At 42.6% G+C, this 144,179-nt stretch overlaps 1 long non-coding RNA gene across 1 annotated transcript; it reads left to right on the forward strand.

Moving 5' to 3' along the window:
- Positions 1 to 1,387: 1,387 nt before the first annotated feature.
- Positions 1,388 to 64,983, forward strand: LOC124802737. Its single transcript, XR_007017150.1, has 3 exons — positions 1,388 to 1,539; positions 30,888 to 31,114; positions 64,479 to 64,983. It is a non-coding gene; the product is annotated as an uncharacterized LOC124802737 (long non-coding RNA).
- Positions 64,984 to 144,179: the final 79,196 nt, after the last annotated feature.

Here is a 144,179-nt window from a genome sequence, read left to right on the forward strand (position 1 = left end):
GTTTACACTGCTGCAAATGAGTATTCATAGATCATTCGCCAATGTTCACTGCCATTCGTTTATGCGTGTGAACAAGTGTTTATACTGGAATGAAGGGAAGAGAACAGAAGAGAACGAGCATAGCATGCAAACAATAGACGCTGCATATTTTAATTTTTTTTATCTCTGCGCTAATATTCCTCACACAGCTTTCACTCGAAAACAACACTATTTACAGTAACAGATCTGCGCGAGTGCGGATATCCGTAGTAGTAACTGTGCTGCAGATAAAAGCGTACGTCTGTTGCGAATATTTGCGGGTTATCTTTAAACTGTACAAAGTAAATTTTTAACATAATTATGGTTTGCCGCCTGTGGCTCTTCATAGTTGACATCGCCAAACTATGCTCGAAAAACACGCTTTCATTTGTATATTACAGCGTTTCCAGCCCCCTTTCAACAACAATCCGAAATTCATCGTTTTGTGCCACTCTTATATCATTTACGATAAGTTACATGCAAAGTAAAAGAATTTAAATTTGAAATGACTGTCACTGAAATATGTCAAGCCTTAATTCGCATCACAACCGAGTGCGGACATCAGCAGAAAAATTCAGGCCAGGCACAAGTCTCTTTTCAGAGCAGTGGTGGGTTAAACTGCTTTACAAAACGTTAATATCTCAGAATGCGGATAAGCAACTTGGCAGATGTGGATAATGATCTTGTGGATGCGGTGCACATACGGACGGCGGCATTTTTCCTGTCCGCGCAGACTTCTAGTTACAGCTACGATGTAAATCTTTGATATTGAGATAAGATTATTTTGCCCGCTGGTTTTGACAAAGCAAACAAAGTGGCGTAAGAAAATAATTATGTCGGTAATGTTAGGACGCGAAACCCACAGCTCAGTGCAATATTTGTCAGTAAATTAACGGATTATATTTCAAAGACGTTGAGAAGATTTTGAAAATTTTCTAGTGTTAACCTGCACGTGGAGATCTTTTTTACCACCGTAATCCGTATCAGAAGAGCTGTATAACAAAGAGGAAATAGACGGCATGGAAGGCGAGTGTAAAACCTATGCGACTGCAATACAGTCTGCATTTAAACAGTAACTCACGAGAAATATTTGTGTGTTAATTTCCATTTATTTCATTTCGCATATGATTGTGAGAAGTATCCCTACAGTAGAAATAAACTTGGTTTGTAGATTTACAGGAGCTAATCTACATTCTTCTACTGAAAACTCGGGAAAAACCATAGCGAATCATGGTCTACAGTCAGCTGAGTGACGAATGCAATTCGCGCGCAGCGCTCTAGCCGAACACAAATCAGCGTCATTTACGTCACCAAAGATACAGTGTTGCCAATTCCGCGACGTGGACAGGCCAGTTAGCATTGTAGCGTCGCCTGCGACATCTGTTGACAGACGGGGAAAACTAGTTTTACGGTTGCCTGTTCCGCCGAAGGACGGTCAATAGAAGTCCCATTCCAAGCGTCACTTTAGTGCTTTCAACTGCCATTGAACAGCTTTAAGCATCGTCGTAACACTTATCACAGGTATGGACTATCTTCTTCATCTCAGAATGGTCAAAAAGTCTGTGTTAGCCGTACCATTATGTATCTGGCTGTCAATTTCCGAGTTTGATTATTCCTGTTACAATTTTTTAAAGTTATATCTACGTGCCTGCCACCGGCAGTGTTCTTAATACTCTACTTTAAGAAACTTACTCTTTATTTGCTGCCGACCGCGGTGGCCACGCGGTTCTAGGCGCTGCAGTCCGGAACCGCGCGACTGCTACGGTCATAGGTTCGAATTCTGCCTCGGGCATGGATGTGTGTGATGTCCTTAGGTTAGTTAGGTTTAAGTAGTTCTAAGTTCTAGGGGACTGATGACCTCAGATGTTAAGTCCCATAGTGCTCAGAGCCATTTGAACCATTTATTTGCTCTTCTGCTCTGGCCCGTCTTTCGCTACTTCGAGTATCAGATTCGCTCAAGGATGCCATTACTGAAGTCCCGGTACATTATCCATTCTATTTTTGATAGGTTTTCCTAGACTTTTTTGTGTTATTTCTTTGCTTCGTACTTCGTATGTCAACTTTTTATTTCGTGATAATTTTTACCATTCTTAATTTCCACTACAACTAACATCCCTGTAATTTCGACGTAGTCTGATGTTCCTCCGTTCCAGAAACTTTCCCCCCACTATTGCTCCTTTTAGTGACAAGATAACTATTTCTGGGCACCTTAGCGTATGTTCAACTAACTTTGCTATCATTTTAATAACTTTTATCGTATACTTAGTTCCTGTTCTAGAATAAATTTATTATCGTTAACTGTATGCCTTAACTTTAGGATCTTGCGTTAATCCTTTTCAATCAGTACTCTTGAAATCTATATCTACACCTTAACAAACTTCCTCCTCAGTTGCATGTAAATATCTGTTCCCAGTGTTGATCATCTATTCAAGAAAAATTTCATATTGTGGAAATCTAGCATCGCAGAAGGCAGAATTCCTTAAATTCTTGTACCCCACTTTCTGTGAAGCAGTGTGCTACTCTATCTACTACTCTTTTTTTTATTATTTTTTTGTATATTTCTCCTTATCCTCAAATTTTAAACCAATTCCAATACTTCTTTTAAATCTTGCTTATTTTCATCTGAAGCTGCTCTACAGACTATACATACTTAAATGGCATTTCCCCGTCTACACTTATATTATTTGAAATTTTCCATCATTTGTTTCTTCCTTTTTCGACAAACAAATTAGAGAACAGTAATTATGCACTTCAACTCTGTCTTAAATTACGTTTAATAACAGACAAATCTTTCTTGCTACTCTATTTCATCAAGTAAGAGAGGACGCCATTTGTCAGTACAAATACTATTTTCAGCACTACAGTACTTTATTATACGTGAAATGATAATTATATCAAGACCCTAAGCTGTCGATACGCGATGATATACACCAACAGGGACAGTTGAAAATGTGTGTCCCGATCGGGACTCGAACCCGGGATCTCCTGCTTATATGGCAGACGTTCTATCCATCTGAGCCACGGAGGGCACAGAGGATAGTGCGACTACAGAGATTTATCCCTTGCACGCTCGCAGTGAGACCCTCATTCCCAACTTAATGTCGACACACCACATTCGTAGTGCTCCTGCCCATTAGTGTGTGGACATTAAGTTGGGAATGTGGGTCTCAAAGGGAGCGTGCAAGGAATAAACCCCTGCAGTCGCACTATTCTCTGTGCCCTCGGTGGCTCAGATGGGTAGAGCGTCTACCATGTAAGCAGGAGATCCCGGGTTCGAGTCCCAGTCGGAGAACACATTTTCAACTGTTCCCGTTGATGTGTATCAACGCCTGTCGACAGCTTAGGGTTTTGATTTAATTATCATTTCATTCTAAGAGAGTTGAATGGTCACAGATGGTATCTGTTCTTTCGGAACATGTCGGAAAGAACAGACACCATCTTTATATATTTATTATGCGTAGTTTTGCTACATATGGTTTCGCTTAATCTTGTGAACCATCTATAAATCGTCAGCAGGGCCGCTGCGAGCTACGCCTGAGATCGGAGCATGATGTGTAATTGGGCCTATCTTTAATACAGCAATCAAATTTTATGTGTAACAATGTAGGGAAGATTGGAAATACACAAAAAATACTAATTCGGATGAAATATACAATAAATATAGCTTCTTATTAAATAGTAAACATACGTTCACAAACGCAATCTATACAGTGGCACTATACATTGCACAACATAATGCCGACGGAATTCGAGAGAACTAACGGTTGTTCATTGCGCAATAAATTGAACCAGAACGCGTGGTAGTATGTACACGTGTATCATCGAGCCATTATTAACGGTACAAGTTCGGTTGCATGTTGGATGGAGTGTTGACCTGTTTTACAGAGCCTTTAAACATTCGAGGAAATTATACAAATCGCCAGATGTCATTCCATAGTATCTAGAAAACAGATGGCCCCGAAGAAATAGCACGAATTTTTCCATCGCAAAGCAGAAGACTTATATATAGGTGCATTAGAGTAAATGTTTCTAATTTTTTGATGTCACCGAGAACATGCACATAAACTTTACTTATCAACAATACACTGTCTGTAAATGCTTCATTTTCTGTACAAAAACCAGTGCCTATCACTCATATTTTAGGTGCTTTTGTTTCAGCTGTTATTTCTGCCATGGAAGTAACAAACTACTGATGTTAGTTTGTAGTTACAGAATATCTTATATGAAATTTGTTCGCTTAGTTTCGGGTGTTAAAATTCATAACATGGTTTTTCTGCGAAAGTGTGGAAACAGGCTTCTTAATTCCAAGACTAATACTAAAATTTAAATTTTGAGCCCCCAGTACGTAACTTTTTCCGAGCACATTACCTGCGTTTATGTTTCTGATTCCCATACACATTGTCAATCAGAAGCAGAATCGATTGCGATAGTTCCATATTTATGAATGTATTTGCAGTTTTTATCATATTTCATTATAACAATTTCGTAGAAAGAAAACTTGTGCGATGTGTCATTGCTAAGATCATGCTTTAAATTTCATACTCATTTTACAATAAAGTCCATCCAGCCCTTTTATTAGAACTCTGCTATATGAAGAAAAATGTATAATTCCATGTCCTCAATTATTTCAGAAAAGTAAAAATAGTTGTTATGATACATCTCGGGTATTTTCTACTACAATCAGAATCATTTGGAATCTAAAACAAAAATGAGTTGTAAACCACGTGTCCACTGCAGCTTTGAAAGAATACACTAATCAGATTAATCATGGATGAATGTGCAAAGGTTAAATAGTAGTATATCGAGAAAGAACACCAGCGCCACAAATCTTTCACGCAAAAAGAGACTAAAAGTGTAGTATAAATAATAGTTTGAAAAGAAGCGACTAAGACAGTTATCAGAAATCAAAGACCACCACAGCTAGTGAACTGGATGATAGCCTCACAGAGACCTGCATGGCAAGAGAGAAAACTGATGTGACTGATGAACTTAAAAGTTTGACTTCAGATGCTACTCAGTAATGAATTATTGTGAAATGTATGAACGCTCAATGTAATTTTGTTTTTTAGATTTATTTAATTTTCTTTCACTTTACTTTGAAAAGAAAGGCTAAGTATTATAACGTTTTGTACTTTGACGGATGTGTGGTGCCAGTAACTCTGTGTACAGGATGGCGGGTATGGGCAGGCGATGGGCGTTGTGGAATAATAGGGTAATTTTTAGAGAAAGGACATTTATTGGCTAAAACATGTTGAAAGGGGATACATAGGCCTAGGGAGGTGAGGGTGAGCCAGAGCTTATAATTTAGCGAACATTGTTCTCGAAGCTACCGAAAGTTGTTCAAAAATGGTTCAAATGGCTCTGAGCACTATGGGACGTAACATCTATGGTCATCAGTCCCCTAGAACTCAGAACTACTTAAACCTAACTAACCTAAGGACAGCACACAACACCCAGCCATCACGAGGCAGAGAAAATCCCTGACCCCGCCGGGAATCGAACCGGGGAACCCGGGCGTGGGAAGCGAGAACGCTACCGCACGACCACGAGATGCGGGCCCGAAAGTTGTTGTCTGCCAAAACTAAGTCCACAGTGCCGCAGCACCGGGAGAAGCGGGAGATGTTCAATGCTACAGGGCGCGCATCCGACTCGCGGGTGAGCAAGAATGCAAGAGAGAGGGCCCGGCGACGGGCGGCCGGGTATATTCGAAGCACCACGCAGCTTCCTCCACCCTGATTGGTCAGGACCGAGCAAACCGTGCGGGCGGCATGGAACTTTCCAGAGCGTTGCCTGCTAAGCGACGCCTGGGGCGGCGTTACCTCGTAAGCACATGAGAGAGGCGCGTGATCAATGTGACCTTCGTCGGTGCTGACTTCCTGTTGCTAGACCGTCGGACGAAAGAATTTACAGGCAGCTAACACTGTCGGCCGTGGCTTGGCCGCAATGGAAAAATGAAGTTACCGTTTGGAGGCTCATATAATAAAGTAAAATCTCCTACTGTCTGGCTCATCCTTTACATTCCTCCCCCTTCCGTGGGAGCGGAGAACGTATGTGAATTCGCTCAATGTAATTATCATTTAAATGTAAACAATTTTAGCTTGCAAAACAAAGTAAACATCACTTGATTAAGAATGGCCCTCACCGAAGACGGCAGGGGTCTTAATCTATGGGAGGGTATAGAGACTCTAAAGACCTCCTAAGGGTCGCAAGGGGACTTACACATGTCGACGATATTGTGTGTATACAAGAATCATCATAAAGCATCAAAACATCATAAAACATCAAAACATCATAAAACATCAAAGCATCATAAAACATCAAAACATCACAAAACATCACAACAAAATTAGAACGGATCATAACATAGGTAAACATGTCAAGTGTTCTTGTTGCTAAGATAAAGTAAAAATGTCTTATTTTTGCTTTTATTTAAATAAGTTGAAAATGTAAACATATCACCACTGATGAGTCACTGCGGGGACGAGTGGCGCGAGGTTGCGTGTTATGTTATCCCCAGCGGGCAGCGGGCAGGCTGCCGGCGGGAATGGGCGTGGCCGTGGCCACGTCCGTGCACTGCAACTCAGCGCAGGGGGGGGGGGGGGTATGAGGGGAGATTCAACGCTCCAAACATATTTAGAAAGGGAGTTATCACTAAGGGAACACTTCACTACACTACACTAGTTTTTCCACATTAGTTGATATCAAAGTTGCACTCTTAAAACTAAAGGAGGGCACATGCCTGACAGGGTTTTCTGCGTAGTTGCTTAGTTTAGTTTGTGGCTGTTTGCCATTCATTTAAGTGTGCCAACAGGCGATCGTAAGAAATTTATCCTTTTTAATGTTGTAGCAAGTCATCAATTGACGATAGGAGGTGATTATTTGATTTATTAGATAAAGCAGGGAATCATGAATAAGCTCCCAGGTATAATAAACGTAATTAAAGGGGCGCGAATACTAAGTGAGTAAGCCGTAGTGGCATGAAAGGTTATTAATGGTGTTCCAACAGGATCCGTTTGCTACAGATCTGCGCGGACGCTACGCCATAGCGGCAGCTGACTGCGAGGCCGAATCTCGGGCTACGTCAGAAAGGCGCGCGGCAGATGGCTTCCAAGGGCAGCGCCGCGTCAGAGCTGCACGCGGCAGCTGAGAAGCGAAGCTGAGGCGGCTAAGTGCGCACGTGCGCGGCGCAGGAAGCATGCGTCAGGCAAAAACAAAAAAAATGCCGTTTGGCTAGGGCCTCCCGTTGGGTACACCGTTCGCCTGGTTCAAGTCTTTCGAGTTGACGCCACTTCGGCGACTTGCGTGTCGATGGGGATGAAATGATGATGAAAGACACACAACACCCAGTCTTCACGAGGCAGAGAAAATTCCTGGCCCCGCCAGGAATCGAACCCGGGACCCCGTGCGCGGGAAGCGAGAACGCTACCGCAAGACCACGAGATGCGGACATGCGTCAGTTGTAAGAGCGAGAGAGAGCGATGAAGCTTACCGACGCTGCTCATTGCGCTGTCTGTATTTTACACTCTCTCCAAAGGGAAATAGATATGCGTAATCGATATGGTTTATTCACCGATGACAAACAAAATAGAAGTGGGATTACGCGTGTCATCACGCTAGACGCGTTGTTACAGTAGGTTCTGTTTAAAATTACATAAACATACATAAATGTAGAAATGAGGCACACAAGTATCATATCAAATTGTTGCAAATGCCATATCAATAACAAACAAAAAAGTTAATTGCCTCCTTGGGCTAACCATCCAAGTGTAATAACATTCACATTTTGAGAAGAATTTTCTCGTAACTCAATATATTTGCTGAACACGATAAATGGAGACTGACCAAGAAAAATGACACCAGTTTGGTGCAAGTTGGGCGTAGATTTTGTCGTTGGATGTCAATGCTGTTGCTAATGAAAGTAGGGAAATAAAACTCGACGAGAATCTAGAGATTTCTGTAGTGGAAACAGAAAGCGTAAGGAATTGAATTAGAAAAGACTAAGTTGAGCGTAATTTCTGAAGGACTTTTCCTTTATGAAGGTATAGTGCACGGCGCATCGTCGACACGACATTATCGCCTACTTAACTGTAAATGACAATTCTGCGACTCCAAGATAGCTGCTACTTACTTCTTCCTAAAACACGAATTCTCTCACTTGAATCAAAACTTTACTGTGCGACAAAATTCACCGTCTTTATCCTCTCAACATCTTGCGACTAACTTTACTGTGCGACCAAATTCGCCGTCTTCATCCTCTCAACATTTTGCAACTAAACTCGCCGTCTCTGTAACTCCATGGTGCTGGCCTCATTGGGCCCAGCTGGTTGCTTAAAACTCCGTCTATCATTGGTTATCTCGCAGTGTCCTGGGACACGTCATACAGTTAAATGCTACTACTTCAGTAGTCGGTATTCCTTCGGAAAATACAACGGCAAAGCAGTGTCAAAGAAGGCTCAAGGTTTTGAACAGAGATTTCCGCTAACTGGCGGTTTAGCTGCGGGCTAGACGCGGTTCGCGTCTGATGTTGCCTGATCAGCTGTCGTCAGAGAGCACGGAACACTGTTCTCGTGAATTCTTCTTCGACATGAAAGATTAAAGAATGGACTATGCCGCGAAATTGAAAAGTGAAGAAACGGCACAGACAGCTAAGGGTCCGCGCGGGAGCCAACCGCGTCACGTAAGGTACGTGCCCTTGCGGGTGTGGTTCTCTTGTTCATCCAACAGACCAGGTATATAGCCAAAACTTGCTCGTTCTGGGGGTGTGATTCACTCTGTTTACGTTATCTATCACGGGGGTAGGCATGTGATATGTCCCTCCAAATAAACATTCAAATACAAATGAAAATAAAGCATGGTTACATCCTAAATTACCCTTCCAAAACAAATTACCTAAGACATCATTATTATTAAACAAATAATTGGCAGTACTCGGGAACTTACTATAGCATACTTTAAATCCTACAAAATTATTATCCTCGTCAATCTAGTAGCACAGTGACACGTGGAAACACTAGGTTGATACAAATACTAAATTACTGGTGCTGGCAGACTCTAGCTAAAACTGTCTAAACATTGGATAATAGCATAAATGAGACATGGACAAAATGAACAATAGTAAAATAATACATCGACTTAAGTAATTGGACACAAGTAATTAGACATAAGTAATTGGCATCTCGTCAGTGATACAAGACATGGCAAAACCGCAACAAAAGCAAAAGTTCAAAATAATATTTCCTTCAAACAAAACTTCCTTATCCTCCAGTTACATTTCGTAGCAAAATGAATGTAAGCATCCCCTGGTATTCCTTTAAGCTCTCGTTTGCATTTCCATACCAAATAATAGTCTTTGGTACTTCTACCCACAACAAAACTGTCATTAAGTAATGGCAATGTTGTGTGTAATGCTGTGGAATAGTGTGATGTCACGTTAATACTTCCTTTAAGAAGATTCTGATGAAAACTGATTTTATGTCTCCTTCAATGGACAGACCAATAATTATTAAACGTGCGATGAACCGTTTCCTGTGTTGATTTGTTTTTGCAAATATTTGTGATTATCAGTCACCCAGTCAATCGTTCAAGGATATGATTGTTGTTCCTTTTGTTAATTCTCTCACCTTTCTGCTTCCATATAATCAATATTGGCGGCTCGACGAAGCTAGTTGCATCTCGGAAGACGTCGATATGAGTTACCCGCCGGTGCTTTGGTTTTTAATAAAATTAGAGTTCATTTGTCATATAAAAAGTGTGTAGGGAGCAAAGTAAGTTCCTGACTATTGAAAATGTGCATAAAGTTATTCATAGGGTTCGTTATACAATGGTTAAAAATTACTGTGTTGAGATTCAGTGCAGCTTGAGGTGCTAAGATGCGACACGCGTCGCGCTCGTGAGATTGTGAGTTGCTGACAGCACAGCTGACAGTACGGCTGCGTCCGGTTTCACTGGCTCGGCGGCATAACTGGCGTCCACGCTGGGTCCGTCCTCCTGCTACGCGTGGAGTTAACCTCTCGGTACAGTCACAAAATTTCCTTCCAGAGTTATCTTATGTTGTTCACGACAGTTATGCATGGAGGATGTTCTTTTCTAAGGGACTCTAATAAATCGCTAGAGGTCACAAAACTATCGGGTTCCAATTATTTTATTTAAACACACTGTTCTTCTAAAATTTAGGTAACTGGCAGCTGTTAGGCTTCCAGATAAACTGTATTTTGCGATGGCATTCCAAACCCAACTCCTTGGCTTACGCGTTTCCCACACAGCGGTCGTTTACAGGACAGATATAGCGGCAAGTGCCGGCTTTCTTGACGCCATATAGATCCGTTTATTAACCGTGGTGGTGATACAACATAGCCGGAGATCGATCTGAAATTCCAACGTTTACTAATCCTGATGGTTTAGACAATGCGTACCAGGAAAATTTCTCTCACGATTCTTGTTCCATACTGAAATTCAAATAGACAATACACATAGATTCCCGTCTTTAGATTAGACTAATAAAATCTGTAGGGCAGTATTAAGCTGGTGATTTTATTTCTATAACTATCACTTTACGTTTGCTGTTTAAGCTGCAACGTACGAATGTACGAAGGTGTAGCGTGGTTGGCGCACGTGGCGTGCAGGGCGAAGGGTGGGTGGAGAGGGGGGCTAGGAGAAAGGTACAGATACTGTACGCGCCGAAGACAGAGGCGGCGGGTGGGGACGTGGGAACTGCAATGGCCGCTCTCTCGGCAGGCCGCTGAGAGGGAACGGAAGGGGGCCGCGTCGCCAGCTGACAGGGAGGGGCGGGACTCGCCGCATGTGAACAGCTGTAGACAGCAGCGGCGGTATTTACGCGACTCCTTCCGTGGTATTTGATATACAGAAATACGTGGTACCAAAAAACTTACCTTGTTGTCTGTTCAACATCGGATCATGAAAACAATAAAATAGCACTTGAGGAAGACTCCTTTTACTTTAGAGTAACCCATTTATTGTTTAACTTGGACATACTTATTCTTGTTATTATCGTTGTGTGATCATTTAGCAAAACATACATGTAATATGGCGTGTTTCAAAGGACAGGTAGACGGCAGCATGTAGTCACTGATCTACTGGCAGTTATGAAGGCGTATTACGATCATGTTAGCTTTAATAGCTGTGTTCGTGCACTATTCCTAAAGCAACAGGTGAAATGTGAATCCATTTATCATGTACAAGAGCAACTGATTCATAATTCAGCGTTTTCTATCGGCAAGTACAACTTTCTCCTTAATTCCATGAATAAGAATATTTGTGTTTCTACTACTCGACTGCTACGATAACATTACTGGAGACGCTAAATGACAGGACATAATGATTACATTACTTCAATCTCTTCCATTAACATGTGACATAAATTCTATTACCAGTTACCAATGGTTGCCAATTCTTATGTCTACTCATAACTAACATGCAAAACTTAATTAAAGGTATAGTAACTACGGTGTTTTCCGTCAATTAATTCTCTTTCTGCATACAGGACTTTTCCAACTGTTTACATACCATCTCAGATCTACCTTCTGGAACGCAAATCGTAGGGGTTTGACCTTAGAGCATATCTACGTTGCTGTCTAGGCGGTTGTATTACCTTCTTTCTTGCTTTTTTGGGTGGAACTACTGGCGTAATAAGACGAGCTTCTCCGGTCGGAATTCCGTGCTGAACCAAATCCGTAGCCGGTAGAAAATGCCTCTCTTCAAACAACCACGAAAATTGCTCTAATACTGGCTGCAACATCCTTTTCTCCTCACTGTTTAAATGACCTAACTTCTCTGCTAACTGACTCCTTAACGTCGACGCGACATATCGCACTTCCCTAACTGAACATTTCTTTCCTCTCCTTCCTTTCTCATCTTTATCTCGCTGCTTCTTAACTCCTCTTATTTCCTCAAAAATTTCCTGTCCACTGGCAACAATAGTACCCTTCGGTATCACAACATCTTCTACACCAAAATTATCTATACTTACTGGTATCGCAAAACCCTTCTGTACCCTTTCCGGACCGAGTGAGGTGGCGCAGTGGTTAGCACACTGGATTCGCATTCGGGAGGACGACGGTTCAATCCCGTCTCCGGCCATCCTGATTTAGGTTTTCCGTGATTTCCCTAAATCGTTTCAGGCAAATGCCGGGATGGTTCCTTTGAAAGGGCGCGGCCGATTTCCTTCCCAATCCTTCCCTAACCCGAGCTTGCGCTCCGTTTCTAATGACCTCGTTGTCGACGGGACGTTAAACACTAACCACCACCACCACCACCACCATCTCCTTTCCGGTCGGCAGATACTTCTCTTTGTATGAACTGACTGACGATCTAAAACATCATTGTGGGTGAGCGGGTCAACCAGAATGTCTGTCCTAGGCTGTTCTTGACTTTTGACATCTACCCAGAGAATCTTTCCACTTCCGCCTTTTATCCTCACAGGGTCAGTGGTTTTTATCGCCCACATCTGCGGTTTTATGGGAGACTGTGAACGGCGCCTTTCACAGCTCCCTCGCGTCTGACGGGGGTGCGCACTGCCAAATCGGTGAATTGCTTCACCGAACTGCACAGTTCGCGTTCGATAATCCACTATCTCCTGATAACGGTGCAGGAAGTTATTCCCTAGTATGATATCAAATTCACCCTTCTTTAGCCTTACTACTTCCATCCTCTGACCGTATTTACCCTCGTCTATTTGCAGATTCACTACACACGAACCTGCAGGGACAATTACTTCCTCTCCAAGGCCACTGATATGGTACCGGGGTGGCTGTAACGCCCTTCGATCATTTTTCTCCACAAACAGTACACTAACTTGAGCACCAGTATCAACTAAAATTCTAACTAATTTGTTCCCGAGTACGCCAACTAGACTAACGTGTTCCACCTCTTTACATTTTTCGGTCCTAACCGGGTGTATCATTTTTGTCGGGGGCGCGGGTGGGTGGCGGAACCTGCCCCCCAAGCGTTTCCCTGATTTGACCCCGCGTTGCGGCGGTGTCCGCGCATCTGATTAGAAAATGGAGACTTTGTGGGGCAAACATTATTAGCATGACCTACTGTCTGGCAAATAGTGCAATACGGCGCGCGACAGCGCATTGCCGTATGGTTGGGCTTCCCACAACGCTGACAAAATACTTCTTTTGCTGGGACCGGTACTGGGTCCGATGGGCGCGGGGCGGCAGCGCAAAAACGCAATACCTCTTCGCGTAGCATTGCCAAACGAACAGCTTTAAACAGAGAAGTGGGGGAGGCTGCTTTGACTTCTCCTCCGATGCGGGGGTCAATACCGCGAACAAATGCATCAATTGCACGCGCTTCGGCTTCTGAGCGCAAAATTCTGTTTTCACTGGTATTTTCGCCTAGCTTATAGGTACGACAAGATACTGCTCGTATGCGGTCTTCGAAGACATCAGAATCCTCATTAGGCTTCTGCCTAAGGGTTGATAATTGATCTCTGTAATATGCGGTACCTCTGGCATCGGAATAACGCGTAGTCAATCCGCGGGCCAATACTTCAAATTCGTGCGTGTCACGCAATTCGTCCACCGTTTCTATAAACATTCGGGCTTCCCCTGTCAGCTTCAGTCTGGCTACATTGACTAATAGATCGTCCGGCCAGGCACACGTGCGACCCACGTCACCAATATTTTGTAAGAACATAGCCACATTTTCGCGGGACTTCCCAGAAAAGGTGGGAAAGAAATCAGCCGCAGGAAAATTGCTTACAGTCGCCATGTTAGCAGATATTGTGGCGTTTGTATTAGAGACAGAATTAGTGTTAGTTGCTTCTGTATGAACATTTGTTACAGGGCCGGAGCTAGCCACAGGTATGAAAGTTCGCGCACTAGCTTCCAGCGTCTGTTTCAAGACGCGGTTTTGATCAAGTAGCTCCTGATTTTGTGCGAATAACTGGCGCATTTGCGCATTTATGGCCTCGAGTGGGTCTTGCGAGGCGGGTGCCTCTGCGGGAGTATCCCGTTCCGTCGCTCGTGTTCCCATCGGCATGTTTACAAATGTATGGGACGCTAGTGACCAGAAAAAAGTAATGATTGTTACAAAAAAAAGGATGGCCACAAAGATTCTCAATCTAGCGGCGGAAGATCGTCGAAGCTATAGTTGTAGGCATCGCGGCGACTTACATGGCGATGGAGGCGGTGCGACGCAGTGGTGGCGGCGACGGCGTGGTGCAGTGGCTGCAGCGGGCGGCGGCGGCGTCCGGGCGGCGGCAAATGTGTTGGCGGCGGACGACGCTGGCTCGGCCGGTCGGCGATGGCGGCAGGCGGCGGCGGATGGCGGATGACGGCGGCCCGGCCGGTCGCGCAGCGCAGCGCAGGCCCCTCGAACTCAGTCAGCGGGCAGCGCGGCGGCGTCCGGCTCACGTGGCGTGAAATGGACGTAACAATTGTTCTCGAAGGACTGTTGTTACATTCGTCTGATTCGTCCCCATGTTACATGCAATTGCACGAGAGCTGATTGAAGGATCCCTCGCCACATGCTGCAAGACAGATTCCTCAAATTGCAGCGTTCTTACCGTGCGACGGCATTCCTGCCCAGGTAATCTGTTAAAAGACCCGGTCTCACACAGATGTTGGTACACAGAAGCAAAGGTCGTATGATGCGGGACACGGCGATTAGGATATTGTTGTTGATAAACCCGCTGTGCAGCTCGTCCATTGTGGTGCGCTACGTAATACACACCAACCATATCACTGTACTCACTCCAGGTGTATCGCTCCATTAGTAAACAGGGACAATACACTGGTGGACAGCAGTTGCCTACAACTGAAGAGCGTAATACGCCCTCTAACAAATAAAGATCGTAATACGGCCTCCACCGGTTTTTAATAATACTCATAGGAAAAAATGACATTAGGGAAAAATATTTGTTTTGATGTCCCCTACAACCTCCCGGAGTTTGTCGGTTTAAATACTTTTCACCCTGTATTGTGAACATGGTGGACAGTGGCAATTTAGCCAAGCCAGCATATATCCAGTAGATCTCTACAAGCATGCATTGGCGTTGACAGGTAGCTGAAAAGATTAATATTTCCTTATCTGTCTTGTGCAGCCACGCCAATGCACTCACAGTGGTGTAGATCAAAGAAATAATTATTGGTGTGTAGGATTAAAACCACAATGCCAGTCTAACATTATTATGCACTGCTCTCCACTGCAGTACACGGTGATGGCAGTAGCCAGACTATAGCTGAAATCAAAAGACAGGCGCTGTGTGTCCAGCAAATAGGCAGACACTCTGTTCGCTAGTAAAAAATTACATCACATCACACCACTTGAGCTCCATTATGTTATTCGTGGGTTCAGCTAAACTGGTGGCTGTCCGACCTTTGCTTAACGTGATTCAGAAGAATGAAGACCTTCAGTTCAGCAACAATAACTTTATTGCGAGCGGGTATCTGACGACGCCCGGCATGCTTGGACTGATCGGAGTTATAAAATTTGCTTCCGGCCTCTACAGAAAGATCCTTAATCCTGGGAAAACTTCCGTAGTTACTGGAGAGGAAACAGTACTCGACCAAACAAGCCAGGAGGCACGGAACTACCATTTCTCAAGAAACAAGGAATAATGATAATAATAAACAGAACGTATATAAAAGCTAGAAAACACAGCGCCTCTAGAGGCTGGGCGCGGAACTACACAGATTTCGTGTACAGTAATTACGACCGCACAGCACTGCACTGACGCACTCGCACACACCACACACACACACACACACACACACACACACACACACACACACACACACACCGGCGAGCTTGAATTAGCGCACGGCAGCGTCACTGCATCAGCCTCCCGGGCGGAAGCGGAGCGTCGGCGTCGAGATACCGCGTCGGAAAGTGCACCCGACGTCCAGAACGGGTCGTCCTCGTCGGAGGGAAAGGAACAGCGTCAGGAGGCGGGTGTTGTGCTGCGTTGGGCGGCGGATGTTGAAGAGCCGGCGCCGGAGATGTGGCGTCAGTGTCTGGAACAGCGGTAGGTGGATGCTTACGACGAGGTGCCGCTAGTGGGGTGTCAGAAAAAACATACGCAGGTTTAACCCGATTCAACGCAACAGTCGTGGTTTTGCCGTTCACTAGGATATCCATCGTGTGGGCACTGCGCCGTAGCACTTCATATGGACCAGAATAAGGAGCTTGTAGAGGCGGTTTAACGCCCTCAGTGCGGAGCATGACGTGACGACACTGTTCCAGGTCCTGGTGCACGAAAGTGGGCGGCTTGCCATGACGTGTGGCTTTCGGAGGGCGAATCTTTGATACATGGTCCCTCAAGCGTCGCAAGAAATCCGGCTGGCCAGTAGCAACTGTCTCTGTGGCATCAGCGTCTACAAAGTCACCAGGAAGGCGCAGTGTTTCTCCATAAACCAGTTCTGCCGCTGACGACCCCAGGTCTGGTTTGAAAGTCGTCCGTAAGCCTAACAAGATCACTGGTAGTGCGGTTGTCCAGGTTTCTTCGTGGCACATCAGCGCGGCCTTCAAACAACGGTGCCAGCGTTCGATCATTCCGTTGCTTGCTGGGTGATGATTTGTGCTCTTATGGTGGGTGTAACCACAGAACTTGGCCAGCTGTGAGAACAGGTCTGATTCAAATTGCCGTCCGCGGTCAGTGGTAATATGTAGTGGGCACCCAAATCTTGCCAACCAAGTCATTGCAAAAGCGGAAGGTAATGTGTCTGCTGTGATATTATCCACCGGCACTGCCTCCGGCCAACGTGTAAAACGGCCGATCATTGTAAACAGATATCTTTGTCCGTTCGAAGGTGGAAGTGGTCCAACTACATCCAAATGAACGTGGGCAAAGAGGACGGTGGTATCAGGAAAATCGCCGATCGGTGCGTGTACATGGCGGTTAATCTTGCAGCGTTGGCACTGAAGACAAGATCGGACCCACTCGCGGCAGTCTTTTTGTATGGCCGGCCACACGAAACGTTGCGATACTAGGCGGAATTTCGGGCTTACCCGTGGATGGCACAATCCATGTACTGTATCAAAGGCTTGTCTTCTAAAAGCCGGCGTCAGAAAGGGACGAGGTCCGGCGCGAGAAACGTCGCAGTATAGCCGTGTATCTTCCCCCGGAACATCAACGAGTTTCAGTTGCAATGCGGAAGCCGTACCTTTAACACATGTAACTACTTCGAACACTTTGGTGCATATCTATCCGTATTCTCCATCGGCAGTTAGCCCAGCAAATATTGCCTCACCAAACTCACATCACTTCTGATCTAACGCATTATTCGACGCAGCACCTACGAATTACTAGCTTTACATTGAGCAAAAAGGATACCCTGGAGCAGGATTACATAGGCACTGGATCAGACTGCAGCTATTTGTTAATAATAAATTACGCTAAGACAATTCATTTCAGACACCAGTAAGGCACTTCACTTAAGTTCAGTTACGTCATTCGAGACAAAGGCTGAAATGTAAGTACCCCCAAAATTGTTTACGTATTTTTTCCAGCATCGCCTTGTCGTCATTATGCTTGCACCAATCACAACGTGCAATTTACACTGGGCAGGCAGAACATTCTCACCACCTACCTACCTTAAAGCTAGTATGTTCACTTTTAGCACAGATAACAGCGGCGACGCGTGTCATGGAAGCAATGAGGCCTTGGTAGGTCGCTGGAGGGAGTTGGCACCACATCTGCACACACACAAGTCACCTAATTTCCAGATATTCCAGAGAGGACGGCAATGAGTTCTGACGGCACTTTCAATTACAGCCCAAGTGTGTGTGATCAGGTTTAGATCTTGGGGGGTTGGTGGGCCAGCACATCTACTGGCACTCGCCACGGTGTTCCTCGAACGACTCCATCACACTCCTGGCCTCGTCACATGGCGCATTATCTTGTGGAAAATGCCACTGTCGTCGGGAAACATGATCACCATGAAGGGCTGTACTTGGTCTGGAACCAGTGTACGATAGTGTTTGGCCTCCATGGTGCCTTGCACGAGTTCCACTGGACCCGAGGATTTCCACGTGAATGTTCCCTGGAGCATAATGAAGTTGCCGCCAGCAGATCGCCATCCCACAGTATACACTACTGACCATCAAAATTGCTACAATAAGAAGAAATGCAGATGGTAAACGGGTATTCATTGGACAAATATATTATGCTAGAACATACATGTCATTATATTTTCACGCAATTTGGGTGCATAGATCCTGAAGAATCAGTACCCAGAACAACCACCTCTGGCCGTAATAATGGCCTTGATACACCTGGGCATTGAGTCAAACAGAGATTGGATGGCGTGTACAGGTACAGCTGACCATGCAGCTTCAACATGATACCACAGTTCATCAAGAGTAGTGACCGGCGTATTGTGACGAGCCAGTTGCTCAGCCACCATTCACCAGACGTTATCAATTGGTGAGAGATCTGGAGCATGTGGTGGCCAGGGCAGCAGTCGAACACACCCCATAGCATCACGCCGGGTGATACGCCAGTATGGTGATGACGAATACACGCTTCCAATGTGCGTTCACCGCGATGTCGCCAGACACGGATTCGACCATCATGATGCTGTAAACAGAACCTGGATTCATCCGAAAAAATGACGTTTTGCCATGCACCAAGGTTCGTCCTTGATTACACCATTTCGCAGGCGCTCCTGTCTGTGATGCAGTGTCAAGGGTAACCGCAGCCATCGTCTCCGAGCTGATAGTCCATGCTGCTGCAAACGTTGTTGAACTGTTCGTGCAGTTGGTTGTTGTCTTGAAAACGACCCCATCTGTTGACTCAGGGATCGAGACGTGGCTGCACGATCCGTTACAGCCATGCCGATAAGATGCCTGTCATCTCGACTGCTAGTGATACGACGTCGTTGGGATCGAGAATGGCGTTCCGTATTACCCTCCTGAGCCCACCGATTCCATATTCTGCTAGCAGTCATTGGATCTCGACCAACGCGAGCAGCAATGTCGCGATACGATAAACCGCAATCGCGATAGGCTGCAATCCGACCTTTATCAAAGTCGGAAACGTGATGGTACGCATTTCTCCTCCTTACACGAGGCATCACAACAACGTTTCACGAAGGAACGCCGGTCAATTGCCGTTTGTGTATGAGAAATCGATTGGAAACGTTCCTCATGTCAGCATGTTGTAGGTGTCGCCACCGGCGCCAACCTTGTGTGAATGCTCTAAAAAGCTAATCATTTGCATATCACAGCGTCTTCTTCCTGTCGGTGAAATTTCGCGTCTGTAGCACGTCATCTTCGTGGTGTAGCAATTTTAATGGCCAGTAGTGTATGCGCCAAGCAGCTGTTCTGATGAATTCGCGCCCTTTCATCGGCATGTTGAAGAAAGTATCGCAATTCATCTTACCATTGAATACTCTGCCGCTGTGCCGACGTCGAATGCCGATGGTTATGTGCCAATTTCGTTCATAGTTGCCGATGTCGTGGTGCTAACATTCGCACATGCATGGGTTGTCAGCTGCGGAGGCAATCGTTTATTGTAAATGGTGCACTGTATATTCGGACACACTCGTACTCCGCCCAGCATGAAAGTCTGGTGTTAGGTCTGCCACAGTCCGCCGCTTGTCCTGTTTTACCATTTCACCAGTCTTCCCAGCCTACGACAGGGGGTGGCCACGCAAGCCCACGATGTCTGGATGTGGTTTCAGCCCTGTTTCACGCCTTGAACACACAACAAGTCACTCAGTTTCCGAAATGTTCTCGCCGAATCTCTGGCCCATCACAATGTTAACTTGATTAAAACTCAGATAGATTGCGCGCCTTCACCACTGTTCGCACGGACAGCAAGCTCCCTGGAATTAGATGCGCCGTGCGTGTGTGAATAGCAGTGATTCCTCGCCGGTTGACGTTGCTTTTGCCTGGATGGGTTTATATCGATAGTAGGTCGGAGGTAATTTGTTCTGGCTGGTCAATTTATCATTATTCTAACAAGAAATGCACCGACGAACAAGAAGCACAGCGTCAAAAACAACACACACTTCCCTCGCTTTCCTTGGATGATACGTCACAGGAGGGGTTGCGAAGCAACTCAAATCGCTTGATACGGGCAAGTCTTCAGGTCCAGATTGTATACCGATTAGGTTCCTTTCAGATTACGCTGATACAATAGCTCCCTAATTAGCAATCATATACAACCGCTCGCTCACCGGTAGATCTGTACCTACAGATTGGAAAATTGCGCAGGTCGCACCAGCGTTTAAGAAGGGTAGTAGTAGTAATCCATCGAACTACAGACCTATATCATTGACGTCGGTTTGCAGTAGGGTTTTGGAGCATATACTGTATTCAAACATTATGAATCACCTTGAAGGAATAATCTATTGATACGCAATCAGCATGGTTTCAGAAAACATCGTTCTTGTGCAACGCACGAAGTAATGGCCACTATCGACAGGGGATCTCAAGTTGATTCCGTGTTTCTAGATATCCGGAAAGCTTTTGACACCGTTCCTCACAAGCGACTTCTAATCAAACTGCAGGCCTATGGGGTATCGTCTCAGTTCTGCGACTGGATTCGTGATTTCCTGTCAGGAAGGTCGCAATTCGTAGTAATAGACGGCAAATCATCGAGTAAAACTGAAGTGATATCAGGTGTTCCCCAGGGAACCGTCCTGGGACCTCTGCTGTTCCTGATCTATATAAATGACCTGGGTGACAATCTGAGCAGTTCCGTTAGGTTGTTCGCAGATGATGCTGTAATTTACCGTCTAGTAAGGTCATCCGAAGACCAGACCAGTTGCAAAGCGATTTAGAAAAGATTCCTGTATGGTGTGGCAGGTGGCAGTTGACGCTAAATAACGATAAGTGTGAGGTGATTCACACGAGTTCCAAAAGAAATCCGTTGGAATTCGATTACTCGATAAATAGTACAATTCTCAAGGCTGTCAATTCAATTAAGTACCTGGGTGTTAAAATTACGAACAACTTCAGTTGGAATGACCACATAGATAATATTGTGAGGAAGGCGAGCCAAAGGTTGCGTTGCATTGGCAGGACACGTAGAAGATGCAACAAGTCCACTAAAGAGACAGCTTACACTACAACCGTTCGTCCTCTGTTAGAATATTGCTGCGCGGTGTGGGATCCTTACCAGGTGGGATTGACGGAGGACATCGAAAGGGTGCAAAAAAGGGCAGCTCGTTTTGTATTATCACGTAATAGGGGAGAGAGTGTGGCACATATGATACGTGAGTTGGGATGGAAGTCATAAAGCAAAGAGGTTTTTCGTCGCGGCGAGATCTATTTACGAAATTTCAGGCACCAACTTTCTCTTCCGAATCCGAAAATATTTTGTTGAGCCCAACCTACATAGGTAGGAATGATCATCAAAATAAAATAAGAGAAATCAGAGCTCGAACAGAAAGGTTTAGGTGTTCGTTTTTCCCGCGCGCTGTTCGGGAGTGGAATGGTAGAGAGATAGTACGATTGTGGTTCGATGAACCCTCTGCCAAGCACTTAAATGTGAATTAGAGAGTGATCATGTAGATGTAGATGTAGAGGACATCACGCTTGAGGCCACAGCCTCCCTCTGCCCGCACAGCTCTGGCTGTCGCATCGTAGCTGGCCTGTGTTCACCACTATGTACCCCCCACCCCAGCCATAGTACAGATACTTAGAAAATTTTGTGAGGCGAGGTTGTCAGCGAGTTATCTGAGCAAAGACTGGTGCTGCTACAGCCTCCAACCAGAAGCACAGCATCACAAAACAATACACAGAAAAACGTTACCAGTCATGTCGAGCTCTTTGCTCCAGCCAGCGTCACATCGCAGCACGCTCGCGTGCTCGACTGTAGCTGTACGCACTCCGCTACGTCTCCCACACCATAGTGTAGGACAGGAAACTCATTTTATTTGAACAAAATGTGCGTGTTTTGCAGTCCCCAGTGACCAGTCGACGATCTGCCTGCAGAAAGAGAGAGAACTGACGCTAATGGCTGGCTCGAGCCAAAGTTCTCTCACACAGACATGAGTCACCCGCATGTCAGGAGCCAGGTGATAAGCACGTCGGAAATCTGCCACCCCGTCTAAGAACAGCAGCGAGCAGTGGACTCACTATTACAATCAATTACCTCGAGCAAAATGAAGCGTTAATAACGTATTAGCGCCGTTAGTGCATTACTGAATGCGAATCTGAATCCAGAATATGCTTTACGTATCCAACATTAGGTCGCCTCATAGTCTTACATCTAGTTCGTTTCGCTCACCCTGATCCCTCGTATGATCGCTGTGCCAGATACACGAAGGCGGTGACATAATGTAATCACAGTCCACGTTGAACATATTCTCTCTCTCTCTCTCTCTCTCTCTCTCTCTGTATTGCGTCTCGTTTGCTTTCCCACAACAAATACCTCTGAGCACTATGGGACTTAATATCTGAGCTCATCAGTCCCCTAGACCTTAGAACTACTTAAACCTAACTAACCTAAGGACATCACACACATGCATGTCCGAGGCAGGATTCGAACCTACGACCGTAGCGGTCACGCGATTCCAGACTAAAGCGACTGGAACCGCTCGGCCACAACGGCCGGCTTTTCCGTTACATCCGATTATGACCATCGTTATTAACGTAACTTCGAGTGATCTACAGAATTTCAAAGACACAAGCTGCTCACTACAGTGTTTGTTATGAAAATTTATCTGTGGATTAATAATAATACGTACCATCACATACACTCTGTGATCAAAAGTATCCGGACACCCCCCAAAAACATACGTTTTCCATATTAGGTGCATTTTGCCGCTCCCTACTGCCAGGTACTCCATATCAGCGGCCTCAGTAGTCATTATACATCGTGAGAGAGCAGAACGGGGCGCTCCGCGGAACTCTGGACTCACGGACTTCGAACGTGGCCAGGTGATTGGGTGTCACTTGTGTCATTCGTCTGTACGTGATGTTCCCACACTCCTAAACATCCCTAGGTCCACTGTTTCCGATGTGATAGTGTAGTGGAAACTTGAAGGAACACGTACAGCACAGAAGCGTAGAGGCCGACCTCGTCCCATGACTGACGGAGACCGCCGACAGTTGAAGAGGGCCGTAATGTGTAATAGGCAAACATCTATCCAGACCATCACACAGGAATTCCAAATTGCATCAGGATCCACTACAGTTACGCGGGAGGTGAGAAAACTTGGATTTTATGGTCGAGCGGCTGCTCATAACCCCACATCATGCCGGTAAATGCCAAACGACGCCTCGCTTGTTGTAAGGATCGTAAACATTGTACGATTAAACAGTGTATTAACGTTGTCTGGAGTGACGAATCACGGTACACAGTGTGGCGATCCGACGACAGAGTGTGGGTATGACGAATGCACGATGAATATCATCTTCCAGCGTGTGTTGTACCAACAGTAAAATTCGGAGGTGGTGCTGTTATGGTGTGGTCGTGTTTTTCATGGAGGGGGCCTGCACCCCTTGTTGTTTTGCGTGGCATTATCAAGCATAGGCCTACATTGATGTTTTAAGCACCTTCTTGCTTCCCACTGCTGAAGAGCACTTCGGGGATGGCGATTGCATCTTTCAACACGATCGAGCACCTGTTCATAATGCATGCCCTGTGACCGAGTGGTTACACAACAGTAACATCGCTGCAATTGACTGGCTTGCACAGAGTCCTGACCTGAATCCTATAGAAAACCTTTGGTATGTTTTGGAACGCCGACTTCGTGCCAGACCTCACCGACTGACATCGATATCTCTCCTCAGTACTCCGTGAAGATTGGGCTGCCATTCTTCAAGAAACCCAAGTCATTTTCAGTAAGGTGTCCGGATACTTTCGATCACATAGTGTATGTATGTATCGGTTTACTATTAACGTACAACAACACGATATTTACGCAAATGATCCAAGCAATATTATTTATGAGTTTGCGCCTATGATATATGTGACTCGTAAATGCAATCCTGCAAGAACACTAATTGTGGTCGAGTTCCGCCAGGCGGAAAAGAAACACATATAGCTACCGGAGTATTAAGCAAATGGTTGCCTAACAGCTTACAGCCCCTTATAATTTGGTATCTGGGAACAAATTGGACTATGTAAATGTATTAGACTCCGCCAAGCAGTATTTACAACGTATGGAACAGATGCTGCTCTTTGGTAACTCGCTAGAGTGCCACCATATTAGTTCTTTAGAGTATTAAAGGACAGAGCTACAATGAAATCTGTTCTCTGTGATGAAGTATCGACACGGATTCCTCCTCCTCCAAAGCGCTAAACATCCGTCAGCTATTAGGGAGCGGAAGGAAGAAGGTAAACAAGACCAACAGACGACCGCTTCGGTTTGCGATTTTTAGTGGACAGGGTTGTTCCTAATATTGGCAAGATAAATTACATCGAGAATGTGCGAGGTGCCGGGGCTATCAGTGTATTTAAACTAAATTCTTCTCGAATCTTCATATGGAAATGATGCTCTAAGCCCCCCCTTATTCTAACTCCGACTTTTGCTGTTGCACATGGATTAAGAAGAAACGCGAACTAACTGTAATCGACCCTGCAAGTGGAGTAGAAAAGAGTTTGGCACCTGCAATAATTTAATTGGATAGAAATTAATTAGATGAAAGAAAGTTTTATTAACGTAGTGAGAAATGAAAGGGTTGCTCTACCGATTAACAGAATGAAAGTTCTGTCCAAAATAACAATTTGATTTAGTATGACTAAACTCAAAATAATAAACAAAACACATGAAACATTTACAATACATCAAATTGGCTACTCAATTAAATGCTGTGAGAGTGAAGTTGTCCATAAACTAGATTGTGACATTTATGACCAAGTGGTATGTGGAGCCAATTCCTTGCAACTTAAATCTTAAGAGAAAACCCAGCTAACCCAACATTAATTGGTGCTACAGTAGTGATAACTCAGACAACAGAACAGGCGCACTCTCCTGAGCTCTGATTATCACCTAGCAACATTCCCTGATTTTCCGGTGCTGCGGGCGTACATTACCAAGCTGTCTTCTTAACTGCAAGGACATGATCTGGCATACCGGAGGCGATGGCTGGTTGCTTCGACGTCCCATCGTGGTGATGATAATGTCGTGAGTATAGCCCGAAACAAATTCTCCTGGTCTGGTTGTTCCTAGCAGCACAAATACGCCTCTGAGGGAGATGAAGAAGGCTCCCTACACAATCACTGACGGTACAGTGAGTGATTTTAACAAGAGAAGTCACACAGTAACTCCAGTACAGTCAACTTTAGCCAAAACTGCTCAAGACGGACAACATAGGCCGCTTGTACACAGAACGCTCAATTGCCAACTGTACTCGGACAGTTACGTTGAAGTCGAAACTTCAGCAACTTCGTCAAACAGTTACAATTAAATGAAAGTATATTAGACAGCCAACAGAAGGCAGGCTGTCCAGAGCAGCGAGAGCTCAGTCTTGTAACCTACTCCGACCTAAAGCCGAGAGCCGACTCTCTCAAGAGCACCCGTACAAGCCGAACACAGAACATTCCCACCCCCACGACAGTGGCCGTGGTTAAACGTTCCAATCAGCAACTCGAAAACCGGCGGAAAATTCCCCTCTATTGCCGGAGCACTACTATTCCACCAATGGAGATACTTGGCGCCAATTTCTTCGCCGATTTTGCTACGTCACGGAGCTATCTCCTGAGCAAACCAATCACAGTTATGATTTTGCAGAAAACGCGGGAATTTGCCCACCAAGACTGCCTGGGAACACAAGTCATTCCCACGTCATTCCCACATCTCGCTGGTAGCCCGTCAGAAAGCGTTTTCACTGAGTTTCTACGAAGTAACGGAATCTCTAGCCCAACCGCTCCGTCAGGCCCCTGTGGGGCGTGTCGCCCCCGCTTTTATGACAATGTCGGCGTCTGGAAAGCATCCACTTGACCCCTCACAGCCGTCGGCTTAACCGTTTCAAGATCAGCAGACCCCGCCTGTCACCAGACCACCCGGATGACGGGAGACGCTGCGTGGGAACTCCACATGTGAAGGAATAGCAACTTTTCACCGCATGCAATTAGAGACGAAAATCAAATTACTCAGATTAAGACAGAAATATGAGAGGCGGCTCATGCCAACTCTCAAGTGGTGCACTCCCTAACATAAAGAAGAATTTAAAAGTGCCGACACACATTACAGATACGTTTTGTGATAACACTGCGCTTCTTCAAAAATCTATGCTCGAGTGGACTGTGAGTAGCGATTGGATATGGACGGTCACTAACGTTAAAGAAGGAGATACGTGGGTCGTTTAACTGATATTTATGTTGTAATTTCTCCAAGTGGGTCCCTGCGAGACGTGGAGTCAAGGCAAAGCTACCGTTTCTCCTCTATTAGAAAGGCAATGTGTTAGCACGAGGAATATACGGTAATACTGACAAGGAAGCATTGGAAATGGTTTCCGAGAAATGCGTATCGCTTGGTCCCCGGTTCGTGGGTGACCCATGTCTCTGGGAAAGAACTTTGGCTCGAGGCAGCCTCTAGCGTCAGTCCTCTCTCTTTCTGCAGGCAGATCGCAGACTGGTCACTGAGGACGGCAAAAAACACGTATTTTGTTTTATTTCCCATACTACGGTGCGGGAGACATAGCGGTGTGTCTCGAGCTGCAGCTGAGCACGCGGGCGGGCTGCTATACGGCGCTGGGTGGAGCAGAGGATCCGACGTGACGGGTAATGTTTTTCTGTGGCCGATGATCCCGGGAGGACGAAGCCAGAGCGTATTACCAGTTCGATTTTACACAGAGTACGCGAAGGAATTTGCCCCCCTTCTTGCAGCGATGTACCGTAGGTCTCTAGAAGAGCGTAGCGTTCCAAAGGATTGGAAAAGGGCACAGGTCATCCCCGTTTTCAAGAAGGGACGTCGAACAGATGTGCAGAACTATAGACATATAGCGTCTATCAGTTGTAGAATTTTGGAACAAGTATTATGTTCGAGTATAATGACTTTTCTGGAGACTGGAAATCTACTTTGTAGGAATCAGCAAGGGTTTCGAAAAAGACGATCGTGTGAAACCCAGCTCGCGCTATTCGTCCACGAGACTCAGAGGGCCATAGACACGGGTTCCCAGGTAGACGCCGTGTTTCTTGACTTCCGCAAGGCGTTCGATAGAGTTCCCCACAGTCGTTTAATGAACAAAGTTAGAGCATATGGACTATCAGACCAATTGTGTGATTGGATTGAAGAGTTCCTAGATAACAGAACGCAGCATGTCATTCTCAATGGAGAGAAGTCTTCTGAAGTAAGAGTGATTTCATGTGTGCCGCACGGGAGTGTCGTGGGACCGTTGCTGTTCACAATATACATAAATGGCCTTGTGGATGACATCGGAAGTTCACTGAGGCTTTTTGCGGATGATGCTGCGGTATATCGAGAGGTTGTAACAATGGAAAATTGTACTGAAATGCAGGAGGATCTGCAGCGAATTGACGCATGGTGCAGGGAATGGCAATTGAATCTCAATGTAGACAAGTGTAATGCGCTGCGAATACATAGAAAGAAAGATCCTTATTATTTAGCTACAATATAGCAGGTCAGCAACTGGAAGCAGTTAATTCCATAAATTATCTGGGAGTACTCATTAGGAGTGATTTAAAATGGAATGATAATATAAAGTTGATCGTCGGTAAAGCTGATGCCAGACTGAGATTCATTGGAGGAATCCTAAGGAAATGCAATCCGAAAACAAAGGAAGTAGGTTACAGTACGCTTGTTCGCCCACTGCTTGAATACTGCTCACCAGTGGGGGATTCGTACCACTTAGGGTTGATAGAAGAGATAGAGAAGATACAACGGAGAGCACCGCGCTTCGTTACAGGATCATTTAGTAATCGCGAAAGCGTTACGGAGATAGATAAACTCCAGTGGAAGACTCTGCAGGAGAGACGCTCAGTAGCTCGGTACTGGCTTTTGTTAAAGTTTCGAGAACATACCTTCACCGAGGAGTCAAGCAGTATATTGCTCCCTCCTACGTATATCTCGCGAAGAGACCATGAGGATAAAATCAGAGAGATTAGAGCCCACACAGAGGCATATCGACAATCCTTCTTTCCACGAACAATACGAGACTGGAATAGAAGGGAGAACCGATAGAGGTACTCAAGGAACCCTCCGTCACACACCGTCAGGTGGGTTGCGGAGTATGGATGTAGATGTAGACGTTGTTCTTTTTGCTTCTGGTCGGAGGCTGGAGCAGCAGCAACAGCCTTTGCTCATCTAACTTGTTGACAACCACGCCTCAACGTATTTTGTTTTTAAGCAAAGTGTTTGCAAAGTGAACACAACCCGGCTGTGATACGACAGCCAGAGCTATGCAGGCAGAAAGAGGCTGTGGACTGAGGGGTGATGTGTTTCTGTGAAGTATAATCCAGGGAAGACGAAGTAAGTGTGTATTGTTTGTGACGCTGTGTTTATCGTTTATCTGTTTATTTTTTGTTGTTAGAATAATGATAAATAAATCCCGTATTGTGATTGGTTGTGAGCATTATGACTATGACGCGACGTTGATAAAAAATACGTAAAAAAAATTGTGGGAGTACTTACATACTTGCCGGTGTCTCAAATGATGTAAAAGAACTCGAGTGACGTGACTTAGCGTAATTCATTGTTAACAAATAGCTGCAGTCTGCTCCCCTCCCTCTGTTGCCCTGCTCCAGAGTGTCCATTTAGCTACAATGTAACAGCTAGTAAGTAGTTTATGGATGTTGCCACAGTGCTGCCGGTGTTGAATGATGTTCAAATGGTTCGAATGGCTCCGAGCAGTATGGGACTTAACATCTGAGGTCATCAGTCCCCTAGAACTTAGCATTACTTAAACATAACTAACCTAAGGACATCACACACATCCATGCCCGAGTCAGGATTCGAACCAGCGACCGTAGCAGTCTCGCGGTTCCCGACTGAAGCGCCTAGATCCGCTCGACCACTGTGGTCGGCTCGAGTGATGTAATAGGACACAAGTGATATGGCTCTGGCGTGGCAGTCTTTGCTCAGCTAACTTACTAATGGAAAATGCTGCTGGGGACGACTGGCGCTGGAGCTGCTCCGGCATCTGATAATATGAAATGCTGCTCCTTGGGGAGTCCCCGACTCAGGAGACCATTGGCCAAAAGATGTCGATACTCAAACGCTATTTGACCCTCCCCCAGCCCCACCCTCTCCCAAAAAAATACACTATGTGATCAAAAGTAACCGGACACCTGACTGAAAATGAATTACAAGTCCGTGGCGCCTTCTATTGATAATGCTGGAATTCAATGTGGTGTTGGCCCACCCTCAGCCTTGATGACAGCTTCCACTCTCGCAGGCATACATTCAATCACGTGCTGGAAGGTTTCTTGGGGAATGGCAGCCCATTCTTCACGGAGTGCTGCTGTGAGGAGAGGTATCGATGTCGGTCGCTGAGGCCTGGAATGAAGTCGCCGTTCCAAAACATACCAAAGGTTTTCTATAGGATTCAGGTCAGGACTCTGTGCAGGCCATTCCATTACAGGGGTGTTATTGTCGTGTAACCACTCCACCACAGGCTCGTGCATTATAAACAGGTGCTCGATCGTTTTGAAAGATGCAATCGCCATCCCCGAATTGCTCTTCAACAGTGGGAAGCAAGAAGGTGCTTAAAACATCAATGCAGGTCTGTGCTGTGATAGTGCCACGCAAAACAACTAGGGGTGCAAGCCCCTAAGTGAAAAACACGACCACGCCATAACACAGCCTCCTCCGAATTTTACTGATGGCGCTACACAAGCTGGCAGATGAGTTCACCGAGCATTCGCTATACCCACCCCCTGCCATCTGATCATCACATTGTGTACCGTCATGCGTCACTCCACACAACGTTTTTACACTGTTCAGTCGTCCAGTGTTTACGCTCCTAGCACCAAGCGAGGCGTCGTTTGCCATTACCGGCGTGATGTGTGGTCATGGACAGCCGCTCGACCATGAAATCCAAGTTTTCCCTCTCCCGCCTAACTGTCATAGTACTTGCAGTGGGTCCTGATGCAGTCTGGAATTCCTGTGTGATAGTCCGGATAGATGTCTGCCTATTACACATTACGACCCTCTTCAACTGTCGGCGGTCTCTGTCAGTCAAATGGCTCAAATGGCTCTAAGCACTATGGGACTTAACATCTGAGATCATCAGTCGTCTGGATTTAGAACTACTTAAACCTAAGGACATCACACACATCCATGCCCGAGGCAGGATTCGAACCTGCGAACGTAGCAGCAGCGCGGTGCCGGACTGAAGCGCCTAGTACCGCTCGGCCACAGCGACCGTCTCTGTCAGTCAACAGACGAGGTTGGCCTGTACGCTTTTGTGCTGTACGTGTCCCTTCATGTTTACACTTCACTATCACATTGGCAACAGTGTACCTAGGGATGTTTAGGAGTGAGGAAATCTCGCGTATAGACGAATGACACAAGTGACACCCAATCATCTGACCATGTTCGAAGTCCGTGAGTTCCGCTGAGCGCCCCATTCTGCTCTCTCACGACGTCTAATTACTACTGAGGTCGCCTATATGGAGTACCTGGCAGTAGGTGGCAGCATAATGCATCTAATATGAAAAAGTTATGTTTTTGGGAGTGTCCGGATACTTTTGATCACATACTGTATAAAATGCCTGACAGCACATTTCATTACCCACATCAACGTATAGAAAATGTTTCCAGAGTCTGGAAACATATGATATTACACAGATTTTAAAGGCGAATATTTTGAAAAACAGTAAAACAATGTGTACCAGAACATTTCTTTCACAGAGCTACTCAAAAGCAACTGGGTAATGGCGGGGATTGGTTAGGGATTCACTTCTCGTTTGATTGTAATATGAAGCCCGACATGGCGTTTCAGAACTAAAAACTCGTTAGTAACCAGTTTGTAACCAATTCCAGGTGATTCCCTGTGCTGGTCGCCAGTGACTGCTGCCCGTAGTTCCAAGAAATCATGAGTGGCACTACGAAGGAGATCCAAGATTTAATTATAAAAAAATTAATAGCAGAAGTAGAAAAACGGGAGGTACTGTGGAGAAAAGGACTTGGTGACGATTCTGAACAAACAAAAGCTTGGAAAGAAGTTGCAGCGGAAATCAGGAAAGATTTTGTAACCTGTAAGTGGTACGGTAAGTTGCTTTCATTTCATTAATCAATAGGTAATAAGTAAGGGAAATAACTGCGTCTGGGCGCAGGCAGTTTCTGGTTGCCTATGTTGGGGACAGCTGTGGCGCAGACGCAAGCATGCTGTTACAATGTTGCAATTTTTATAAAACCACCTCCATCCTCCCATTCCCCCTCCCCCTGCCCCCTTCCAATCGGTCAGTTGGGTAATGTATAAACAGTAGGCTGTTTTCTTATTGGCTGAGACATCCTGCATGGTTAGGGTTGCTTATCGTTATCACTATAATTTATAACCCAGCTTGGACTACACTATTCCTTATTGTAATGATTTATCTACAGTTACATCTATATGGATACTCTACTACATCTACATGGATACTCTGCAAATCACATTTAAGTGCCTGGCTGAGGGTTCATCCAACCACCTTCACAATTCTCCATATTCCAATCTCGTATATAGCGCAGAAAACAAGAACACCCATATCTTTCCGTGCGAGCTCTTAGTTTCCCTACCTTATTACGGCGATCGTTTCTCCCTATGTCGGTCGTATTACTGTTCGTTTGTGGATCATCACCTGCGACCAGCTTTGCGAAAGAAGCGGTGACACTTTCTGCGCAACCCACCCATCATTTTGTACGACAATGTGCGGGGGCACATAGCGCAAGCTGTGGCTGCTCTGTTCGGTCGATGGGACTGGGACGTACTGTGCCATCCACCATACTGCCCGGACTTAAGTCCTTGTGACTTTGATTTGATTCCGAAGATGAAGGATTTACTTCGTGGCATTCGTTTCAGAACTGTTCCAGAGATTCGACAGGCAGTAGACCGCTCCATTCGCACCGTCAACAGAACAGGCTCTGCTAACGATATACTACGCCTTCTCTATCGCTGGCAACTGATTCTACACAACCCTGGTGACTACTTTGAAGGACAGCAACAGGCGCAAACATGTAACTCTTTTGTATCGGTTGTGAATAAATAGTTTCCACTGTTTAAGTTCCAACTCTCGTATATATATTTTACTTTAACTTGACACTTACGTTAAATCAGTATCAGCACAACGACACGTATGGGAAAGTCCAATCTATTTGCAACGTTTGTGATGATTTTGATCCCACAAAGATATCATTGACTGATCAGCCAGTTACCTCCCCGTAGCCACCGTCGACAAGAAGCAAAGTGAAGTATTCCCCTCGTCATTATTTACTGTCAGTGCCGCCTTACCTCCGTTTCCTCTAGCTACAAAAGACAAAAATGGCACGATTTTTAAAGAAGTGGACTGAGAATTTTTTTTTTTTTTACTTTAAATCATGCATTTACCGTTGCTGTTTTCTTTCCATGCAACATACACAGATGCAGTTGTAATTTATAATGGATGTAGCACTGCAGCACATAACCTTAACGCGTTCGAAAAAAGATTATAATGCCAGCAGAGTAGTTTGTTACAACTGTTTAGCTATAATATAGCGAAGTATGTAGTAAACTGTCCGAATTATGTCTGTTTATTTTTAAAGACATAACTATCTGGAATCGTAAATTAATTTGTTACACGAATCGGTTTTGACACACAATTCGTATATAGCATTCCCACGAAAAAATAATCTAAAGTTTTGACTACTACCACCATCATTAACCCTACTTCTTACGTCTTCTATAGGAGATAACGGTGCTGGTACAGGATGAACAATTTACCCCCCTCTAGCAGGAGCTATTGCACACGGGGGTGCATCTGTAGATCTAGTCATTTTTTCACTACACTTAGCAGGTGTATCATCAATTCTTGGTGCAGTAAACTTTTTTACAACAGCAATTAATATACGATCAGAAAGCATAGCTTTAGACCAAACACCTTTATTTGTTTGGTCTGTAGCTATTACAGCTCTTGCCGGCCGGGCGGCCGTACGGTTCTAGGCGCTTCAGTCTGGAACCGCGTGACCGCTACGGTCGCAGGTTCGAATCCTGCCTCGGGCATGGATGTGTGTGATGTCCTTAGGTTAGTTAGGTTTAAGTAGTTCTAAATTCTAGGGGACTGATGACCACAAATGTTAAGTCCCATAGTGCTCAGAGCCATTTGAACCATTACAGCCCTTCTTCTTCTTCTTTCACTTCCTGTTTTAGCAGGAGCTATTACTATATTATTAACAGACCGAAACCTAAATATATCGTTCTTTGACCCTGCGGGAGGATGAGATCCAATTCTATATCAACACCTGTTCTGATTCTTTGGGCACCCAGAAGTTCTAATTTTACCCAGATTTGGTATTATTTCACGCATCGTATGTCAAGAAAGAGGAAAAATTGAATCATTTGGAACGTTGGGTATAATTTACGCCATATTATCATATTGTATGAGCACACCATATATTTACAGTAGGAATGAATGTTGACACGCGAGCATACTTCACATCAGCAATAATAATTATTGCTGTACCTACAGGAATTAAGGTATTCAGATGACTAGCTACATTATATGGAACTAAATTGAAGTTTAACCCACCATTATTATGAGCTCTAGGATTTATGTTCCTATTTACAATTGCTAGATTAACAGGATTAGTACTAGCAATCTCACCATTTGATATTGTATTACGTGACACATATTATGTAGTAGCCCACTTCCATTATGTCCTATCTATAGGAGCAGTATTTGCAATTATATGAGGTGTTATTCAATGATACCCACTATTTACAGGATTAACTATAAACAATACATGATTAAAAATGCAGTTCACAATTATATTTATTGGAGTAAACTTAACATTCTCCCCTCAACGCTTCTTAGGGTTAGTAGGAATACCACAACGATATTCAGACTACCCAGACGCATATACATCATGAAATGTAGTAGCAAGAATTGGATCTACAATCTCTATTGTAGGAATTATTATATTCATTGTAATCATATGAGAAAGAATGACTGCAAACTGAGCAATTATATTTAGAGCTAATGTAAGAAGATCAATAGAATGACTACAAAATAACACACCTGCAGAACACAGTTACTCAGAATTACCATTAATCTCTAGATTCTAATATGGCAATTAGTGCAGTAGATTTAAGCTCTAAAAATAAAGGTTTGACCTTTTATTAGAAAAACATTTGATGGCAACATGATCAAATTTATCCCTTCAAGATGTAGCTTCACCATTAATGGAGCAACTATCATTCTTCCATGTTCATACTATGGTTGTATTATTATTAATTGCAGTAATTGCAGGTTATGCCCTAAGTTATATATTATTTATTGCTTATACAAACCGAAACATACTTCATGGACATTTAATTGAAACCATCTGAACAGCACTACCAGCAATTACCCTAATTTTTATTGCTCTTCCATCACTAAGACTAGTCTATTTACTTGATGATTCAGTAGATGCAATAATCACAATCAAAACAATTGGACGACAATAGTACTGAAGATATGAATATTCAGACTTCATAGACGTAGAATTTGACACCTACATAACACCAGAACAAGATTTAGAAAACGACGGCTTTCAACTTCTAGACGTAGATAACCGAACAATTCTACCAATAAATACAGAGGTATGAGTATTAACAAGAGCATCAGATGTTCTTCATTCATGAGCAGTACCTGCTCTAGGGGTTAAAATTGATGCACACCAGGTCGACTAAATCAAGGAACATTTACAATAAACCGACCTGGACTATTTTTCGGCCAATGTTCAGAAATTTGTGGAGCAAACCACAGATTTATATCCATTGTAATTGAAAGAACTTCAGTAAATTTATTTATCAAGTGATTATCTAAGGTAATCTAAGGAATTATTTGAAATATATTGCATTAGAGTGTCAATCTAAAATAACTAAACAATTAGTACACCTTGAAACATCAGAGCCACTGATTTCGAGTTCGAACCGACGAGAGATATCTTTTTAACGCATAATTTTGACATCTTAATAATTCGCTACTGTCATGTACCACCTTGTACTTTTAGAGAATGTGGACGAAATTTTTTCTGTTATATATTCATTGAAGTATAGTTAAGTGGACTCGTCTCCCTCTTATATATAGTACTTATTCTAAATATTACAACATGGTGAACGGTTGTGTAAAAGATGAAAAAGAGTGTAATAATAAGTTTTGTATACGAGAAGAATAAAATTTATACTCCTTTTACCGATTACAACATGTGTATATTATCCAATATTGTAATATTTCCCTTATTACTTCTCTATATATTAAATAGGGTGTAAGACAAGGCTGTAATCTTTCGCCTCTATTGCTCAATCTATACATCGACGAAGTAATAACGGAAATAAAGGAAAGATTCAAGAGTGGAATTAAAATTCAGGATGAAAAATTATCAATGATAAGATTCACTGATGACATTGCTATCCTCAGTGAAAGTGAAGAAGAATTACAGAATGTGTTGAATAGAATAAACAGTCTAATGAGTACATAATACGAATTGAGAGTAAATTGAAGAAAGGCAAAAATAATGAGAAGTAGCAGAAATGAGAACAGTGAGAAACTTAACATCAGGATTAGTGATCATGAAGGCAGCAAAATAACCAATGACAGACGGAGCAAGGAGGACATCAGAAGCAGACTATCACTAGCAAAAAGGGCATTCTGGAAAATGGGAAGTCGGCTGGTATCAAACATAGACCTTAATTTGATGAACAAATTTGTGAGAAAGTACGTCTGGAGCACAGCATTGTGTGAAAGTGAATCATGGTCTGTGGCAAAATCGGAACAGAAGAGAACCGAAGCGTTTGAGATGTGGTGCTACAGAATAATGTTGAAAATTAAGTGGACTGATAAGATAAGGAATGAGGAGGTTCTGTACGCAATCGACGAGGAAAGGAATATATGGAAAACATTGACAAGAAGAAGGGACAGGACGGTAGGACATCTGTTAAGATATCAGGGAACAGCTTCCATGGCACTAGAGGGAGCTGTAGAGGAAGATAGAGATTGGAATACATCCAGTAAATAATTCAGGACGTAGGTTGCAAGTAATACTCTGAGATGAAGAGGTTGGCACAGAAGAGGGATTAATGGTGGGCCGTACCAAACCAGTCAGAAGACTTACAGCTACTCCGCAATTCACCTAACGGCGCAAATATAAACGACTATCTATACGCATCCGTATGAGCCCTGACTTTGGTATCTTATATTCGTGATCCTTACGCACATTGTATGTTGGAGGCAAAAGAATCGTTCTGCAGTCAGCTTCAAATGCCGGTTCTCTCAATTTTTTCAGTAGTGTCCCTCGGAAAGAATATCGCCTTCCCTCCACATTTCCCCATTTCAGCTCCCGAAGAATCTCGGTAACACTCACGTGTAACAAATCTAGCAGCCCGCCTCAGAACTGCTTCGATGTCTTCCTTTAATCTGGTTGGTACGGATCCCAAACACTCCAGCAGTACTCTAGAACAGATCACGCTGGCGCCCTATATGTGGTCTGCTTTACAAACAAACCACACTTTCCTGGAATTCTCCCAATAAGTCGAAGTCGAACATTCGCCTTTCCTACCGCAACCCTCACATGCCTGTTCTACTTCATATCGCTTTGCAACGTTACGCCCAAATATTTCAATGACGTGACTGTGTCAAGCAGGCCACTAATCTGTATCCTAATATTACAGGTTTGTTTCCCCTACTCAACAGGAGTCACCTGTGGTTTTTCCAGTCGCTTGGGACTTCGCGCTGGGCAAGAGATTCGCGATAAATGCAAGCTAAGTGAGGGGCCAATGCCGTAGAGTACTCTTTGAAAAACCGAATTGGGACTCCATCCGCACTTGGTGCCATATTTGTGAACAACTCCTTCAGCTATGAGATTTTCACTCTGCAGCGGAGTGTGCGCTGATATGAAACTTCCTGGCAGATTAAAACTGTGTGCCCGACCGAGACTCGAACTCGGGACCTTTGCCTTTCGCGGGCAAGTGCTCTACCAACTGAGCTACCGAAGCACGACTCACGCCCGGTACTCACAGCTTTACTTCTGCCAGTACCTCGTCTCCTACCTTCCAAACTTTACAGAAGCTCTCCTGCGAACCTTGCAGAACTAGCACTCCTGAAAGAAAGGATATTGCGGAGACATGGCTTAGCCACAGCCTGGGGGATGTTTCCAGAATGAGATTTTCACTCTGCAGCGGAGTGTGCGCTGATATGAAACTTCCTGGCAGATTAAAACTGTGTGCCCGACCGAGACTCGAACTCGGGACCTTTGCCTTTCGCGGGCAAGTGCTCTACCAACTGAGCTACCGAAGCACGACTCACGCCCGGTACTCACAGCTTTACTTCTGCCAGTACCTCGTCTCCTACCTTCCAAACTTTACAGAAGCTCTCCTGCGAACCTTGCAGAACTAGCACTCCTGAAAGAAAGGATATTGCGGAGACATGGCTTAGCCACAGCCTGGGGGATGTTTCCAGAATGAGATTTTCACTCTGCAGCGGAGTGTGCGCTGATATGAAACTTCCTGGCAGATTAAAACTGTGTGCCCGACCGAGACTCGAACTCGGGACCTTTGCCTTTCGCGGGCAAGTGCTCTACCAACTGAGCTACCGAAGCACGACTCACGCCCGGTACTCACAGCTTTACTTCTGCCATTACCTCGTCTCCTACCTTCCAAACTTTACAGAAGCTCTCCTGCGAACCTTGCAGAACTAGCACTCCTTCAGCTGTTCCTCTACGCCAGGGATGCTTATCGCTATGTCTTCCATACGGGAGTCTGTTCGATGATCAGACGACTGTATGTTTCTCACATTCTCAAGGATGAACGATTTCTTGAACTTGAAGTTTAAAACTTGGACTTTCGTTTTGCTATCTTCAGCTGCCACACCAGACTAGTCAACAGGAGACTGAATGGAAGCCTTAGACCCACTTACCTATTTGCTCTGAAGCGCCAAAGAAACTGGTACAGGTGTGCGTATTCAAATTCAGAGATATGTAAGCAAGCAGAACACGGCGCTGCGACCGGCAATGCGCGTATAAAACAACAAGCGTCTGGCGCAGTTGTTAGATCCGTTACTGCTGCTACAATGGCAGGTTATCGAGATTTAAGTGACTTTCAGTGTGCTATTATAGTCGGCGCACGAGAGACGGGACACAGCATTTCCGCGGTAGCGATTAAGTGAGGATTTTCCCGTACGACCATTTCTCGAGTGTACCGTGAATATAGGAATCCGCTAAAACAGCAAATTTCCGACATCGGAGAAATATCGTAGAAGAAAGGGACAAGCGACGATTCAAGAGAATCGTTCAGCGTGACAGAAGAGCAACCCTTCCGCAGATTGCTGCAGATTTCAGTGATGGGCTATCAACAAGTGTCATCGTGCGAACTATTCAACCAAACATCATCGATATGGGCTTTCGGAGCCGCAGGTCCACTCGTGTACCATCGATGACAGCAGCTTTACACTTCGCCTGGGCCCGTCAGCAGCGACATTGCACTGTGATGACTCGAAACATTTTGCCTGGTCGGATGAGTCTTGTTTCAAATTTCATCGTGCAGATGGACGCATACGCGATGAAGACAACCTCATGAATGCATGAACCCAGGATGTCAGAAGGGGGCTGTTCTAGTTGGTGGAGGCTCTGTAATGGCATGGGGCGTGTGCAGTTGGAGTGATATGGGATCCCTGATACGTTTAGCTACGACTCTGACCTATGACATGTACCTAAGCATCCTGTCTGATCACCTGCATCCGATCGTGTCCATTGTGCATTCCGACGGACACGGACAATTCCAGCAGGACAATGCGACGCTCCACACGTCAAGAATTGGTGCAGAGTGGCAGCAGTAAAACTCTTCTGAGTGTAAATACCTCGGCTGGCCACCAAACTCCCCAGACATGAACATTATTGAGCACATCTGGGATGCCTTGCAACGCAATTGCGGCGGCGCGCTTCCTTTCGTCCATTCCTGCACCCACCTTTGAATTAGTTGCAGTAGATCGCAGGTAGGAAAGCCGAGCAGAAACCTACCGTACTGCAAATCGTACCAGGCTGCATACAACGTAACTATTCCAAGAATCGCGAAAAGGTCTTAATTTTGAAAGAAAGGTAGAAATACTGGCAAAACTTCGGTATATTCTGAACCTTGATAATATTCACTGCCAAGTCCGTGCTAATCTTACGTAAGACAGTCATGCACAAACCCTTTCATTCACGTTAGCAAGTTTATCGTAATGTATTTCCCGAAATCTGAACAGCTACTAAGCACGAATTGCTCTTAAATGAAAATGCTCGCCATACTATTAAGTTTCTCAGTGTCTAATGCATTCAAGTTTTTACTCACCGATCTGCTCAATATATCACGCGGAATTACTGTCTTTCTCATACACAAAAATACTTAAAAAATCTGTACTTTCTAAAAAAATCACCAGAATAAATATGCCTTCATTTTAAAAAAACACACAAGAATGAATATGTAGTGGACTGACAAGGCAGCCAGTCCATAGTGACGGGTAGCCGATAGGCACACGTACACACACGCCGACTGGCGCGAAGTCTGGAACAGGATTCGTAATGAATGCGATAAAGAAAAGAACGTAGCTACTAGAACTTTTATGCATCCTTTGGTATACAGCAATCTTGATGATACAAGTGAGACTCATTAAGATACATGCAATGTTACAAAAGGCTCCTTGCTAGGTCGTAGCCATTAACTTAGCTGAAGGCTATTCTAACTGTCTCTCGGCAAATGAGAGAAAAGGCTTCGTCAGTGTAGTCGCTAGCAACGTCGTCGTACAACTGGGGCGAGTGCTAGTCAGTCTCTCGAGACCTGCCGTGTGGTGGCGCTCGGTCTACGATCACACAGTGGCGACACGCGGGTCCGACATGTACTAATGGACCGCGGCCGATTTAAGCTGCCACCTAGCAAGTGTGGTGTCTGGCGGTGACACCACAGAATATGCCTTCACTTTAAAACACTTCTGAAACTAAAACCGGCAAATTATAACTTCCTTCGGAGCTAATACTACACACGACCGCACCATTGAAAGGCTGGGCTCCGACTTCTTTAGATTGCTGTAAGTTTTCTCTATCTCCAAGAGAAAAGACGCGCGGAAATACTCCGTTCTGACTTCTCAGTTTTCTTTAATGCCATCAGAAAAATATTATTCTCCCGCGTTAGTCCGCGCTTTTCATTCTAACCAATCAACAAATAACACACTTTCGAACTGAACTTTTTCCCGAAATAAATACTTAACATCCTGATATCTTGTTTATACTTTACGTTATTAACTATTTTCATTTACACTGGAATTAGCTTTCCTTTTACCATAAACTTACTTAACATATGATAGAAAAATTCCCCATCGTCTGCATTCACACTGTTCTAAAATATCTCACACTAGTTCGTACAGCGTGGTGGTGGTGGTTAGTGTTTAACGTCCCGTCGACAACGAGGTCATTAGAGACGGAGCGCAAGCTCGGGTTAGGGAAGGATTGGGAAGGAAATCGGCCGTGCCCTTTCAAAGGAACCATCGCGGCATTTGCCTGAAACGATTTAGGGAAATCACGGAAAACCTAAATCAGGATGGCCGGAGACGGGATTGAACCGTCGTCCTCCCGAATGTGAGTCCAGTGTGCTAACCACTGCGCCACCTCGCTCGGTTCGTACAGCGTCCATCAATAAAGTAGTGATCTACAGATTCACTTTAGACCACATTCACGCATCATTGAAACTAGTAAAAGCATATATAAAACAGTAAAAACACAAATAAATAAAAAACCCTTCAATAAATAAACAGTACAATTCACAAATACATGCTCTTGACCTGTTTCTTGAATGTCTCTGTGCACTAATGGATTCTGGTGGATGAAAACTAGAACTACGTTCTCGACCGAACCCATTTCAGACCATCTGTCACTCTGCACACATGAGTCATTCTCTCGATACACAGGCTCTAGACAGGAGCGATATAAGGCGCTACGCCTCATGCTGTTCAGTAGAGAACTCCACCCTCTCGTACTCTTAGGGATTTTTGGACAGCAATGCAGGATTCGTGATGTCAGTTTTCTCCAGCACTACTTCAGACTAGTCGAGTCCACGCCACGTCGTGCTACAGTACTTCTGAGTGCTCGCGGAGACCCTACACGATATTAGGCAGGTGTACCGGTTTATTTGGCTAATCAGTATACGTAGGACCAGAATTTTCTCGTGTTCTCTGTCATATCTTTGCTAAGGTATGACGATGGTAGTTGTTGTATTCTTCGCGCATAGATTTTTCCACAGACGCACGAATCTCTATTAACCTTTGCTTGTCGTCATTTGCGCGTTCCCTTTTTGAACCGAGAGTGCAACAGTCTCTGCTTCCTCAGCAGTTTCCGAATCTCGTTATTAAACTATGGTGGGTCTTTTACGTCCTTAATCCACTTACTAGACCATAATTTACAATCTCCTAAAACTTTGCCCATAATTCCTCTCCGTCCATCTTACGGGAACTAAGTGATGTCAGTTCACTGTCGAAGTGAGGTGGTAACGATTGATTATCCGCTTTCCCCAGCAAAAATGCTCTCCTAGCCTTTTTGACTGATTTATTATCTTTCGTAAACGTAGCTGCGGTAATGACATGATGGTAGCTAATCCCCGTTTCTGTACTGACGTTGTTGATTAGGTCCGTCCTATTTGTAGCTACAAGGACCAGAATTTTCTCGTGTTCTCTGCCATATCTTTGCTAAGGTATGACGATGGTAGTAGTTGCATGTGGGTTGCCGAACTGGCTGTTCATGACAGTTTTCAGAAAACATGTTCAAAAGTCTGTCTGCACCACCCCGCTGCAATGCGTCTATAGGCATCTCAGTTTATACTTGGTAGGTTAGTCACCTCCAACTAGTAATACATGATTTGGTTATTTAGGCGCTACTGGTCAGACATTCTTTGAATGAATCTAGAACTGTCACAGCAGAAACTGGTGGCCGGTGAAAACATCCAACAATTAATTTGGTTTCACCTAGAGCTGTTATAGGCGACCACATAACTTCACTGTCACACTCAACTTCGACCTAAATAGAGAAAATATTTTTTGTCAACTGCAATGAACACTCTCCCTCCTGTGGCTTCTAATTTGTATTTCCGATAGATGTTCTACGACTCGCTAAGTATCTCAGAGTTTTCCACTTCGGGTTACAGCCAGCTCTCGGTCCCGAGAATAATTTGAGCGTGAGAACTTTCATGGAGAGCAGTAAATTCGGGAACTTTGTTACGAGTACTTCTACAATTCGCTGATAAAATTTTGACAGTCAAAGTGTCTTTACTTTGAATGCGGTCTGACTTCCCTTGCTGCGTATCGGCTGGCGAGTGTTCATCTGAGTACCTCAATCACCTAGCCTAAAAAACCATCATGTGCACTCCACAAGTACTCTGCTACACGAGTAGTAGCTTACTTTGTGTAGTGCACCCCTGATCTACAAAGGGGAGCCCTACAAATCCCCAGACGATATGCGTGTATGAGACATGACTCCACATTATTAATACAGTGTGATACATGTGTAAAACTATACTGAATTAATGTATGTAACCCTAAAAATGACTGTATTCAGTTTTACCGCTACTCAGAGCACAGAGATGAAACTCATCCTGTCGACAAGTGCTATTTAACCTGTAACACATACCAAGTTATACAAGTATTGCCGATATGTGAGTCACGTGTACTTTTTACTGCCATGGAAGAGTTAAGTTACAATAACAGTGCTACATGTATATTTATACTCGATATCCTGCATAATTTGGTTGGTCTCTCTGGCACACGAAAATCCCTCAATATTTATCGAGATCATAACAAGTGGTCTTAAAAAAGAACTAAGGTTATACAGTTCCAAGCTCTGGAGCAAAGCTCGTGTGGTTGTACTACTTAAGCCTGGTAAGAAACCAAACGACCCTAAAAATTTTTGCCCAGTATCACTGTTATGCCACTGTTTCAAGATCTTCAGGCGTCTTATCCTTAACCCAATTAGAGGCATCTTGGAAGAAAAGTTCATCCCTCAACAAGCTGGCTTTCGACCTGGAAAGTCGTGCTGCAGTCAGCTACTGGACCTCACTCAACAAATTGAAGATGGTTTCGAAAGGGTAAGATAACAGGAGTTACCTTTGTCGATCTAACAGCTGCATACGACACTATCGACCACAGTAAGTTGCGGAGGAGAATTTACCAACTCACCAAGGATTACCATAACATCCCTTATTGTTACTCTCCGCAGAACAGAAGATTCCAAGTCTCTCTCCGTGGTTAGAAGAGCAGATGGCGCATACAAAAGAATGGCTTACCTCAAGGCAGTGTGCTCGCCCCTGTGCTTTTCAATGTTTACACTAATGACCAGCCCATAACGGAAAATTCCAGGCTTTTCATCTATGCTGTCCGCCCCTGGCAGCTGAGTGGTCAGCGCGATGGAATGTCATACCTAACAGCCCGGGTTCGATTCCCGGCTGGGTCGGTGATTTTCTCCGCTCAGGGACTGGGTGTTGTGTTGTCCTTATCATCATCCTTTCATCCCCATCTACATGCAAGTCGCCGAAGTGGTGTCAACTCGAAAGACTTGCACCAGGCGAACGATCTACCCGACGGGAGGCCCTAGCCACATGGCATTTCCATTTCCATCTATGCTGACGATACTGCTGTGGCTGCTCAAGGAAAGACGTTTGAAGAAGTAGAGGAAACGTTGACTTCTGCGCTAGATACGCTTGGCTCCTACTACAAAGCCAATCATCTAAAGCCAAATCCCAACAAAACTCAGGCGTGCGCATTTCACTTGAAGAATAGAGAAGCTTGGCGGGAACTGTACTTTACACGGCAAGGCAAACAACTGGAGCATTGTTGAACACCAGTATATCTGGCTGTTACCCTTGATCGAACTCTGTCCTTCAAGAAACATTGCCATAACACCAGGGTGAAAGTTAGTTCACGGAATAACATCTTGAGGAACTCACGTCCACCGTCTGGGGAGCAAGTCCCCACATCCTGAGAATTTCGGCTCTTGCTTTGTGTGCGTCCGCTGCAGATTATGGTTCACCTGTGTGGAGTGCATCCATTCACACCAAACAGGTTGATATTGCATTCAATGAGACCGTCTGAATCTTGTCGGGATGTATGAAGCCAACTCCAGTAGATAAAATCCACCCGATTGTTGGAATAGCTCCCACCACTATTAGAAGGGCTGTTGCTGCTGATGTAGAGAGGGCTGAGCCAACTCATGATCCCCGACATCCACTGTATGACCATAAGGCTGTAGTCAGTCGAGAAAGAGGTTCATCGCCAAGACTCAACCACTAGGGGGAACACCAGAATCAAATCGCATCACCAGGTGGAAGAGCAAGCTACCACCTGATATCCCTGTAAAAGAAGAGCTAGCTCCTATTTTTCCCTACCCAATTTAGAGCTCGCTCAATCGTCTTAGGGTGGGCGTTCCTCTTTGCAAGACTAACATGAGAAAATGGGGGCATTCTTCGCGTTGATGGAGATACATCCTGCGAGTGCGGGACAACACGAGACCCGACCCACCTGCTAATTTGTCCTCAACTTGAACAACCCCGCACAACACAGGACCTTATCGAGGGAGACAACAAGGCCATCGGAGTTGCTACCTTCTGGAAATGCTGACCGGACACGGAAATGAATGAATGATTACTTGGTGATACAGATAATTTTTTTTTTATTGGATGGTTGAACTTTTTCATTTGTTATCTGATTTCTACAATACAACCATTCTTGCATATTAAAACAAGGAACAAGATTATTTCTTTTTGTATTCTCAATGTTACTCTACACCCCAAAAGACTTAATTGCAGGAGAAACTTCAATTCATGGTCATTTTCCATTCGTATTTACAGTCAATGTAGATATCTTGTATTTCCTTTTGTGTCTAGATTTTTCCATACACTACGGTCCCAGTTAATTTGTAAGCCATGCTAGCACATCTGCAAAGGACTGCTCTTGTTTCCAGCAGTATCTTATATCTCTCGTCTGTTGGAAGTTTTTTCGTTATGTATTTCAATTCTCGTTTTCTGACTTGGACCCATTAGATTTCCAATGTCTCTTTTAATGCACATAACATATGAAATGTACTTAAAGGACTAATTGCTTTAAGAGGGGATAGTTTAAGCTATGCAATGCATTTCCTCTTTTTCTTAAGACCTGTGGAATAACATTGTTTGTGGGACCCAATCATAATTCGGTAATATCTACAATCAAGAGCCAAAACATTATTACAACCTGCTTAACAGCTTGCTTGTCCGTCTTTTGAACAAAATACATCACTTATTATGCGAATCAGGGATCCGACAGTTCGTTGGTACGTTTGTGAAGGTATGTGACATTAGATGTCTACGCACAGACCATGTTATAATAAATAACTGGTCTATGATTTGGGTACGAGGTGACGGCAACCGATAGCGAACTTGGCCACCGAGACATCAACGTGAGTTAGCTATAATTCTCCTCAAACCACTGCAGCACGGTTCTCGCTCCGAGACAAAGGCGAAAGATGACCTTTCTGTTGGGGAAGACGTCTAGCTTGAAAGGATGCATGTGATTCGCATTTTTCAGCGTGTCTTCGATTACAACTACTGGTCCCATGCAAGCGCAAGTGAATGTCTTCCACAGCATAATACAGCTATCACCAGCTTGCGTCCGTAGCGCGCTGCACGCTACGAGCCGCCGTTCGCCTCGATCACGGCGTTTGTGGGGATCACCATCAACCCAGTGTAGCAAAAATATGATTCGCTCGAAGAGCCGACACGTTTTCGTTGATGGACTGATCGAATCCCAGTTGTCCCCTACCCATTGCAGTCGTAATTGACGATGTCGTTGTCAACGTGTCAACACGTACAGGTGGTCTGCAGTGGAGCTCAATGTTCGGCAGTGTACGATGAACGGTGTGCCCCGAAACACTTGTGCGTGCACCAGCATTGCGCTCAATGAATTTTTCCATTTGAAGCCCATAATTACCCCTCCCCCCTGTCTGTGTCTGCTCCTCTTACAAACTTTTTTCACCGCATGAAATGCCCCCAATGCCAACAGGCGGCATACAACATCGCGGTGCGCAGTGGTCATAATGTTTTGAGTTATCAGTGTGTATTTGACCGTATTGTGGAAAACAATGATGTTGATCGAGAAAATTATGGTTCTGCAGCTTCAATTTAACACTTCAGTGTACACTACTGGCCATTAAAATTGCTACACCACTAAGATGACGTGCTACAGACGCGAAATTTAAGCGACAGGAAGAAGACGCTGTGATATGCAAATGATTAGCTTTTCAGAGCATTCACAGGAGGTTGGCGCCGGAGGCGACACCTACAACGTGCTGACATGAGGAACGTTTCCAACCGATTTCTCATACACAAACAGCAGCTGACCGGCGTTGCCTGGTGAAACGTTGTTGTGATGCCTCGTGTAAGGAGGAGAGATGCATACCATCACGTTTCCGACTTTGATAAAGGTCCGATTGTATCCTACCGCGATTGCGGTTTATCGTATCGCGACATTGCTGCTCGCGTTGGACGAGATCCAATGACTGTTAGCAGAATATGGAATCGATGGGTTCAGGAGGGTAATACGGAACGCCGTGCTGGATCCCAACGGCCTCGTATCACTAGCAGTCGAGATGACAGGCATCTTATCCGCATGGCTGTAACGGATCGTGCAGCCACGTCTCGGTTCTTGAGTCAACAGATGGGGACGTTTGCAAGACAACAACTATCTGCACGAACAGTTCGATGACGTTTGCAGCAGCATGGACCATCAGCTCGGAGGCCATGGCTGCGGTTACCCTTGACGCTGCATCGCAGACAGGACCGCCTGCGATGGTGTACGGCGAACCTGGATGCACGAATGGCAAAACGTCATTTTTTCGGATGAATCCAGGTTCTGTGTACAGCATCGTGATGGTGTTTGGCGACATCGCGATGAACGCACATTGGAAGCGTGTATTCGTCATCGCCATACTGGCGTATCACCCGGAGTGATGGTATGGGGTGCCATTGGTTACATGTCTCGGTCACCTCTTGTTCGCATTGTCGGCACTTCGAATAGTGGACGTTACATGTCAGATATGTTACGACCCGTGGCTCTACCCTTCATTCGATCCCTGCGAAACCCTACATTTCACCAGGATAATGCACGACCGCATGTTGCAGGTCCTGTACCAGTATTTCTGGATACAGAAAATATTCGACTGCTGCCCTGGCCAGCACATTCTCCAGATCTCTCACCAACTGAAAACGTCTGGTCAATGGTGGCCGAGCAACCGCCTCGTCACAATACGCCAGTCACTACTCTTGATGAATTGTGGTGTTGTGTTGAAGCTGCATGGGCAGCTGTACCTGTACATGCCATCCAAGCTCTGTTTGACAATGCCCAGGCGCATCAAGGCCGTTATTACGGCCAGAGGTTGTTGTTCTTGGTACTGATTTCTCAGGATCTATGCACCCAAATTGCCTGAAAATGGAATCACATGCCAGTTCTAGTATAATACACTCCTGGAAATGGAAAAAAGAACACATTGACACCGGTGTGTCAGACCCACCATACTTGCTCCGGACACTGCGAGAGGACTGTACAAGCAATGATCACACGCACGGCACAGCGGACACACCAGGAACCGCGGTGTTGGCCGTCGAATGGCGCTAGCTGCGCAGCATTTGTGCACCGCCGCCGTCAGTGTCAGCCAGTTTTCCGTGGCATACGGAGCTCCATCGCAGTCTTTAACACTGGTAGCATGCCGCGACAGCGTGGACGTGAACCGTATGTGCAGTTGACGGACTTTGAGCAGCGAGGGCGTACAGTGGGCATGCGGGAGACCGGGTGGACTTACCGCCGAATTGCTCAACACGTGGGGCATGAGGTCTCCACAGTACATCGACGTTGTCGCCAGTGGTCGGCGGAAGGTGCACGTGCCCGTCGACCTGGGACCGGACCGCAGCGACGCACGGATGCACGCCAAGACCCTAGGATCCTACGCAGTGCCGTAGGGGACCGCACCGCCACTTCCCAGCAAATTAGGGACACTGTTGCTCCTGGGGTATCGGCGAGGACCATTCGCAACCGTCTCCATGAAGCTGGGCTACGGTCCCGCACACCGTTAGGCCATCTTCCGCTCACGCCCCAACATCGTGCAGCCCGCCTCCAGTGGTGTCGCGACAGGCGTGAATGGAGGGACGAATGGAGACGTGTCGTCTTCAGCGATGAGAGTCGCTTCTGCCTTGGTGCCAATGATGGTCGTATGCGTGTTTGGCGCCGTGCAGGTGAGCGCCACAATCAGGAATGCATACGACCGAGGCACACAAGGCCAACACCCGGCATCATGGTGTGGGGAGCGATCTCCTACACTGGCCGTACACCACTGGTGATCGTCGAGGGGACACTGAATAGTGCACGGTACATCCAAACCGTCATCGAACCCATCGTTCTACCATTCCTAGACCGGCAAGGGAACTTGCTGTTCCAACAGGACAATGCACGTCCGCATGTATCCCGTGCCACCCAACGTGCTCTAGAAGGTGTAAGTCAACTACCCTGGCCAGCAAGATCTCCGGATCTGTCCCCCATTGAGCATGTTTGGGACTGGATGAAGCGTCGTCTCACGCGGTCTGCACGTCCAGCACGAACGCTGGTCCAACTGAGGCGCCAGGTGGAAATGGCATGGCAAGCCGTTCCACAGGACTACATCCAGCATCTCTACGATCGTCTCCATGGGAGAATAGCAGCCTGCATTGCTGCGAAAGGTGGATATACACTGTACTAGTGCCGACATTGTGCATGCTCTGTTGCCTGTGTCTACGTGCCTGTGGTTCTGTCATTGTGATCATGTGATGTATCTGACCCCAGGAATGTGTCAATAAAGTTTCCCCTTCCTGGGACAATGAATTCACGGTGTTCTTATTTCAATTTCCAGGAGTGTATATTTGTCCAATGAATACCCGTTTATCATCTGCATTTCTTCTTGGTGTAGCAATTTTAATGGCCAGTAGTGTAATAGTTATATTGTCTTTGTTGGAGTGTGTGAACGGTCACTTTGTAATTTACAGGTAAATGATTAAAACTGTAGGTAGAGACAATGTAGTTGTGATGTTTTCCCATTTTTGATAAATCGGGAGTTTCACTTGTATACCAGTCAATTTTCGTGTGTCCTTACAGCCCCCTTAGACAAATTGCAGAACACTGTTAAATACAACACAGCAGCTGTTTGTAAGTATCTGATAATTTAGACAATACGGTAGTGTTTGGCACAGAGTATAACAGAGCAGATTGTAAATACTGTTTGTTAGCATTTAATACAGTAAGACCAGGAATTTTTCACTCTGCAACCGAATTTGCACTAACACGAGACTCTGTGGCACATTAAAGCTCCGTGCCAGGCCATGACTCGAACCCGAGGCTGTTGCCTTTCGTGGGCAAATGCTCCAGCGATTGAGCTAGCCAAGTACGACTCAAGGCCTGACCTCACAGCTTTTCTATCTTACCTTCCAAACCACAGAGAATTTCTTCTGCCACACTTGCAGGGCTAGAACTCGTGGAAGAGAGGATGCTGCAAAGACGGAACTTAGCCACAGCCTTGTGGAAGTTCTCTGGATGAATTTTTTTTACTCTGCAGCGAAGAGTGCACGTACATGAAATTTGCTGGGAGAACAGCTCTGAAGTTTTGAAGGTAGGAGGTGAGGCACTGGCGGAAGTGGAGCTATGAGATCAGGTCGTAAGTCGTGCCTTTGTAGCTGAATTGCACTTGTCGGCATAAGTAAAGGTCCGGTCGGCGCATAGTTTTAATCTGCCTGGGAGTTTCACACAAAGTCTTGTACAGATTCAACAATACTGTCAGTTCCACAGTTATAAATCGTAACTTCCAGTCTGATAATACCTTGTTCTTTAGCCAAGAATTCAGGACATTACTATCAACAATACGGACAAATGTAGATATTAGTGCATTGGGATTGGTTCCTAGATACAAATACACCACTGGCCATTAAAACTGATACACCACGAAGATTACGTGCTACAGACGTGTAATTTAACCGACAGGAAGAAGATGCTGTGATACGCAAATGATTGGCTTTTCAGAGCATTCACACAACGTTGGCGCCGGTGGCGACACCTACAACGTGCTCACATGAGGAAAGTTTTCAACCGATTTCTCATACACAAACGGCAGTTGACTGACGTTGCCTGGTGAAACGTTGTTGTGATGCCCCGTGTAAGGTGGAGAAATGCGTACCGTCACATTTCCGACTTTGATAAAGGTCGGATTGTAGCCTATCGCGATTGCTGTTTATCTTATAGCGACATTGCTACTCGCGCTGGTCGAGATCCAATGACTGTTAGCAGAATATGGAATCGGTGGGTCCAGGAGGGTAATACGGAACCCCGTGCGGGACCCCAACGGCCTCGTATCACTAGCAGTTGAGATGACAAGCATCTTATCCGCATGGCTGTAACGGATCGTGCAGCCACGTCTCGATCCCTGAGTCAACAGACGGGGACGTTTGCAATACAACAACCATTCTGCACGAAAAGTTCGACGACGTTTGCAGCAGCATGGACTATCAGTTCGGAGACCACGTCTGCGGTTACCCTTGACGCTGCATCACAGACAGGAGCGCCTGCGATGGTGTACTCGACAACAAACCTGGGTGCACGAATGGCAAAACGTAATTTTTCGGATAAATCCAGGTTCTGTTTACAGCATCATGATGATCGCATCCGTGTTTGGCGACATCGCGGTGAACGCACATTGGAGGCGTGTATTCGTCATCGCCATACTGGCGTATCACCGGGCGTCATGTTATGGGCTGCCATTGGTTACACGTCTCGGTCACCTCTTGTTCGCATTGACGGCACTTTCAACAGTGGACGTTACATTTCAGATGTGTAACGACCCGTGGCTCTCCCCTTCATTCGATCCCTGCGAAACCCTACATTTCAGCAGAATAATGCACGACCGCATGTTGCAGGTCCTGTAAGAGCCTTTCTGGATGCAGAAAATGTTCGACTGCTGCCCTGGCCAGCATGTTCTCCAGATCTCTCACCAACTGAGAACGTCTGGTATATGGTGGCCGAGGAACTGACTCGTCACTATACGCCAGTCACTACTCTTGATGAACTGTGGTATCGTGTTGAAGCTGCATGGGCAGCTGTACCTGTACACGCCATCCAAGCTCTGTTTGACTCAACGCCCAGGCGTATCAAGGTCGTTATTACGGCCAGAGGTGGTTGTTCTGGGTACTGATTTCTCAGAATCTGTGCACCCAAATTGCGTGAAAATGTAATCACTTGTCAGTCTAGTATAATATATTTGTCCAATGAATACCCGTTTATCATCTGCATTTCTTCCTGGTGTAGCAATTTTAATGACCAGTAGTGTATATTCCATAGGTCTTCAGAAAAACAGGAAATGTATTGCACAGTTTTAACTGTGCCGTATTAAAGAAATTACTCCTTTAAGTGCATTCTGCATTTACTGTAAACAGCAATGCAAATTGAAGTTGCTCCCTAAGTAGGTGTTTTGGTGTGTAGAGTAACTTTGTCAGTACAAAAAAAATATATTCCTCGTTATAATACGCAAGTATATCTATAGATATGTGATCGCGAATGAAAAAGTTCAACCACCCTTCCAGAAATAAAAACTGCCTGTATTATTGCTGTTAGAGACAGCAAAGGACTTGGAAGAGTAGTTGAAGGTAATGGACAATGTCTTTAAAGCATCAACAAAAGCAAAACGAGGATAATGGAATGTAGTCGAATTTAATCGGGTGATGCTGAGGGAATTAGATTAGGAAGTGAGACACTTAAAGTAGTAAAGGAGTTTTGCTATTTTGGAAGCAAAATAACTGATGAAGGTCGAAGTAGAGAGGATATAAAATGTAGACTGGCAATGGCAAGGCAAGTGTTTCTGAAGAAGAGAAAATTGTTAACATCGAGTATAGATTTAAGTGTCAGTAAGTCGTTTCTGAAAGTATTTGTATGGAGTGTAGCCATGTGTGAAAGTGAAACATGGACGGTAAATAGTTTGGACAAGAAGAGAATAGAAGCTTTCGAAATGTGGTGCTGCAGAAGAATGCTGAAGATTAGATGGGAAGATCACCAATTTAGTATTGGAGAGCAGCGTGGAGGGTAAAAATCGTAGAGGGAGACCTAGAGATGAGTACACTAAGCAGATTCAGAAGGATGTAGGCTGGAGTACTTACTGGGAGACGAAGCAGCTTGCACAGGATGGAGTAGCATGGAGAGCTGCATCAAACCACTCTCAGGACGAAGACCACAACAACAACGTTATTTAAGGAGGACAAAATCACATGTAGCACTATTTTTGTAACTCAATTGCTCTGTAGTAGTAAAAAGTGCACATATCGACACCCCCTTGTATAGCTCACAGGGTAAGGAGCACTTGGCGACATCTTTGTACCACGCATCGCTGTTAAATACTGAATGCAGCTGTTCTCACTGTTACATGTATTAATTCGGTACACTTTATGCATGTCCCACACTGCAACAGTAATGCGGAGTCACGTCTCACATACAGGGCCTCTCCTCTAAGAGTTGTCAGTCGCATTTCCTCTGGTTTTCCGGCAGGTATTTGCAGTTTTATTTTTTCGTTGTATAGCTGCAGTCAGCCCATATAATTACTGCTTCTCACGTCTTTCATGCGACCTCCATTGTCAACAGAAAGCGCCAGTTTGTTTCTCATGAAAACTAAAACTATACGCCGTCCGAACAGGCCATGAAGGCCCAACGATACTGACCAGCCGCCGCGTCATCCTCAGCTCACAGGCGTCACTGGATGCGGATATGGAGGGGCATGTGGTCAGCAAACCGCTCTCCCGGCCGTTTATCAGCTTACGAGACCGGAGCGGCTACTTCTCAATCAAGTAGCTCCTCAGTTTACCTCACAAGGCAAACAGTACACTGTCACCCATCCAAGTCCTAGCCCAGTCCGACAGCTTTTAACTGCGGTGATGTGACAGGAAACAGTGTTACCACTGCGCCAAGCCCGTTGGCTTGTTTTTCGTGCCAATCAAAATTATTTTTGAATCGGAGTTTTAACGGTCCATTGGTTAATGCCCTCCCCAATTAGTGTAGTGCGATATTCGTTTTATCGATGTGTAATAACAGCGACAATAAAGGCCCAATCTAGCAGCGACTAAGTAGCGCTGCGTTCTTGGCGGTAGCAGTCAGCTCGAGTGCTTTTGCTGATAGATTGCAAGATGTTCTTTGACATTTTCTGTCCTTGTTAATACATATCTATGAAACAAAGCCCGCACTGGACTAATTTCGGATCGCTCTATCTAATGGACACTCAGCTTTAAAAATCATTTTGTTTGTAACAGAAAAAGAAACTGACGCTTACCATCGACAGTAGGCTTCGTATGAAAGACGTGACGAAATCGCAAGTATTTGCTGAAACACCAGAGAAGATGCGCCTGACAACTTTCGGGAGAGACAGGATGTTTCAGCTGCCCCTATCCATGGATTTTATGCAACCCGTAATGCTTTCAAATACCATTCGTAAGATATCTATAATCTGTCACTCGCTACGTGTGAACTATAAGTGCTACATGAAAAATTAACGGGAGCTTTTTGTAAGAAATTTGATGTAGTTAAATTTTATACTGGGATACGACCTCGCTAGAGGCCGTAGTTTTCGAATTATTGGAGAGAAACATACCAAGGTGACATTCAAATACGTTTTTAATTAATTGCTGGAAAATCGTCGTCTCCAGCAAAGACGAATCCCAGTACGGAATACTCCTGTTCATCATTTTTGCAGGACTAATGGTTTCAGCATAGAGATCGTGTGTGTTTCACAACTTCATACATGGTTTTTGAAGGCATTGTGCGCTGCATAAAACAGTTCGCCATGGTGTAGTATTTAGCGTAAGCATTAGATGTAAAAGGGATATGATATCACATCTCTATGCTGTAATAAATATACAACACTAAAAATATCGTCCATATTCTGTAAAAGTACAGTGTGGTTCCTGACAGCAGTGAACTAATAATATGTCTGAATTATGTGCTAAAAATGGCTTTCTCATGAGGAGAGACGCGAAATCAGCAACTTTGTACCGAATGCAACGAATTTGTGTCATAACAGATTCGTATAACTAACTATATTAAGATTCCTGATAGTTATCTATTTACAAACAAACAAACAGATTTCCAATAGTTTACCCCATAAATCAGTATGTTGTAGATAAATAATAGTAACAAACTACTGCGCTAGCAGTAATAATCTTGTTTCGAACATGTTGTGTACATAGTTCCGCGTAGTCAGCGCGTACACAACTTTCCCACTAGAACGCGCCCCGCTGAGCACAACAGCACAGGCGCAACGCTCGTCCGTCTCCGCACTGCGAGATGGCGCTGTCTTAGAGACGGACCAAATTCTGCTTCTGCCGATCCGTGTATTAATATGTAACGCAGCCAATGAGATTGCTGCTAATGTAGAACCTTTTCTCCTCGCAGATCACACTCGCGCAGTGATACCTGAACGCGCGAGGTATTTGTAGTGGCGCGGCAAGACAGCCAAGCCACTCGGAGGTAGACGAAAGGCACGCGTTAAGCTCACGCAGATTGGCGTGAGGTCTGGAACAAGGTAAAGTAATTATCCTATAAAGAAAAGAACGTAGTTCTTGGAATACTTAACTTTAATCCACAACTGGAGAACATCGCTCTTGTTTAGACATTATTACACTGAATATAAACTGGTAATGGCGCCTTGCTAGGTCGTAGCAAATGACGTAGCTGAAGGCTAAGCTAACTATCGTCTCGGCAAATGAGAGCGTATTGGTCTGTGTAGCTTCACTAGCAAAGTCGGCTGTACAACTGGGGCGAGTGCTAGAACGTCTCTCTAGACCTGCCGTGTGGTGGCGCTCGGTCTGCAATCACTGACAGTGGTGACACGCGGGTCCGACGTATACTAACGGACCGCGGCCGATTTAAAGGCTACCACCTAGCAAGTGTGGTGTCTGGCGGTGACACCACAGTATTATGACGAGTGTACAGACCTCCGATTAGTCTGCATTAGTCTGTATCAGTCTGCTTTAGTCTGCACCAGTGTAACAGTCTATAGTCAAGTTTCAGTCTGCGCCTAATAATATTACCATATTCCTGTACATAGCCATGAAGATAAATGAATGGACACTTTGTCAAGTACCAGAGATGTGTGAGAATAAGATTAACGTACCAAGACCAAAGGAACTTCAGATTGTCATTTGTAAACAGCATCCAGAATCAAGTTACGTAATGTCTATGATTTTTATTATTTTAATAAATGTGAGTGAAAATTAATCAAGTTCTGTTTAAAGTTGGTCACCGTCAATCTGCTACTCTAAGCGTGCAAGTGGCATTTCTATCGTCTGACCTAACGGCAGAAGATAAACGCGCCACGATAAGACCACGAGACATATTGCTGACACTCGCCTACTTCGTTAGAGCGACAAGTCAAATAATCTGATGGTGTGTGTACCGAAGGTCTTACAGTACGCACACCACAGAACACCTTAGGGTTATGTTGTACAATACTACACACTTCGTAAATTACAACTGCGGCGGTGTATGATGCATGGAAACTACGTATCGGGAGTAAATCCAATATTTAAAAAAAATTTTCAGTGTCAATCCATTTCTTTAAAAATGCTGTCATTATTGTCTTTATAGGCAGAGGAAACAGTAGTAGGAAGGCCATAATCTGTAAATAATAATGAGGGAATGCTTTACTTCGATTCTTGTAACTACGTTTTAAGAGTGCTTCATAGTCGACAGGGCTGGGGAGGTATTCGCCAATCACTCAGTGACACCTTTATGGGATCATTTCATCCTCATCAGGCCCAAGTCGCCGAAGTGACGTCACCTCAAAAGACTTGCACCAGGCGATCGAGTCTACCCGCCGGGAGGCCCTCGGCATACATTTCATTTTTTTTTTTTTCTTTTTTCATGGGATCAAAATCATCACAGACCTTGCAGATAGAGAGGCACTTAGCACTATGTATCGGTGTATTGTGCAGTGGCGTAATATAGTTGTCAAGCTTCAATACATAACATATGATAACATATGTTATAACATGTGATATCATGTGATATACAGGATGATTCAAAAAGAATACCACAACTTTGAAAACGTGTATTTAATGAAAGAAACATAATATAACCTTCTGTTATACATCATTACAAAGAGTATTTAAAAAGGTTTTTTTTTTTTCACTCAAAAACAAGTTCAGAGATGTTCAATATGGCCCCCTCCAGACACTCGAGCAATATCAACCCGATACTCCAACTCGTTCCACACTCTCTGTAGCATATCAGGCGTAACAGTTTGGATAGCTGCTGTTATTTCTCGTTTCAAATCATCAATGGTGGCTGGGAGAGGTGGCCGAAACACCATATCCTTAACATACCCCCATAAGAAAAAATCGCAGGGGGTAAGATCAGGGCTTCTTGGAGGCCAGTGATGAAGTGCTCTGTCACGGGCTGCCTGGCGGCCGATCCATCGCCTCGGGTAGTTGACGTTCAGGTAGTTACGGACAGATAAGTGCCAATGTGGTGGCGCTCCATCCTGCTGAAATATGAATTGTTGTGCTTCTTATTCGAGCTGAGGGAACAGCCAATTCTCTAACATCTCCAGATACTGTAGTCCAGTTACAGTAGCACCTTCGAAGAAAAAGGGACCAAAAACTTTATTGGCTGAAATTCTCTGTAAACTGTTTATACCAACGTTTAATACACCACCTATCAGGAGGTTTAACACCATACTTCGTTCGAAATGCACGCTGAACAACTGTCGTCGATTCACTTCTGCCGTACTCAATAACACAAAAAGCTTTCTGTTGAGTGGTCGCCATCTTAGCATCAACTGACGCTGACGCCTAGTCAACAGCGCCTCAAGCGAACAAATGTACAACTAAATGAAACTTTATAGCTCCCTTAATTCGCCGACAGATAGTGTTTAGCTCTGCCTTTTGTCGTTGCAGAGTTTTAAATTCCTAAAGTTGTGGTATTCTTTTTGAATCACCCTGTATTATATGATATAACATATGAAAATGGCACCTGGGTCACATACTGACATTACTTCTGAAATCACCTTACGTAACTGAATGGTTGTGGCTGACCTGTGAAGTAACCACTCCAAGATAAATGATCCACTGGATAATATCGAAAGCCCCATGGGGCTGCTAGGACAGTATCAGGTCGATATAACCTTTTAGAAAATGTAACAGAAAACATTGGGAATCCTTCGAAAGAAACATCAAATTTCTCACAAAACGCCATTGAGTAAATTTAGGACTACTGTATTCAAAGAACGTTCTGCGAGCAGTGTGCCGCCATCATCGTATATGTAGCATAGTGATATTATAAGTAAGGTAAGAGAGTTCATCAAATTTTTTTTTCCTCAATCAGTATGCGCGTGGAATAGGAAAAAGAAATCGATAAACCTTTTATGATGTACTCTCGACCACGCACTGCACGGTGACGTGTTGGGCATGGTCCGCAGCTCGCGGTCGCGCGGTAGCGTTCTCGCTTCCCACGCCCGGGTTCCCGGGTTCGATTCCCGGCGGGGTCAGGGATTTACTCTGGCTCATGATGACTGGGTGTTGTGTGATATCCTTAGGTTAGTTAGGTTTAAGTAGTTCTAAGTTCTAGGGGACTGATGACCATAGCTGTTAAGTCCCATAGTGCTCAGAGCCATTTGAACCATTTTTTTTTTTTTGTTGGGCATGTGTTTAGATGTAGGTGCACGCTGTTGGCACACGATGCTAACGTCTATGGGAGGGTTGTAATACAAGTAGGCTTGAGCAAAATGCATGTGGAACTGCAGAGAATAGTTGGCTCTTGCAGGGACAGTCAGTTGATCATTAACGTAAATAAATGTAACTAATGCACATAAATAAAGAAGAGATCCATTTCTGTTTTAATGCACCATTGGTAACATCCCGCTGGAAACGGTAAAAAGGGTATAATAAATATGAGTAACCATTCGGGTCGACCTACAACTTGTAAGAAAATCATATACCATACTGAGGAACATTGAAATATCGTTAAGGGAATATAATTGTTCCATGAAAGTAGTGGCTTACGAAACAGTTGTAAGAACGGTTAGTTTTGGGTGCTGCTCATCAGTTTAAGGCCTGTATCAAGTTTGTTTAAAAAAAGAGATGATCCAACAAAGACTGACACATTTCGTCGTTGTGGGGAAGCTCAACAAACTGTTGTAGACGCCAGAAGAGAGGAGGTTTATTTTCCCACTGTCTATATCACCTGTGACATTTTGTGGGGGTCGGGGGAGTTCGAGAATGCTTTCGATCAAATGGAATGATGCTCTTCCATAGTGATCAGAGTCCGCCTGGTTAGCTGGTTGGTAACGTGTTTGCCTACATGCAGCGGGCCTGGGTTCTATTCCCGGTGGGGTTGGAGATTTTTCTCCCCCCATGGACTGTGTGTTGTGTTGTCCTCATCATCATCCCGTCATCACCGACGTGCAAGTCGCCATTGTGGCGTCACTTGAAATAAGACTTGTAACCCGGTGGCCGAACGTCCTCGGATGGTGCCTCCTGGTCAACAATGCCACACGATAATTTCATTTCATTTTTCATAGTTATCAGATTCCAAGAAAATCACCGACAGTATTACTATACATTACATCGAGATGCATCACTTTCCTGGTTGTGTTAGTTGTCTACATAGCCTGTGACAAGAAAGGGATCAAGACACCTTTCTATCAAATGGGATGGTACTATTGCATCCTAAGATTCCAACAACGTTTTTCCGGTTGTGATACTTGTCTACATAGCCAGCGACATGCCACGCAAATCTGTACATGTAAGTAATGAGTCTGCCTATAAAATATCTGTTTTTTTTCTCAAAGTCTACTGCGATTTCCTGTTTAATGTTGACTACATAGAAATGTATTATGCATTATATATCAAATTACATAGTGTTTGGGTCCAGTAAATGTTGTAGGCGTACCTGTGAAATAACATTACACTTCAGTTTAGAAGCTGTATTTCAGGTGACGTAAACTTTGTAATGTTCTCCTTTGCAGCACGTCGTCTGCGACGTTGAATTTGCACATGGATACAGGAAACGTGTCACTCTGGTTGGGGATGCTGAGTTGAGCTCAGGAAATAGCATGGACTAGGCCCTAGTGCTCTGTGCTCTTTGGCTGCCGCAGTGCGTGGCTGGGAGCACTGGAGAGCAGTGAGGAAGATGGCGTCTCTGGTAGGCTGCTCTCAGGGGATAAAGAGGAGTCTTCGATACGAGATGTTGGCTTTGGGGAGTGACGTAAAAAACATGCGACACACGTCGTAAATATTACGCCCAAAGTGACGTCATATAAATGTGGATTTCTTCATCGTAATAGACAGAAACAGTGAATGAAGGGAAAAAAACAACGTTGCAAAGTCAATACTTCCGAATACGAATATTGTAATGAAAGTAAAAGAAATACTTTCTAGAACGAAAAAGTAACCGAGTAGGCCCTGTCGTAAACACACACTCTACTACTATAATGGACGCCGAAGCGTAAAATATGAAGTCAAAAGAAATTATTCTGGTAAAAAATGGAAACAATTCCGAAATACACTTCAGTAAGTCAACTGTTGGACTTAAATCGAATCATAACCAAGAACTAAAACTGCCGGTATCTGTTGAAAATCACAGACTACCTAAGTAAGAAATACATATTAATTTTCTGAAAACTCAGCCCATGTAACTGAAAAAGAAACAATGCTGCTAAACGAAAGAAACGAAACTATCATACCAAAAAGTAAACTAAAAATACATTTAAAGGCTCAGCTACTTTTCCAAAGTCTAGTACTGTTCATAAAGACTCCCATGAATCTGGGAAATAATATTTGCTTCGCGAATAACCGTAACATATTACACTCGAAAACAGCGAAATATCTGTAATAAATAATTCCTCGCAAACCGAGTCGTGTTTGGAACTAAATCAAACAGGCATCACTAATAACAAACCCATAACGTTAAACCGTTAGTATGCTATCAGCCAATGACAATGCCGCGCAGAGTGGTCGCCGGGTTCGAGGCGCCATGTCACGGATTGCGCGCCCCCTCCCGCCGGGGGTTCGAGTCCTCCTCTCGGTCGTGGATCTGTGTGTTGTTCTTAGCATAAGTTAATTTAAGCCGTGTCTAAGTCTGGGGACCAATGACCTCAGTGGTTTGGTCCCTTAGGAATTCATACACATTTGAACATTTTTGTCAATGACAATACTCTTTCGTAGATAATACCAGCTGCAGTTTTCTACTAACAACTCGTAACTGAACCACACAGTCTAAATATTCGGCAAAGTCGCAAAACAATTATGATACTGCGCAGAGCATCATATGTCATCACATACAGTACAATAAACCAGGCATGGTAAATTCGTGTTGGTATTTGTTTCCTTAGACACCTGACCGTCATTTGCAGATTACATAACTCAAACCACTTGGTACTCTACGAGAAAGTTGTTACGTTATTACCTAGCTTAGACCTCAGGCTACGCTGCAGATCAATCTGTGACCACAGAAAGCTTTTCCGCTGTCAGATTCGTTGGCAACTCACAGCCAAATTGCTGCATTCCAACCTAACCTAGACCACAGATTACGCTACAGATCAGTGTGTCACCATAGATATCTTTTCTGCTGTCAGATTCGTTGACTTCGATAACTCACAAACTAACTGTTGCATTAGAACTTAACTTAGACCTCGGACTACGCTACAGATCGGTCTATCACCTCAGAAAGGATTTTCCGCAGTCACATTCGTTGGCTTGGCCAACTCGCAATTAGACTGTTGCATTCCAGTCTAACTTAGACCTCGGGATATGCTACAGATCAGTGTGTAGAAATATTTTCCGCTGTCACATTCCTTGACTTTGATAACTTACAAACTAATTGTTGCATTCCGATCTAACCTAGACCTCAGGTTATGTTACAGATCAGTAAGTCACTACAGACACCTTTTCCATTGTAAGATAAGTTGGCTTTGCCAACCCACATCCAACTCGTCACATTCTATCCTAACCTTGATCTCCGGCTAAACCAGTCTATTATCCTGACATTAAGCTGTTCTATTGACTCACGAGGTAACCAGTCTCTCGGAAATTCGGAACTTTAATATTTCCAAAAAATACATCTCCCTCTTCCCGCTACTGCTACATTTACCCAACTGCTATTTATAAATTCGCCAACATCAACATCAAACAATTACCAACATCAACGCACAGTGCAAGAACCATCACACAGGAAGTCACTGTCAGACAAAACTAGTACAGAAATGAAAATTAAGGTAATAGGATACACATCAGTTGCAGAGTAGTATCTCCAACAGGTTGACGTCCAAGAAATCAAGGCTATGTGAACCATTTAAAAAAACTATGGTAATACTTTAGTACTAATATAACCAAAAATGAAAGAAAATTAACGAAATAAAAATAATTGTAAATATTACAACAAAAAAGCAAAATGCACCTCCTCTCCAAAAAAGAAATTTAACTCTCTTACTTTGGCACATACATCCTCCCCACACCTTCCAAAAAAATCTAAAACAACCGATTTTCCTTTTCCGTCAACCAATAATACTTTTTATCCCCCCCCCCCCCCCCGAATATCCTTCAGTTCTGTTTGTGCATGCCCCTGTTTTTTTTGTTCCTAAATTCAACGGAATGACTCACAACCAAATTTATGTATCCAATTTCGTCTAAACTTTCATAACCAACCCACCCATCTGACATTATGATTGACCCATCTGCTGTATAGCTTTTTACTAACTGAAACATGGTACAAGCTCCCATATCTTAAATACCTTAAAAATCATGTCTGAAGAAGAGTGCTTCTCTGAAACAACTACCCCTCACACCCATGGTCCAACAACATCATGCCTTCTCTCTCTCTTTTCAAATTGCTATTCGTCATCGTCAATTTTATAATAACCCCTGGCCAACCAATTTTGGCCCTTCTCATTACAATATACGAACAAACCTCCAGGAATAGTGAAGACCAGTCTATAGCAGTTTTACACTCTGTTTCTGTCTCATGAGCGGCAAGGAAAATAAGAGGTCTCAAACAACCAAAAAAAAAGAAATTAAAAAAAAATACATTTCATACGAAGCCTTGATTTCTCAAATCAGCCGTAAGTGATATTTAGGGGGATGTGACACCAGTGTCAATTTCGATAGTTCCCGCACCCAGCAACAGATGGCAGCACTTATCTCTAAGCTTTTACATTTGAGCGTTAGCCCGTTTTTCCGCACATGTGTTCATATATTTTTTGTATGTGGTTTTGTGTAACCCAAGTTTTATCGAAGTATAATACAAGAGTATAACACTATACTATCGTCCTCAGGATGCAGTAAGAGCATTTTACACAAAACATAGTCTCAGTATTCCATTAAAAATTTTTGTCCATCATCATAGTTTCTGAATCAAAAACCAAGTGTGGAGAAAAGACAAAGAACCGAGGTCTCTGTGCTAGGATAATTAATTTTTTTCACAGAGATCACTCTGTATCTTTTTAGCAGTCGGATACTCTCCTCTGTTATGGTATCGAAACACAGTTCTATGCACAAACATTCCTTCAAAATCGTCAAATTCTGTTAGTTTTCATTTGTATCCATTTCTTGAAGAATCAGAGCACTTGCTCACCTATAGAGATTCTGCCAGTGTTAATGCACTGTTAATACAGAATACAGCCGATTCGAAAATACCACAACGTTTTGTTGTCATTTTATGAACTTAGCAAAATTTATATTATTTCTGGCTCCTTCACTGTTAGCCACATCAGTACCACAATTTTAGATTGTTTCCCAACGTCTTTTCTCCTTTACGTACGGTGACCAGAGAAGCACTGCATCTAGGCCCTGGCTCCTGCATTTCTCTCACTACCAAATACCAGTCAATGCACTGTTCTACGGAAGACTGAACCCACACATATCACATGGCAACATTCAGCGGGCACTGACCTACTGCAGTGTTAATAGTCTACATAGGCCAACAAGGCAATGAGGCAGGCGAATCACAGCGCTTAGCTTTGGTGAACTACAAGCAGCGGATATGACCTTGAGGTATCTAATTTCGTGACGGCCACTCTGCCAGTACTCACCGCACATGGCAACCGCCTGTAGTCTGTCTGCACTGTAGGAACATACTTCGAAGTGTGGGAACATTACCTCAAACATTTTAAAGTCACGGAAAGCATCCTTACACCTTATTATCACGTAGAAAGAGTGCGCTTTGTTTACAAAAACGTAGTTACACACATACCTTTATAATGTGTAATGTCTTACATTGTGTCTAAATGTCCCAAAACTTCTTAAGTAAAAAGCCTATGCAAAATACAATTCTCAATCGAGAACTCTAATCAGGATTTTCTTAATTTTACCCTTAGGATAATGCTGGGATGTACTGTATGACCAGTAGCATGTTTTTAAAGAATTACTGGTGCACACATGCCTTTGAAATTCTATTTTGGACTGGTGGTTGTAGTTAACATGTCCATCATTTTTGGCAGCCGTGATTAATACTGATGTCAACTTCATCCATCTTAGACGCCATCTTGTGTCATAAATTAAACTAATTGTGTAATAAACATCAGCAATACGGATAATAAATTATAGAAGTTAGGGAAAGGGTCTAAGATAACATGTGGCAACTGTAAGTTATCCTAATGAAGATAAGGAGGATAACAGAAAGGCAATAAATGCAAAGCATTAAGACAATGAATTACAGCAATAAAGAAAAGGGTAGTGTTAACTGAATAATAAATTTTTGCGATAAAGGTAAAAAACGCCACTTTGCAGGATGCCTCTGTCCATAGTACAGCCCGCCATTTATACATTGGTTAACATTTATACAATTGGTTAAATGGGTGGGGGAAGGGAGTGGGAGGCTCGAGGTGCTGGTCATAAGAACTGCAACATCGTGGAAGCTGCATGCTTGCCCCTACGGTACAGCAGACCCTGAAGTGGGCAACCAGAAAATACCTCACGCCGACGCAGTTTTTTCCCTTACTGGTAACATAACGAAAGTGTCCTATACGGGTCTTTTAAAACAGTATTACAAAGTACTCCAATATCGCATAAAATATTGATTCAGCGTGTTCAGGTGTCCTTTTCCATTACTGATGATTTCGTAAATTCATTTACTCCTTTCTCAACAGACTACGAATTATTATTGTCTCTTCTACAATACCCCCAACAGTACTGCAAATGTGTGATGAAAAGAGGCACACGTGATCGTTGAGTCGCTAAAAATTTGAAAAAAGTAAATGAAAACTACGTAATTCAAGTATTTATCATTTGAAATTTATTTCATACTAATATTAATTATAACGTTATTATGGAGTTGTTTAATCAACAAAAAATTTACAATGCTGTTTTCATATTGAGAATGTACTTCTTTGTTTTAGGGAATCAGTGCAAGACAACATGGAACAAGGTGGTAAAGGATCTAGACAGTTATCAGTTATCTAATGACCTTAGAGCTGCTTTGAATATGTCCAGTGGTCATAAACGTAAATATCGAGGACAGTCAAGCACAGAAAACTCTCGGCGTGATAGCCAAGGTAATTCTCCCATAGCAAAAGGAAAGGTGACGAAATTGTTGTCTCACTTGCAGCCTTTTCTCACTAATATGTCTGTTAGTGAATTCAATAAATTTGAATCGGAATGTTTAATGCTTCTTGGTAAGGTAAAATCCCCTGAAGCGTGGTCTTCCTCCAGTAAATCTTCTCCCGTGAAGTCTCTTCCAAAGAAATGATCTCCCAAGATCCATGTGGATGTTACTTTGATAGGAAGCACCAATGAAGTGTGATAACAACTATGCAACGTACATATGTGTAAACTTTTTTCTCTTGTGGTTTATGTAAACTTCTCAGATTATTATTGAATAAAAATGGATTTTCACTCGAAAAATATAGTAATTTTTCAATAGTCAAATATTGTTCAAACCTGTTTGTTTCTGTCGTATATTAGGAGCAGCACGATGCACCAAGCTCTGTTTAAACAATATGACACTATCATCTGTTTGCTCGAGCTCCTTTGCTGCTATAACAAATTTTATATTTAATCTGAAGTTTTACATTTAATCTTAAAAAGGAAGAAAATGTTTATAAAATCATATTTGCCTGCGGAGTGGTAAGATATTCAATTTTATACACTTACTAGCTTCCAGTTAACTGCAGGAGCGTGTTGCAAAATGAGAAAAGATGCCCCAATAACATGTTTGTAGTGTATTGCGCATGTGCTATTTTGAAAAATAAAAACGTCAGCGAGAGTAAATAAACAAGAAAATGTAAACAACTCTTGGGTTATTCTCTGTGTGGCTATTAGTACAAGTGCGGCTCTGTAAAGTTACGATATAATGTGAAAAAGAACAGTAAAACTGGCGGGAAAACTACAGGAAAACCACAAATTTCTGATAAAACCAGGACCGCTTCGAGAACTTTTTTCTGCACAAGCGACACATCTTTGACGCCCCCTTTTTCCCTCAGACATCAATTCCCTGTTATTGGACTTTTGGTAAGATCTTTGTAAAATAAGTCTTGTGACAGTGGAAATGGGTTGATCTTTCTTCTAAAATAAGTGATACACAGTACATCTGTAACAGAAATAAGTTTCTGGATCTTCAGTGCTAACTGATCAAAGAAGAAACAATACATTTCCATTAAGATACCTCCTGAGGTCCTTGAAAGCTTTTAATGAAGGCAGAAATAACTAGTCATTTTATTATTCTAGCTTGAATGAAATGTGCTATCCGATAAACTGAGCGGAAAGAATTTGTTTAATAATGGAAAATTTTAAACTATAGTTTACAAACTCTTTAGTTTTTCATCGAAAAAATTGGGGCAGATATACATTTCAATTGACATGCTATACATAAGAAATTATTTAATTGCATAAGTTATATATTATATCTGAAGAAAACTCAGAAATAAGTAGGGAAAATTTAGAAAATTTTCCATGGAAGTAACTGAAAATTAGCAAACATACAAAATTTTATGTGTCAAACTAAAAAGGAAAATACAAATTTGTGTCCAGTACAACCGAAAAATATTAATAAAGTCGTGTATGATTTGTACAGTTATTATGTACACATACTGGCCATTTTCCCATTAAGTAAAAATAATGCTGAAACTTTTCTGGCCTTGAACTCAGTAAAATCTTTCAAAATAGTATATTTATCTATTGACTTTAGGGTATTGCTGTTGACCTAAGGAATGTCTTCATCATCTTGTGTTTTGAAAAACTCCTTTCACAACTAGCTACATACATAATTAAAATCAGAAAGATTTGTAAGTTTACAAAAATACTGAGGAAGGTCAATAAAATTGCTTCTTGTAATATAAGGTAATGTGTTCTGTGGAGAATCTCCATAAGGTATAATGGGTGCTCAGATCCTTTTGTCCCAGTCAGCACCATCACTTAACATAGTCCTTAGCACCATGTATGTACGTTTTAGTTTTCCACCATCCCACATACGCAGGTAATGAAAATCGTGCAGATAGCAGGAACATTTACTATGATTGTCCATGAGCTCTAGTCTACATTTTAGTGAGGCGACAGCTGTATCGGCAATAAGATAGAGAACAACAGAAACGCACAAGCAATTCCGCGTATGAGGTCTTTCGTTGATCTTTATGGTCGTCAGGGAACCCTGTAGGCAGACGCCTTTGAGCGCCCCGACTAGTAGACGTGTGTCTCAGCACTACCAACATACGTCCAGTTGTGCAGTGAGGTGTTCGATTATGATTCGTCGATTGCCTCAAATGAGACTGTCCGCGCATTCCAACACTGCAAGAGTGACAGCTGCGTGTGGTCAGCTGGCACACGTGAGATCGGACGGGTTTGCTCTGCACTGATGGCGGGAGACGCGCCCAGTGACCCACCATGCTTCTTTTCACTTTAAGATCTCTGTAGACATTCAGCAAGCGCTTATGAGTATCTGCAATGTTCTGGTTTTCCGCCAAAAGTAATTCAGTACCAGCTCTCTGCTTGAATGCACACCCACTACAGACGCCATTTTGAAAGCTACGTATAGCGCCGCCACCTATCGGAAGTTCATGAAACTGTAATGGTTGAAGTGGGAATGTTCCATGAATTCTTACAACAAATTACGCGTATTTCCAACCAAAACTGGCCTAGAACAAAATGTGTTACATTACTTATTGAATGCCTCTCTTAGCCAGAATAAATGTTCTATCGCCACTTACTTTGAAAAAAGCCTGCTTCCATAAGGGGCTGTCATGTCGTTTGTCATTTCATCTAGCCTTTGCCTGTAGTCAGCAGACAAATTAACAAAGAGTGAGGCAGATAGTCCTTCCTGCAATATAAATTATCGTAATTTTGAATACGAGGATAGTGTCGGAAGTTCCATGCGGCTTTTCGAGGATGATGCTGTAGTATACAGAGAAGTTGCAGCACTAGAAAATTGCAGCGAAATGCAGGAAGATCTGCAGCGGATAGGCACTTGGTGGTGCAGGGAGTGGCAACTCACCCTTAACATAAACAAATGTAATGTATTGCGAATACATAGAAAGAAGGATCTTTTATTGTATAATTATATGATAGCGGAACAAACACTGGTAACAGCTACTTCTGTAAAATATCTGGGAGTATGCGTATGGAACGATTTGAAGTGGAATGATCGTATAAAATTAATTGTTGGTAAGGCGGGTGCCAGGTTGAGATTCACTTGGAGAGTCCTTACAAAACGTAGTCCATCAACCAAGGAGTGAATGAGATTTTCACTCTGCAGCGGAGTGTGCGCTGATATGAAACTTCCTGGCAGATTAAAACCGTGTGCCCGACCGAGACTCGAACTTGGGACCTTTGCCTTTCGCGGGCAAGTGCTCTAACATCTGAGCTACCGAAGCACGACTCACGCCCGACCTCACAGCTTTACTTCTACCAGTATCTCGTCTCCTACCTTCCTAACTTTACAGAAGCTCTCCTGCGAAACTTGCAGATCTAGCACTCCTAAAAGAAAGGATACTGCGGAGACATGGCTTAGCCACAGCCTGGGGAAGGTTTCCAGAATGAGATTTTCACTCTGCAGCGGAGTGTGCGCTGATATGAAACTTCCTGGCAGATTAAAACTGTGTGCCCGACCGAGACTCGAACTCGGGACCTTTGCCTTTCGCGGGCAAAGGTCCCGAGTTCGAGTCTCGGTCGGGCACACAGTTTTAATCTGCCAGGAAGTTTCAACAAAGGAGTGGCTTACAAAACACTCGTTCGACCTATACTTGAGTATTGCTCATCAGTGTGGGATCCGTGCCAGGTCGGGTTGACAAAGGAAATAGAGAAGATACAAAGAAGAACGGCGCGTTTCGTCACAAGGTTATTTGGTAAGCGTGATAGCGTTACGGACATGTTTAGCAAACTCAAGTGGCAGACTCTGCAAGAGAGGCGCTCTGCATCGCGGTGTAGCTTGCTGTGCAGGTTTAGAGAGGGTGCGTTTCTGTATGAGGTGTCGAATATAGTGCTTCCCCCTGCTTATACCTCCCGAGGAGATCAAGAATGTAAAATTAGAGAGATTCGAGCGCGCACGGAGGCTTTCCGACAGTCGTTCTTCTCGCGAACCATACGCGACTGGAACAGAAAGGGAGGTAATGACAGTGGCACGTAAAGTGCCCTCCGCCACTCACCGTTGGGTGGCTTGAGGTGTATAAATGTAGATTTAGATGTAGATCTTTCAATAACTAATGTCCCACATTTTTTCAAAGCCATTGATATACATAGACAAAAGTCCTTGTTGGTGCTTCATATTTGATGTTTGTTCTGTGCGCCGGTGAAGTTTCGAACCGTGCTGGCAGATGGCAGAGCCGTACTACAGCGTCAAAATTGCGTCGACATACGACTCACGTTGTAAGCAGCGTGCTTGTGCGCGGAAAAATAAACCGTGGTGAACATCTACAAACGTTTGTGTGCAGTGTTGGCGATTTTACAGTTGATATGAGTGCAGTTGGGCGATGGGTAAAGAAAGTCACAGCCTCAGGAAATGCATAAACCGAGTTCCATGATCAGCCACGCTCGGGACGTCCTGCCATAGCTACTGCTCCAGACATGCTGAATCGTGCGGATGCCACTTTTCGTGCCGATCGGCACATCACAACTCGACAAGTGGCTCTAAAGTAATCAGTCAGTATTGGAAGTGCGTCTGCAGTGATCGAGACTCTTGGATATTCAAAGAGGTGTTCACGATGGCTACCACGAATGCTCACAGCGGACCACAAGCTTCAAAGAAAGACCATATCATCTCAATTGTTGGAGCGTTTTAAGACCGATGGAGAGGTCTTTCTGTCACGGATCGTTACGGAGGACGAAAGCTGGGTTCACCACATACATGTAGTGTCATCATCCTCATTCATCACAAAAGAAGAAATTCAAGACAACTCCGTCTGCCGAAAAAGTCATGGTCTTCTGGGATTGTGATGGCGTCATTCTCGTGGATATGATGTCATGGAGCTGAACCATCAATTCAGAGTCATACGTTTCCGACGTGTTCGGTCGGACAAGAATCCAGCAGAAATCTTACTCCAACACGATAATGCCCACCCACACACAAATCTGAGAACCCAGGAACACATGGCCAAATTAGGACGGACACCATTGCCTCATCCACCCTATAGTCCAGGCCTGGCACCTGCGGACTTCCATCTCTTTGGGCCGCTTAACGATTGTCTATGGGGAACGCACTTTGAAGATGATGAGAGTGTCGGTCATGAAGTGAAAACATGGCTGCGCCTACAGGACAATAGCTTTTACTAGCACAAAGTTGGCGCCATAGAACGTGACGGAGACTACGTAGAAAGAAACGATATGGACGATACATGTTGACGTATATTGTCACCAAATTCTGTCTCTTAACAATAAATATGTTCTGAGAAAAAAATGTGGATCATTACTTATTGAACGACTCTCGTAATTTAAGTAGCTCACAGTCCTATCAAGCAAGTGAAAACTTAACATTCTACACAAACGTCAAAGTCTTAGAACAAGAAAATCAATTACTCATTACTTTTTGATCCTTCTACCGATGCCTGTGCTATGGAAGTAAATCTATGTCTTAGTACCTATTTCACGATTGTCACGAGTGTGTTCAGGAAATCGTTAAATCATCCTTTTTTTCTGAGAATTTAAATGTATTGTAAGTAGAGATTTTTTGACAAATTTATTGTTGTATCAACATCGCTCTTATTTCCACACTTGTCTCGAAGTGGTTGTCACCGACAATGTAGTTTAAGAATGGCAAATACTTCCAGTCAAAGGTAAATGGAACTTTTTAAGGAGTGTGCGTTTTCTTAGATGTAATACAAGCATTGAGACAGATTTTTATTCAGTTAATCCCATGTCTCCATACTTTCTATTGACGACTGAAAAACTGTTAGGACGTGCTGAAAAGTAATATCTCAGAATTTTTAATGTGAGAGCTCCTCAAGCTTCACAAGCTGAGACATGGTCGTGAATAGAACAGGTGATCTATAAAGTGTAGAATAAAATTATTTTATTTCTGTCTATGATCACCAAATTAAGTAGACCACTACAGTAGCCACAAAATGTTTGTTCATAAGTTCGTTAGATGCCACTACTGTAAGCCTACACTCATTCATCAATTATATAACTATACAAAATGTATTCAAAGAAAAATACAATAGATAATGTCTGCAGTGGGCTTATTGGGTGTATATGCTATAACACTCTTAAAATGCAACAAATTAAAAACGCGACTGAAGTTAACTTTAGATTGTTAAAAGGAAATGTTTAAGTGACAAAAATAATTATGGGACACCCTTGTGTTGGCGATTTAGATAATACGTATAATGAAATGCTTATGGAGCTAACAGAATAATATAAAGAATGATAAAATAAGCAGGGAAAGAAGTCAAATGGATGAAACAATGAAGTGTAGTTAACAGAAATTGAAATACGTAAATAACTTTCTTTGTATTTTAAACTATATTGAAATAGCTAATGGGTTTTATTTGAAAATGTGTCCTTATAATAGCCTAGGGAAACGAAACAGCAGACAGATGCGCACACACCCAGAAAACAGAACCAATAAAGAAAAAATGAAAACCACTCCGTCTCAGCAAACAGAGAAATATTTCAGAAAGTCTGATGTCAAATGCGGCTCTCAAGTTAACAACACCCTAAAATTTGAGTAAGACGTAAACTGAAAAGTGCATGTGACAAATTTGATGGCTCTGGGGAATACAGGATTGGCTGTAATCGCTGTGATAAATATTATATCGACCAAACCGGCCTTTGTATTAATGTACGGTTGAGGAGCATTCTGAGCTGCGTAACGAAACTACTTCGGGGTTGCATTTATCAGAAAATGGTCATAGTACATCGTGAATAGTATGCATATTCTCCACGGGATGCAGAACGGCCGTGCTCTCAACTTGTTAGAAGAGCTTGAAATTTATCAAGCTAAACACGAACCGGCAAGAGCGCTCAGTGGGCGGAAGATTTTATACTCAGTGCCTAGTTTGCTTCATTTGACAATGTCCAGATTAAATCATTTTTTGCTTTATTGGGATTTCATTCCCCTGCCCCATATGGGCAGGGGAGGGCTGTCAGCGGCACAATCCGCCGCTCTTCAGCCGAGTGACATGAACTTAACATAAGGATAAAATGGTACATACATAAGGCGTTAAAGGGGAACTTAAAACAGAATAATGGGAGAAAATGGAGGTATAAAATGTAGACTAACATGGAGACTTTCATGAAGGACAGTTAAAAAAAAGTCGCCAGAAAGTTAAAAAACACAGTTGGCGATTCTTCAAAAAACAAAGAAGACAGTGAATGGACATGCACACGTTAAAAGTCGGCCACAGTAGTAAAAACACTCCAGAAAAACACACTTAAAACCCACTTGGAGCACACATGACGAAGAATAAAACTGTCAGGCGGGACCTGCCGAGGGAAAGGGCAGAGAGGATGGAAAAGGAGGGGAGAGCAAGAGGCAGCAGGGGAAGGGCGGGATGAAGAGAGGAGGGGCATCAGTGGGTACACGAAGAGGGAGGAGACACGTGGGGTGGGAGACAAAGAGGGAAGACAGGGCAGGAGGGAGTGCAGAGACACTGAAAGGAGGCACAAGAGTTGGAGGGGGAGTAGGAGGGGGAAGCCGCTCAGGAGGAGGGAGGGGGAGGTGAGGGAGCCCTGAGGAGGAGGCAGGAAGATGGGGTTAGAGTTGGTAGGAAGGGTAGATGTCAGGGCGAAGCTCATCGTCCGGGAGGGGTAGATGGTGGAAGTTGTGTTGGGAAAGGAGATGAAGGGTGTGGGGATGGAGAGAGGGTGGGACACAACGATAAAGGTGCAGCAACTGGTTGAGGAAGGAGAGGAAGTGAGACACCAGGGGGTGAGGGGGATCAAGGCGGCGGGTAATATATAGTGTGCGGGTGTGTTCAAGGAAAAGGAGAAGGTGGGGGAAGGGGATGAGGTCGTAGAGAAAGTGCGTGGGGGATGAAAGGCGGATGTGGAAGGCGAGGCGGAGCGCATGGTGTTCGAGGATTTGGAGGGCGTTAATAGAACCGGAGAGGGGCGGAAATCCAAGCTACGCTGGCATAACAGAGGCCGGGGCGGATCAAGGATTTGTAGGTGTGAAGGATGGTGGATGCAGACCCCACGTCCAGCCGGACAGGAGTTTCAGGAGGCGGAGGCAGTTGTGAGCTATGTTTTGGATGGTAAGGAGATGGGGAGTCCAGGTGAGGAGGCAGTCAAGTGTGAGGCCAAGGTATTTGAGGGTAGGAGTGAGGTGGATAGGACGGCCATAAATGGTGAGGTAGAAATCATGGAGGTGGAACAGATTAAATCATTGAATGCCTGTCTTATGTATAACTGGCCTTTGTCTTTACACAGTATAAAGTGGATTACAGTTTTGCCTTTACTTTCTTTCGTTGAGCATATTGCTGTCGGGCTCACTTGTCCTTACCAGTTTTATAATTCATTTCATCAACTATGTAATCTCATTAATTACTACAGTCCGTATTTTATCATTCTTTTCTTGGAACGGCGTGGCGTAGGGTACGAGAGATTCTCTAGCAGTAACGCACCTCTAACTTCTCGCCCTTGTGCATTCTGGCAGCGGCGCCAACAGAGGGTGCTGATTGGTTACCGCAGTCTGTTGTATCATTCTTTTGGTTCTTTCCTTACTAACCTTTTTTGTATTATTCTTTTACCTTGGTAATCTTGTTCAGATTTACGTCATTATACTTTTATCTAAAGCGCCACAAGAGCATCTCAGTATTACTCATGATCACTTAACTATTTCCCTATAATAGTCTAAATCTAACTTCAGTGGTGGATTCAATTTATTGCATTTCATCACTGTCATAACGTACACGCATGGAGAGGCCACCATAGAGTGACCCTACTGCATTTTGTACAATTACGTAACTAACGGATATGTTAAGGCTTACAGTAGCGACATCTAATGAACTTACAACGCAAACACTTTATGGTTACTATAGTGCCCTTGGTCATGAACAGTAGCGCTGTTAACAAGATGATTCTGCTGACACTTTCATATATTTTAAATATGTGCAACGATGTTATGTTGATTTTGCGTATTTGGCTTCATTACATTAGGACATGTTTTAAAATAGGTATGGCTCTTCATATTTTAAGCGCATATTTTCCCCATGTATGTCAGTAATGCTTTTCATTATAGCCTATTTTAATGTAGACAGTCCACTATTTGTATTTGTTTTTCTCATGTTTTGCTTCAGATCTGAAGAGTATCATCACTGGGTGAAACCATTAGTTTAAGGACATAACAGTTCTGTGATCACAGATGGAAATAAAAGAAATTTATTTTACACTCTTAAAACTTATTCACCAAAGCAAATGTTATTAACAATCTACATCTCTATTCTTCGTGTCTACATATTTATTTCTAAAAATAGGCAACTTGAGGAACAATACATTTCTCCCAACGAGAGACCCGTTTGTTGATACCTTCACTGTAGAATGTTTGAACTCTTTGATAGAGCCACAACCTCACTTCTGCTTGCACTGCTTCATGTCTATCAAATTTAAGTCCTGGAAGGAGATTTTTAATTTTTGGTAACAGGTGAAAATCGGATGAGTTCAAGTCATGACTGTATGTAGGATGATCGATGACAGTGAACTTGAGGCGTCGGACCATTTGTAGATGTCGTTGACCTAATGAGCGGTCTGCCATTGTCATGCTGATGGAGAAATGGCTTAATGTGAATTCGAATTCGGGCTTCCAGGGGTCTGAAGGTCTCACAGTACCTGAAAGAGTTAATGGTGGTGCCTTTAGACATGAATTCGAAATGCACAACACACTGAACATCCCATAACACCGTGAGCATGATTTTGGTGGCTTATGGCATGGCCTTGATCTTTTCTGGCCTCAGTGGTACTTTGTGGCGAACTCCATTAATGCTTTCTTCTTTTTGGACTGAAAATGATGAACCCAACTTCCATCATCTGTCACAACCAAACACACGCTCAAAACGCAAAAGATATTGTTGACAGACGTCCAATCTCCTCTGTTTCAAAGAATGAACATTCGAGGTAACCACCATTCATGCAGTTTTCTGTACAGCACGTCTGCAGTAATGGCCTGTATACATTTTTGTAATGTGCGACAGTTATCTGAGAACAGTTGAAAGTTATTTAATCTGACTCGATCATTCAATCTTTGAAGAGCATTAAAAAGTTTGCCTGCTCTTTACTCACGCCAAATACATGAAAGCATAGAAAATTTCAGATGAAACAATTACACAAAAAATATCTATACTGAAAGAAGCATGAAATTATTAGTACATAACATATGCACTGTGCTGTGTGGTGTAGCAAAAAAAAAAAAAAAATCTGACTCGTTTTCAAAAGTGCCAGCAGACTATACAACGAAGCGGCAGATAAGTGGAAGTTATTTGCTCTGACTTGATCGTTCATTCGCTGAAGAGCATTAAAATGTTTGACTGCTCTGTACTCAAAACTGAATGTACTGTCCTCTGTTATAAGAAGATTGAACAGAAATTACTACTGTGAACAGCGTGTCTCAGTGCACACATTTGCCAAAAGCTGTTACTCAAAAGCCACAACCAAAATCAAGCTGTGCACTCTCAAAAAAAAAAAAAAAAAAATCACTGACCCATTACAAATCTGAATTACAAAGGAAATGCCTAGATTATGCACAATAGAAACGTGAGATGAGAAACGAAGGAACCAACAAAATATGAAAAGAATCTCACCTCTAAAATTCCAGCATAATCAGCAGCAACAGCACAGCATGAGGAAAACGCACCAGCTAAAATATGCGTAAGTACAACTAAAATACTAAGAAGAAGATTGGGATGATTTTCGCATACTAAAAAGCTTCTTACTTGAAATGATAATACCAATCCGTTCATTATAATGACAATGCTGTATTTTAAGCTCTTATTTCAAATGAACACAAAACTCACAGAAAACCAAAAACTTTACTTTGTTTACAAAAATTTTAGAAAGAAATGCTTTTATGATTACGCAAATTGAAATGAATTACACTGAAATGACGTAAATGTGGGTAGGGAGGTGGACTATTCTGTTACAAGAATAGCTAACATTATCAGTATGCATCAGCAAAAGTTATTACCTTAAAAACATATCCATAACGCAGATTTATCCTATCTATTCCATAAATACTCTAAGTCTTTCCATCAGATTAAAAATTTCTAACTATTTTCTTTAGCAAAATCCTCCTCTAATATGCCCTACGCTAAAAGTGCTGCCAGCTTACTGTACGTTCGCCGCCCCTGGCAGCTGAGTAGTCAGCGCGGCAGAATGTCAATCCTAAGGGCCCCGGTTCGATTCCCCTCTGGGACGGAGATTTTCTCCGCTCAGGGACCGGGTGTTGTATTGTCCTAATCACTTCATCCCCATTGACGCGCAAGTCGCCGAAGTGGCATCAAATCGAAAGAGTTGCACCCGGCGAACGGTCTACCCGACGGGAGGCCCTAGTCACACATTTACTTTTACTGTACGTCCAACACTCGACTCTTGTCTTCTCTACTCTACAACTGAGCCAAAGATGCACAGTTTCGGAGATACTGCTCTCACTGCCGGAAGTCGACTATTCCACATATGTCACACGCGCCTGCTTTGTTCACGTAACATGAAAATCCCACTCATTCTGAAACCATCTGAAAATAAACGTCCATTCCACCTATATGATTATCCTCCATCCACTTTAATTAAATGTTTTTATGTTGTCTTAAAATGTGAAAACTACAAAAATTTGACAAGAAACAAATATACAAAATTTAACAAAAAATACGAATTGAAAACATGTACATAAAGAAATTGTTGAAAACCTCTGCAAGGGGTATAGTCAAGTTCTGATTAGGCACATAAATGAAACACGTAATTGTCACACGCAAATATCATTGCATAATAGAAGACATTGGAATCTATATAAATTCTTATCACAGTTAACTTTTTAACAGTTCATGATGTGCCTCAATCACTATGCATCACTATATTTGTACATGAAGCTGATATTTCAATCTCTCGATGTCCACTCATGAAGTAACGTCACCAATATTGGAGTAGAATGACCAATGACGGCTGGAGTTCATCCAAACGATAAGCAAAAACTCATATTGAAGTGTAATACCAAATAGTATTTGGAGTCTGGGATAAGGGACCAACAGAAACAAAAAAGAAAATATCCTAAAACCTACTGTCTCTCTCTCTCTCTCTCTCTCTCTCTTCCTTCTCGCACACCACACACACACACACACACACACACACACACACACACACACAAACACACACACACACACACACAAATTTCACAGACACCTCTGAAAGATTCAGAACAACCGCCAGGAAAATCTTCAACTGTTCCAATGTCAGCCATCTGGTTTTTACACCTTCAACTGTTCCACTGCCCGCCATGTTTTGTTTTTATGGCTGATAAACAGTGAAACAGCGACAGTGACAGTGGCAACTCAATATACAGACACCTCTGAAAGATTCAGAACAACCGCCAGGAAAATCTTCAACTGTTCCAATGTCAGCCATCTGGTTTTTACACCTTCAACTGTTCCACTGCCCGCCATGTTTTGTTTTTCTGGCTGATAAACAGTGAAACAGCAACAGTGACAGTGGCAACTCAATATACAGTGTTTGACAGTGATGAGGATGAGGAAAAAGAAAACGTAATTGGAGAGAGAGAGAGAGAGAGAGAAGTAGTTAATTTCAGGCATAGAAATAACAATTTTCAAATTGCAATTTTGGCTTAAACAATTTATCTACTTTAAGGTGTAAGTGGTTGCAGATGACAAACTGTGGAACAAAACAGTCACTGTAGAAACACCACATCTGTGGTAAAAATGTATGAATTCATAATTTATGTGTTTTTTCAAATATCTGTAATTACGATTTAAAAACTAATAGTTACATGTATACAAACAGTAAAGAACATTCTTTATCTTCAACAGATGAAATATAAAAGCCCATTGAAGATGCTGCAACTGCAGTGAAACATGTTTGGGTTAAAAAACAAAACTGTGTTTTTCTAAAGGCAGATCCTATCCAAAAACATACGTATTGTTAAAGCAAACACGGAAAAAAGAGTGTCAACCCCAAGATGATAAAATTTGAACAACACGACATCTTAAAAGAAAATTCATCACTAATGCAACTGCAGACAAAGAAACATCGAAAACACAAAATCATAGAAAAGTAAGGTGTCATTCGCATGCAGCAGTGTATCACATCCTAGCAAAAAATGGTTTAACCAGTACAAACTGTGTTGTATACCAACATAAATCAGTCTCTCTGCCAAATGAAGAAAGATGACATCGAAATATATAACAAGAATAAATATGTGATATCTACACTTGTTTGCTTACATTGGTGTACCATGGTACTGCTTATACTAAATGTGTGTTATATAGCAAGTTAAAAGTGTTTGTTGAATACCACTGTTAGTAATTATTACAAATTTGCTCTTTTTTTCTTAGTGACAGATTTCATCTCTCATTTCTCATAGTCTTTGAGCAAGTTTCTCCCACTGATCTTTCAGAATGTAAACATTTTTCAGTGACATTTCTTATCATAAACTTTCAAGAGGTTTGGTGAGCAGAAAACGTTAAAGATTAGTACAAAATGGTAAAACTATTTTTAAGTTTACAAATGTATGTAAAGAAAGTTTGCAAGAAATACTGCTGTCATTCACACAAAACATCATTCACAAGAAATGTGGTACTGATGGTAAGTAAAAACAACTAAGTGGTAAACTGTATTCCATCTAACATTTTACTAACTCATCTACCATGGCTTTCAGGTGTTCAAGCAAAGATTTTCATACAGTGTTAAATCATTTCATATCTTTCAAACATTTCATATGATGCCAACACATACTCACTAGTTAGCTTGCAATCTACTAAGTACCATTCTTCCAACAACTAGTGTCAAGAAAAAACACAGTCCTTAACCAGTCCCTTTTCATCATTACCTCAAATATCATCAACATATGTCATCATACTACTCATCATAAATTTCATCATACCTCATCAAAATACAGCACCAATGGCTTCAATGCACAAACAGCTACAATCTCATTAAATTCCATTACTTTTCCAATAGAATGCTTATTCTTTGGTTAGTCTTCAAAAATTAGCATATAAGAAAAACTACGTCATTAGCTGCTTACTAAGAAAATTACTTATACACTACTGGCCGTTAAAACTGCTACACCAAGAAGTGCAGAAGATAAACGGGTATTCATTGGACAAATATATTATGCTAGAACTGACATATGATTACATTTTACTCAATTTGGGTGCATAGATCCTGAGAAATCAGTACGCAGAACAGCCACCTCTGGCCGTAATAACGGCCTTGATACGCCTGGGCATTGACTCAAACAGAGCTTGGATGGCGTGTACAGGTGCAGCTGCCCATGCAGCTTCAACACGATACCACACTTCATCAACAGTAGTGACTGGCGTATTTTGACGAGCCAGTTGCTCGGCCACCATTGACCAGATGTTTTCAATTCGTGAGAGATCTGGAGAACATGCTGGCCAGGGCAGCAGTCGAATATTTTCTGTATCCAGAAAGGCGTGTACAGGACCTGCAACATGCGGCCGTGTATTATCCTGCTGAAATGTAGGATTCCGCAGGGATCGACGCCGGGTGATACACCTGTATGGCGATGACGAATACACGCTTCCAATGTGCGTTCACCGCGATGTCACCAAACACGGATGTGACCATCATGATGCTGTAAACAGAACCTGGATTCATCCGAAAAATTGGCGTTTTGCCATTCGTGCACCCAGGTTCTTCGTTGAGTACACCATCGCAGGAGCGCCTGTCTGTGATGCAGCGTCAAGGGTAACTGCAGCCATGGTCTCCGAGCTGATAGTACATGCTGTTGCAAACGTCGTCGAACTGTTCGTGCATATGGTTGTTGTCTTGCAAACGTCCCCATCTGTTGACTCAGGGATCGAGACTTGGCTGCACGATCCGTTACAGCCATGCGGATAAGATGCCTGTCATCTCGACTGCTAGTGATACGAGGCCGTTGGGATCGAACACGGCGTTCCGTATTACCCTCCTGAACCCACCGATTCCATATTCTGCTAACAGTCATTGGATCTCGACCAACGCGAGCAGCAACGTCGCGATACGATAAACCGCAATCGCGATAGGCTACAATCCGACATTTATCAAAGTCGGAAACGTGATGGTACGCATTTCTCCTGCTTACACGAGACACCACAACAACGTTTCACCAGGCAACGCCGGTCAACTGCTGTTTGTGTATGAGAGATCGGTTGGAAACTTTCCTCATGTCAGCACGTTGTAGGTGTCTCCTCCGGCGCCAACCTCTAAAAAGCTAATCATTTGCAGATCACAGCATCTTCTTCCTGTCGGTTAAATTTCGCGTCTGTAGCACGTCGTCTTCGTGGTGTAGCAATTTTAATGGACAGTATCGTAGTACTACTTCCATTCTTCACTCAAAACCAAGAAACTTGTCTAATGTTTACCACTGTCGCCTCACATTTTTCATGGAATTGTATTCGACGCTCTTAATATAGTTTGCTATCATGTACCAACTTAGTAGAAAACAAAATTTCATTGCATGCCTGATGAGTTATACAAAATTCCATACGTATCACTTCTACAGTATCAGGTATTGCCAATATAGTATTTACTCAACAAATCGCTTTATGTGTGATATGAGGCGTATTCCTTAGGATTTCTGTGTACATAGCGCTTCAATTTAGATAGCATTCCCGTATGCTACTCTTTTAATTCTGTAGTGTTCATTGTTTAGAAGGAAAAATTTCTGGCTAAGAGACTTACCTTTACTTGATATCGGATGAGATTTGACCAAAACTTTTCGTCTCACGTGGAATTTCCTAACTTCTCCATTCAAATTATGAGATTTCCCGAGTTTTTCAACTGATTTGCAATATTTGTTGAGACTTGCTATATGATATCTTTGTGCCATAATTTTCTTGTGTGAGGAAACTGTGCGAGTTCTTTAATTTTGTCTGGCTGTCGTCGATTCCTTAACGCTAAGACTGATAGCAAAGAGGCTGAGTCATGAGGAAACTCATTTGAGATAGCCTGAAATAAAGTGATGTACCTTTCCCAGTTTCTGTGTCAATGGTGGCAACAAAGTCTGCACAACTTGTTAATATCTTTCATTATACGTTCTGTTGGGTTTGAATGTGGAGAATAAAATGAAACAAATATTGGCTTCGTTTTGTGTCTCTTCAATGCAAGTGGCTAAACACTGGATCAAAACTGAGGAACGTTATCTGATATGACCTTGTCAACATGTTCTACATGGTGTAAAGAGTTCTTAATGAAAGCTTTGGACAGTATTTTATCTGTAGCCTTATGCAAATGGGTGAATTATACAAATTTGGACGTCAATTCCACTGCTACGAAAACGTAAGAAAAACCATTTCTGTATCTAACTAGTGATCCTAGTAAATATACGCCTGCTAATTTTTTATCTAGGATGGTATGACTGGAAACTGAGGGGCAAATGTGAGATGGTGGAATGTTTGGATTTTTGACATAGTTTACACTTAGCAACTACTTTTTTTATTCTTTCTCTATGGTGTTAAAATAGAACGTGGTCCGTAATTGTGGAAACACTTCCGTGGGCCAAAATGCGCGTAGCTTAAACGTGTGTATCATATCAACTTACTGACGAATTTCTCTGGAGTACATACTGGCCAAAGTATACCATTTACAGTGCTATGTTTAAAGAGGATACTGTTTCTGACCAAGTAAAACTGTCTGATAGCTGTATTTCTTCTATCTTTCCATTTCTGTTTGCCGTTATTCCAAATGGGACCCTTATTTTCCTCTTCTGCTATGTCAAGTAATGAATTTGAGATAAAAGTTTTTGAAAGCTACTTTTTGTAGATAAAGCAAGCTAAAATTTAAGTCCTGTAAAATATCTGTGTTTTTTTTAATAGATGTGGAGCTCCTCCACGCCAGCACCAGCTTGATGGCCAACACAAAACATCTACTGCCATCTCTGCAAAAGGGTTAGTTTTCATTAAACTGGATGTGGCTACTGCGATGTTGGCGTTAGTCTGGTTAAGGTCAACCATTAATACAGGCGTATCTGGAAATAGATTGGATGGAAAGTTGAACGAAAGGTAGCGGTTTGAAGGGCAGAGGGAATAAAGTGCCAAGGCAAGACCAAGGGAAACAAACCTCTCCAATAGTTGGGTCGGGTTGTAAGAGCAGTAGCGGTTTTCTTGCTGCCTGAGACAGGTCACGCAAAGGTAGGCTTTGTTATTAGTGGGTATCTTGCAGATCGATACCTTTGACGTTGTGTGGTGCTGTTACTCGGCAGTTTCTGCTTGTTGCCTGTGTTGGGTTCTCAGTCAGCGTCAGCATACGTGTAACAGTTAGGTTCATCATCGTTTTGTGTCCGACAGGTCACATATAAGATTCACATTGTAGCGTAAAGTTGTCGGTTTGTTTGTGCATCAGTGTGTGAGGTTGTCGGTTTCCCTGCTTTAGCCTATTAGTCAGCTTTAAGGATACAGGGTACTTATAAATGGTGGAAAAATCGAAATTTTTATGGCTTTATTAAATTCTATAGTCTTTCTTGATTACATTGGTGTATACATTATAGGGTTTCAAATGAAAAATGACCTAGATATACCAAATTTTAAACCTATGGTCATGTATGCCACCACGCGCCCTTTATTTCTGTTTCAGAAACCAGTATTATTTCGAAAAAAACTGTGAACTTTCTGTTTTGCAGCGATTATACGGATGATACATTGTATATGTTGGTAACAGTGCAGGTTTCAGGTGTTTGTAAATGATTATCTTTGCTGTTATTTACTTTTGTTTCGCTGAAGCAGTTTGTTCACGTGTTACTGAATATTTGTTGCGCAAGTACTACATATATTTGTGAAATTACATATCCTTTAGTGTTAAATAAATACTAACTATGCCATACATCAAGAAATTCAGTAAAAGGAAATTCCGTGGTAACCAGTTCGCAAACAAAGCAAGTCACACTGTTGAAAGTAACCTATGTATCAGTTGTTCAGGGAAGAAACTCCCATATGGCATGCCTCCTGGTGATTGAAATTTTTGTGTTAACAATGATGCTGTTTGTAGTGGATTTGTTGTTGTTGATGTGGGCGTCTTATCTTCTTTATGGCGACATGTGAACAATGTGACAGTGTAGGCTGTCTAGAAATAACTGAACAACAAAGTAGCAGGAAGGGGTTAGCGCCAAAATGAGTTGTTCTGTGTAGATCCTGCAATAAATCTACCTCGAAAATTTCGAACATTGTGCATAGTTCGTATGATGTGAATTTGAAGTTAGTGTATGCAATGCGTGCAATAGAAAAAGGAGAAAAGGGTGCTCAAACGTTATGTCGTTTGATTGACCTTCCTCGACCTCCCATTAGGTTCAGCAACTACATAAAAATACTTTTAGGTGCCTTGACGGCTGTGTCTAACGCATCTATGAAACGTGCAGTAGAAGAAACTGTAAATATTAGTGGAAGCAGGGACATTGCTGTTGCACTTGATGAGACATGGCAACGTCGAGGTCATTGTTCCCTGAATGGTGTTGTAAGCGCTACTTCTCTGGAGAATGGAAGAGTTGTTGATGTTGAGTGCTTATCTAAGTACTGCCACACCTGCCATGGTAACACTGAAGGACATATTGAACATCAGTGTTCTAAGAATTATGATGGTTACAGTGGAAGTATGGAGTGTGATTGAGCTCTACAAATAATTCAGAGGTCGGTGCCCGTTTATAACGTTAGATATACGAAGTACCTAGGCGATGGGGACTCTTAAGCTTTAAATAAAATTAATGAGTTCAATGTTTATGGTGATACCTTGGTAACAAAACTGGGGTGTTGTGGACTTGTGAAAAGGAGGATGGGTGCCAGGTTGAGGAAGCTACGAAGAGAAATGAAAGGAAAGTTGCTATCTGATGGAAAATCTCTGTCTGGCCGAGGCAGATTGACAGAAACTGAAATAGACCTTCTTCAGAGTTATTATGGACTGGTCATTAGACTAACTGCAACTCTGAATAATGTTACAGCAATGAGAAAAGCTGTATGGGCCACAGATGACCACCCTGCCCATGGACGTTGCCCTGATGGAGCAGATTTTGGTGTGGTTACCAAAAAGAAAGAGAAAGTGGTCAAATATACCATCAAAAGCATTCTATTCCTGAGCCTGCAATGAATGAAATAAAATCAATTTTTAGAGGCCTGAGTGACCCTGTTTGGCTTAGTAAATGTCTTCATGGATGCACTCAGAATACAAATGAAAGTTTCAACCGTTGCATATGGGAAAGATTACCCAAGAATCTTTTTGTAGGACTAAATACATTAAACGTTGGTGTACTAGATGCAATGATATGTTTCAATGATGGAGTGATAGGAACAAAGTTTATAATGCATTGCTCTAATTTTTGTTTTGTAGCTTGAAATAACCCATACTTATGTAGTATGCAGTAGACCAAACTTTATTACAGAATCAACTAAATTACAGAAAAAAATAACACTTCTATTAGAAAAAAATTATAAAAATTAAAATGTAAGATGCGACTTTTTTATCCTTGTAAAATACATAATAGGTGGAATTAAATGGGTCTAGTACCTCAGGCATCATGCCATGTATATCCGGGAAAAATTTGGTCTCCTACAAATACACTCCTGGAAATTGAAATAAGAACACCGTGAATTCATTGTCCCAGGAAGGGGAAACTTTATTGACACATTCCTGGGGTCAGATACATCACATGATCACACTGACAGAACCACAGGCACATAGACACAGGCAACAGAGCATGCACAATGTCGACACTAGTACAGTGTATATCCACCTTTCGCAGCAATGCAGGCTGCTATTCTCCCATGGAGACGATCGTAGAGATGCTGGATGTAGTCCTGTGGAACGGCTTGCCATGCCATTTCCACCTGGCGCCCCCGTTGGACCAGCGTTCGTGCTGGACTTGCAGACCGCGTGAGACGACGCTTCATCCAGTCCCAAACATGCTCAATGGGGGACAGATCCGGAGATCTTGCTGGCCAGGGTAGTTGACTTACACCTTCTACAGCACGTTGGGTGGCACGGGATACATGCGGACGTGCATTTTCCTGTTGGAACAGCAAGTTCCCTTGCCGGTCTAGGAATGGTAGAACGATGGGTTCGATGACGGTTTGGATGTACCGTGCACCATTCAGTGTCCCCTCGACGATCACCAGTGGTGTACGGCCAGTGTAGGAGATAGCTCCCCACACCATGATGCCGGGTGTTGGCCCTGTGTGCCTCGGTCGTATGCAGTCCTGATTGTGGCGCTCACCTGCACGGCGCCAAACACGCATACGACCATCATTGGCACCAAGGCAGAAGCGACTCTCATCGCTGAAGGCGACACGTCTCCATTCGTCCCTCCATTCACGCCTGTCGCGACACCACTGGAGGCGGGCTGCACGATGTTGGGGCGTGAGCGGACGACGGCCTAACGGTGTGCGGGGCCGTAGCCCAGCTTCATGGAGACGGTTGCGAATGGTCCTCGCCGATACCCCAGGAGCAACAGTGTCCCTAATTTGCTGGGAAGTGGCGGTGCGGTCCCCTAGGGCACTGCGTAGGATCCTACGGTCTTGGCGTGCATCCGTGCGTCGCTGCGGTCCGGTCCCAGGTCGACGGGCACGTGCACCTTCCGCCGACCACTGGCGACAACATCGATGTACTGAGGAGACCTCACGCCCCACGTCTTGAGCAATTCGGCGGTACGTCCACCCGGCCTCCCGCATGCCCACTATACGCCCTCGCTCAAAGTCTGTCAACTGCACATACGGTTCACGTCCACGCTGTCGCGGCATGCTACCAGTGTTAAAGACTGCGATGGAGCTCCGTATGCCACAGCAAACTGGCTGACACTGACGGCGGCGGTGCACAAATGCTGCGCAGCTAGCGCCATTCGACGGCCAACACCGCGGTTCCTGGTGTGTCCGCTGTGCCGTGCGTGTGATCATTGCTTGTACAGCCCTCTCGCAGTGTCCGGAGCAAGTATGGTGGGTCTGACACACCGGTGTCAATGTGTTCTTTTTTCCATTTCCAGGAGTGTATATAACATTGGATTAAATGGTACGTCAATTTGAGGAATCATTTTGGAAAAAAATTGCATCAATTTAATTGTAATTTTTTTATAACCCTATACAGATTCAAAAATATTCAAAATATTTCTAATTCGTTTAGAAAGTGTGCTTCATTACCTGATATAAACAATAAATCTGTAAGATATATACATTATAAACAGTGCCTGAAAGAAATAGGTGTTGATTTTTACGTAATATTGAGCCAGAAAAGTACCCTGTATCCTTAATAGCAGCTGGCATATCCAGTCAACGTTGCTGATATGCAGGGGCTTGCCGATGTTGTCGCTTGTGGGCATGTGTTAGATTGCCATAGGTGTTTATTCCCTAGCTAGTAGAGCCTATGGCTACTTATGCTTCTACCTATGGTTGTGAGTATCTCTGTTGTTATCTGCTAAACCAATTTAGGTACGAGATAAAGCAATGATGGTGTCTTTTCCTAGAATTTAATTGATAGTGAAATTATATTCCTGCAAGGTCATTGGCCAATGACGTAATCTTTCATGAATGAACTTAGAGGTTGTTAACAAATGTAAGACTTTGTGGTCTGAATAAACTTTTGTATGATTACCAAGTAAATAATACCTAAATTTCGTAAACGTCCAGACAATGGCTAAGGTATCCAGTTCTATGACTGAGTAATTTCCTTCTGATTTACTTAACACACTATTGCCAAATGCAATACTCTTTTGGACAATGATTCCATTCTCAATGTTCTCTTGGAAAAGATGATTCCCAAGTCCTACTTTGCAAGAATCTGTAGATACGCAGAAATATTCTGAAAGATCAGGATGAGCTAAAATAGGTGTGGTGAGAGCAGTGCCTCTTTTAGCATATCGAATTCTAATTGTGCTACATCATTCCAGTGCCAAATGTGTATGCTTGTCATAGAACGTGACGTTGGTGTAGTCAAACTTTCAATTTCAAAAATCTGTGGTAAAAATTTACTACTCCTAAAAAGCTTCTGACTTGTCGTTTAGTAGTAGGTGGTGGGATTTCTCTGATTGCCTGTAGTTTTTAGGTTCAGGTGCAATGCCTTTTGGTGGAATGACATGGCCTAAATATTTTTCACTCGTCTTACCGATTTGTGATTCTTATAAGTTTACTGTCAAACCTGTATTGTCAAAAATGTCCAACAAATTTTCTAAAATTTTGTTATGCGTTGACCAAGTTCGTTCTGCTATCAAAATATCAACGTAGGTGATGGTGTGTTTCTTTAGATGGTCTGGAAGAATAGTGTTTAGTCCACGAATAAATGCTGCTGATGAAATGTTTAAACCAAAAGGCAATTTACAGAACTAGTAACACATCCCAAAGAATAAAGAGGCTGTGTACTTCCTGCAGCCAGGATGAACTCTGTTTGCTATAAACTGGAACGAAAATCTGCAGATGACAATATTTGTATGCCATAGAAATTTTGTAACAATTCGTCATGTGCTGGGATCTGTCTGTTTCCGGAAGAATGATAGTATTGGTTTGACAGGAGCCTACGACCAACCTAACTGAACCATCTATTTTTTCAATTACGTGTAATGGACGTTTGCAGGGGCTGACAGCTGGCCCAATGACTCATTTTCGAAAATCGATTGTGTCTCAGCCGTCACCTTTTCTTGGTAATGAACTGGTGTTATATAAGGTCTTACACAGAATTTGTTGTGTCCTCTAGCGTAAAAATGGTATTGAAATCCCTTGATGGTTCCAGGTCTATGTGTAAACACGACGAACGTTCTTGTAAAATTTCACTAAGTTCTTTCCTGACATGTTCATCAAAATTCTCTGTTTCCTCGTTTTCTGCTGGATTAGTGTGCTTATATTCATTACCTGATCGTAACTGTTTTCGTTTCTTTGATGATAAGCTGTATTATTGTCGGCAAAATTGGGTGAGGATTGAAAAGAAGCATTATCAGGAAATATAGGCGGTTGATCTCTCCTTCCTGTCCATTTAACAAGTCTTCAAATTTTAAAACGGCATACTGATCCAAAAATATTAGATTAATTTCTGCGTCATAAAAATTCATTGCTGCTATGCACTGACTGAAGAAATTGACACCAAAAATTATTTGATTAGAGAGCAACGGCGCAGTGAGAGGGTTCATAACAAAACTATGTCCCTGACAAGTAAATTCCAGAAAGGTCTCATGTTTATCATCAACATTTTTTCCCGAAATGGCTCCTTGTGTCTTAATTTTCGTAAGAAAGATTGTCACACAAAGTATTGTTCTCGTACACGTTGACTTGCTGGTAACTAAAATTGCACTACCTGAGACCACAACTGCGGAAAAATTATTATTAACAATGCAAATGTTGATTACAGGATGTACAATACGTTTTGGTCCAGCCTTGTTTTCCTGGAGCAAAATGTCCCTAACGTCTTCGAATTACATAACGTTAATAGTTAAGGCAGGAGAGTCCTCTGTTTTCTGTCTTTTCCCTTCAGATGCTGGGACCTGAAGTCATTGTCTATCTCTACCTGCCATTGTGGTGACGATCTACCAAAGCTCTACTATACAGACGTGTTTTTCTGATTGTTAAATCAACAGTCAGAAAAACAAGTCTATATAGTAGAACGTTGGTTGAATCAACAGTCAACAAAACAAGTCTATATAGTAGAACTTTGGTAAATCGTCACCACATCATGATATCTGTTGTTGCCAATATTTCTGTGGTTATGCTAGGTGATGTCTTGACCCGACTGATTACATTGTTGATTACATGAATCTCCGTGATTATTCTTGTAGTTGTATTATTTTTATGACTGTTTCCAAAACGATGTCTATTCCAGGAATAAGAATTTGAGTGGTGGCTTCTGAAATAGCACCTGTCACCTGTCTTTGTACTTGTTTTGGTGGCAGACTTGTGTGTCGTAAGGAAGGGGTCTATAATCACATCGGTGATTGTTTTTTACAATGAAATTTATTATATCATCCACCGTTGTTCCTACGGTTATGTCGTGAATATGAGCAATTGTAGCTATCAAACTTGTCATCGCATGATCACTGTCTAATTCCAACTCTTGCAAAAGGCACAGAAATTCTTCTAAATCGTCCTTACACCTGCTTGCCATGATTTTTTCACGTAAACCGGTAGGTAATTTCGTGAGACAAATTCTAATTCAAACAAGTGGGCTGAGCGGATGGTACAGGTTTTGGTTCCGCCGTATCATGTCCTGTAAGTACTGTACTGGACTTGCGATATCCTATTGTTCTCAACTATTCAACATGATTATACTATGATTCTATCCTGCTTTGAAGTGAACCAGTGTGCACTTAAAAATGCCTGGTAAAAGTCCTCTTCTGATTGACAATTTGTTATAGTCGATCGCATTCTGGCTGTTGGTTCATTTTATAGGTATTCGCACATGAATTGTAGTTTGTGTTTAAGGGGCCAATTTGGTGGTAACGCATAGATAAATTGATCAAGCCACGCCATAGGATGAATTTAGTTAGTAAAATTTTAGAAAACTTGAACTTTCTTACAGTGAGGAAGTGTTTGTAATCAAATGTGTCTTTGTGCCGTGGCGCAGAGTTTTTGCGGTTGCGTCAAGCTTCCTGTTCGCTGTCATAACTTTACATGTATAGAGGTTTAAGTTTGGTAATCTCCCCAACGCCATAAGTTACTATTGCCGTCTATGTTTTCATAGTGTGGACATGTGTTATTATGTATAAACCCTTGTTATGGTTATTATTGTTCAGGTTTTCTTCAACACGCGAAAGTTGTGACTGTAAGACTGGAATGCCATTCTAATGTTGTTTATTGATTTATATCCGATTTTCCTTGAAATATTTCAAACATAGGTATTCGGCTGTGTCCGCGAAGTTCTCACGCACTGTTTCTTTGGAATTTTGATCATTGTTGGCAGATAAATTTGTCATTTTTGTGCATAGTTCAGCTATTTATTCAGTGATGTTACTTATTTGTTCTTTCTGTGTTTCTGATCGTAAGTGTCAGGTTTCTAATTTTTTTGTAATTTCCTTGACATTATCTTGTAATAATGCTGTCTGCTCTTTTACCTCTGTAATTATTTGGTTGGGGATCACCCCGCTGATTTTCGTTATTATTTCTGCTCGGTCGTTTCTTTGTGAGTTTTTATTTTCCTCAGTGTCGGTTTCTAAAACTTGTAATCGGTCAGTAATACCGTCAAACATTGATTGAAAATCTTTCTTTATTTCTTCCTTGAGTTCGTCTGATAAGCTTTGTATCTGTTCTTGTGTCTCTTTAAACTGCTCATTAGTTTGCTCTTGTGAGGGTATGAGAGACTGCTCTACCGGAAACAAACGACGCAAAATCTGAATCTCTGTTATTCAACTGCATATTCACATCCGCGTTATTCATTGTTTGCGGTTCGGTTTATATATAGTAAATTGGCGACTTATCGCCTAGAGATTCTTCTTCGGTTTGACAACTATCGCTCGTTTCGGAGTGTTGATCTATTTCAGGTGTAGGCACAGTTCCCAGTACTTGCATAACTAGATTACGTTCTGTATCGGTTACCGCTCATTATTAAATGAGTTAAAAGACATGTTTTCGCTGTGTTTAGCGTTGTCAACTAAAACTAGAGCCAAAACCGGACACTCAAAAATGTGTTATTATTATTATGTTACTGTTATTATTATTATTATTATTCACAACACGTTAAACAATACACATCTTACAGCTGCTAAAATAAGAAGCATGTGTTTATTTCACACGAATCCAGCCATTTCTGCGAGCCTCTAGTTTCTCTGATAGTTATATTTTGAAGTTATATTTCTTTTCTGACTTCACAGCTTCACAGCTTCAACAAGTTCTTTTCGGTTGTCGGATTTGACAAATTTAGCAAATTCACAAACAGTTTGGCTTTCACCTTTCCATTTTCAGTCTGTTTCTTTCATTGCTCCTCATATTTAGCAATGCACTAGAAATCCGCTCTACAAACGCATTGGACGGTGGCGCTACTAGCGCATATTCAACAACTTTCAGCAGATTATGTACTTTGCAGTTCTTAAAAAATGTCATCCATTTGTTTGAAGTGTTTGGGTCTGGTAAGTCCTTAATGAAAGGCAAGACGTCATTCAGTGCACGTATTTCAGAAAATAGTTCTCACTGTTTATATTTTGTTGAAATAATCTGTAAGTTTCATTATGTACTCCATTTTAAGGGGCTCTTCAAGATTTAGCTGAGAGCTAAACTTGAAAAAATGAATCTTAACTATGTTTCTAGATATTCCTGAATACCAGTATAGACTTTCTGAGCTTCTGTCACAAATATTGCGTGATCATATTTCAGCTCCTGTAATATCTTGAATCCGAAGAAATTATTTCTTTGTTTATCAAACATTTCTGTACGCAACTTTAGGAATACAGAATATATTTCAGCAATCTGTATATAATAACTTTTCACGTGTTTTATGGTTGTGTTAAATAAATGCATAACATTATGGAGAAAATAAATGTAAGCCTCTGGCAGCGTTACTTCATCATCCACTTCACTGTCGTTTTTATGGAGTACAAATGTCTAAATAAGCTTGGTGGTATTGTCTTTACCCTGGCTTTGAAAATAGCACTTCGACAATATCCAGTTCTGGAGCAACCTATCTACAGCAGTAAACAGAGTCCTAAAGCGTGTAGGAACATTCCGGAGTAGTGTTGAATATTCTGGCTGCAGGAACTCAAAAAAAGTTGTTCAGTTCACTGGCCTTCTATGCGCTTGAAGAAAACACATTAAATACATTAACCACTAACGACTCAACATCGTATTAACTCGTTAAATACTTTAACCACTAACGACTCAACGTTGTATGACAGTAGTTTTAGTCCACATTTCGCAGTATTGTGCAGTAAACGCATGTAACAATGTCCTGCAATAAGATGTGGTTCTTCAATCATTTTTTTCAACTCTACGAAAACTTTTTAGTTTTTCCTGTAGTTGACGGAACAGTTGCCTGCACCATAAGCAACTAATTGTGATCCTCAAAGACTAGTCTTAATGACGCTCTCTTTTAGCTTCTTTACAGTGGAAGTTGATGTTTCGTCAACGTTTTCGCAAAAATCTAAAACAGCTGAAATCGTTCCCATTTCTTGGTCAAAGCACTAGACAGCACCTCTCAATAATTTCAGGTTTCCTTTGTTTGAAATATCACATGCAATCGAGAATGGAGTTGTACCATCTTTTTCAGAGATTATTGCAGAGAACATTTTCTACTTTATCTTCAGCTTTAGTCTGTCCACAGTGAATTTTGGATGATAGTTTCCAATCCTGAAACAAGCGTCTTGTAAAAGGTAACTGTGATAATATTTCACTACATGATATGTTAATGTTAGTTCCGTTGCTGACACTAGCTCTTCCTGACTAGTTCCCGCTGGCACGAAATACCTTTGAACAGTGGAGTTCCTTTACACATCCCACACCTTTTCAATATGAGTCTCGGTATCGGCATGATGCTTTACCTCATTCAGTGAGTCGTATTTCACTTTAAAACTTACATGACATGTTTTACAATATCTAGTATATTCATTTTGTTTCGAAAACCACCCCGAAAAATTTGTTTCTTTTAGCCATTTGTAGCTGAAATGATACTCAAGGCGCTGTTTTTTAGCCAGTTGTATTCGAGAATCTCCTACAAAACGACATTATTTACGTACACGTATCATTCAGTCACTACAGGGCTGCTATACTACATGAAAACATAGAAAGTTTCAGGTGTAACAATTACACAAAAATATCTATAATGAAAGAAACATGAAATTATTAGTACATAAAACGTACACTGTGCTGTGTGGGGTAGCAAAAGAAGAAAAGAAAATATCTGACTCGTTTTTAAAAGTGCCAGCAGACTATTCAACGAAGCGGCAGACAAGTGAAAGATATTTGCTCTGACTCGATCGTTCATTCATTAAAGAGCCTTATATGTTCGCCTGCTCTTTACTCAAAACTGAATGTACTGTCCTCTGTTATAAGAAGATTGAACTGAAATTACTACTGCGAACAGCGTGTCTCAATGTACACATTTACATAAAGCTTGTGCAGGAAATTAAATCAAAACTGTTACTCAAAAACCACTACCAAAATCAAACGGTGCAAAGAAAAGGAAAATTGAGACACCAAAAGTAGCAACACTATGAAACACACCTTTCATTGCCCCATTTCAAATCTCAATAACAAAGAGAAAATGCGCAATGTAAACGTGAGATGTGAAACGAAAGAACCAACAAAATATGAAAATAATATCATCTGAAAAATTAAGGCATAATCAGCAGCAACAGTACAGCTTGAAGAAATCGCACCGGGTAAGATATGCTAGAGTAGAGCTAAGCTACTGCGAGAAAGATTGGGATGGTTTTCTCACAACAATAAAAATTCCTACTTGAAATGAAAATACTAATCCGTTCATTATAACGACAACGCTGTATTTTGAAATCTTACGTCACAAGAACATAAAACTCACAGAAAACAAGAAACTTTACTTTCTTTACAGAAGTTTTACAAAGAAATGGTTTTACGATTATGCAAATTGAAATGAATTAAACTGAAATGACGAAAACGGAGATAGGGAGGTGAAGTTTTGTGTTGCAAGAATCGCTAACATTACACTAGTCAACAGCCATTTTGCACCTAGGATGTGATGCATCAACTACTATGTATCTTGGTGTTCTAGCGTTAAAAAGTTTTTTGCTTTTGTCATTTAACCAAATATAACATTGATGATGATAATTCATGGCAATGTTTGCCGACAAGATAAAGAATGCAACCTTTTAACACTAGATTGCGTACTCACGGCAGTTCTCCTTGGCCGTTTTTTGGTACGACTTGGAAAGAGAGAAAAATTAATGAATGATCGACGTGCCGTCGGTTCTCGATTGTGTTTAGGAGACGTACGGATTCATTGCGTGAAAATAGTTTCTCAAATGACCTCTTAACCCGGATTGCTTTCACGCAATCAGACTCTTCAATGAAATTACCTAAGGGACCTATTTGAATAATAAAAAAAATTGGAAATGAATGCAAAACAGTGAAATTTTGTAAAAAAAAGTTGTCAGATCGGAAATTGAACACATTAATGGTCTCCCAAATACAATCGAGACACCGCAATAAAGAGCGAACCTGTAACAAAGTTCATTTAAACATAAACATTATTTGTGGTTAATTTAAAGAAAAGAATAAGCATAGATTTTCTGTACAGTGAAGCATTAATATATTCTCAAAGAACAAAGGCGTTAAACTATAAACATTAACAAATTTACAATGAATACAAAACTTACACTTTTATGTTTTTCTCATACGTGGAACAGTCCAACAATCGCTGCTTTTGTATGTGTGATATTTTGTAAAAATTAAATGTCCTGGCGTGCGCGTAAGTATTTTTTATCGTCACAAGGTTTACAAAAGCGTTTTTGTTGTCTTGGTGATAACGTGGTTTTTCACACTAAATGAAATATAACTTGTAGCGGTCCTACACAACACGTCTTAACAAGTCGGCAACCAAACATCAAAGGTAATGAAGTACATGTTAACATATCGGCGACCAGAAGTACAACTAACTATAAAGACTCTTGAATTTTCCTAACAAATGATAAATTGTTCTTTCTTCTGTTTCGCAACTTCTTGCTATCAAGCGCTGCGGCAATAATTTTAAATATCTGCGGCCAGTGAGTCATAGTGTTTAAAAGCACCTTTTAAACGCTGGCCGCGCGTCTTGGTATAGGCGCACGTTATAAACAGATTTCGTTTCTTTACTCTCGCGTTGTCATGCTTAGTATCATTACAAACTACAGCTCGGTGGCTGTCCTTTTCTCATATGCAAAATGTCTGAAATCCAATAATATCACATTGCTTCCCGCGTGAGGTGCGATGACTCCGTCAGGATCATCGCGACTCACGCGTAGTCGTGATATTATTGCTTTCGTGAAACAAGTTAGTATTACATGCAAAAATTCTTTACAATGGATTTTACACACTACATCAGGCAAAGTGGTTAACATACAGAGTATCAGGTAAGTATATTCGTACGACTGAAATTGATAGGAATTTGTCCATAGGGTAACTACATGACAATGGAACTGTGCTCTTTCTAATGTGTTGTACAAGGATAACAAATGTTCTTTTCTCGGTAAAAGGTAATGAAATTAAAATAAAGATACACATACATAGATACATTATACATGGCATAATAAACATTAAAAAATAACAAAGAAATAAATTACTTGACTTCGCAGGAAGTCTGGGTGCTGTGTGCACTCGTGAAAAAAAATATGTTACAAAAAAATGACATTCTTGTTTTACAATGACATATTACAGGAATATTTTTGTCGTTGTTTCGTCGAAGATTTCTTGCAGTAAATACGTAGCGCTTTACTGAGTTGTGGCTTTCATGACCTGCAAAAAAAAATGGTTCACTACACTTGGGTAGGTATGAGTTGCACTGGAAGTGGTAGAACTTCGGGTATAAATGATAGCACTGCACTTGAGTGGGGATATTGATTACACTTTCACAGTGGAGGAAAAGTAGGGCATTACTTTCACTGTGGAAGTTGGAGTAGTTGTCGGGGTGTGATGTTGCGTTGGAAATACGTCGTGGGTCAGGAACTGGAAGATTGGTTCTGCAATATGTTGAGCCGTATGGTGGCGGTCTCTGTTTCACTTGACACATGTCCGTGCTTCCATTTATGTTTTCGTACATGAAAAATACAGAAAAAAAATCTGTATTAGAATGTGCTTACTTACTAATAACTTTGTCTAAAAGAAAATTGGATTAGGTAAGGATAACAATTGTTTATGTACTTAAGGTCCCATTCTCTTAGGAATGCTTAGTTCTCATATTTATCTATTTTTCTGGTTTTATTTGGTTCGACACGTGTTCGTCATTACTCGGCCTGGTCAGTAAATTCGGTAGCAATTGTCAAAATCGAGCTTAAGACTCTTCCGATTAGTGCCTTTATAATTTCACAAGGTACATGAGTGCTTAATTCATTGCTTTATCATATTTTATTTCGAATGCATTTCAAATAGGGGTAATGCAGGAGTAGGTATAATAATGAATAAAAAAATAGGAGTGCGGGTTAGCTACTACAAACAGCATAGTGAACGCATTATTGTGGCCAAGATAGACACAATGCCCATGCCTACTACAGCAGTACAAGTTTATATGCCAACTAGCTCTGCAGATGATGAAGAAATAGATGAAATGTATGACGAGATAAAAGAAATTATTCAGGTAGTGAAGGGAGACGCAAATTTAATAGTCATGGGTGACTGGAATTCGTCAGTAGGAAAAGGGAGAGAAGGAAACATAGTAGGTGAATATGGATTGGGGGGAAGAAATGAAAGAGGAAGCCGCCTTGTAGAATTTTGCACAGAGCATAACTTAATCATAGCTAACACTTGGTTCAAGAATCATAAAAGAAGGTTGTATACCTGGAAGAATCCTGGAGATACTAAAAGGTATCAGATAGATTATATAATTGTAAGACAGAGATTTAGGAACCAGGTTTTAAATTGTAAGACATTTCCAGGGGCAGATGTGGATTCTGACCACAATCTATTGGTTATGAACTGCAGATTGAAACTGAAGAAACTGCAAAAAGGTGGGAATTTAAGGAGATGGGACCTGGATAAACTGAAAGAACCAGAGGTTGTAGAGAGTTTCAGGGAGAGCATAAGGGAACAATTGACAGGAGTGGGGGAAAGAAATACAGTAGAAGAAGAATGGGTAGCTCTGAGGGTTGAAGTAGTGAAGGCAGCAGAGGATCAAGTAGGTAAAAAGACGAGGGCTAATAGAAATCCTTGGGTAACAGAAGAAATATTGAATTTAATTGATGAAAGGAGAAAATATAAAAATGCAGTAAATGAAGCAGGCAAAAAGGAATACAAACGTCTCAAAAATGAGATCGACAGGAAATGCAAAATGGTTAAGCAGGGATGGCTAGAGGACAAATGTAAGGATGTAGAGGCTTATCTCACTAGGGGTAAGATAGATACTGCCTACAGGAAAATTAAAGAGACCTTTGGAGAGAAGAGATCCACTTGTATGAATATCAAGAGCTCAGATGGCAGCCCAGTTCTAAGCAAAGAAGGGAAGGCAGAAACGTGAAGGAGTATATAGAGGGTTTATACAAGGGCGATGTACTTGAGGACAATATTATGGAAACGGAAGAGGATGTAGATGAAAACGAAGTGGGAGATAAGATACTGCGTGAAGAGTTTAACAGAGCACTGAAAGGCCTGAGTCGAAACAAGGCCCTGGGAGTAGACAACATTCCATTAGAACTACTGATGGCCTTGGGAGAGCCAGTCATGACAAAACTCTACCATCTGGTGAGCAAGATGTATGAGACAGGCGAAATACCCTCAGACTTCAAGAAGAATATAATAATTCCAATCCCAAAGAAATCAGGTGTTGACAGATGTGAAAATTACCGAACTATCAGTTTAATAAGTCACAGCTGCAAAGTACTAACGCGAATTCTTTACAGACGAATGGAAAAACTGGTAGAAGCAGACCTCGGGGAAGATCAGTGTGGATTCCGTAGAAATACTGGAACACGTGAGGCAATACTAACCTTACGACTTATCTCAGAAGAAAGATTAAGAAAAGGCAAACCTACATTTCTAGCATTTGTAGACTTAGAGAAAGCTTTTGACAATGTTAACTGGAATACTCTCTTTCAAATTCTGAAGGTGGCAGGGGTAAAATACAGGGAGCGAAAGGCTATTTACAATTTGTACAGAAACCAGATGGCAGTTATAAGAGTCGAGGGTCATGAAAGGGAAGCAGTGGTTGGGAAAGGAGTGAGACGAGGTTGTAGCCTCTCCCCGATGTTATTCAATCGGTATATTGAGCAAGCAGTAAAGGAAACAAAAGAAAAATTCGGAGTAGGTATTAAAATTCATGGAGAAGAAGTAAAAACTTTGAGGTTCGCCGATGACACTGTAATTCTGTCAGAGACAGCAAAGGACTTGGAAGAGCAGTTGAACGGAATGGACAGTGTCTTGAAAGGAGGATATAAGATGAACATCAACAAAAGCAAAACGAGGATAATGGAATGTAGTCAAATTAAATCGGGTGATGCTGAGGGAATTAGATTAGGAAATGAGACACTTAAAGTAGTAAAGGAGTTTTGCTATTTAGGGAGTAAAATAACTGATGATGGTCGAAGTAGAGGATATAAAATGTAGACTGGCAGTGGCAAAGAAATCGTTTCTGAAGAAGAGAAATTTGTTAACATCGAGTATAGATTTAAGTGTCAGTAAGTCGTTTCTGAAAGTATTTGTATGGAGTGTAGCCATGTATGGAAGTGAAACATGGACGATAACTAGTTTGGACAAGAAGAGAATAGAAGCTTTCGAAATGTGGTGCTACAGAAGAATGCTGAAGATAAGGTGGGTAGATCACGTAACTAATGAGGAGGTATTGAATAGGATTGGGGAGAAGAGAAGTTTGTGGCACATCTTGACTAGAAGAAGGGATCGGTTGGTAGAACATGTTTTGAGGCATCAAGGGATCACAAATTTAGCATTGGAGGGCAGCGTGGAGGGTAAAAATCGTAGAGGGAGACCAAGAGATGAATACACTAAGCAGATTCAGAAGGATGTAGGTTGCAGTAGGTACTGGGAGATAAAGAAGCTTGCACAGGATAGAGTAGCGTGGAGAGCTGCATCAAACCAGTCTCAGGACTGAAGACCACAACAACACAACATGCATTTCAAACACATTTGGCATCCGCGCTCGTTGTGCAAAGAAAAATTGATTGTTGAGCGCTCAGCGTACACAGTGTTACGTCCGTTGGTCACAATCACGTGATAATAACTTGACAGTTCCACAACGCTAGCAGCATATTCTGCGAGAAGCAGAGCGTTTGGTGTGTGCTAGCCGTGGTGTGAGTTTTTACACAGTTTTTCATCGACTCTGGATTACGGAAGCAGCCAGATGTGGCGACTCCCGCAGCTGTTTCGAAGAATGTGTCCGTGGAAAGGCGTACAGTACCGTTTGTGGTAAGTACAACACTTATTCACTTTCACTCTTCGGCTTTCTACATCGTGGTTTTGTGGTACAAGTGCTTATAACTTTACTTCACACACGGTATTTCACACGTGTCCTTGGAGTTATCACCTTTTCAGTTCACACGTTATTATTAATTCGTGTTCACATTTATTTGCTCGTCATGTTAAGGTTCACACGCACCACTTTTATACGTGTCCATTTATTACTGACTGCATTATTACTGCAAAGTACAGTTAACATTTAGTATACATATCATGTCTAAAAATTATTTACAAAGAAATATTTAGTCTCTGTGACTACAAGGCCTGACGAAAAGAGTGTCTCTTGTTCGTAGTTTGTGCTTCCAAGGCACTTTAGGTTTACACTTTGTTCGAAATCTTCTTATTCTTTTCTTTTTACAATAGTTACTCTTTTCTCAAGTTCAGCTCTTTTATTTTCTCTCTATTACGTCGTTAGTTCGAAGACATAGTCAATGTGGCTTCGTTTACGTGATGAACAGTTCGTGTTCAAACTACCATAAGGGAAATTGGGAGCTTGGTGTTCCCTGTCGTGCAATTGCACATAACAAATCTTAGTTGAACTCGCAATTTGCGGAGAATAAGCATAGCCCGTCGACAACCAATGTGTCACGACTATCCATTCGTATAGCCTGTATGTATCAATCATGCAACCAGCTCGGAAAAATTCACTTCTCTACTGGATAAGGTAGGATGGTAAGGATACTGGTTAGAGGAAAACACAAAAGACTTTTATTGAGTGAAGAGATTTGAAGGCAGAGTGTTAATGACGTATGATATGATGAGCTTAACATAAATTATTATCACCTTAGTTTTTCATGACAAATAGTATAATTAAATCGATACAGCAGTTTCAGTGTCGTCTGATCCAGCTCTCTAAACAATTTTCTATACATATCTAAAATTAGTTAAACCATGCATTAGCAGTGAACTGTGTCTGTTAACTATCTTCAGTTCCATGTATCGTAAAATTGGTTTTCTAAAAAAAAAAAATCGTCATACCTCGAGGACCTGAAATAGATATTTCTAGTACTAAATTAGTTTATTTATAAATGATCTTTGTAATTATTTCAGCTGCACTGTGCCGTAAAATTCTTATGTGCGTATACGGTTTTCTCCGTATTATAATAAAATAATTGAGTTGCGCACTTCTTTCCTGCTACCTGGATCGTTATTGACTTACTTGATTCTTATATGCTAAGCTGCTGCTTTTTTGCCTGCTGCGTTTCATAGGTGGTCTCATAAAATTTGTTGTCACACACTCCTTATGCATAACATAACATTTACCTCATTAGAGTAAGCGACCTTAATCATTTTTTTTAACCTACGAGCAATCATTCTGGTCTGAATGATCATTTTAATTTATTTCATTCAAGAGGAGAGAGCTTTGCTATACATAGCAGGTGGCACTTAGCACGTCCCTACTATAATATTTATTTGTCAGCTCTTTCGGCTGTGGCCGTTCATGGCTCAATTAACTTAAAACTAACTTACATCTAAGGCAAATCTTGCTCTCCTACATTAAATGCGTTTTACTTAAGGTGCTCATATAAATTACTTATCTTGTTGTGGCAGGTCGACAGGGTGTTAGTCCTGTGCATTACTCTTACATACGTTGGTACTTCACACATAGTATGACAACTTACAGTGTGTGTATATTTTATTTTAGCAGCTAAACTTAACAGATATTTTCAGTGGTTGACTCAGTATTTCTTCAAGTCTGCGTGATGAAACAATCCTTTTATTCGTCCAGATACAGGGTCAGCTAACAGATAGCAACCAATGTGCGGCTTTCTTAATATAATATATGGTCCTTCATACAAGTGCTGCCACTTGCAATTCTTATGATGAATCAAAGATGGTTTAAAGTGGGTCTTTAATAGCACTCGTTCATTTATACGATACGATAAGACTTTGCTAACATGTTTGTCATGCGCCTTTTTTCTTAGGTTGGCATGAGTGGTTAAAGGTATGAGAGCTTGTCTTAACTTGTTGTCTAATGTTACTTCAGGCTGTTGTAATTTTGTTCTGCAGCTTCCCCATGGAGGCATAAAGAAGTTGCTAATGGTTTTCCGTCTTGGGTGGAGTTGAAATGTCAGTTATTTTTACTTGATTAGCATTTTGTGTCATGTTAGGTTGAAAACTTGCGTTCGTATCCCATACGACTTGTGCATCTCTTGATTGCGTGTTATTTGACATCGCGTTTGGTGCTTGGTTCGCCTGTGTGTAGAAAATGGTCGGATTTCCTTGGCTATTATGACCGGCGGTGTCAGGAAAAGCATGCGACGAATTGTCTTGACTATTGTTCCTGAACTGGCGGTTGGGCTGGTGAGAAAATGTCGCATTTTTCGGCTGTGAAAAATTTATTTGGTGAGAGGGAGTGAAGTGACTCGGCTGACTGTACTGTTGTGGTCTGTTATAATTGTTCCATTTATTTCCCTTGTGACGATTTCCATTAATCGTCTTGTTGTTCTGGTACTGGTAATTACCGTTGTGATTTATCGGTGAATTATCGTATTGTTGCTGTGTGTTTTGATAAATCGGATTGTATCTATTCTGGTGTGGATATATGTTATATTGTTTTCCATTACGGCGGTTGAAGTCACCAGAAGTACCGGGAGCGGTTAAGATTTCTGCTGTAGCAGATTTAACCGTACCCTTTAGTTCAGCGTGTACCTTGCTGACAATGTACTGTTCTTTGGATTGCATCCACTCTTCAAATTCCCTATTAAGTGTATTGCTTATACCGGTGTTGACATCTGCGATCTTTCTGTCAATATTGACATCGGATATTTGCTGAGCAAGGTCTTCAACTCGCTCGCCAACGTGGTTGACACCTTCTGTCAATTGGCTCACTCTCTTTGAAACATCACTGTAATGTTTCAAAGAGTCACTCGCAGTTGATTTACACACATCTATTTGGGCTTGCATATCTGTGAACTTGCTACCAATATTGGTCTCGGCGGATTCCACCATCGAAAGAACACTATCAATTTTTGCGTGTACGCTTGGGTTTAGCTCGCTTGCGTAAGCAGTGGTAATGGCTTTCGAATTTTTGATTTGTGCTTGGATGTCGGTAATAACAGAATTTATATTGTTCATTCGCACTTGAGTGTCCTCTATCCTTGATTCTAAACTGCTGTCACGTTGATTTGCTAACTGACTGATTTGCGTTTCAATATTGTCACTTTGGTTTGTTAACTGACTGATTTGCGCTTCAATATTGTCACTTTGGTTTGTAAGCTGTGCCATGTTTGCTTCAAAACTGGTTTTCATATCAGCAAACAATTTTAGTATATCTGACAGCGAGCATTCACGTGACTGCGACGCGGTCTGTGGCGCCGACAGCTCACGTGTCGCTTCGTCCTCTGTTGTTCCCTCACTACGAGATTCAGGTTTGTTTACACCCGCGCGCGGTCTAAGTTGCCTTGGTTGCTCATCAGCCATCGTAAATTTAAAGTAGTTACACTGCACGGGCTGGAAAAGATTTTTTTTTTAATTATGATTTTCACTTGTCAGGTGCGTCAAGGATTTCGCGTCCTGATTTCTCAGATATTGCTTGCGCGTTATACACATTTGAAACTCTGACACACGAAAATGCCAATATGGCAACGGGAGTGATAAAATAAATGAAAAACACTTACAGAGCACTGAAACTGGCACAGATAGCGGCCATTGTGATTCACTAAAATGCACAACAATAGAAATTCTTTCTAACTATTTCTAACTATTGTAAGCGAAATGATGTGATAGAGGCGGATCTAATAGCAAAAGGAAACAGAAATTTGGAAATTAAATTGCTTGAGGAAAAGGAAAAAAGCGTAGAGAGTGAATATCACGAACCGACTGAATGCTCGGTACGCAAAGCTTCAAACGTAATGAAAAATCGTACTCACATTAGTTGTCTTGCGCGGTGCTATTTATTGCTGTTGTGGATTCTTACTGCGATTTTCTGCATATGCGTCCTTTTTTTTTATCACTGGTTTTGGCTTCCAATTTTCTCCAGATGGTAGCTTGAAAATAAAAAGAACAAATTAGTTTTTAGTCAAGTCCCTGTTCGGGCGCCACATCTAGCGTTAAAAGGTTTTTTTTTTTTTTTTTTTTTTTTTTTTTTTGTCATTTAACCAAATATAACATTGATGATGATAATTCATGGCAATATTTGCCGACAAGATAAAGAATGCAACCTTTTGACACTAGATTGCGTACTCACGGCAGTTCTCCTTGGCCGTTTTTTGGTACGACTTGGAAAGAGAGAAAAATTAATGAATGATCGACGATGCGTCGGTTCTCGATTGTGTTTAGGAGACGTACGGATTCATTGCGTGAAAATAGTTTCTCAAATGACCTCTTAACCCGGATTGCTTTCACGCAATCAGACTCTTCAATGAAATTACCTAAGGGACCTATTTGAATAATAAAAAAAATTGGAAATGAATGCAAAACAGTGAAATTTTGTAAAAAAAAGTTGTCAGATCGGAAATTGAACACATTAATGGTCTCCCAAATACAATCGAGACACCGCAATAAAGAGCGAACCTGTAACAAAGTTCATTTAAACATAAACATTATTTGTGGTTAATTTAAAGAAAAGAATAAGCATAGATTTTCTGTACAGTGAAGCATTAATATATTGTCAAAGAACAAAGGCGTTAAACTATAAACATTAACAAATTTACAATGAATACAAAACTTACACTCTCATACGTGGAACAGTCCAACAATCGCTGCTTTTGTATGTGTGATATTTTGTAAAAATTAAATGTCCTGGCATGCGCGTAAGTATTTTTTATCGTCACAAGGTTTACAAAAGCGTTTTTGTTTTCTTGGTGATAACGTGGTTTTTCGCACTAAATGAAATACAACTTGTAGCGGTGCTACACAACACGTCTTAACAAGTCGGCAACCAAACATCAAAGGTAATGAAGTACATGTTAACATATCGGCGACCAGAAGTACAACTAACTATAAAGACTCTTGAATTTTCCTAACAAATGATAAATTGTTCTTTCTTCTGTTTCCCGACTTCTTGCTATCAAGCGCTGCGGCAATAATTTTAAATATCTGCGCCCAGTGAGCCATAATGTTTAAAAGTACCTTTTAAGCGCTAGCCGCGCGTCTTGGTATAGGCGCACGTTATAAACAGATTTCGTTTCTTTACTCTCGCGTTGTCATGCTTAGTATCATTACAAACTACAGCTCGGTGGCTGTCCTTTTCTCATATGCAAAATGTCTGAAATCCAATAATATCACAGTGTGTAGAATCCGCATATACCTTTCAAAATGTTCTAAGACGTACCATTTTTTATTTTTCTTATTCAGTATTTCGCTTTTGGCTATACTTCCCTTTTGATGTCTAATTGTTTGTTTTTGGTTTGCAGAGGACAGCTAGAAGATCTACGAATCGTCAGTAAATGGTTGGTGTGGTAATCCAGTGGTGTGAAAGAGATCCTCAGTGAGTGTTTCCTGTGAAAGATAGTGCAAACTTTTTGTGTTTAAAACTTGCATTAAGAAAAATGGCAACTAGTAAATCTCGTTGCTGTCTAGACCACCCCAACAACTTTTGTTATGTGTGTGCGAAATTCACTCCAAAAGCCCAAAGAAAACCAATTACTGATTTGGTTAAGAAGGCATATAAATTGTATTTTCATTGTCCTGTTGGTGACCAAGATAAAATTTTTGCACCTCATATTGCCTGCATAACCTGTACTACAACCTTAATCGAGTGGTTTAAAGGAAAACGCCGAGGCCCGCCGATGTGACCGAGCGGTTGTAGGTGCTTCAGTCTGGAACCGTGTGACTGCTACGAGTGCTCAGGCTATTTGAACTTTTTTTTTTTTCCGCCGAGTCATGCCATTCGCTGTTCCGATGGTGTGGTGTGAGCCTAACCACCATTATTCAGACTGTTACTTCTATCTTACAAATATTTCTGGACATTCAAGCAAATGTAGACATAAAATAAAGTATCCAAATGTTTCTTCAGTGCATTTGCCTGTGCCCCATGATGACGGGTTGCCTGTTTCTGTCTGTAACTTGAAAGCCACGGAACCAGACACCATGTCAAGTGAATCAGAAAGTATTGAACGTATAGAAGAGTACTGCCCTCAATATCGTTAACACTTTTCCTCAGCTCTTTAATGAAAAGGAACTGAACTATTTGGTTCGCGATCTAAAACTTTCGAAACAGCAAGCTCAACTCTTGGGGTCGAGACTGCAACAACGGAACCTTCTCGCTCCAGGGACAAAAATTTCCTGTTTCAGATCAAGAGGTGCTTCCTTCGCTCAGTATTTCGATACGCAGAATTCAATGTGTGTATGCAGAGATGTCAGTGGTCTGATGATACAGCTACGTGTACAACACAATCCACAGGAGTGGCGACTATTTATTGACTCCAGTAAGTCCAGCTTGAAAGTAGCATTGGTGCATAATGGCAATGCATTTCCATCGGTACCTTTGACTTAACGCTGTAGACATGAAAGAAACTTATGAAACCATGGCTGTGCTACTAGAGGCAATCAGGTATAAGGATCATGAATGGCAGCTTTGCTGTGATTTAAAAGTTGTTGCACTCCTTACAGGATTACTACAGGCTGGACTGACGAAATACTGCTGCTTTTTGTGCCTTTGTGACAGCCGTGACACCAAGAACCACTATATAGTCAAGGAATGGCGTATAAGAAAGTCATGTTCCTGGAAACGTAAATGTGAACAATACCCCATTGGTTGAGCGCGATAAAATCATTTTGCCTCCCCTTCATATGAAATTGGGCCTTATCAAGAATTTTGAAAAAGCTCTGGATAAAGAAGGTGAGGCTTTCAATCACTTAAAAGAAAAGTTACCCAAATTAAGTGAGGCAAAGCTGAAAGAGGGTATATTTGTTGGACCACAAATAAGAAAATTTCTGAAATATCCAACCTTTGATACCAAACTCACAGATCTCCAATTAGCTGCTTGGCCTTCTTTTAAAACAATTTTGAAGGGCTCTTTGGGTAACAGAAAAAACAAAAACTATATTACCATTGTGAATGATCTGTTGGACAAGTATAAGAACGTGGGGTGTAGAATGTCACTTAAAATTCATTGTGTACATTCTCACCTTGATTTCTTTCTGGAAAATTCGGGAGCTGTAAACGATGAGCATGGTGAATGCTTTCACCAAGACATTCTTACCATGGAACAGCGTTACCATGGCCACTGGAACCCATTGATGATGAGTGACTACTGCTGGGTTCTTGTTAGGGAGAGTGATGAAACGGCAAACAAAAGAAGAGCTCAGTAGTCACATTTTTTCAAAAACCAAACACAATTAAAGGCGAAAATATCTTCTGAACTAATTTGGACCCTTTTATTGGCATCATGCCCATATATACGCACAAAATAGTATTTATTTCAAACGCTCTGAATATGTATTTTTGTTCGACTTAATTGTGCCAATTTTCGCTATTACCATTTTTTATTCTGCTGCGCATCTAGGAAATCTGACGTCATAGAGAAAAACTGATTCACCACTGTATTCATTACCCCAAAATTAGGTAAATCCACCCGTTTACAAACGAGATGCAGAAAAAATGTTTAAATTTGTTAACTAGAGTTATCAGTACGCGCCGGCAAAAGTTATTACCTTAAAAACATATCCACAATGCAAATCCATCCTATCTATTCCATAAATGCTCTAAGTCCTTCCATCAGACTAATAATCCTAACAATTTTGTTTGGCGAAATCGTCCCCCAACATGCACTATGCTAATAGTTCTACCAGCTTACTCCACGTTCAACACTCAACTTTTCTCTACTCTACAACTGAACCAAAGATACACAGTTTCAGAGATGCTGCTGTCACTGCCGTTAAGTCGACTATTCCACAGATACCACACGCGACTGCTTCGCTCATGTAACATCAAATTTTCACTCATTCTGAAACTATCCGCTGATAAATGTCCAATTCACTGTGTCTGCGTCATCCGACGATTCTTTTTTATGAGTTGAGGTCAGCACCACCGTTTCCCTCATGACGGCTACAGTCAACCCAGCGTCACACGTTACTGATGTCAACACAATCAACACGGAACACAGATATTCATTTATAAATTTCGATTGGAGACATGTTTTCTGAGATTGGAAACTCGCTTACACCACTCTGTTTCTCACGCACCGACAGAGTTACATTACACACCGCCATGTTACACGCCACAGTTCGAAGTCCTCTAGCGGCAAAGTGCTGCAACTTACGTCAGCGCAGCAGGAAATTTTACCGACTAACATGTATGGCATATACTACCTCAACCGATGTTGAGAACAGAATAAAAAATTCGCAGGCATTACTTCCCATCACGCCCTCATTCTTCGCGGAAGCGTACGCACAGGGGCATTGCACAGAAGCACGATTCATTTCAGGGGAGATGCAGATCGTGATTTTTTTCAGGTGCTGCAGCAGAGCAAATGTTCCATAGTGCAGGTAACGTTCTATTACAGGGGCATGAGGAGCAATTCTTTGGTGTGTTTTAAGGCGACGGGACATGGATATACCTCTGCAAAGTTCCTAAGAAGGTTTAGTAGCTGGACGTGGGTTCAGCATACAAAATTTCACATTGTAAAATCTGCATTGCTAAAAGGTAATTTCTAGATTAATGTATTTCACAGACTATAACTTCTCACTATTGAATCAGTAACTACACTCCTGGAAATGGAAAAAAGAACACATTGACACCGGTGTGTCAGACCCACCATACTTGCTCCGGACACTGCGAGAGGGCTGTACAAGCAATGATGACACGCACGGCACAGCGGACACACCAGGAACCGCGGTGTTGGCCGTCGAATGGCGCTAGCTGCGCAGCATTTGTGCACCGCCGCCGTCAGTGTCAGCCAGTTTGCCGTGGCATACGGAGCTCCATCGCAGTCTTTAACACTGGTAGCATGCCGCGACAGCGTGGACGTGAACCGTATGTGCAGTTGACGGACTTTGAGCGAGGGCGTATAGTGGGCATGCGGGAGGCCGGGTGGACGTACCGCCGAATTGCTCAACACGTGGGGCGTGAGGTCTCCACAGTACATCGATGTTGTCGCCAGTGGTCGGCGGAAGGTGCACGTGCCCGTCGACCTGGGACCGGACCGCAGCGACGCACGGATGCACGCCAAGACCGTAGGATCCTACGCAGTGCCGTAGGGGACCGCACCGCCACTTCCCAGCAAATTAGGGACACTGTTGCTCCTGGGGTATCGGCGAGGACCATTCGCAACCGTCTCCATGAAGCTGGGCTACGGTCCCGCACACCGTTAGGCCGTCTTCCGCTCACGCCCCAACATCGTGCAGCCCGCCTCCAGTGGTGTCGCGACAGGCGTGAATGGAGGGACGAATGGAGACGTGTCGTCTTCAGCGATGAGAGTCGCTTCTGCCTTGGTGCCAATGATGGTCGTATGCGTGTTTGGCGCCGTGCAGGTGAGCGCCACAATCAGGACTGCATACGACCGAGGCACACAGGGCCAACACCCGGCATCATGGTGTGGGGAGCGATCTCCTACACTGGCCCTACACCACTGGTGATCGTCGAGGGGACACTGAATAGTGCACGGTACATCCAAACCGTCATCGAACCCATCGTTCTACCATTCCTAGACCGGCAAGGGAACTTGCTGTTCCAACAGGACAATGCACGTCCGCATGTATCCCGTGCCACCCAACGTGCTGTAGAAGGTGTAAGTCAACTACCCTGGCCAGCAAGATCTCCGGATCTGTCCCCCATTGAGCATGTTTGGGACTGGATGAAGCGTCGTCTCACGCGGTCTGCACGTCCAGCACGAACGCTGGTCCAACTGAGGCGCCAGGTGGAAATGGCATGGCAAGCCGTTCCACAGGACTACATCCAGCATCTCTACGATCGTCTCCATGAGAGAATAGCAGCCTGCATTGCTGCGAAAGGTGGATATACACTGTACTAGTGCCGACATTGTGCATGCTCTGTTGCCTGTGTCTATGTGCCTGTGGTTCTGTCAGTGTGATCATGTGATGTATCTGACCCCAGGAATGTGTCAATAAAGTTTCCCCTTCCTGGGACAATGAATTCACGGTGTTCTTATTTCAATTTCCAGGAGTGTAGCTTACACATGGCGACCATTGCTTAGGATTTTGGCACAATGAATTTTTCAGATCAATAGTCATGTTTAAAAAACAGTATAGTCGGCAAATGTGCTCTGTGGTTTTGTGTGGCGAGATATTTAAAATATAGGTAGGAAACGTGCACTCTGATTTCGTGCGATGAGCTGAATCTGCAATCGTGAATTGTAACAAGGCTTGCTAAGTATTTTGGTTATCCTGGGTGTGGTTTAGTTTTTAAAACTGCACCGGCTTCATTAATACTCTAATTCTGCGTCCATGGGAATGAGAAATTGGTCATCTTTACATCTCCATCAGTACTCTGCAAACTAATGTGAAGTACATAGCAAAGGATACGTTCCGTACTGCCAGTTACTAGGCTTTCTTCTCAGTCTATCCACATATGGAGTGCTGGAAGAATGACACTTTAAATGCATCTGTGCACACGAACCCTGCAGGAGCGATACATAAGGGGTTGTAGCATATTTCTAGAGGCATCGTTTGAAACCAGTTCATGAAACTTTGGAAGTACACTTTCTCGGGATAGTTTACATGTATCTTCAAGAGTCTGTCAGTTCATTTACTCAGCATCTCCGTAACTCTCTCCCACGAATCAATCTAACCATTCTTGCTGCCATTTTCTGTAGACACTCAATATCCCCTGTAACTGCTATATGGCATGAATCCCATACACTTGAGCAATGTTGTAGGATGGGTCGTACAAGCCACTTGTAAGCAATCCCCTTTGTACATTGATCGCATTTCCTCAGTATTCTACCAATAAGCCAAGTCTACCACCTGCTTTACCCAAGACTGAGCCTATATGATCATTCAATTTCATATAAAGTCCTAAACGCAGGAATTTGTATAAGTTAATCGATTTCAACTGTGACTCACCGATATTATGGTCGTAAGGTACAGCATTTTGTTTTTCGTTTTGGAGGTGTATGGTTTTGCATTTCTGAACATTTCAAGCTAGTTGCCAATCTTGATACCGCTTTGGATTCTTATCAAGATCACACCGATCATTTATGCACCTTGTTTGAGCCAGTACTTCATTGTGGATAACTGCATCTTCTAAGAAAAGTCCGAGGTTACTATTAATATTTTCCATAGGTAATTTATATACAACATGAATAGCAAAGGTTCCAACACGTGCATCCTCCCTATCAAAAAATCCTCAATCAAGTCACAGATTACGCTTGATACGATCGTGCTTTCGATAGTAAGGTAAGTGTAGATGTGGTAATGAATCAAATGCTTTTCGGAAATCGAGAAATACTGTGTCTACGTGACTGCCTCGATCGACGAGTGTCGGTATGTCGTGTGAGAAAAGTGCGAATTGGTTTTCATATAATCAGTGTTTTTGGAATCCACGCTGTTCGACATGGAGGAGGTGATTCTGTTCGAGATACCACATTATTTTTGAGTGCAGAATATGTTCTAATATTCTGCAACAAATCGATGTTATCAGATGGATGTCAGGAATATTGGACTACAGTTCTGTGGTTCACTTCTGCTACTCGTCTTGTAGATGGATGTAACCTGTGCTTTCTCCCAACTACTGGACACTTTTTTTTTATAGTGGGATCTACGAGAGGTTATATGAGGGTTGGAAATTAAATAGTGGCAACTATTTATTCACAACCGATAGAAAAAAGTTACATGCTTGCACCTGTTACTGTCCTTCAAAGTAGTCGCCAGCGTTGTGTAGAACCCGTTGCCAGCGATGTGGAAGGCGTAGTATACCGTTAGCAGACCATGTTCTGTTGGTGGTGCGAATGAAGCAGTCTACTGCCTGTCGAATCTCTGGAACAGTTCTGAAGCGAATGCAACGAAGTGGTTCCTTCATCTTTGGAATCAAATCAAAGTCACAAGGACTTAAGTCTGCAGAGTATAGTGGATGGTACAGTACCAGTCCCATCAACCCAACAGAGGAGCTATAGCTTGCGCTGTATGCGCCCGCGCATTGTTGTGCAAAGTGGTGGGTGGGTCGTGCAGAAAGTGTCGCCGTTCCTTTCGCAAAGCTGGTCGCAGGTTATACTCCAAAAACGAACATTAAAACTGTGCATTGACGGTCTGCCGTGGAGGAACGTGATGCGTTAGGACAACACCATCACAGTCGTACACGAGAATCACCATAACTTTCACCATACTGGGGCTCCGACGCACTTTCAACTTTCACAGCTACCCATAATGACCCATCAAGAGGACAGGTTCTGCTTACGGTATATTACGCCTTCCACATCGCTGGCAACGAGTTTTATACAACGCTGGTGACTACTTTGAAGGACAGTAACAGGTGCAAACATGTTACTCTTTTGTATCGGTTGTGAATAAATAGTTGCAATTATTTAAGTTCCAACCCTCTTAATTAAAAGAGGGGCTACCCCAGCCATCAATTCAGTATAGAATCTGATAGCGACTCCATCACGTCCTGTAGCTTTATTCAGTTTTAAGATTTCCGCTGTTTCTCAACGCCATTGATACTAATACCTGTTTCACTCTTTATTTTTCATTTATAAAGGAACATTTGGAAACAGAGTGAAGCATATCTGCTTTTGCTTTGGTTTCCTCAATGTGTGTGCAAACACCACTCTGGTAACGTGGAATATTCAGTACAACTAGACGTTGTCTTCACAAGAGCGATTTAAGAAAAGGATGTGCTTACTTGAATATTACATTATACAGTATTATTTTGGAAGAAGTATTTCTACTGGGTAAAATCCTGAGTGGACGCATTGTGAACAGTAGTCCTAGAAAAATTTGCCAACTCCACACTTTCTTATTTCGTGTTTGTTGCTTGCTCCTTACTCAATGCATATTTAGGGCATGTTATTGGTTTTCCTGCAGATACTTCCATTTGTCTATTCTGTGATCTATTGTCTCTACTGCAAGGTGACAATAGGATACCATTCTTGGCACTGCTTTTTTTTGGGGGGGGGGGGGGAGGAAGGGGGAATGATTTAGTGATTCACAGTGAAATTAAACAGTGAATGTTCACCCTTGAGTTATAGAAGTTAAGAAATTTCCTCATTTCTATCGATGCATTTTAGAATATCATATGATGTGTCAGGATTTCTTTTGAAGGTTATGCTGAATATTTGGGTGGGAGATATATAGTTTGTTTCATGAATTCAAGAATGAAGTTCTGTTATTGGTATTATTAATTTGTAAAGATTTTGTATGATTATATTTTTCTGTGTGGTCTGCAACTTTTTGTCTTTAGTGCAATGTCTATTGACCAGAATCGACTGCATCTGTGAACACAGCTTATGCTTGTGGAATTTCAGTCTCTGCATAGCTCGTTTGGTGTTTTCTAGTGTAGTGTAGAACAAGTACTTAAACTTGTGATAGGATATTCACACAGGAATTTCGAGTAGGGAAATTATTTCATGGTGTTGGCTGAAACTTGTGCTTTTGACTCACTATTCTCCTTTTTTGTCAAAGTATCAGCACCAGACCCAGTAGTAAGACTAGGAGATTAAGTGAAGTTGTACCTAATAGTTTACTCGTAGTAGAGATGATGAGTAGCAGAGGTAGGGCATCTTCTTCTGCTTAGCTTTCTGTATCTGTATTATTATAACAATTGAGACTAAACTCAGTAATGCCTACCATTTAAGTTTTACCTCTTTTGATTGTAAAAAGCCCTTCCGAAATCTTTAAGAAATGTAAATTAATTATCCATATTACATAACATTTGCTAGATGGGGCTCAGCCAAATATCAGGTAAAGTTCAGCCTACATCTAGCTGGTTTCCATGTATGTACTTCTTCATTAACTAAGTCAACATCCCAAAAGTCCAGAAACCAGTCCATCCTAGGGCACTAAACGGTTATTGAAGTGCTATATAAAAGTATACAGCCTCTCCAGTGTTAAATCACTTATAAACATTACATACAGAGTGCCCACTGTAAACCATCAGACAAATAGTTGGATATTAAACTGTATTGTAGTATTCTCACTATTGATAAAATTGCCAAGGAATATAGTATGACTTGCACCGATCAGCCAGAACATTACGAGCACCAAGCTACTATCGATATAAACTCGTCCAGACGACAGTAGCGTCACCTGGTGATGAAACACAGCTAGTCAGGCACATGTACAGTGCATATAGTCTCTGTGAGCACCTGTAGAATGGGAAAGGCCCGCAATCTACCTGGGTTTGACGGAGCGCAGACTGTGATGACCCGGAGGCGCGCCACGAGCATTTAAGAAACTGCACGACTTGTCGGGTGTTCCAGCAGCGCTGTGGTGAGTGTCGTCAAGACGTGGCGAAACCGAGGTGAAAGCACGTCCAGGCGATGGGAGATTGGGCGGCCAAGCCTCGTTACAATTGTCAGAAGTCATCGGCTGGGCATACATAAAACAGGGCGATTGTGGCGGAACTGATATCAGACTTTCATGCTGTGCAGAATACGAGTTCACATGCACCGAACACTCCTAATGATGGGCCTCCGTAGCTGACGACCCATGTATGTGCCAATGTTAACATCGTCGACTACGACTGAAATTGGCACGTGACCATCGGTACTGAATGTTGGCGCAGTGGCAGAGCATTGTTATGGTCTGATGAATCGTGATACATTCTTCATGAAGCCGACGTGAGGATGCTAATCCGTCGTCTTCAAGATAAGAGCTCCTTGACAACTGTGCTGCACGACAGAGACAAGCTGGCGGCGGCTCCGTTAGGCTCTGGGGCATTCAGTGGTCATCCATTGGTACGATGGAACTCGTGAAAGGCACCATGATGGCCAAAGAGTGTCGTACACTGGGTGCAGACCATGTGCATCCCCTCATGACGATCATTTTTCCCAATGGCAGTGGCATTTTTCAATAAGGCCAGGAGTGTGATGGTGTGGTTCGAGGAACACAGTGGCGTGTTCCAATTGACGTGTTGAGCCCGCAAATGCCAGATCTGAACCCGATCGAATACATCTAGAATGTGACTGAACGTGGCATCAGAGCTTATTGCTCCCCTCCCCGGAGTTTATGGGAATTAGATGATCTGTAGAGCAGATATGATGTCAGCTGCCTCCAGCGACCTACCAAGGCCTCACTGCGTACATCCCACGACGCGTCGCCACTGTTCTCCGTGCCAAAATTGGACACATAGTCTATCGGGCAGGTGGCCGTGATGTTCTGACTGACCAGTGTATCTGACAGAAAAATAGAGTGGATTTTCCTTACAGCTACGTACTAACCTAAGGGGCGTCCATACCTCGGACGTATGAACACTCCAGAGTTAACCCTTAACCAGAATCTATATTTTGACAAACATAACTGGAATCGCGGGTCCAAATGGACCCCTGAATAAAAATTCAACATAATCCCCACAAAAGATATAATTCGTATGTAAATATGTAATGGTTGTATTAAACGAAGTTTTGTTTCAGATATAAATCAACTTTTATTGAGCAAAACGTTTTTCATAGTATTATTTTTTAATCTTTAAGTCCTACCTCTCATATTTTACAAGAATTTTTAGTACCTTACTTTGGAATGCTACATGATTACAAAAAAGGCTTAGATTAAAAAACCTAGATACAGCATGGGGTTTCTCATAACTTCCCCTTAACATAAATAGCGATTCTTTATGCCATCACTCAGAAACAAAAATAATGACAACCAAACATGGAAGTGTCCAAATGTTATCTATATCAGTGCCTGAACTAAGAATGGCACTTGGTACATACTTTTTTTTTCTACATGTCGTTTGCAGATGAATTTAAGACATCTGTCACATTTTTGTGATTGTTTGCTGTCAGATTTAGGACCACATAAATAACATCTTCCTCGTTTTCGTCAGCCACTTTGATTGAAAGGTGAATTTTCTAGTCGTAGGTCGTTTTGTGGTTCATCAGCTGCCTCTAGAAATTTATGAGTTCTACTCTTCAAATCTACTGAAAATGAAGAATACTCCATCTTCCTTTCTGTGATAAATGGCCTTATCAAATTCAGTCAAATTTCTTTTATGTACGTTTCATACATTTTCCACTGTTTGATGCCTTCCATAATATGAATCCATTTGCACTTGCAATATTCAATATTGCTGAAAAAATGACACATGGCCATCGTTGAGTTCTTCTAGAGACTGAAAAATTGGCGCATTTCTGATCTAATGTATTAACACCACCTTTTGTTCTGTTGTATAATTCAATTATCTCAGGTTTTCCACTGTTTTCATTGACTGAATTGTCATGGTGTATTGATAAGACTACCAATACACTTCGATTCTTTTTTGGGACATAAGATGCCAATGTTTTATCCTTCACAAAACCAAATAACGTAGATCCTACTACCCGTTGTTTATTGGCTAAAAATTCTGGTGGTATTTCCATTTTATTTTATTTGCTTATCGTTCCAATATAGGTCAAACCATTTTCAATGAGTTTGTCAACCAACTCCACAGAAGAGAATCAGCTATGAGCAGTTATATTTCTGTTTGTTCCAAATAAAGGTTCTGCAAGCTGCAGTACATTCTGTGTTGGAACTGAGAGTTGGCTTGTTTTATTACTGATTTCTTTGCCCGTATAGATAAAAGCATTGCATAAATAGTGTTTTAGTGTCGCAAAGGCACATAATCTTGATGCCATATTTGCAGTGGTTAGCACACTGGACTCGCATTCGGGAGGACGACGGTTCAATCCCATCTCCGGCCATCCTGATTTAGATTTTCCGTGATTTCCCTAAATCGTTTCAGGCAAATGCCGGAATGCTTCCTTTGAAAGGGCACGGCCGATTTCCTTCCCCATCCTTCCCTAACCCGAGCTTGTGCTCCGTCTCTAATGACCTCGTTGTCGACGGGACGTTAAACACTAAATCTCCTCCTCCTCTTGATGCCATATTTAGCAGGCTTCGATTTCATATAAACGATGAAAAAACATTTCCCTCTAAAAGGGCAAAGCATTTCATCAACTGTCAAATATTCTGAGCAGCTATAGTTTTCAGACAGTTCTAAATGAAATTTTCAAATATTTCTGAGATGAGACCAGCGCGATCATTAGTTCTTCTTTCTTCCCTAGAATTCACATCATCAAATCTCAAAGCAAATAACAGGAACATAAATCGCTTTACCGACATCATTATTCTGAATATATCTCGGCCAGTTCCATCAGTTGCCCATCAACTTTCTATATCTTCATGGCCAGATTTGAATACACTTGATAATAGCAACAACCCAAAAAATGCTTTCATTTCCATAATACTACTCACATGGTTAGAGTAAGTAGCATTAGTTTTATACTTTTCCGAATATTCTGTTATTTTCTGATTAGTGTGAGTGCAAGTAATTGCGGTCATTTCATCTGATATCAGCAACTGCCATGCTTCAATTGGTGACGTTCTGTTTTTCACGAGCTATACCGATGAGACCAGGCAGGGGATGATGTTGTGGCTTGTGACTCTGGACCTAGCTGGTGGATGAACAGGCCACTTGAATCGATTTTTGCCACGAAAATATGCACTACTTGACAGCCAGTTATATCTCTCTACTGAATCATCAGATGATGAATTACTTGAATCAGAAGAAATTTCTTGTTGTGTATTTTCATCGTCACTTATGTTCTCTTCATCTCAAGGATGAAAATCACTTAAAGATTCTGTGTCTGAATAATTTTCTTGTAATAATAGTTCACAGATTTCTTTTTCAGCGAGGCCCCGCTGCATTGTGGCAATAAAGTGCCTGAAACACCACAAAATAAATCGGTATACACTGACTTCAAAAACTCCATACCTGGAATCGCCGGTCAAATTGGACCCAGCGATGGCACTTAACCTTCACTTCTAGTAAATTTCAAGCTGCGAGCTCCCGGCCCCTGGTGCACCTCACAATGTACTGAGATTACACTGGCGCACGAAACAGAAACTCCGTGCGTTTCCATTGTTAGACGGTTTTATTGTTGTCGGTGGGTCCAAAATGACCAACAATTCCGGTTAAGGGTTAAAACTATCTAGCCTCTCAGGTTCTGGCAGTCATTGCTAATAGTGGTTTGCAGGACTGCTTACCACTCTCTCTTTGAGATAAAAGCTCCTTGAACAATAGTAGGTATGACGCCAGCGTGTAGGTCGCACTTGGCGACATTAATGAGGAGTGAGTTCATCAGTCTCCAGTCAAAAGCGCGCTGCTAGGGACGCAATCTTCAGTCAAAAGCACAAAACCGGAGAAGCGACCGAAAAAGTGCTTCACATGTGTGGGTAGGTTTGAGGGTTCCTCATTTGTGTGGTCATAGTGTCCGTGGTTGATTTATAATTCTTGAGAGTATTTTTGTTCTGTCGTTGCAACTACAAAAATGCATGATTTTTTTCACCAGACGCGTTTGGCTTTATTGAGGTAAAGCATCATCGGTGGTCTGTAATTAAGTTATTTACATTTTTGATTTGCTTTTAGAATGTAAAACTGTTCGTTAAGAATAGGTTGATTTGTACTTACGGTGATTTTTCGGCTGATTTCTCATATTCATCGGGAAATGCCGTCTGCTGGCACATCGTTGTTTTTCTGTGTTAGACACTGATAATTTTGGTTTAATTTTTAGATGTTCTGCAGCACTATGCATTTCTTATGTTTTTCACAACACATTTTTACGCATACCACAGCATTCTGTTTGTTTTTGTACTTCAAGTATGTGTTGTATTTGTGTTTTGTAGTGTTGCCAACATAACCTTTCCCATACTTTATCTTTGACCTATAACATTTCTTTTAAAATCAGATTATTGCATGTGTATAATACTATTTAATTATGTTTCTGTGCATTTATGTACTGTGTAAGAGCAGGGAACGAATAGCCATGCAGGGATTATTTTTTAAGAGGGGGAAACCATGATGAGTAGACAAAAACAACGGCCGGCCGAAGTGGCCGTGCGGTTAAAGGCGCTGCAGTCTGGAACCGCAAGACCGCTACGGTCGCAGGTTCGAATCCTGCCTCAGGCATGGATGTTTGTGATGTCCTTAGGTTAGTTAGGTTTAACTAGTTCTAAGTTCTAGGGGACTAATGACCTCAGCAGTTGAGTCCCATAGTGCTCAGAGCCATTTTTGAACAAAAACAACGATGTGTTAGCAAACGGAATTTCTCTTCGCAAGCGATAAATCAGTCGAAAAATCACCGTAAGTACAAATCAACCTATTCTTAACGAACTGTTTTTCGATCTAAAAACAAATCAAAACGTAAATTACTTAATTACAGACCACTGATGATGCTTTACCTCAATAAAGCGAAACGCGTCTGGTGAAAAAATCTCGCATTTTTTTTTAGTTGCAACGACAGAACAAAAATGCTCTCAAGAGGTTTGACAGTATTTGACGTAAGGTTCACACCGTTTTTCCAAAGTATATTTTCGTTGAGTTTGTCGCTTGTCAGGTAACTTGGTGTATCCTCGAAGGTATTGATCAATATTTCGGTAACTCGTAAAATGCTACCTATAATTTCAAAACCTAAACGTAAATGTGTTTGAATCGTATCGGTTGGATGCCACTGACCAGTTATTTGAGTACAAAGGTGGCACTCACTCTAGCAGGGCGGGCGGCATGTCAACGTCCATCACACGTTTTGTGAAATGCCACGAGCGCTACAAATCTCTCATTTCACCATCTCGTCGAACAGGTACTCAATGATAACCCTGCTAACCGGCTCTCGTAGGTACACGCTGAAATTATAGTGGCGTGGAAAGCTAGGTTGGTTAGCCACGAATAAATACAGAACTGGAATAAACCTTCAAATATAATTTAGAGTCTCAAGAAACAGCAGTTGGAATAGCAAGGGACTGATGGTTACCGTAGTGTTTGGCAGCTGCTGTTTACAGGAGAGCGCACGAAAGATAGCGGTATCAAACGGACGTCTTTCCTTACGCGACTTGGGTGACTTCCATCAGTCATGTTATTCGTCTCTCTAACCAAGTACTCACTACGAAGAGAACTTCACTCACGTTAGACATTTCTAGGGCTCCAGAAATCTATACCACCTCTACGGCTCTAGAAATCTATCTAGAGCACTTTGTAATGTAAGGTAGGTACAACACGGAAAAATAATATGTAATATAAATTTCACTTGCAATAATTAGTTTTACACTGCCACATGGGTATTTCAGTGATGCTTCTAAACTATTCTCTTGCTCGACAGCACATAATACATACAGTTAATGCTCAATACTTACCAGTCGGCTATGTATGTGGTTAAACCTCCAGGGCACAGCCATCAGAAATCCCATAACCGCAAAGCCATGAGCCGAAATCAGTTACCGCTCTTGTTGAGATAGCATAATGACTTGAGAACGCTGTCCTATCGTAGTTCTAATAAACGTCACTGTTGAAAACGACAGTTGTACACACATTCAACGTCACCTGCCACTCATACACGACACTGCATTTAATATTTGCGTAAAACCTGTCGCTACTCAGATGCTGTTTCAGACATTTTGATCAGTGTCTGAAAAGCGATAGTACTCCTAAAGCAATGTAACTAATCAGAGATAAACACTTTTGTGGAACATTCGTCCACGTGACCCGCCTCTCAGGCAGCCCTCTAGCGACCTAGAGCACGCCATGAACTTAACTGGTGCCCCGTCCACTGACCATACGCTTCCGCACTCGTGAGCCACAGTAGATGTATTCGCTTTTGAAAATTAATGAAAACGTAGGAGCGGAAACAGAGGAATCTCATCCATTAGGTATTGTCCTCTATTATCTTCTTTAGATCGTGAGTCTTCTTTGTGCGATGTCTCGATCTATTGCATAGCTGACCAGTATGGGGATTCCCCTTTGGCGTACCCATTTTGCGCGCTTTTAAGCTGACGGAAACGTCTACTTACTCGAAGATTTCTCAGCGTTTCCGTGAAAATACCACATCTTTTCATCTTCCGGCTACGTTACAATCGCGTCTTCACGTTCTAAGTAACTCACCGCCTTGCATACAAAATATTCAGGCTTCCGCCTGCCAAAGTCTCATTTCAAATGTGCCCTCTTATTTTAACTATATATGACGGTAGTATCTGTTCCCGAAAGAACAGTTACCGTTGATGGCCATGCAGCTTTGCTAGAATGAAATGATACTTAAATGGACACCATAGCTGCAAAGAGGCGTTGATATACTTCATTGGGAGTTCGAGTCCCGGTCGGAGCACACATTTTCAACATGTCCCCAATGAAGAATATCAACGCCTCTTTGAAGCTAGGGTGTCCATTTAATTATCATTCCCTCTTATTTTCATTCTAATACAAAGTAAACAGTCTATTTCACGTCGCCTTATCGGTGGAGTGAAATTCTTCTCTTTAAATTTAGTTGAAGTCTTTAGTCAATACTGTTACTATCAAACATAAGTAAATGAAAAAGAGAGGCGGATACATTTATACATTACTACATAATGCAGTAGCTTCGTTACAAGTTGGAAACGTGTAACTTGACTTCTAATCTTAAGACAACGCACTCATAGGCAGATTGTCTGCTCTGCACGGGATCATATGCCGAAAGTTACAATAAGCGCCAGGTCAATGGGCGTTAGCCGCTCTATTCGAATCTGAGAATAATTATCAGGGAGGAATACAGATTGGCGGCTAAATTACGTGGTGGCGGCGGATTGCAGTTGGTACAGAGGAAACGTACCAGCGGTTGTGATATCGTACCGCACCCCTCCTAAATCCATCAGATGAAGGAGGTATTGGCATTGCGGCTGCCAGGTGTGTGCATTACATGGTACCAGCAGTACACAGTTCGGGAACTCAAAACACACAAACTCAAAACAAACAAATCAGCAGCTTCAATAACGGAGTGATAACATTGAATAGGACGCACCTTGGTGGATATTTATTATTTGAAATTGGTGCTAAGGTCTTATGGGACGAAACTGAAGAGGTCATCGGTCCCGATATTTATTAGAATTATGTGAGAAAAGTAGGCTATAGAAAGGTGGACGGACAGCTTATCTAAATATCGTCCTCTGAAATGATCTGTAGTAACGCAGATGCCACGGGAGCTTACAGCAGAACACAATGGCTCCTCGGAGCAACGAGAGGTGGTTTTACTCTGCTTAACACTGAATCGGTAGCACGGGTTGTTTATGTGGTCAGTTTCAAGGAGATGCGGGATACACTCTTTGGCAAACTTCAGGAGACGAATGTGGGTCAGAAACAGCGGCAGGGGAGGAGCAATAAGTGCCTGTAGGTCGTCTGCATTCGACCCTGGCTGTCGGCGGTACGAGTCAACCTTCCGGTAATAATATAGGTGTGACATATAGCCATGTAGAACGCTAGCGGACATTAGTAAATGTACGTAGATCTTTAGTTAAGATGGCTAGGTCGCATAAAAGGTCATACAGCAGGTGAAAAATTACTTTATTGATCACATAGTATGCATGATGTATTTCGGAACTATTTCAGTCTTCAGAAATCCAAGTACAACGATAGCACAAGGATAAGAGCGTTATCAGTTGTTTGCTGGGGTAAGTAACATGACTACTCAGTTTGTTGTTTCGCGAGGAAGCAGACACAAACTGGTACGCTTTCTCTCGCAACAGAACTAACTCCAACTGCTTCATGCAGCGAAGTGGAGGAAGCCGCCTTTACATCAACACTCACTTGGAGGTCAACGCCATACAGGAACGTCACTCGCACTTCAGCTTTCTCTCGTAACACCTCGTTTCTTGTAGCATCAGAGCCAATGGTATAAGTTTTACAGGGCATCGTGCAAATGCAATCCGCAAAAGTTTCCAAATCCTCCCCCAGCCTTTATAGCAAAGTGGCTAACTTGTCACTGTAATACCCTGTACGTCTCTTGTCTACGTACATATCTATCCACTAACCCTCTCGCTAAGTCTTCAAAACTCCCTGTGTTTTTTAAGGTTCACAAGTGTCCACTTATGTGCGAGCATCTCCCGCTAATCTCAGTTTTATTACATCGTTCCAATCATGTAAACGACTCATGTCAGAGATAGTCTGCTAAAAGAAGTGGACATTTTTATCAGTTTTCCCTGTAAATGAGGGGATCGGAGCAGCGGCCGGAATATTATTGATTAAGGCAGGCTGCGTGGCAAGTGCACTAATTTCTACCTGCCTGATTTATGTCCTACTTTCGGCAACAAGGCAGCTGATTCCTTCCAGTAATGTGGCTAAACTGCCTCCACTATGTGTCTGATGCCCTCATTCGGGAGTGCACAAGTAGGCAGCATCACGTTCTCCGATATCATCAAAATCAGTCTGCATATCCGCATGCACCCAGAAGGCATGTGCCCGTTGCTTCATTCGCTCTCCCAACTCTGCGCTCTGTGGTAAGAACTGACAGGCCTAGTCCCCAGTGGGGTGAACGCAAGCACGCACCCCTCTAGTACTTTTGGCTATTGGCTTAACATTCGAAAAAGGTCTTTCTGTGGCTCCTCGCAGGCGGAGCAGCTCATTCTCAGACGTTAATCCGTGTAATTTCTCATCCCCTTTTCTTCCACGCGGCAACGCTTTTCGATCGACCTCTCGTTTGAGGCATGGTTCTACACTACTGGCCATTAAAACTGCTACACCACGAAGATGACGTGCTACAGACGCGAAACTTAACCGACAGGGAGACGATGCTGTGATATGGAAATGATTAGCTTTTCTGAGCATTCACACATGGTTGGCGCCGGTGGCGACACCTACAACGTGCTGACATGAGGAAAGTTTCCAACCGATCTCTCATACACAAACAGCAGGTGACCGGCGTTGCCTGGTGAAGCGTTGTTGTGATGCCTCGTGCAAGGAGGAAAAATGCGTACAATTACGATTCCGACTTTGATAAAGGTCGGATTGTATCCTACCGCGATTGCGGTTTATCGTATCGCGATATTGCTGCTCACGTTGGTCGAGATCCAATGACTGTTCGCAGAATATGGACTCGGGGCGTTCAGGAGGGTAATACGGAACGCCGAGCTGGATCCCAATGGCCTCATATTACTAGCATTCCAGATGACAGGCATCTTATCCGCATGGCTGTAAAGGATCGTGCAGCCACGTCTCGATCCCTGAGTCAGCAGATGGGGACGTTTGCAAGACAACAACCATCTGCACGACGATTGCAGCAGCATGGACTATCAGCTCGGAGACCATGGCTGCGGTTACCCTTGACTCTGCATCACAGACGGTGGCGCCTGCGATGGTGTACTCGACTACGAACCTGGGTGCACGAATGGCAAAACGTCATTTTTCGGATGAGTCCAGGCTCTGTTTACAGCATCATGATGGTCGCATCCGTGTTTGGCGACATCGCGGTGAACGCACAATGGAAGCGTGTATTCGTCATCGCCATACTGGCGTATCACCCGCCTTGATGGTATGGGGTGAAATTGTCTACACGTCTCGGTCACCTCTTGTTCGCATTGACCGCGCTTTGAACAGTGGACGTTACATTTCAGATGTGTTACGACCCGTGGCTCTACCCTTCATTCGATCCCTGCGAAACCCTAAATTTCAGCAGGATAATGCACGACCGCATGTTGCAGGTCCTGTACGGGCCTTTTTGGATACATAAAATGTTCGACTGCTGCCCTGGCCAGCACATTCTCCAGATCCCTCACCAACTGAAAACGCCTGGTCAACGGTGGCCGAGCAACTGGCTCGTCACAATACGCCAGTCACTACTCTTGATGAACTGTGGTATCGTGTTGAAGCTGCATGGGCAGCTGTACCTTACATGCCATCCATGCTCTGTTTGACTCAACGCCGAGGCGTATCCAGGCCGTTATTACGGCCAGAGGTGGTTGTTATGGGTACTGATTTTTCAGGATCTATGCACCCAAATTGCGTGAAAATGTAATCACATGTCAGTTCTAGTATAATATATCTGTCCAATGAATACCCGTTTATCATCTGCATTTCTTCTTGGTGTAACTATTTTAATGGCCAGTAGTGCAAGAAGTAAGGAGTCTTTATTAAACAATTGAGCGATACAAGGAACGAGGATTACCAGTAATGTGGATTCAAAAGATCTCCAGGATGACAAAACCGTTTAGTAAGACTTACAGAGACGTCGGCAGAGATGGCATCGGCGACATGGGCGGCACGCGGACGGCGAGACAGAAATGGGGACGGCGATGGTGGCGCTGGAGGAACTGGCGATGCTTCGTGGCGCGGTCGGACCCAGGGCAGCGAAGCGAAGATGGCTGCAGCACGAAAAAGCGGTGGCGGGAATGTCACCGTACATCGGAGAGCAAACGGTTCAACAGACGCCTTACGAGGGAAGGCTGTTGCGTTCACCAAGGCTCACAACCGGCAGGAACTCAGCACAGTGCAGGAATCAGCGGTGCTGAAATGAAGTTGCCTCAGCGGTGATGTGGGCAGGCAGCCGGCCGCACGTGTTCTACCAGCGCAATGCAGCCGCTTGCTCGAACATGAAAGGCACATATGGAAGCGGCAGTGCACGGCATCAAAGGAATGTGCTTCGCTGCATGCAGGGAAGCGATGGTTGCAGCTCTAGTTCGTGGAGCTCAAATGGTTCTAATGGCTCTAAGCACTATGGCACTTCACATCTGAGGTCACCAGTCCCCTAGACTTAGGACTACTTAAACCTAACTAACCTAAGGACATCACACACATCCATGCCCGAGGCAGGATTCGAACCTGCGACCGTAGCAGCAGCGCGGTTCCGGACTGAAGCGCCTAGAACCGCTCGGTCACAAGGACCGGCGTTCGTGGAGCCAAGCACATTGCGGTATGAAAACAAAGGTCTGTCTTCTGGCAGTGAACTGACAAACTTTACAGCACCCACCCATAAAATTAGGGTGAATAATTTATTCAGATGGACCGTAAGATGGATCTGGGTCGCTCTTCTGACACCAGCAGTACAGTTTGGCCGTAGCAGATGGGAGAGTTGTGGACATCCGAGGGTTAAAGGCGAATAGATCACAGTTCCAGGAAAATAAAAATTTGGCTTTATTTCCGAAAAAGGGAGTACATGTTTCACCGACAGAGGGTTTCAGTGCTTGGAGAGACTCCTCGCGGTCTGTTAGAATAAGCCATCGGGATCGAGGCAAGAGGACGTGTTAACAGGCTAGAAGGCAGCTGAGGAGAGACCATCGTTTGTTCGACTCCGTGTGCGTACGAACACCACGTGACTCTTCCCTCCAATGTCATGACATGCCGTTAGAGGCGTCTGTAATTTAGCAGTTATCGACCATGAGACGTGGGACGTCTTAGTCACTCGTAGAGCGAAAGGACAGACCATGGTATTGTGCTGGGAGCGGCCAGCTCTGAGCGTAATATCCAGTGTGATTCAACATTTGCAATAAAAATTTCTATATCCTACCCAGACCTTTCCAAACTAATAGCCCACTGAACAGGCTCCAACATGCGACTCACCACGAGAGGCGGGCGATTATAGAATGTAATCACATGGCATGTGAACCAGTAGTGAACCAAGTCAGTCGCATACGGACCACATCTCAGACGGAAGACAGCAGCTACTGACGGCAGAGTTGAAATATGGCGGAATGCTGCATCATATTGTACTGCAAATGGTCTCCGTCATGAAGTCGTCAGCTGCTGTAGACTACATTGTACAGCATGCCATATGCCAATGGACAGTGCTGGATATAACAGGCTTCTGAGGGTGATGGTATAATTTGCAGAGTATTTATGTGAGCTGGTTGGTTGGCGTTTCTCCAATGGCAACACTCCCACCCCAGGACACGTATGGGCTCGAGCAGCAGATAGTCGCCGTTGGGTGGCGACGACTTCATTTGCCCCAGTTGTCCCTTTTAGTCAGCTCCTCCTGAAGCCCTGTCACAGCTGCATGAGTCCACAGCTTTGGCTTTCAGAGATGCTCGCAGTTGTCTACCACTTGGTTAGCATCCCGAACAGGTGGCCTGAAGCTCTGATGAATACTGCTTCTTGCGCAATGGGCAGCAGACTTTAGGCTGTTGGTCGCCTCCTGCTTTGTGACGTCATTCTGCTGAGCGTCACAAGATCAGTTCATCGCCCCTACCGAAGCCGTGGCGTACCATTCCTCCCGCCTTTGAAAAATCTGGTTCCATATCTTCACCATTTTATGTTCATGGGGAAAAGACTCTTAACTCATGTTTCACAGGTGACATAACAGAATCAATGAAGGATCTCCTTACTCTAATTGGCCGTAAACCACGTGGTTCACTGGCTGTCTGTTAACTTAACTGTAATTTTGAATCATCATATAACACACAAGTAAAATCAAACACATTTAATTCGCATATTTGGAATGCTTCCTTGTTTATTAGATGCTTTCTTAACTTCCTGATTTGGTACCTCGTCTAGAAGTTCCCCTTATGTTTTCCCAGAAAACTTATCCTTAAAATTTTGCTCACACTACAACTACTTGCGGTACTACACTACAACATGTCAGACGTTAGATCCATTTATTCAATTTAATGTAAAGAAAATTAAGGATGGAGTAAGAACTAAGCCGATGGGGGCTTCTTCAGTGGAGGCTCGATTGGTCGAGCAGTTCATCCCTTAAAGATACAAATTACACACAAGCAGTGCCAGAACCACAATGATGACAGAAACTGAGACACACATGATCACGATTTTATCGTGCTGTTTATCATGTTATTGTCATACGAGCAGGAGAATTTGTTCAGTGGTGATACGACCTTTCTGCATGGCAATTAATTAATCCATTGAGTGAGGAGGCTAGGTTTAAGTGTAAAGTTCAGGCATCCCAGGTTGGGGATTGGTAACATGTCTAATGTTTGTCGTAGCCGATACAGAGAGGGCTGCGTCAAATTCATTATAGTGATCCCACTGATAAGAGGCTGAGAGACAGCAATTCTAGCCTCATCATTCCTTTGCGTCGACCCTGTTCGTAACAGTTTACAATTAACATTTCTGATGTGAACACGGAGTAGATCCAATACGAAGTGCATTCAAGTTCTAAGGCCTCCGATTTTTTTTCTAATTAACTACTCACCCGAAATCGATGAAACTGTTCTCGACGTAATCGCCCTGCAGACGTACACATTTTTCACAACGCTGACGCCATGATTCCATGGCAGCGCCGAAGGCTTCTTTAGGAGTCTGTTTTGACCACTGGAAAATCGCTGAGGCAATAGCAGCACGGCTGGTGAATGTGCGGCCACGGAGAGTGTCTTTCATTGTTGGAAAAAGCCAAAAGTCACTAGGAGCCAGGTCAGGTTAGTAGGGAGCATGAGGAATCACTTCAAAGTTCTTAACACGAAGAAACTGTTGCGTAACGTTAGCTTGATGTGCGGATGCGTTGTCTTGGTGAAACAGCACCCGCGCAGCCCTTCCCGGACGTTTTTGTTGCAGTGCAGGAAGGAATTTGTTCTTCAAAACATTTTCGTAGGATGCACCTGTTACCGTAGTGCCCTTTGGAACGCAAAGGGTAAGGATTACGCCCTCGCTGTCCCAGAACATGGGCACCATCATTTTTTCAGCACTGGCGGTTACCCGAAATTTTCTTGGTGGCGGTGAATCTGTGTGCTTCCATTGAGCTGACTGGCGCTTTGTTTTTGGATTGAAAAATGGCATCCACGTCTCATCCATTGTCACAACCGACGAAAAGAAAGTCCCATTCGTGCTGTCGTTGCGCGTCAACATTGCTTGGCAACATGCCACACGGGCAGCCATGTGGTCGTCCGTCAGCATTCGTGGCATCCTCCTGGATGACACTTTTCGCATTTCCAGGTCGTCATGCAGGATTGTGTGCACAGAACCCACAGAAATGCGAACTCTGGAGGCGATCTGTTCAACAGTCATTCGGCGATCCCCCAAAACAATTTCTCCCCACTTTCTCGATCATGTCGTCATACCGGCTTATGCGAGCCCGAGGTTGTTTCGGTTTGTTGTCACACGATGTTCTGCCTTCATTAAACTGTCGCACCCACGAACGCACTTTCGACACATCCATAACTCCATCACCACATGTCTCCTTCAACTGTCGATGAATTTCAATTGGTTTCACACCACGCAAATTCAGAAAACGAATGATTGCACGCTGTTCAAGTAAGGAAAACGTCGCCATTTTAAGTATTTAAAACAGCTCTCATTCTCGCCGCTGGTGGTAAAATTCCATCTGCCGTATGGTGCTGCCATCTCTGGGACGTATTGACAATGAACGCGGCCTCATTTTAAAACAATGCGCATGTTTGTATCTCTTTCCAGTCCGGAGAAAAAAAAATCGGAGGCCTTAGAACTTGAATGCACCTCGTACATCTCGACACTTTGAAAGTAAGGGGGCAGCGCCAGGACGTCTCTTTGGTCTTCCTTTCAGCTAAGAATAACTGTATCGCACATGCTTTCGTGTCGGTCTGGACCATCCCGGTCGGACATACAGCAACTTTTACCAATTGCCATTGATGGAGCTCATCCATTGTCATTAGCATGTAGCTTCCCCTCTCATTGGAGACCAACATTACCTCTCGCTTCATCTCCAGGTAGGGGGCGACCTAAAAACACTCGTAAAGTTCATCAATGCTCGCTTGCGGAAGTTGGAAAGTAGATGGAGTCGGGCTCTATCAGTGCTGCCTTCTACCGTTTCCAGTGACAGAACAGTGACCAGATCTGCTGTGTCGGTTTCACTGTATACCACAGTTCACCTGTTAGCTCTTCCTGGACCTTCCGCAAACCAGCTAAAAACTGTCCAGGAGAAAGCAGTATATGACTCAATTGTCCATGTACCACTTGGTGTACCGCTTCCTTGCACTCTCCTGTTCGCTAGTGATCCAAGAATTCTCGCTACTGCTATTCGAATATTCACTAAATTGAGTTAGAACTGCATAATGTTTAAATGGACGAACAGTGTCTTGAAAGGAGGATATAAGATGAACATCAACAAAAGCAAAACGAGGATAATGGAATGTAGTCAAATTAAATCGGGTGATGCTGAGGGAATTAGATTAGGAAATGAGACACTTAAAGTAGTAAAGGAGTTTTCCTATTTGGAGAGCAAAATAACTGATGATGGTCGAAGTAGAGAGGATATAAAATGTAGACTGGCAATGGCAAGGAAAGCGTTTCTGAAGAAGAGAAATTTGTTAACATCGAGTATAGATTTAAGTGTCAGGAAGTCGTTTCTGAAAGTATTTGTATGGAGTGTAGCCATGTATGGAAGTGAAACATGGACGATAACTAGTTTGGACAAGAAGAGAATAGAAGCTTTCTAAATGTGGTGCTACAGAAGAATGCAGAAGATAAGGTGGGTAGATCACGTAACTAATGAGGAGGTATTGAATAGGATTGGGGAGAAGAGAAGTTTGTGGCACAACTTGAGTAGAAGAAGGGATCGGTTGGTAGGACATGTTTTGAGGCATCAAGGGATCACAAATTTAGCAGTGGAGGGCAGCGTGGAGGGTAAAAATCGTAGAGGGAGACCAAGAGATGAGTACACTAAGCAGATTCAGAAGGATGTGGGTTGCAGTAGGTACTGGGAGATGAAGAGGCTTGCACAGGATAGAGTAGCATGGAGAGCTGCATCAAACCAGTCTCAGGACTGAAGACCACAACAACAACAACAATGTTTAAATCTTGATTCATTGTGCGCATTGTTGCTTTCATGCACGTGGTTAGTTCTGTGGTCATTTTCCATATTGCGCAACTGTTAATAATAAACCCTGTTCCAAGTTTTTCAATTGTGATGAACGCCACTCCATTGGTGCTCTGTTGTGAAGTGGCTCTTTGCGAGGAGTATATTTACTTATTTTTTTATATTTTTCTCATTTTTTAGGTGTCTTTAAAAACACGCATGATTGTAATTGTGTGCTCCAATATGAAAAAATTGTTAAATGATTTTTACTTGAAATCTATCATTCAAAGAGATTTATATGTACACTTTAATTTTAGACTGTTGAGTTATTTAACTATTTTATAAAATTGTTTCAAAATTGGTTTTACTTTTACATAACTCGCAACTGAGCTGCAAAATCATCAAACATAATGTACTGCTTTACTTCCAAGAATATTACTTGAAAATGAAAATATAACGGTATTATTATCAGCTTTGGCGTATTTGTTACTCTAAAAGCACGGACTCAAATGTTGAAATTATTGTGGACCCGTACAACACCCGAAGAATACTCCTCTTGCCATCGTACTCAGGCTCTGGTAGTCAAATCCTGGCTTTCGGCATAAGCTGAAAAGTAAAATCTTAAAACTAATGTTGCTCTCCGCTGCGGTTTATTGTTGTGAAAAAATGTTTGTTAAATGTTAAAGCGGGCGATCTCTGCACTTCCGCTATTTCGCTTTATAGGACGACGCATAATGGCGTCCGCTGAAGTAGCGGCCGCTAAAATTGTGGAGCTGTAAACGCTTTTAGAAAAATTAATTCAATGCAAGGAAGATGACAGAGGACTCGCTGTACATTGAAACAACTCACATTTAAACTTTAACGTACTATATTAACAAACACTATCCTTCGTGGTACAATGTGTCTTACTAGAAACAAGCGAAGAGCGAGGCAGAGAAGAACAGTCTTGGAGCGTTATTCTTCAAAAAATGGTTCAAATGGCTCTGAGCATCATGGGACTTAACATCTGTGGTCATCAGTCCCCTAGAACTTAGAACTACTTAAACCTAACCAGCCTAATGGCATCACACACATCCATGCCCGAGGCAGGATTCGAACCTGCGACCGTAGCGGTCACGCGGTTCCAGACTGAAGCGCCTAGAACAGCACGGCCACACCGGCCGGCCGTTATTGTTCCTTATTAAATGTGTAGAAGTTATTACATTTAAGTAATTTACTCCTCGACACTAAGATTAAATTTAATATTTGCTATAAAACAGGAATATTTTACGCCGCCTATGCGGTCGGCAGGGGTAAAATACAGGGAGCGAAAGGCTATTTACAATTTGTACAGAAACCAGATGGCAGTTATAAGAGTCGAGGGGCATGAAAGGGAAGCAGTGGTTGGGAAGGGAGTAAGACAGGGTTGTAGCCTCTCCCCGATGTTGTTCAATCTGTATATTGAGCAAGGAGTAAAGGAAACAAAAGAAAAATTCGGAGTAGGTATTAAAATTCATGGAGAAGAAATAAAAACTTTGAGGTTCGCCGATGACATTGTAATTCTGTCAGAGACAGCAAAGGACTTGGAAGAGCAGTTGAACGGAATGGACAGTGTCTTGAAAGGAGGATATAAGATGAACATCAACAAAAGCAAAACAAGGATAATGGAATGTAGTCTAATTAAGTCGGGTGATGCTGAGGGAATTAGATTAGGAAATGAGGCACTTAAAGTAGTAAAGGAGTTTTGCTATTTGGGGAGCAAAATAACTGATGATGGTCGAAGTAGAGAGGATATAAAATGTAGGCTTGCAATGGCAAGGAAAGCGTTTCTGAAGAAGAGAAATTTGTTAACATCGAGTATAGATTTAAGTGTCAGGAAGTCATTTCTGAAAGTATTCGTATGGAGTGTAGCCATGTATGGAAGTGAAACATGGACGATAAATAGTTTGGACAAGAAGAGAATAGAAGCTTTCGAAATGTGGTGCTACAGAAGAATGCTGAAGATTAGATGGGTAGATCATATAACTAATGAGGAAGTCTTGAATAGGATTGGGGAGAAGAGAAGTTTGTGGCACAACTTGACCAGAAGAAGGGATCGGTTGGTAGGACATGTTCTGAGGCATCGAGGGAGCACCAATTTAGTATTGGAGGGCAGCGTGGAGGGTAAAAATCGTAGAGGGAGACCAAGAGATGAATACACTAAGCAGATTCAGAAGGATGTAGGTTCCAATAGGTACTGGGAGATGAAAAAGCTTGCACAGGATAGAGTAGCATGGAGAGCTGCATCAAACCAGTCTCAGGACTGAAGACCACAACAACAACAACAACAACATGCGGTCGGTGAAACACATAAGGTTCGTGTACATTTATTTCGTCACGAGATAAACTTCTCGTTCCAAGTTTTTTTCTTTTTTTTTATGTCTTTACGACACAACTGTCGCTGGGATGGCACAGTTGTCATTCAGTATTTCCTGCACTTGTCCCAAAGTGTTATTTAAATCCTGGATATCTAGCACTCCAAATATTGTTTTCAACAGTTTCGCACCTGCGTCTGTGGCGCTAGGCCAATTACTTATCACAACTGTTCTCTTAGCCACTCATACGAGAGATGTAACCCCTAGTACTCTGCTCGTATCTCTTCTAGTATTCCCTTCTTTTCGGTCTCGAGCTGTAGTGCGGTGAATGTCTATTCTAGCTTTCATACCTCACTTCTTTCTTCCCACACCTTGTAAGTTAACTTCAGTGTCCAGTGGTGGTTGGTTAGTATGACGTCGTCGTACCTGGAGAACAGTATTTCTCCTTCAAGTCGCTGATTCCATAGCGCGTCCGCCACTTCTCCACCAGAAAGATGTAACATCACCAGAATTATCGTACGCATCAAGTTCGTCCTTGGTCGTAATGCCACCTGGGTAAAGCAGTCCATATCACTTTCCATCTTCGGCTCGAAATCCCGAAAGCATATGATCAACCGACACTACTATTCAGCAACCTCATTACCAAAGCATATTACCAACCAATATCACAAATTTCATGAACTTCACACAAGGTAGTAGCCTCATAAAAGAAGACACTGATACAAACGTAACGCAGTTTACCAGTAAGTTGATATACACATACTGGAAGCTATATTCCTTAATGGCGTGTCCTGAACATGTAAGGCACCTTACGAGTTTCTGTTTTATTCCTTCTCTTGTTGTCCTTTGCCTCCTTCGTAACTAGCTGAGCTGACACCTATGGTAAAACAAGAGCACCCTTGAGAAGCTTGATGCAACACAACTAGACAGTGGTGCTCATGTCAGCAATTACAGTTTTATATTTACAGTGGATGTCATCTCCATGACTTATTATGGACCTTTATTATGTGTAAGAATTTTTTTTTTTTTGTGTGCATTGGCCAACTCTAAACAGTACGTCATTCCATTTTCTCTTATTGCTCGAGAGCCTCGGTATTTACCCTTTTCATTAGCTTCCACACTTCTCTTAACGTTTTCGCATAATTTTGTTTTGACTCTGCAGTTTTTCCAATTTTAGGTTTAATAATTTGGAAAATGATGCCAATGACCCACCATACACCACCTCATATGGCGAGAGCCTGAGCCATCATTCACTTCTTAATTATTTGTCGCCACAACATAGGGTAGATAAACGTGCCATTTATTGTGGAAATTAGTTAAAAAATAGCTAAACATTTACTGATGCTACGGTGAATGTACTCAGTCCTTCTGATTGATTGTGGGTGCATTGTATAGTTCTTAGTTTCTGCATCTGTGAAATGTGACGTAGCTGCCTGATTAGTATGGATGTGGTGTCTTAATCTGCAGTTATTGTGTAGTAAACACCAAACTTCATTAACTAGTTAATCATCGTTGCTTGTGTCGCTGTACTTGCTTGCTGATTTGGAATGGGAAACATCGTGATGTAACATGAAAAGTGGTCTGTAATAATCGATGCGCTGTGATTATGCGCCGGTGTATTGTTAAATGCACCCAAGATGTCGATTGCCCCCACTTTAAATATTTGTAGGAGTACTTGTTGATGACTCAAACTGACAAGCGTCTTCCAGCAGTACCATTCACCTATCCTGCGATCCATTGCACTTCATCCCCCTTGTACTGGTCACAAATGACCGTAAGAGTCTTTCAGTACTTCTTCCTATAGCGCCTCAGGTACCTGACTTGTGGGCCAAACTTAATCATCCTAGAAAACAGTCCATGGTGCATACTGAACTGCACTAGCGTTTTGTGTAGCTGGCGGTCAGCATCAGAAGCTTGCACCTTCTGCTATTCCACAAGCCTTTGGTCATGTCATCCCTATCTTTCTGCTGAGGCCACCTGTGCTGATGTGCTTCTTTCCCAGTTTATGAGCTACCTTAGTCTCTGATTCGCTCGCTTAAATCTGCTCATGGGATCTTTCAGGCCCAACAGCCAAGTAAATGCCACATTATTAGTTATGACTAAATTTTCAACCATACAGAGAGCACCAAAAGTAAATGACAGGGTATTTTAAACTCAACATTGCATTCTCCATGGTTGAGTGATCTGCTTGGCTTCAGGGCCCTTGATGCATACACTATAGGGTACTATTTTTATTGGATACGATAAATTCTCTTTCAAAATTCGGAAATAATATGGGGCTAGTTGTTAGCGCCTACTTTAATTTCTCAAATGCAGCTTGATAGTCAAGGGTCTACTGCAATGTAACACACCTCATTAATAAGTACATCAATGGTTTGGAAGTGGCAGCAAATCCCCTTGCAAGCTTCCTATAACTATTCGATAATCCTGAAAACGACTGAAGTTGCTTCATAGTTTGTAGTGGCAGTAAATTATGCATTGCATGTATCATCCTTGAGTCAGTCTCTATGCCATCTTCACGAATCACATAGCCTACATGGTTCACGCCTGGGAATGCAAAGTGACACTTTTTGATTATCAACTTTAAACACTCTGCATGTAACTGCTGAGACACCACTTGCTGGCACTGTGTGTGCTCGTTCATATCCCTGGAAACAGGAAAACATTGTGGTGGTTAATAAAAAAGAAAAAGAGAAGAAAAGAAAAGGTTGAAAATGTGGGAAGAAATGGTGAATAAAAAGGGGGTTTTAAAATCGTAAACAACCGTGAAAAAGGGAAAGAATGAAATGCAAATCGGACTTCGTATTACAGAAAAGCTATCGGACTTTGTGATTCGGAAAAGCTATTGTTGGGGTGGTCTTTGTGGCGTTTCTGAGCAAAAGTTAAACCAATTTCCACTACAAAAATTATTGAAAGGAACAGAGAAAAACAAAATGTGATTAACAGGGGGAAACGGCGTAGGTAAGAGTTCATCCTTTACCATGTTAACATGTCTTCTTTCGTGCGGCGCCCAGGTCTTCAAATATCTCCTACTTCATTTCTGCGTGAAAAGTAGTAGCTGCTCCGAAATCTTGCAATCGTCCAGGAATCACTAATTTATACAAATCAAAATAGTCTTGATATTAAATGCAATGTATTTTATGTTGCTGCTTCCATCATCTGAATTTCATACAAATTTCCACAATACGTCTGCGCATCAATAACTTGTTTTCGTCTTAATCAGACCAAGACTAGCTAATAAGTAAGTTAAGCCTCTGTTCTCGAGAAACAAAAGACGGATAGAAAACAAATAGAGCTATAATTGTAGTACCTTCATTTTCTTATATATTTTCTCTGCCGTTGAGCGCTCGTACAGCTGCGACAGTATAATTTATTTATGAGGGAACGAGTGTAGTGTGGCGAAATTCAAAGTCCCGCTACAACATGTGAGCATAGACTTCAGCTCTTCCCCTCCAGCGCTCGGCATTTCCCCTACAGCGCCTGCCCACAATCCCCACTGCTACCACTCTCTCCAGGCGTGTCCTGCTGACTGCCAATCTACCAGCCATGTTATTCCGCGTGCACTCTACCTTTAAATTTGTATATTGTCTTCTGTCTGCAGGGATGACTTTTATCTAACCACAAATCTTGTCCAGGATTCGCTAAGTCGTGCTCCTCAATCCTACAACAGATTTACGTCCGCAACATAACCTTTTACTTATGTGCATCTGTCTTACAGCACTTCGTGAAGATGGGAATGGTTGGTGGTGGTTAGTGTTTAACGTCCCGTCGACAACGAGGTCATTAGAGACGGAGCGCAAGCTCGGGTTAGGGAAGGATTGGGAAGGAAATCGGCCGTGCCCTTTCAAAGGAACCATCCCGGCATTTGCCTGAAACGATTTAGGGAAATCACGGAAACCTAAATCAGGATGGCTGGAGACGGGATTGAACCGTCGTCCTCCCGAATGCGAGTCCAGTGTGCTAACCACTGCGCCACCTCGCTCGGTATGCGAAGATGGGAATGACCTGCTCTTATTTTCCAGTCAGTACCCTTCGTTGCTCCATCGACCTACTGTAATCTACTACTAATATTTCGACATAAACCAAAAAAGCAAACACTCGGTCTTCAGGCCACGAGTGGCCTACAGGGACCATGCGACCGCCGTGTCATCCTCAGTGGAGGATGCGGATAGGAGGGGCGTGGGGTCAGCACACCACTCTCCCAGTCGTTATGATGGTATTCTTGTCCGAAGCCGCAACTATTCGGTCGAGTAGCTCCTCAATTGGCATCACGAGGCTGAGTGCACCCCGAAAAATAACGGCGCATGGCGGCCTGGATATTTCGGCATACGTTAAGTAATTGCCTCTTTCCTACATATCTGCAAAAGTTTCGTTTCTTAAGATGTTAATTATTATAACACATCTGCTTACTCTTGAATACATTTTAGGAATCTACATGCTTGACTTGCTGTTGGATGAACCTGTTCCATTCTGAATTCGTATCTAAATTTAGTTTGCGTCATATAAGTCTATGATCACGTGCAATTTCAAAGTTGTTTAGGACCATGAAAGCCTTATGTATGTAATTTATCATTTATTTCATATAAATGTAATTTTTGGTCTCTCTTCTGATATCTGACTTTTTCATTGCCTTCTTGTCTTCATGCTGGTAAGACGCAATATCCAAGTTCAACAGCCGAATTACGTTCAGTATCCATCCTAATTCCGTTCCAAAAGCAACTGCCCCTACCATAGATCCAGTCGTTACTGCTTAATCTGCTAATATATGATGTGATACTGTACTTCTAGTTACTTACCCAGTCACATAAGAATAATATTCTGTAGTTAGATGGAATAGATAGTCACCTATAAATACAGATTAAGGCTACGAAGCAATGAACAAATAGAGAGTTTCAAGGGGTAACGACAGAAAATAAACACTCTTTTGTACGGGTTAAAAATACCGTGTAGCTGATCTCGTAAAGTCAGTTCTTCCTACAGAAAATATTTCGAAAAGGAGAGCATATGAGTCGCAAAACAATATTCCCGTGGGGCCAATTAATAATGAAAATTCCTGCCATCAGAATGTGGTTAGACAACGTCGCTGTACCAAAGAATGTTGCCACACGGGTATCCTGATATAGGTTTTCAGTCCTGTCTCATCTTTCCCTCAACAACCGACAGATCTCGCATTCCTTTTCACTTGAGCTGGTACATTACCTTTAATGCAACACAAGTATTTGGAAGATACAATAAAGATTGGCTGGGGAGGTCGGTGCAACCTTAGTTCGATTTCACCAGTTTTCAGCACGAGCTGTGATGAATAGCTAAAGTTTTTCATAGCGTGCAGCGCTTTCTGGTTGACTGGTGGCTTCCTCATTTCCCAGTTTAACCACAACAGACGCCCTGAGCGATAACTCACTTCGTAGCTATTCGCAGTCTCTTATCACTGCAGCCGCCTGCGAAGAAAACAACAGCCCTTCAATCCGCCGCCCAGTTGCCACATAGGGCGCGCGCCAAAGTTTTGCAACAGTCCAGTGCCGCTAATGATATTTGCAGCAGGTAATAATCAATATCTCATGAATAAAGTAATATATTGATTTCCACAGTATACTGACGTGACATCCGCTGTAGCAAACTGGCACATTCATTCTGTAGACGGCATACATGTTCCAAGTTTGAACACAGTCTCTTCAAAATTATTTCCCTTACTGTATGCAGAGCATGTGCTGGGTTTATTACAAACTTCTGAAAACAGTATCTGTGCATCACAATCCTTAACTTGCTACAATTTGCGTACGTGCCTGTGTTTCGAAACATATTTCTCAATACTCGTTTGTCCGCTCCTGTTTAATGACGGCAGAAGTAAACGTCCATTCGAGGGCACCTCAGTAGAGTACGTTTTGTTTACAATCGTGAACGGATCAAAGCGGCCTGTGTACACTCTTTACTCAGTCTGTCACCATGTTTCGAAGAGACATTTCGAGTTCGAACTGTCCACTCTTTGTCCCTTTAGAGCTACAGCTATCGAATGACACTACATTGAAAACTGAATACTAGAAGGAGAATTTGTATTATTAATAGTAGCTTGGGCTCACAAATGAATGAATAATGTTGTTACCAAATACTTGATCACATATCTGGCGATATTCATTGGCTGAGGGCAGCATAGTTACGGTGGAAGGCAACATGAAAACTCCTTGTAAGTCACTGATCAATCTTTACTATAAAGTTGTAGCTCATTTAGTGAAAATGTGTTATGTAATTGTGTTTCTAGAAACGTGATCTTAGAAACATTTTACTGACTAAACTAATCCTGATGGACGTGTCCTGTGTATAGCTCAAAAACGGTCTGCTCGAAAACAATATCTGTCTTACCTATAAAACACTCTTCTGCAGTCACAAAGAACGCCCTGTCAAACCTGGTTGAGAAAACTTGGAGACAATGGGACAACCATTATTTCTATTTACGTCACACCAGAGCCGAAGCTGAGGCAGTGACCATCTGAGATCGTGGTAGAATGTTAAACTTGCTTCTTTAAACCGTTGGTGGACTCTTGTATTTATCTACAATTCATCACTGCTGATGAAGACGTATCCTTATCAAATCGTACTATCCTTTGCATCTCTGTGAATAATGGTTGTAACTTGAGGGTAGCTTTTCACCGGACATGGCGGTGCTCGATTTTTAAGACAATTTTTTTTCTTTTTCTGCCAATCTGGCGGCACCGAGTACGAGCTCTTTTTTCACATCAAATCGAAAATTCGAACCCTAGCTTTTCCCCGAGAAACTATTATCAAACACCACCTGCCCACTCTTATTGCTGAAGCGGTCCCTAATTTCTTGTGTCAAAACTTATTAAGTCTGACGCATGGTTTTCTCCACATATCAGTGATTAACAGTGGTTTGTCCTCCATATCTGTACTAGGAAAGGCCCTTTCAGTTTCGAGTAGTCTCTTGTCAATTAGAGCTCTGTTCCTGTATGATGGTCTTTGTTATCTCTGCTTCCAGAAAGGCTGTTCATTTCAAGCTATGAGCTGTTCCCAGAAAGAATTTTCGCTCTGCAGCGGAGGGTGTGCTGAATTGAAACTTCCTGGAAGATTAAAACCGTGTGTCAGACCTGGGCTCCAATTTGGGACCTTTGCTTTCGCAGACAAGTGCTCTACACCATGTATCTGACTGTACTTAGACGCTGTAGCCGCGCTAGGCGGGTGACCTTGAACGAGTTTCGCTCGTCCGCCGCCAGGGCGCTGGGGATCGCGCTTTAGTTTTAACTAAGCGCGATCCGAAGAATTGCTCCGCTTCCGGCGCCGCCATTGCGCTGCTGAGCGGGCTTACTCCCTGCCACGCCCAGATAAGCTTAACGCTATGACGTCACTACAGGCTTGGACTTGCTCGTGAGGCAACAGCATGCTACTTCAACTCGAGGCAACAGCATGTTACACACAGCCATGCATTCTTATTGTTGAAGATACGGTACTGCAATAATATTTACAGTTTATTATATCTACACACATTGATCTTGCTAAAAGCCGAGAAGCGATTCTTCTTAGTGTTGTAGCTCCCTGTAGCACTCTGGGATGCCCTCTGGGACACTCCGGGATTCTGTCTGGGACACTCTGGGATGTTCTCTCGCACCTCAACAATTTATTATATCTATCTTTTATGGGTTGCAGGGGTTATGATCCCTGGGGAGGTGGGTGGGTGTTTATGCATGGCTGTGTTTAGTTATCTTTATTATTTTTGTTTTGTTTCTATTTATTATTTTTTTTAGGTTTCTATTTTCGTTTAGGTCTTTTATTGTAATTAAGTGGTTTTATTTAGTTTTAATTATATCTTATCTTTTTGTTTTATTCAATTTTTGTTTTTTTAGTACTTGTTAGTGTACATTGATCTTTTTATTCTATCTACACCAACTGAGCTAACCGATCACTACTCGCGATCAGCCCTTTCAGAATTACTTCCATCAGTACCTCATCTCCGGAGTGGAAGTCTTTTCAGACAGGAAGAAGATAAAGTACTGATGAAAGTGAAACTGAGAGGGCTGTTCGTGAGTAGAGATACGGTAGCTCTTGCAAAGGTCCCAGATTCGACTCCCGATCCGATACACAGTTTTGATCCATCAGAAAGTTTGAAGTCAGTTATTCTTAACTATCACAATGTTGATACAGTTCATGTTGTTTTATTTTTAAGCAGATCTCATCCGAACAGTCTTGGCATTAATAATTTCTTTGTTATTATTATTGTTATTATAATAATTATTATTATTATGTAGTATTCTGCCTAGTGACTGGTCCGTGTCTTTGTATGGAGAATTTCTGACGCCAATGTACTCTGTCCTCAATTTCTTCTTTCTGCCTGCAGTATCTTCTTCCACATTTCATGTCATCCAGATGGTTAATTCTTCTCGTGCCTCGTCCTCCAGTTCCTTTGATCTGTGTGATTAACCGACAATTCATACAGTACCACAGATGTTTAAAAACAGGCGTTCAAACTATTAAAATATAAAACTGAATTAAAAGACCAATAGTCCGATGTAGCTGTATTTCATTAAGTCGATTAGAGACCAGCGCCTTGATCTACTCTACGATGACGTCGCGTATGACTCCTCTGTGTCCATCCAGCTGGCTTCCCGCTGAAGAATTATATTCAGCATAGCATGTACTTCTGTCCCAATCTTTTCATTGCATCATCGCTTGTCACCCGATCTGTCTACTTGACATTCTTTATTGTTCTCCAGCATCGCATTTCAAAGATTTCCAGGTATTTTCCTCCATTTTTCTCACAGTCCACGTCTCCGCTCCGAACAGTGCAGTATCCAAATGTATCACATCACCATTTCTTCCCTTCTTCTTTGCATTGCAGTATCTTTAATTAAAGGCCTGAATTCAGTTATCAAGGTATCCCATGCTTGTAATGAAACTATGAACTGGAACTATGAATTGCAATATTCGTAGCGTTATTAATTCAGAATTGCAAAGCACATTTGAAAATTGAGTAACCTTCACCATCCCGAACAGATTCCAGTTACATGTCCTTGAAACACAAGTACTATCTGCTAGATCAGGAAACGGAAACCAAAAAATTATTCAGGTGTCAATGTAACCACAATCTAGCTATAAGAGTAGCTCTCTCTGTACCAATATCTCTTAATTTGTGGCTTGTAACTGCTGCGTGGTTCTTCTACAGTCAGTGCGAAAACTGCTTCGCATGTGATTTAGACACATAAGTTTCAGTCGCTCGAAAATATATTTCTATTTACAGCGGACGCAAAATTAGCGTTCACTAGAGAGCTTAATTTTTAGTAAAGCTTGCCATTGCATTCTCAATATCATTTAAAGCAGTTTTTTTCGGTTTTCCTGACAGTTGGCGAGTACTTACACAGATGTTTTTCGACAAACTTAAGTAGTTCACTCTTAAAATATTCTATAGGTTTTTATCGGGAGTTTAGACAGCAAATCCACATCAGTTTCCACAGACAACGATAAAATTGTCTCTGCATTGTGGCCCATATCATTATCATAAACTCTTAGATAAACTGTGTTCATACTCACAAGCTGCAACATGGTCGTGAATCAAACAGTGACCCGAATGTAGAATATATTTCCATTACTTCACGTCTATGGTCACAAGTTTTTGTCATCAGCCTACCGGTTTCGGTCTATAATGACCATCTTCAGATCTGTTTTATAAAAATATGTCCTAATATACTGGAGCCATAGTGGCACCGTCAAATGTTAAACAAAAAATCAGCACCGGTATCGTCAAATACATATAAATAACAGCATATGCAAGAGTGAGCTTGTCAGTAGAGCTCCTACAAGATAACTCTTGCATATGCTGTTACTTATATACACTACTGGCCATTAAAATTGTTACACCAAAAAGAAATGCAGATGATAAACGGGTATTCATTGGGCAAATATGTTATACTAGAACTGACATGTGATAACATTTTCACGCAATTTGGGTGCATAGATCCTGAGAAATCAGTATCCAGAAAAAACACCTCTGGCCGTAATAACGGCCTTGATACGCCTGGACAATGAGTCAAATAGAGCTTGGATGGCGTGTACAGGTACAGCTGCCCATGCAGCTTCAACACGATACCACAGTTCATCAAGAGTAGTGACTGGCGTATTGTGACGAGTCAGTTGCTCGGCCACCATTCACCAGACGTTTTCAATTGGTGAGAGATCTAGAGAATGTGCTGGCCAGGGCAGCAGTCGAACATTTTCTGTATCCAGAAAGGCCCGTACGGGACCAGCAACATGCGGTCGTGCATTATCCTGTTGAAATTTAGGGTTTCGCAGGGATCGAATGATGAGTAGAGCCACGAGTCTTAACACATCTGAAATGTAACGTCCAGCGTTCAAAGTGCCGTCAATCCGAACAACAGGTGACCGAGACGTGTAACCAATGGCACCCCATACCATGACGCTGGGTGATACGCCAGTATGGCGATGACGAATACACGCTTCCAATGTGCGTTCACCGCGCTGTCGCCAAACACGGATGCGACCATCATGATGCTGTAAATAGAGCCTGGATTCATGCGAAAAAAATTCCGTTTTGCCATTTGTGCACCCAGGTTCGTCGTTGAGTAAGCCACCGCAGGCGCTCCTGTCTGTGATGCAGCGTCAAGGGTAACCGCAGCCATGGTCTCCGAGCTGATAGTCCATGCTGCTGCAAACGTCGTCGAACAGATAGTTGTTGTCTTGCAAACGTCCCCATCTGTTGACTCAAGAATCGAGACGTGGCTGCACGATCCGTTACAGCCATGCGAATAAGATGCCTGTCATCTCGACTGCTAGTGATACGAGGCCATTGGGATCCAGCACGGCGTTCCATATTATCCTCCTGAACCCACCGATACCATATTCTGCTAACAGTCATTGGATCTCGACCAAAGCGAGCAGCAATTTCGCGATACGATAAACCGCAATCGCGATAGGCTACAATCTGCCCTTTAACAAAGTCGGAAACGTGATGGTACGCGTTTCTCCTCCTTACACGAGGCATCACAACAACGTTTCACCAGGCAACGCCGGTCAACTTGTGTTTGTGTATGGAAATCGGTTGGAAACTTTGCTCATGTCAGCACGTTGTAGGTGTCGCCACCGGCGGCAACCTTGTGTGAATGCTCTGAAAAGCTAATCATTTCCATATCACAGCATCGTCTTCCTGTCGGTTAAGTTTCGCGTCTGTAGCACGTCATCTTCGTGGTGCAACAATTTTAATGGCCAGTAGTGTATATGGCCATAGTGGCATCGTCAAATGTTTAACACAAGCGTCGTCAAATATTATTATTATTTTCGATTATTCCCTTTTGAGACAGCGATTGAACTTGAGTAGTAATGATTTCTTCTCCTTTCTTCGTTCTTCCCAAATTCTCTTCATACGTTCACTGTGTTCGGTCTTGCGTTCTTCCGCCCATCTTTTTTCCGTTCTGTTCTCCGTATGTTCTTGTTTAAGTGTGTGTTTCTGTATGATGTTTCTAAACTGTTCTCTATCGTTTATGTTGTCTTGTGTGATCCCCACTTCTTTAATGTCTTCTTCTGCTTCAGTGATCCACTTTGTATTGTTTTTGCACTTGTTTACTATCTCAAAGGTTTGTCTTGTGAGCTTGCTTTTATTCATCCTGCTATGTCCATAAAATTCCATCCTTCTCTTTCTAATGGTGTCTGTTATTGTTTCTATGTCTTTGTAAATCTCTCTCGTTGGCCTCTTCATCAAAATTCCTTCCCGAAACACTGGTCCATATATTTTCCTCAGAATTTTTCTTTCCTGCTTCTCAATCTCTTTGATCTTCGTATGACCATGAATCACTATAGCGCGGTCTTCAGTGCGAGATGCTTATAATAGTTTCCACAGAAAAACTTTGTCCCGAACCTGGCAGAAAATCCAAAGAGATTCTGGGCATATGTAAAGTATGCTAGCGGCAAGACACAATCAATGTCTTCTCTGCACGATAGCAGTGGAGATACTATAGAAGACGGTGCTGCCAAAGCAGAGTTACTAAACACAGCCTTCCGAAATGCCTTCACAAAAGAAGACGAAGAAAATATTCCAGAATTCGAATCGAGAACAGCTGCTAACATGAGTAACGTAGAAGTAAATATCTTCGGAGTTTCGAAGCAACTTAAATCACCTAATAAGAAGCAAGTCTTCTGCTCCAGACTGTATACCAATTAGGTTCCTTTCGGACTAGCTGATACATTAGCTCCATACTTAACAATCATATGCAACCGTTCACTCGACTTAAAATCCGTACTGAAAGACCGGAAAGTTGCATAGGTCACACGAATATTCAAGAAAGGTAGTAGGAGTAATCCACTAAATTACAGGCCCATATCGTTAACGTCGATATGCAGCAGGATTTTAGAACATATATTGTCTTCGAACATAATGAATTACATCGAAGAAAACGGTCTATTGCCGGCCTATGTGGCCGAGCAGTTCTACGTGCTTCAGTCCGGAACCGCGCTGCTGCTACGGTCGCAGGCTCGAATCCTGCCTCGGGCATGGATGTATGTGCTGTCCTTAGGATAGTTAGGTTTAAGTAGTTCTAAGTCTGGTGGACTGATGA

This window comes from Schistocerca piceifrons, chromosome 6 (genome assembly GCF_021461385.2).
Source record: "Schistocerca piceifrons isolate TAMUIC-IGC-003096 chromosome 6, iqSchPice1.1, whole genome shotgun sequence".
NCBI classification, from domain to species: Eukaryota; Metazoa; Arthropoda; class Insecta; order Orthoptera; family Acrididae; genus Schistocerca; species Schistocerca piceifrons.